Source organism: Oncorhynchus mykiss, chromosome 12, assembly GCF_057628025.1.
Source record: "Oncorhynchus mykiss isolate SJ-2025 chromosome 12, ASM5762802v1, whole genome shotgun sequence".
In the NCBI taxonomy this organism is placed as follows: Eukaryota; Metazoa; Chordata; class Actinopteri; order Salmoniformes; family Salmonidae; genus Oncorhynchus; species Oncorhynchus mykiss.
Window position 1 is genome coordinate 31,434,100 of NC_143033.1, and position 121,896 is coordinate 31,555,995.

The following is a 121,896-nucleotide window of genomic DNA, read 5'->3' on the forward strand; positions in this document are numbered from 1 at the left end:
GGAGCATTGCAAAATGGTGCCGGATGAGATGGCCGCCGTTTTACGGTTTCCTAACCAATTGTGCTATTATGTGGGGGGTTTTGCGATATTTGTAAATTATTTTGTACATAATGTTTCTGCAACCGTATCTTACGGAAGAAAAGAGCTTCTGGATATCAGGACAGCGATCACTCACCTCGGATTAGACAAAGATTTCTTCAACAGCAGCAAGCAGGACTCACACGATATTCTCCGAACACCCCACAGGGCAGACATCCCAATTATTCACAAAAGGAAGCGACGCAGAGGACGAAGATGAGGGGGGGGGGGGGGGGGGGTCTGTGCATATTTGTAAACAAGCTATAATTCTCAGCTATAATTTTTGTGTCTGTTTTATTTACCACCACAGACAGATGCTGGCACTAAGACCGCACTCGGTCAGCTGTATAAGCTAACAGGAAACCACTCACCCAGAGGTGGCGCTCCTAGTGGCCGGCGACTTTAATGCAGGGAAACTGAATTCAGTTCTACCAAATCTCTATCAACATCTTAAATGTGCAACCAGAGGGAAAACAATTCTAGATCACCTGTACTCCACACACAGAGACGCGTACAAAGCTTTCCATTTGGTAAATCCGACCACAACTCTATCCTCCTGATTCCTGCTTACAAGCAAAAATTTAAGCAGGAAGCACCAGTGACTCGGTCTATAAAAAAGTGGTCAGATGAAGCAGATGCTAAACTACAGGACTGCTTTGCTATCACAGACTGGAACATGTTCCGGGATTCTTCCGATGACATTGAGGAATACACCACATCAGTCACTTGCTGCTGCATTGGAAGTGTAGTGTAGTGTTTTTACATTGTTTCTGTGTATATGAATTACATATCAGCCTTTAATAGTAATGCCTGCCTCAGACCACTGGTAGATCAGCTAATGCCCAGTGTACACTAGCACGCGGTGAAACACAGCTTCCCATTAATTTCCAATGGAAGGAAAGCAGAGAGGGCGGAGGATCGTTGTGCGGCGCAAAAGTGGCATGGGAGGCAGTGAAAAATTTCATTTCCCAACGTCATGCAAATCACCGGTGGTGACCACTGGGCGTTGACCAATCATATCAAGTGGTTCCCATGATGAATTTGACGCTATGCAATCCAAGGTAGGATACTTTATTCAGCAAAGATGGCTGACAAAAATACTAGGATGGAAGTAAATATAACATCATAATGAATCATGCAATAAAGTTGTTGAATATGTTAATGTTGAGAATTATTGTACATATTTTTTGGTCAGAGTAAATTTACAAAAATCACTATTTAGCAAGCTAGCTGACAAGCTAACATTAGCCAGCTAGCTTTATGGGTGAGTATGAAATTATAATTCTGCTTGTTTTAATGTTTTAGGGACTCCTGAAACAACCAGCAAACCAGGCTGTGGTATTTTGAAACAGTGGATGTAAAGAGTCTAGCTAGCTAAAGCATTTACTGCAAAATGAATGTAAAATGTTGTAATCTTCACTTGCTGATATTTGCCATGCAATGCAGCCGAAATAACATAGCTAGCTTACTATTTTCTTGCTTATTGTGCAGTGGAGGATAAAACTACATGTATGGATGTGTAGCTAGCTATGTAGCTGATTTGTGTATGGACCCTAAAAGTTTGCTATACATATTAGTTCAGAAACTAGCTATGAACCTCAGCTATCATAGCCGGTTGTATCAACTTCAAAACGGTCTGAATGAAATTAAAGAAGCCTATGGATTGAGTATACTACAATATAACTTTGCCCTGCATACAAGTTATATACACATGTAGTTATTACCATGCATGAGATCCCCACATTGTAGCCTGTATATTGAATATATCCACTGATCATGTACTCTACCTTAGCAAATAAAGGTGTAGTTCAGGTATGAATGTCTGTGAGACATTCTTTTTCAGTCCTATCTAATACCAGGAGTATCAAATTCCAGTCTTTGAATGATCCTGTGTCTGCATGTCTGCACATTGTAACTATGCAATAGACTAGAAACATGATTTGACTAGTTAAAGGCAGATTTGTAATTCATACACAGTACCAGTCAAACATTTGGACACCTATTCATTCAAAGGTTTTTCTTTATTTAGACTTTTCCATATTGTAGAATAATAGTGAAGACATCAAAACTATGAAATAGCACATATGGAATCATATAGTAACTAAAAAAAGTGTTAAATCAAAATATGTTATATTTGAGATTCTTCAAGTAGCCTTGATTGCATTCTTGGCATTCTCTCAACCAGTTTCATGAGGTAGTCACCTGGAATACATTTCAATTAATAGGTGTGCCTTCTTAAAAGTTAATTTGTGGAATTTCTTTCCTCAATGCGTGTGAGCCAATCAGTTGTGTTGTGACAAGGTTATAAGGTTCTGTTATACAGAATATAGCCCTATTTGGTAAAAGACAAAGTCAATATTATGGCAAGAAGAGCTCAAATAAGCAAAGAGAAATGACAGTCCATCTTTACTTTAAGACATGAAGGTCAATTCGGAAAATGTCAAGAACTTTGAAAGTGTCTTCCAAGTGCAGTCGCAAAAACCATCAAGCGCTATGAAACTGGCTCTCATGAGGACCGCCACAGGAAAGGAAGACCCAGAGTTACCTCTGCTGCACAGTATAAGTTCCTTTAGAGTTACGAGCCTCAGAAATTGCAGCCCAAATAAATGCTTCAGAGTTCAAGTAACAGACACATCTCAAGATCAACTGTTCAGGGGAGACTGCGTGAATCAGGCCTTCATTGTTGAATTGCTGCAAAGAAACAACTACTAAAGGACGCCAATAAGAAGAAGACACTTGCTTGGGCCGGGAAACACGAGCAATGGACATTAGACCGGTGGGAAATTTGTCCTTTGGTCTGATGAGTCCGAATTTGAGAATTTGGCTACCACAGCATTCTGCATCAAAACGCCATCCCATCTGGTTTGCACTTAGTGGGATTATCATTTGTTTTTCAACAGGACAATGACCCAAAACACCTCCAGGCTGTGTTAGGACTATTTGACCAAGAAGGAGAGTGATGGTGCTGCATCAGATGACCTGGTCTCCACAATCACCCGACCTCAACTCAATTGGGATGAGTTGGACCGCAGAGTGAAGGAAAAGCAGCCAACAAGTGCTCAGCATATGTGGGAACTCCTTCAAGACTGTTGGAAAAACATTCCTCATGAAGCCGGTTGAGAGAATGCCAAGAGTGTGCAAAGCTGTCATCAAGGAAAAGGGTGGCTAATTTGAAGAATTTCAAATATTAACACTTTTTTAGTTACTACATGATTCCATATGTGTTATTTCATAGTTGGTCTTCACTACTATTTTACAATGTAGAAAATAGTAAAAATGTATAGGTGTGTTCGAACTTAGCGGGTGCTCTATACAGAAACAGAATCTAAAAAACACTAAACTACACTTCCTATGCATCATGTCAATACAAAAAAACGGGTTCATATCAATATATAATTTCCTTCATCTGCACTGATCTGAGGATGCAGGATAGGTGTAGTATTTCACCAAATGATAGACTTAATTTCAATCAGTAGAGAATGTGAAATGCTTTATTGAAAGAAGTTCATTATCCAAGTGTTATAGATACATAACACATGGATTATTAACATTATAATATTAAAAATACAAGTTCAATCTGTACTTCAATGCACATCTGGTGTGCATTATAAAACAGAGGAAGAAAGAGGTGGGGAGAGAGGTGTGAGAGTGTAACAGAAAGGGAAAGAGGTAAGAACAGAGGAGCAAGGAAGACAGCATATGATTAATGAATCACAGTGCTACTCTAATATTCTCTCAGTTCATCCCAATTACATAATAGTGTCTCCAGCGGTGTCTCCTAACCAGCCTTGGGCCCCCAGTTGGCCCAAAGTGTCAGGTGCGTGAATGAGGACCCAAAAGCGAATTAACAAACAGAGTTTCTTTAATGATGAACACACGTGGGCTCAGATGGACAGGTAGATTCCGACAGGACAGGACAAGGTTGCAGCAAACACGATGATAGTCTGGTTCAGGCATGAGACACACAAACAAGAATCCGACAAAGACAGGAGCAGAAACAGAGAGAGATATAGGGACCTAATCAGAGGGAAAAAGGGAACAGGTGGGAAAAGGGGTGAATGAGGTAGTCAGAGAAGACAAGGAACAGCTGGGGGAAAGAGGGACAGAAACGGTAACCTAGTACGACCAGCAGAGGGAGACAGGGTGAAAGGAAAGGACAGAAAGACACAACATGACAATACATGACACAAAGTTTATCTTAAGAGCGGGCGAGGTGGCGATGATGGGACTGGGGGTTGGCATCCTCTCTCACATCAAAACATACCTGCAGACGAGACACAGATGGAGAGAGAGAACAAAAAAGGCTTAAACTTGATAACACTGTCAGTCATCATAACCATCAGGAGGTGAAATGCAAAACTGACCTTGGATCATTAACTCTGGGACAACTACATCTCTATCTGTATTTCAATGTAAAGCATGTCATTGATAATACTTCCTGTTGACCCGACCAAGTGACCTCTCACCTCTGGTCCTGCTGTGCCCTCTATGTAGCCAGTTCAGATGCAGGAAGGGTTCACCGACATAGCTGATATAACCTAGAGGATGTAGGGAGACGGGGGAGGGATGAAGTGAAGGAGAGAGACTGTTATTGAGAAAATAAGGTAGTTAAAGAGACCGTGTTCAACAGGTATCTGTGTGTGTAGCCTCACCTGGCGTCCACACTAAGTGGCTTCAGAGTACTTTATACTGAAAAACATGCACAGACACACGAGGACAAGCATTATAGCGTAGGCCCTCTTGCCTATTCTTTGAAGGTGGAAGGAGCCACAGTTATACACCTGAACCTGCTTACTGCACAACACAATTCATCGATCAGATTGATACATGAGTGTGTAAGTGTGGGTTATAGGGCGTGTATTTGTTCAAATGTTTTTCAATATGAGTGACTTAAAATAGTGTTTTGTTTTTGTACAGACATCACCCCTTACCTAAACAACACCCTCTACCTGAGAAGTAGAAATCAAAAGGAAAGAAATTGGGAATTGAATAACTGCAGTTAACATAGCTAAGTAAATGGAAGAATACTGTTATTAAAATGTGAATGGCTCTTATACTCACAGACAATATTTTTACAGTTTTGGAAACTTTAGTGTTTTCTATCCTAAGCTGTCAATTATATGCATATTGTAGCATCTGGTCCTGAGTAATAGCCCGTTTACTTTGGGAACATTATTTTTCCAAAAATGAAAATAGTGCCCCCTAACCCCAAGAGGCTAAAAGAGCCTTTGGTTGTGCATAGTGTAGTCTATAGTGTTGCCAGGGAACAGAACCCTCTTCGAAGAAGTAGGAGATGAGGAGCTCCCGCTCACGGATTGTCTCTCTTGCTGCATTGTTGGACCCCATCCTTGAAACATCCTGCAGAGCAGCAGACCTCTTGCTGCATTGTTGGACCCCATCCTTGAAACATCCTGCAGAGCAGCAGACTTCTCCTCTGGCATATGGTGGCGAGCTGCAGATCCCCTCCTGGTCCCCGTGTCCATTCTCATGAAGTTATACAGGACACAGGTAGCCTTCACACACCTGAATTTCCCAGGAGACAGTCCCAGATGGCCTTGGTCACCCAAACTTGTAACTATAGGCAATCGTTTTGAAGGAATCTCCAATTGCAAGGTGTCTGTAGGAATATGGAAGATAATGTCATTATTAGACGTTTATATCACCATGTCATTGTGGATTACTAAAGTATAATATATCTTATAACAAATCATGATAACATTGGGATAGATGCATGTGCACACACATGTGCATGTGTAGCATGACAACAGCAGGATAATTTCAAGTATAGCATCACAAATGAATACATAAATACCACTTGAAGCATGACGATGAGCTGACAAGGTACAAATCTGTCGTTCTGCCCCTGAACAGGCAGTTAACCCACTGTTCCAAGGCCGTCATTGAAAATAAGAATTTGTTCTTAACTGACTTGCCTAGTTAAATAAAGGTAAAATTAAAAAAAATAATATTTTTTTTTGACCCAGCTGTGTAGTGGTAAGACAAAAACAACAATGTGCACCCCTTTGAGTCCCCAGGACCAGGACTGAGAACCACTGTTCTTTATTGGGACATCTTCATCTGCATACAGGCTTTCACAGCTCTCTGTATCTGAGGACAGAAAACATCAGAAGAATCAGACTTCATTATACTCAAATTATACAGCACTGATCATCAGGCAGTTCAACTGCTCCCCCCACCCCTACTGGCTGCCCAACTTCATGGATGTCTTCACCTGGTCTCTGCCCTTTGTAGGCGAGAAAGTGACAGAGATGCTGGTTAACGTGCTCAACATCTGCTCTGACGACGAGCTCATGTCTGAAGGAGACGACACCTGCGAGGGTAAAAAAAAAACACGCCCTGTTAAGAACTCTTTTTATTTTTTTAAATATTTTTTTATATATATTGACTTTCAATGTAGCTGTTACTGTTGTTACTGTTATCTATGAGCATGCTTACTGGGAGAGGAACTACACAAAAGCACCTGCCCTATGCAGAATAGCCTATTCTCTCACTTTGACAGTTGGGGCTGCTATTCTTTCACCCTCCGCCATGGCTTTTAGCTAGCTACCTACAAATGCATTTAGAGTTGTTTTTTTACAATGATAAATACACCAAGATAGCTAGCTAATATGAAGTTCAGTAGCTGGTGATATTTAATTCACTTATCTAGCTAGCTATATTGTATGTAAAAGAAGGCCAGCCCTGTAGCTAGTTTGCTAATAATAAAATGTTTTTTTTAAATTTGATTTACTTGTTGACAATTGGAAACAGGGCAAAAAGTTTGTCAGCAGAGCATATTACTATTTACCTGTGAATAAATCCATTAAATGGAGAATGGATTAAACTAAATCAAATCTAATTTTATTGGTCACATACACATGGTTAGCAGATGTTAATGTGAGTGTAGCAAAATGCTTGTGCTTCTAGTTCCGACCGTGCAGGAATATCTAAAAAGTAATCTAACAATTTCACAACTACCTTATACACACAAGTGTGAATTAATGAATAAGAATATGTACATATAAATATATGGCTGAGCGATGGCCGAACGGGATAGGCAAGATGCAGTAGATGGTATAGAGTACAGTATATACATATGAGTAATGTAGGGTATGTAAACATTATATAAAGTGGCATTGTTTAAAGTGACTTGTGGTACATTTATTACATCCAATTTTAAATGATTACATTGGCTAGAGATTTGAGTCAGTATGTTGGCAGCAGTCACTCAATGTTAATGATGGCTGTTTAACAGTTTGATGGCCTTGAGATAGAAGCTGTTTTTCGGTCCCAGCTTTGATGCACCTGTACTGACCTCGCCTTCTGGATGATAGCGGGGTGAACAGGCAGTAGCTCGGGTGGTTGTTGTCCTTGAATATCATTTTTGCCTTCCTGTGACATCAGGTGGTGTAGGTGTCCTGGAGGGCAGGTAGTTTGCCCCCGGTGATGTGTTGTGCAGACCTCACTACCCTCCGGAGAGCCTTACGGTTGTGGGCGGAGCAGTTGCTCTACCAGGCGGTGATACAGCCCGACAGGATGCTCTCGATTGTGCATCTGTAAATGTTTGTGAGTGTTTTTGATGACAAGCCAAATTTCTTCAGCCTCCTGAGGTTGAAGAGGCGCTGTTGCGCTTTCTTCACCACGCTGTCTGTGTGGGTGTACCACTTCAGTTTGTCTGTGATGTGTATGCCGATGTGTAGGTCGTCTCGTCGTGGTAATCAAGCCTACCAATGTAGTGTCGTCTGCAAACTTGATGATTGAGTTGGAGGCGTGCATGGCCATGCAGTCATGGGTGAACAGGGAGTACAGGAGAGGGCTGAGAACGCACCCTTGTGGGGCCCCAGTGTTGAGGATCAGCGAGATGGAGATGTTGTTTTCTACCCTCACCACCTGGGGGCGGCCCGTCAGATGCACAGGGCGGTGTCGAGACCCTCGAGCTTAATGATGAGTTTGGAGGGTACTATGGTGTTTAATGCTGAGCTGTAATCGATGAACAGCATTCTTACATAGGTATACCTTGTCCAGATTGGTTATGTCAGTGTGCAGTGTGATTGCGATTGGGGCGTCTGTGGACCTATTGGGGGTGTAAGCAAATTGGAGTGGGTCTAGGGTGTCAGGTAGGGTGGAGGTGATATGATCCTTGATGAGTCTCTCAAAGCACTTACCTTAGCTTTCTTGGGAACAGGAACAAAGGTGGCCCTCTTGAAGTTTATGGGAACAGCAGATTGGGATAAGTATTGATTGAATATGTCCGTAAACACACCAGCCAGCTGGTCTGCGCATACTCTGAGGACACGGCTAGGGATGCCGTCTGGGCCGGCAGCCTTGCGAGGGTTAACACGTTTAAATGTTTTACTCAAGTTGGCTGTGGTGAAGGAGAGCCCGAAGGTTTTGGTAGCGGGCTGTGTCAGTGGCACTGTATTGTCCTCAAAGCGAGCAAAGAAGTTGTTTAGTTTGTCTGGGAGCAAGATGTCGGTGTCCGTGATTGACTGTAGACCCAGTCACATATGTCTCTTGTCTGAGCCATTGAATTGCGACAACTTTGTCTCTATACTGACGCTTAGCTTATTTGATTGCCTTGCGGAGGGAATAGCTACACTGTTTGTATTCGATCATGTTTCCGGTCGCCTTGCCATGATTAAAAGCAGTGGTTTGCGCTTTCAGTTTTGCGCGAATGCTGCCATCAATTCACGGTTTCTGGTTGGGGAAGGTTTTAATAGTCACCGTGGGTATAACATCACCGATGCACTTTCTAATAAACTCACTCACCGAATCAGCGTATACATCAATGTTGTTGTCTGAGGCTATCTGGAACATATCCCAGTCCACGTGATCGAAGCATTCTTGAAGCGTGGAATCAGATTGGTCAGACCAGCGTTGAACAGACCTCAGCAAGGGCATTTCCTGTTTTAGTTTCTGTCTATAGGCTGGGATCAACAAAATGCAGTCGTGGTCAGATTTGTCGAAAGGAGGGCGAGGGAGGGCTTTGTATGCGTCACGGAAGTTAGAGTAGCAATGATCCAGAATGCTTCCAGCCCGGGTTGCGCATTTGATATGCTGATAAAATTTAGGGAGCCTTGTTTTCAGATTAGCCTTGTCAAACTCCCCAGCTACAATAACTGCACCCTCAGGAAATGTGGTTTCCAATTTACATAGAGTCCAATGAAGTTCTTTCAGAGCCATCTGCTTGGGGGCGGGGGATATACACTGCTGTGATTATAATCGAAGAGAATTCTCTTGGTAGATAATGCGGTCAGCATTTGATTGTAAGGAATTCTAGGTCTGGTGAACTAAAGGACTTGAGTTCCTGTATGTTGTTATGATCACACCCCGACTCGTTAATCATAAGGCATACACTCCCTCCCTTCTTCTTACCAGAGAGATGTTTGTTTCTGTCGGCGCAATGCGTGAAGAAACCGGGTGGCTGTACCGACTCAGATAAGTTATCCCGAGTGAGCCATGTTTCCGTGAAACAGAGAATGTTACAATCTCTGATGTCCCTCTGGAAGGCAACCCTTGCTTGAATTTCGTCTACCTTGTTGTCAAGAGACTGGTCATTGGCGAGTAGTATACTCGGGAGTGGTGAGCGATGTGCCCGTCTACGGAGCCTGACCAGAAGACCGCTCCATCTGCGGTGCCGTTGTTTTGGGTCGCCTACTGGGATCCGATCCACTGTCCTGGGTGGTGGTCCAAACAGAGGATGCGCTTCGGGAAAGTCGTATGCCTGGTCGTAATGTTGGTAAGTTGACGTTGCTCTTATATCCAATAGCTCTTCCCGGCTGTATGTAATAAGACTTACAATTATCTGGGGTAACAGTGCAAGAAATAATACATTAAAAAAAACGAAATACTGCATAGTTTCCTAAGAATGCGAAGCTGAGCTGTAATCAACTATTTACCCACTTAATAACCAGACCGTCATACAAACTTGCTATGCTGAATTCTTGACGCACAACATGTTGCATATGCTGCCAGCAAAGCCACAAGCGAGCCACTTGTGTGTAGATCACCATTTGTCCTCCTGCGTCACTTCAACCCAGAAAATCTCAGCTAGACATAGAATGAAGATGAATACCTGTCTCTCTGTGACCACCGAAAATGTAATAGATGAATATTAATAGCCTAAAAAGCTTGCTGTGTTATAAATAAACGAAGCAAGGATACTTAAAAAAAAGGAAAACACAAGCAAATTTCATGTGCAATCAGTAAACCTACCTATTAGCCTACTTCTTAGGGATAGGAGTCCCGTCAACGGGGCAGTTGTAAATCATGCAGCGCCGTGTGTCACAATCGCAGATTTTAGAGAAACAACAAATGTCGGTACATGCAGTATAAGTGTCTTGTATCGTTTTGGGAAACGGGTTTGACATCTTTGGCAGTTATTTTTTAGAATGCATCATTAAAACACTCATAAGCTTAAGTTCCATCGCTATCGGGAAACCGGGCACAGATCGACTAACAGGAGGGTAAAGTAACTTGCCCAAGGACAATTGGCAGAATTTTCCCCCAGTTGGCTTGGGGATCCAAACCAGTGACCTTTCAGTTACTGGCCCAATGCTCTTAAACCATTAGGCTACCTGCCGCCCCTCTTATGCATTCTCATTTCCACACCAAAACCACCACTGGTGTGTGTGGCCAAAGAGCTCTATTTTCATGTCATCTCACCAAAACACCGGTTCCAATCCAAGTGCCAACACCATTTGCAATAACATCTGTTGGATGACATGAAAATGGAGCTCTTTGGCTACCCATAACAGTGGTGGTTTAAGAGTTGAAATGAGAATGCATGAGCAGAAAACAACCCCATACCTACTGTAAGAATGGTGGTGGATCTTTGATGTTATGGGGCAAAGAAAATTCACTGGTCCTGGGGCCCTTGTTAAGGTTAAACAGCATCATGAACATCATGGCATTTTGAAATCTGGTTGGCTATTTGACCAAGAAGGAGAGTGATGGAGAGCTGCATCAGATGACTTGGCCTCCACAATCACTCAACCTCAACCCAATTGAGATGGTTTGGGATGAGTTGGACCGCAGAGTGAAGGAAAAGCATCCAACAAGTGCTCAGCATATGTGGGAACTCCTTCAAGACTGTTGGAAAAGCATTCCAGGTATAGCTGGTTGAGAGAATGCCAAGCGAGTGCAAAGCTGTCATCAAGGCAAAGAGTGGCTACTTTGAAGAACCTCATATAAAATATATTTGGATTTGTTTAACACTTTTTTGGTTACTACAGGATTCTATGTGCCTTATTTCATAGTATTGATGTCTTCACTAATATTCTAGAATGTAGAAAATAGTAAAAACCAATTAAATTGTGTGTCCAAATGTTTGACTGGTACTGCATATTGTTAATATTGTTAATTTTATTTATTTATTTTGCTCCTTTGCACCCCCATTATTTTTATTTCTACTTTGCACATTCTCCCATTGCAAATCTACCATTCCAGTGTTTTACTTGCTATATTGTATCTACTTTGCCACCATGGCCTTTTTGCCTTTACCTCCCTTATCTCACCTCATTTGCTCACATCGTATATAGACTTGTTTATACTGTATTATTGACTGTATGTTTGTTTTACTCCATGTGTAACTCTGTGTCGTTGTATGTGTCGAACTGATTTGCTTTATCTTGGCCAGGTCGCAATTGTAAATGAGAACTTGTTCTCAACTTGCCTACCTGGTTAAATAAAGGTGAAATAAAATAAAATAAAATAAAAATCTTTATCAAGGGTGTCAATAATTTCGCACCCCACTGTATATACAATATACCATTAGTGTTTAGGCCACATAGCAATGAAATTCCTCCCTTATTGTAAAAGTATAGACATTTTGGGGTATTTGTTTCATTAGTCCACTGTTGATAGTCCCAAAATGTTTTGCACGTCAGCAATCAAGTTTTCAAGATATAGAATGATATGATGCAGATATGATTCTTGTACCAATAACCCTTACCATGGTACCATGGTGATTTTAATGGTGAAACATTGTAACTTCACCTGTAGGGAGATTCGTTGTTGTAGGCTTAGGACTAAATCAAAACATTGGTAATGCATGTATTGGTCTTCAAGTGGCTCATTAAAATGTGTGTATACTTAACAAACAGCTGTGCAAATTACTTTCCAAAATGTGATTTAAAGTTCCGAATTAATTATGTGTGCGCACTGGGATGTGTAAACTCCAAATCAACAAACCTGTCCTTGCGTAATGGCACCCAGGCGCACTGGAGTGGCATGTTTGTAGTGATAACGCCCCCACAGGGATTTAGAATAAGCAACCCATTATTAACACAACATTGCATAAAGGCATCATATCACTCATTCTGGAGTGGAGTTCCAGTCCAGAGATGTTGAGTTGACAGGGTCGGGGGTCTTCTTTATATCCAAATATCTAAAGCTGTGGCACCGTCACACCTTTAAGAATTTGCGACAATCTGAGTTTCAGGATTGGCGCTATCGCAACAAGGTAATATTGGTGTAGGTATCAGACAATCACTCATTTTAAACGACTTTCTTTGCCATGAATATTTGGTTTTACGCCTGTAAATCCAACACCAACATGCCAGAGACGAGTTTTCTAGTCGTGCAGTCTGTCAAATCGGTAAGACATTGAGGTATTTTTGTTTACAATGAGGAGGATTTGAATAGAGCATGCACTGACCGACAGACAGAATCGCATGCGGAAAGGAAACGTGATGACTCGTGTTCATTCGTACAGTTTAGGATATGTTCGTTCACAGCATCTCCACTTTGAGCGAACATTTAGGTACAATTCTCTAGTGTGAAATTATGAACGACTGAATTATAAAAAATGATGATATTATAAAACCTGTCCTTGGTGCTGATTGTTTGTCAACAGCACGTTTTAATTAATAATATCAACATGCATAATGAATCATATGCAATAATTATTAATATTATTACAAAAATCTATAGGTAATTCTGAAGTAATATCAGCAACCCTTCAGCAGAATGCTGTACTGAAAACATCTTCATTTTCTAATGAGACTGAGAATCACTTGAAATACTGTATATTTTATGTCTCTTTTATCTCATATACCTGACTGGTTTTTTTTTCTGCTATTCTGCAAAAAAGTTTTGGACAGAGAATAATGACGTGGTTTTTCACCTCCAATGGATACCCATAGGTAGCCCATAATTTAGGCTGAACAAAGAGAATGGAGAAGTGAGGCAGGCAGCGAAATGTGGGTACCTAATGTAGACCATATAATGCAGGAGAGCAAGCCAAAGTCCTCATGCGGAGGGATGCTAAGCATCACTCAGTCAGTGCCGATTCGGAGCGTGATTCATGGCATCTTGCTGGTAAATGCCAGGTCCATGGGTCTGAGCTCCATACACAAGTCCCATTGCCTCTGCAAAGGAGGGAAACTTTCTCTCTGAGACTTTGGTAAGAGATGCTTATTGTCATTGATTTGTCTGTCATTGGTTAAGGAACAAGCTAGTAGTCTGAAGATTCTGCCCTATTGTTTATCATGTTGCATGTCATGTGAATTAAAGTTATTTTTAAGTAGCATATGTTATTTCAAGATCAGAACTATTTTTGTCGCTATGGTATACAAATGTGTAATACATCCCCTGAACATGAGTCAGATGATGTGAAAACCAGCAATCACTTAAAGTTATGTTACGGAAGATTCATTTTTGACCATCACACCACTTATTCCCATAGATTGTTCCCCTGTTTCAGTGGGGGAATACTGAACAGCTCATTAGGATGCTTTGAACAGGAACTGAACTGACATGTAATTACTGGGGAGATTTAGCAGAGTTGTTCCTGTTTTTCTTTTTAAGTGGTTCTTCACAACAAGATCTCATTAGTGTTCAGTGCTGTTCATCCTTTTGGAGGCAAAGTTATCATTTCCATCTCATCTTGTTCCCATCAGTTATTTAAAGCATGCAATGTATAGATTGAGAAATGTACAGTTCACAAATACATTTAGGATTTTGGGTCTCATATCCACTCTAAAAATAATTTCATCATACTGAAGAGATGCCAGAAATTAAAAACTTCTAAACATCCAAATTGACTGGACTTCTGCTCAAAAGGATAATTTCACTCTCACCACGTTTGAAGCATTCGGTTTTCTGATTAGTTTCTAAACAAGGTACTGTATAATAATTGTTTATCTAAATAAAGTAATGCAACAGCAGATTACATGACTTCAATGCAATGTGGTCACACATATAGCAGCACATTATTGCATCTTTACTTCAAACTTGTATGACTTGTACACATAACATGTTGTATGAACATTTTTCATTGTGATGCTCCATGTTTATGCTATGTTCCCCAAGGTTGTAGGTAGCCTATTCTGCAACAGTGCTATAACTGTCCTTCTCAGCTGATGGTTTTGCAGCAATACCCCCCACCAGCAGAGGGTGCTGAAGGCCCAGACACAGAGGAGCAGAATGATGATCACAGGCTGGGGGTCTATGGCTGGAGGAAGCGCTGCCTCTATCTGCTGGTGCTTCTCCTGCTCTCCACCCTGCTCGTCAACATTGCCCTGACAATCTGGATCCTCAGGGTCACCTGTCTCAACACAGTGAGTGCATTTCAACAGTATTTCTCTTCTCGCCTGCTATGAGGTTCCCTCTGACAATTTTGAGTAGGTGGCCAGGAGAAGGATGCATGAAATCAAATGAAATACTTTTGAGACTCACAAGGAGTACATGCTCAGTCTAGTTTGCTCAGTTCAGTATTTATCAGTGACAGTTGCTTATTACTAGACATCCTGGATGAGAGAGCCTATCTTGAAATGGGTTTTATCTATAATAAAACAGGGAAGTCATTTGTACACCTTTGTCTAGTTAAAGACCATCAAGGCATGTCGGCAGTCTCACAAAACACTTCAGAGGTACGATAAGATAACTTTAACTCTTCTGGAGGAGAATATCAGAATATTACAAGAGCAAGAACGACAAAACAGAGTTTGTATTAAAAGTTGATTTCCTTCTGATTGTTTCAGGAAGGAATGGGGCAGCTGAGAATAACATCAGATCGGGTGAGGCTTGATGGAGTGTCCGAGTTCCTCTTCTCTCTCTACGCCCAAGAGATACACTCCAAACAGGTAAACTAATTCAAGTTCTTTACATTGAACATTTACATATCTTCCTGTTTCCCTCAATGTTCTGGCTAACTCAGTGCTAACTCCACTTATACTGAATGAAGTGTCTGAGCCATGAGTTGAGGACCAATGAAATCATATTCCCTTGCAAAGATTGCATCATCATCCCTTTCACCATGGATTAAATATTTTATTCATCAAATGTTTTTGTGTAAAAAGATTGAAATACCTATGTTACTATCACATTTAGTAATGGGGCGGCAGGGTAGCCTAGTGGTTAGAGAGTTGGACTAGTAAGGTTGCAAGTTCAAACCCCCGAGCTGACAAGGTACAAATCTGTCATTCTGCCCCTGAACAGGCAGTTAACCCACTGTTCCTAGGCCGTCATTGAAAATAAGAATTTGTTCTTAACTGACTTGCCTAGTTAAATAAAGGTAAAATAAAATAAAAAATGACAGGATGCATTTCAAACTTCATCCACAGTAAAAGTTTTGTATGACTTTTTATTAAATTATTTAATTTATAGGAGAGGTGGGATGCACCAAAGCCAGCATTAACAATACGTTATACAATAAAGACGGCAGTTCAACAAGCCTATTTCACACCGTAGCCTGCTTGATTGGCAAGATAACTTTTATAATTTTGATTTTGCCACAAATTAAAATGTGGAACTGACTCACCCATGGATTGACGTTTCAGCATTGTCTCAATGAAGAGTTTGGCGTTTGACTAGCTAGTTAAAGCCAATTCATGCTTGATCCGAAAATGTGGTCGGAGGCGCAATTGCGGAGCCTTCAGAAGTATGCAGAGGCCAAATTGAGCTCCATACTGCATTGGCATGCGGCGCACACATTTTGTAACAATGCGGGAGACTCTGTATAGCCACGCATTGACATGATTGGTTGACGGTAGGTGGGGCTGAAGGTCGTGTATAAATACAAACTCACATTCTTGACAACATCCTTCACAACAGTTCTGCGCTGCTCTGCGAAGAGCAACACATATGAATGCCCTGCCTTCTGCAGAGAGAACAAACCGTATCACCGTAAATGAATGAAGCCTGAGTTGGAATGTGAAGCTGACTGAAGCTGGCTAGTTTTAGAAAACCCTGAGTAGATTTAGCTTTAATTGTAGTATACCTCTCTGATCAGAATGACACTGCACTCAAACACTGTTCTCTTGCTTCACAGGACACCTCCCTTCTTATCCACTCTGAGTCCCAGAATGTCACGCTCCAAGCCTGCAATGGGAAAGGAGGTGTGTTAGGTAGCCTTAACCTGGGTAAGTCCATCTTTGCTAGCTACAAGAATGTGATATATAGTGCTATTATGACTCAAAACATGCTTCTAAGGAATCAAATTCAAAACTAGTATTTTTTAAATACACTTTTGATGTTTAATAGATGACTGTATAATGAACTCATGCTGATGTATCTATTAGTTTCTCTGTGGCACTGATAAGATGCAGACCTACTGGACTAAATAGATTTATGAGAAATGGAGATGTCAAAAAAAGCTAGGTGCAACTCTGAATAATCAGAAAGGATGGCTTTAATGTATTCAAATCAAAATGCCATAGATGGGATGCCTCCACATGAGCCCTGAAATATATTATTCTCAGTTTATGGGCTCATATATATATATGATTAATACTTTAGATCCCTACATTTGATGGCTAATATAAATAGCCTGTGAGTATTTATCAAAGTAGATGGCCCCTCCCTCCGTCCGTTTAAGCTAGAGATATGTTTTTTTGCATTGGATGCATTTCAGTCCACCGCATTCACCGATGTCGCACTTCTGCACCTGCGGTGAAAGGTGACAGAGCTAGAGCGGTGTTTGTCAGACCATGAGACATCCCAGAAATCGGTCTTCTCACAAAATAGTCGGTAGCGTCCGAACAGTTTGGCCCACAAACTATTATGACCCCTCTATGGAAAGATGCTCTACGACCCCCACAAGCGTCTTGGGACTCGTCTGAAGTCGGTACAGCCGATCTGCCAACTTCTGTCTGTAGCATCCAAACAGTTCGGTGTACACGGTAATGCCTCTCACAAACACATACATGTCAGTTGTGGGGCCTGTGGGCGTCCTAGAGCAACACAAGACTCGTCTGAAGGTCCGCCGTCAACCATTTGAAAATATTTATGGAAGTACAGTATATATGGAGACTGTTTAGTGCCAAAAATAAGGGGTTAAATATAAGTCAAAAAATAAAGATTCCTGATCTTTCTTAAACACTACATGACCAAAAGTATGTGGACAGCTGCTCGTTAAACATCTCATTCCAAAATCATGGGCATTAATATGAAGTTGGTCCCCCCTTTGCTGCTAGAACTGCCTCCAATCTTCTGGGAAGGCTTTCCACTAGATGTTGGAACATTGCTGCGGGGACTTGCTTCCATTCAGCCACAAGAGCATTAGTGAGGTCGGGCACTGATGTTGGGCGATAAGGCCTGGCTCGCAGTCAGCGTTCCAATTCATCCCAAAGGTATTCGATAGGGTTGAGGTCAGGGCTCTGTGCATGCCAGTCAAGTCCTTCAACACCGATCTCTGTATCGCTTCGTGCACGGGGCAGTGTCATGCTGAAACAGGAAAGGGCCTTCTCAAAACTGTTGCCACAAAGTTGGAAGCACAGAATCATCTTGATTGTAATGTATGCTGTAGCGTTAAGATTTCCTTTTGCTGGAACTAAGGGGCCTAGCTCAAACCATGAAAAACAGCCTCAGACCATTATTCCTCCTCCACCAAACTTTACAGTTGGCACTATGCAGTCGGGCAGGTAGCCAGACAGTGAAGCGTGATTCATCACTCCAGAGAATGTGTTTTCACTGCTCCAGAGTCCAATGGTGGAGCGCTTTACACCACTCCAGCTGATGATTGGCATTGCGCATGGTGATCTTAGGCTTGTGTGCGGCTGCTCGGCCATGGAAAACCATTTAATGAAGCTCCCAACGAACGGTTCTTGTGCTGGTGTTGCTTCCAGAGGCAGTTTGAACTGGGTTGTGAGTGTTGCAACCGAGGACAGACCGTTTTTACGTGCTAACAGTGAGGGAAACAAGTATTTGATCCTCTGCTGATTTTGTACGTTTGCCCACTGACAAAGAAATGATCCGTCTATAATTTTAATGGTAGGTTTATTTGAACAGTGAGAGACAGAATAACAACAAAAAAATCCAGAAAAACACATGTCAAAAATGTTATTAATTGGTTTGCATTTTAATGAGGGAAATAAGTATTTGACCCCTCTCAGTCAGAAAGATTTCTGGTTCCCATGTGTCTTTTATACAGGTAACGAGCTGAGATTAGGAGCACACTCTTAAAGGGAGTGCTCCTAATCTCAGTTTGTTACCTGTATAAAAGACACCTGTCCACAGAAGCAATCAATCAGATTCCAAACTCTCCACCATGGCCAAGATCAAAGAGCTCTCCAAGGATGTCAGGGACAAGATTGTAGACCTACACAAGGCTGGAATGGGCTACAAGACCATCACCAAGCAGCTTGGTGAGAAGGTGACAACAGTTGGTGCGATTATTTGCAAATGGAAGACAAACAAAATAACTGTCAATCTCCCTCGGCCTGGGGCTCCATGCAAGATCTCACCTTGTGGAGTTGCAATGATCATGAGAACGGTCAGGAATCAGTCCAGAACTACACGGGAGGATCTTGTCAATGATCTCAAGGCAGCTAGGACCATAGTCACTAAGAAAACAATTGGTAACACACTACGCCATGAAGGACTGAAATTCTACAGCACCCGCAAGTTCCCCCTGCTCAAGAAAGCACATATACATGCCCGTCTGAAGTTTGCCAATGAACATCTGAATGAATCAGAGGACAACTGGGTGAAAGTGTTGTGGTCAGATGAGACCAAAATTGAGCTCTTTGGCATCAACTCAACTCGCCGTGTTTGGAGGAGGAGGAATGCTGCCTATGACCCCAAGAACACCATCTCCACCGTCAAACATGGAGGTGGAAACATTATGCTTTGGGGGTGTTTTTCTGCTAAGGGGACAGGACAACTTCACCGCATCAAAGGGACGATGGAAGGGGCCATGTACCGTCAAATCTTGGGTGAGAACCTCCTTCCCTTAGCCAGGGCATTGAAAATGGGTCGTGGATGGGTATTCCAGCATGACAATGACCCAAAACACACAGCCAAGGAAACAAAGTAGTGGCTCAAGAAGAAGCACATTAAGGTCCTGGAGTGGCCTAGCCAGTCTCCAGACCTTAATCCCATAGAAAATCTGTGGAGGGAGCTGAAGGTTCGAGTTGCCAAACGTCAGCCTTGAAACATTAATGACATGGAGAAGATCTGCAAAGAGGAGTGGGACATCCCTCCTGAGATGTGTGCAAACCTGGTGGCCAACTACAAGAAACTGACCTCTGTGATTGCCAACAAGGGTTTTGCTACCAAGTACTAAGTCATGTTTTGCAGAGGGGTCAAATACGTATTTCCCTCATTAAAATGAAAATCAATTTATAACATTTTTGACATACATTTTTCTGGATTTTGTTGTTGTTATTCTGTCTCTCACTGTTGAAATAAACCTACCATTAAAATTATAGACTGATCATTTCTTTGTCAGTGGGCAAACTTACAAAATCAGCAGGGGATCAAATACTTTTTTTCCCTCACTGTATGTGCTTCAGCACTCGGCCGTCTCGTTCTTTGAGTTGGTGTGGCACAATCTGTTGGTCCGTGTGGAAAATATTGTATTTAATATGTTTTAGGCTAATAGCATTCAGGCCAATTTTTCATGAAAGTGTTTTATTTAGATATTTTTGGAGAAACTTCAAGGGGTCTGAATTCTAAATCAAATAGCTAATTATCCTTGGTATCACCTTAAAACAATTCTATATAGTTTAGAAGAACTCCCTCTCCCGGCTTAGACTGTTCTGGGTTATATTAGTTATGAAGGTAAGACCCAGATGCAGACAATGTTGAATTAACAATGGTTTAATAATCTAACAGGGGTAGGCAAAAGACAGGTCAAGGCAGGCAGGTGTCAATAAACCAGAGGTGGGGCAACGGTACCGGATGGCAGGCAGGCTCAGGAAGAGTGGTCAGGCAGGCGGGCTCAGAGTCAGGACAGGCAAGGGTCAAAACCAAGAGAGCGAGAAAAAGGGAGACTGGGAAAAGCAGGAGCTGAGACAAATGTTAGTCGATTTGACAAACAAGACGAACTGGCAACAGACCAACAGAGAACACAGGTATAAATACACAGGGGATAATGGGGAAAATGGGTGACAGTTGAAGGGGGGTGGAGACAATCACAAAGACAGGTGAAACAGATAAGGGTGTGACGGGTTATAACATAATGAGGGTGAGAGCGGATATTAACATTAATTATCTCCCAACTTAATGTATTCATGCTCAATGCTCTTTAAAATGTCTGTGTCCTCTCCATGTACTACAGTTGAAGTCGCAGGTTTACATACGCCTTAGCCAAATACATTTAAACTCAGTTTTTCACAATTCCTGACATTTAATCCTAGTAAAAATGCCCTTTCTTAGGTCAGTTAGCATCACCACTTTATTTTAAGAATGTGAAATGTCAGAACAATTGTAGAGCGAACAATTTATTTCAGCTTTTATTTCTTTCATCACATTCCCAGTGGGTCAGAAGTTAACATACACTCAGTCAGTATTTGGGAGCATTGCCTTTAAGTTGTTTAACTTGGGTCAAACGTTTCGGGTAGCCTTCCACAAGCTTCCCACAATAAGTTGGGTGAATTTTGGCCCATTCCTCCTGATAGAGCTGGTGTAACGGAGTCAGGTTTGTAGGCCTCCTTGCTCGCACACGCCTTTTCAGTTCTGCCCACAAATTTTCTATAGGATTGACGTCAGGGCTTTGTGATGGCCACTCCAATACCTTGACTTTGTTGTCCTTAAGCCATTTTGCCACAACTTTGGAAGCTTAGGGTCATTGTCCATTTGGAAGACGCATTTGCGACCAACCTTTAACTTCCTGACTGATGTCTTGAGATGTTGCTTCAATATATCCACATAATTTCCCTTCCTCGCAATGCCATCTATTTTGTGAAGTGCACCAGCCCCTCCTGCAGCAAAGCATCCCCACAACATGATGCTGCCACCCCCGTGCTTCACGGTTGGGATGTTGTTCTTCGGCTTGCAGGCCTCCCCTTTTTCCTCCAAACATAACGATGGTCATTATGGCCAAACAGTTCTAATTTTGTTTCATCAGGCCAGAGGACATTTCTCCAAAAAGTACGATCTTTGTCCCCATGTGCAGTTGCAAACCGTAGTCTGGCTTTTTTATCACGGTTTTGGAGCAGTGGCTTCTTCCTTGCTGAGCGACCTTTCAGGTTATGTCGATATAGGACTCATTTTACTGTGGATATAGATATTTTTGTACCTGTTTCCTCCAGCAACTTCATAAGGTCATTTGCTGTTGTTCTGGGATTGATTTGCACTTTTCGCACCAAAATATGTTCTGTCACGCCCTGACCGTAGAGATCCTTCTATTCTCTATGTTTGTTTGGTCAGGGTGTGACTCTGGTGGGAAAGTCTATGCTTTCTGGTTCTTTGTTTTTGGCCGGGTATGATTCTCAATCAGGGACAGCTGTCTATCGTTGTCTCTGATTGGGAATCATACTTAGGCAGCCTTTTTTTATTTTCTCATTTGTGGGTTGTTGTCTTTGTTTGTGGCATGTATAGCGTTACAGAGCTCCACTTTCATTTTGTTGGCGACATTTAAAATAAAAGAATGTACGCCTAACACGCTGCATCTTGGTCCGGTCATTTCCTTGAAGACGATCGTGACACGATCTCCTTCCTGAGTGGTATGACGGGTGCATTGTCCCATGGTGTTTATACTTGTGTACTATTGTGTGTACAGATGAACGTGGTACCTTCAGGCGTTTGGAAATTGCTCCCAAGGATGAACCAGACTTGCGGTCTACAATTTTTTTTCTGAGGTCTTGGCTGATTTCTTTTGATTTTCCCATGATGTCAAGCAAAGAGGCACTGAGTTTGAAGGTAGGCCTTGAAATACATCCACAGGTACACCTCCAATTGACTCAAATGATGTCAATTCGCCTATCAGAAACTTCTAAAGCCATGACATCATTTTCTGGAATGTTCCAAGCTGTTTAAAGGCACAGTGAACTTAGTGTATGTAAACTTCTCACCCACTGGAATTGTGATACAGTGAAATAATCTGTCTGCAAACAATTGTTGGAAAAATTACTTGCACAAAGTAGATGTCCTAACCGACTTGCCAAAACTATAGTTTGTTAACAAGTAATTTGTGGAGTGGTTGAAAAACATGTTTTAATGACTCCAACCTAAGTGTATGTAAACTTGAGTAAAATATAAATGTGTTTCGGTAATGACCCTCATTAGGCAACTCAATGATTCCCATTTATGAAGCACCTTTCATTTCAGAATCTAAGCGTTTTTAAATATTGGTCTTAACTCGCATCTCCCACTACCTACTGTATGTGTACGTGGAGATAGAAAATAGCTGTTCTGCTGAATCAAATCAAATATTGGTCTTAACTCGCATCTCCCACTACCTACTGTATGTGTACGTGGAGATAGAAAATAGCTGTTCTGCTGAATCAAAACACTCTCCACACACAGTTATTGCTGTGTGGGTAGATGTGTTTGTAACATTTGAACTCAACCCACTGTGTGCATCCATTTACTTAAGTGTTAATTAAATGCCTACTGTGTTTTAATCACTTTGGTCATATAATTTATTTGTATTTAGGTCCACAATCCATGGAAAGCGTAGGACAACATTTTGAGGTGATGACAAGCACTGGGAAATTGTTATTTTCTGCTGGTACAGAACAGGTAGTTGTTGGAGCGGATAAGCTAACCATTACAGGTATGTGGGCATTTCACACTATTCAGAGAAACAGTCCAACTTTGTTTAATCATGAAACATCCTTTGTTACTTTTGTCTGATATACTGTAACTGTCAGGGATATGGTAATACATACAATATCTGCGTACTGATTCACATGATGTTATTATAAGAATATAGTCTAAACTGAGCAGTGCTCCTACATTTGTGTTCTACAGGGTCTGATGGTGCTCAGTGTGAACATTCCATAGAGACATCCCTGGTCAGGGCAGAGCATTCCATGGACTTGAGGTAACTTTAAAATGTTGACACCTAATGGCAGTTTTTATCTGATCATAGGGGAGCGAAGCCTTTGCTTTTCTTCTATAGTTAAATTAGAGTTTTGATAATTTTGTCTCCATTTCCTGTGACAGAAATAATCCCACCTTGGGTAAACAACATAACGATTAAACATCATTTGTTGTCTTACAGTCACCATGTGTATCACACAGCAGGGCAACATTTCCCAGACATCTTCTCTCTTCAATATAAATGTCCCATCAACAGCAGTGTCCGCAGTGGTGGAGTGCAGGCTGCAGCACAGACGTAACAGGCACAACAGTCCCCTGCTCTGGGGTTAGGAGCAGCGTGTGTTTAATGTGCCGTTGTTATCTCTCCCTCCATCTTGGTTTCCCCAGTGTGTGGCCCTCAGAATGCACAGCGCTCTGCTCACTCTCTCTCCCTCAGCATACAAAGTGTCCTACCTTAACGAATCGTAATCCTAATGCCACACACTCCATGTACTGCCAGTGGGTGGGAGTAGAGACCTCCTCTTTTGTGTACATGAGTGGGCAGACCTATAAATTGGAACTTATGTATTTAGGGGCTTTACTGTCGATGTAAAGAGATGCTTTTGTGGAAATATGTAAATCCAATTTACATGTTTAATTAAGATAAGAGGTATTAAGCTAATTTCTGATTTGGATGGCTCAAGGGGTCTCATAGCAACAGCTTGGAGATGGTGTGCATAAATATTCATGTCATTGGCTCATATTGCTCGGTGAAAACCCCCAGTGAATTTGTCCACAGTTCTTTCAGTCTCTGCCGATTTCCAACAAATTAAATTCAAATATGTTCTGTATTCAAATTGATAACATGACTAAATACATTTGAATGTAGACTGAATAAATGTGCTAAACTGGTAATGTGTGGATTTTCTGCCACCTATAGGCTTAATTAAAGTCCAATTCAGCCTTCTAAGTGTAAAGCATGTACCACTTGTGTCCATTCTCTTATTATCTAATATCCTTTACTGTATACTGTCTTTCTGTGTGTTCAGGCTAGAGGCCCCCACCCGGTCCCTCCACCTGGATGCTCCAAAGGGAGTCCACATCAAAGCAGTGTCCGGCAGCGGCCAGGCCGTGTCCAGCATGGACATCTCTCTACTCTCTATGGACGGAGTGGTAAGAAGAGGCACCACTAAATCTAGGATAGCACACATGGCAACACTTTTTACTTCAGTGTCCTGATTACAATACTTAATACACCTTTTACGAATTCATTTGCATTGGAATAAGGACACTGTCATGTTTCCAAATATATTTCTTATTGTTAGCAAAAACTAAATGAATGTCTTATAGTTCATGTGCTCAAAAAAATAATGAATATAGCATCATATTATTTTCCTCTCTTTCTGCAGTTGATTCTGGATGCTGAGAGGGTGCAGCTGCCCAGGTTACCTCTGAGTGGAGAAGGAGAGAAAGGGAGTCCTGGGGAGCAGTTTTATGAAGTGTGTGTGTGTCCTGATGGAAGACTGTACCTGTCCAAAGCTGGTCACACCTCCACCTGCCATGACAACAGTCACAATTGTTAAAAGACCACACTCTATTATCTTGAGATTTGTATTTACCTGGGTTCATCTTTATACATACATCATCATTGTGCAGTCAGTCGTGTCTTGCCTAAAATTATGCAAAGTGCATATTAGAAAAATATGAAAGTTCAGAAAACTTTTAATAAAACAACATTTGTATATTTTAATAGTTTTTTTTCACAGCTTCATATCTAAAAGATGTACATGCAAGGTGTTCTACTCTAGTGGCACCAACTATGTTACCTGTTTTGTCTGGGAATAGTTTCATTAATTATATTTGTGGATATTTTCATCCCTTTCACAGTAAACATGTTGGTTATGATGTTGTACAACCGGATAACATGTATGATACTATACGTCCTATATGATATTGTACGACCGCTATTCCATCCATAACGTAACCTATTGTAGGGTAATATATCATACTAAACGGAGGAAAACAAATGCATTTTCCAAATCCTACGCATTGCTCTGAAGACAGGTTGATATTTTGAACATGCAGTGTACATATGTGATTGAAGATTGTTCAGGGGGAGCTTGATGCGCTAGTATCTGGCAGGCGGCAACAGTATTTGTTGAAAAAGTAGCCTACCCAATAGCGGTGTCTGCGAACTACACTTCTGACTGGGTATTTAGGAGTGGGGCGCGGTATTTTCTAGGAACCTGTTATGGAATAAACGCTGTTGCCTTATCTTGCCTATGGTAGCATCATATGTCATGTCCGCCAGATATCTACTTATATTACTGTACTTAATAGCTTCTTATGTCAATTAACATTGGACGTACTGTATCAGAAGATGGACCGTTTAATCGCATTATTATGAGCGTGGGTGGTATAAAAGTATTAGCTCATTGATTCCCATCCAGGTATTGGCAGACATTTTGAGACAATAGTTAACATTGAGTGGAAGCTAAAGAAGATGCTGTCGCTTTTACTGGAGGTGATTATTTTGTGCTCTATGGTAAGGCATAAAGTTTTTCATTTACGGATGTAGTTTTTCATTTGTTCTAGTGTATCTGAAGTCTGTGAGTGATGCTCTTGGTCAGGTTAATGGAACTGCAGTGGAGAATAGAGAATGCAGGGAGCAGGAGTACAGGGATGAAGCAGGGGACTGTGTCGCCTGCAGACAGTGTGGATCTGGGCAGGAGTTATCCACGGTGAGTAGTCTATCAAACGTATTCCCTCCTGTCAAAATTATTGATACAACCAGTCATGCCGTTGTAAGAATATAATTAATGTGCGCGCCGCAAGTAGACTAGCGGTTAAGAGCTTTGGGCCGGTAAGAAAGGTTCCCCTATAAGATAATACAAATCGCTGGTTCGAAACCCTGAGCCGACTAGGTGAAAAATGTGTCAATCTGAACCTGAGCAAGGCACTTAACCCTAATTGCTCTGGATAAGAGCATCTGCCAAATGACTAAAATGTTATGTATTTCCTGTTACATACTTTGTTGACATATGAAACATTTTACACATGTTACTATGCAAGTTGTCTCTTTCTCTCTCAACCACTGTCAGCGACCTCTGCTTGCTGTTCCTTAACAAACTCCCAACCCCCACCACACCTCCTCACCATCAACTGGGTATCCTGTGTGTGTTTGTTAAACCCCTCAGGAATGTGGTTTTGGCTATGGGGCGGGTGCTCGCTGTGCACCCTGCAGACCGGGGCGCTACAAAGAGGAAGCAGGAGGGCAGAAATGCAAGCCGTGTCTATCATGTGCCCACACCAGCCGCCTCCATAGAGCCAACTGCACCACCACAGGAAACGCTGTGTGTGGAGACTGTCTGCCCGGGTGAGGACAGCTGCTGTCTCATCCTCCCCATTATCTTCGAAGTGTCTCCATTTTCCATCACATATGCTGTTGTTGTTGTATTACAGGTTCTATAGGAAAAGCAAGCTGAGTGGGTTTCAGGACATGGACTGTGTACCCTGTGGAGACCCTCCTCATGCCTATGAGCCTCTCTGTGAGTAGGCCTTTTCATCAATACAAATGATCTATGCACACTCACACACACTACATACTCTCACAGACATACATATTGACGCCACACTCACACAGACACAAATTGTATTAGTCACATACACATGGTTAGCAGATGTTATTGCAAGTGTAGCGAAATGCTTATGCTTCTGGTTCCAACAGTGCAGCAGTATCTAACAGGTAATATCTAACAATTTCACAACAAAACCTAATATCTGAAAAAATTCCACAACTAAACCTAATACACACAATCTAGTAAAGGAATGGGATAAGAATATATCAGTATACAATATATGGATGAGCAGTGACAGAGCAGCTGAGATGCAATAGATAGTAAAGAATGGATAGTGAAGGACACAGTATTCTTTATATACATATGAAATGAGTAATGCGAGATATGTAAACATTCTTGAAGTGGCATTATTAAAGTGACTAGTATTCCATTTATTAAAGTGGCCAATGATATCAAGTCTGTAGGTAGGCAGCCGCCTCTCTGTGCTTGTGGTGGCTGTTTAACAATCTGATGGCCTTGAGATAGAAGCTGTAGTTTCAATCTCTCTGTCCCAGCTTTGATACACCTGTACTGACCTCGCCTTCTGGATGGAAGCGGGGTGAACAGGCAGTGGCTCGGGTGGTTATTGTCCTTGATGATATGTTTTGCCTTCCAGTGACATCGGATGTTGTAGGTTTCCTGGAGGGCAGGTAGTTTGCCCCCTGTGATGCGTTGTGCAGACTGCACTACCCTCTGGAGAGCCTTGCGGTTGTGGGCGGTGCAGTTGCCATTCCAGGCGGTGATACAGCCCGACAGGATGCTCTCAATTGTGCACCTGTAAAAGTTAGTGAGTGTTTTTGGTGACAAGCCAAATTTCTTCAGCCTCCTGAGGTTGAAGAGGCGCTGTTGCGCCTTGTTCACCACACTGTCTGTGTGCGTGGACCATTTCAGTTTGTCGGTACACCAAGGAACTTAAAACTTTACACCTTCTCCACTGCTGTCCCGTCGATGTGGATAGGGGGGTGCTCCCTTTGCTGTTTCCTGAAGTCCACAATAATCTCTTTTGTTTTTCTGACATTGAGTGAGAGGTTATTTTCCTGACACCATACTCCGTGGGCCCTCACCTCCTCCCTGTAGGCTGTCTCGTCATTGTTGGTAAATAAGCCTACCACTGTTGTGTCATCTGCAAACTTTATTGAGTTGGAAGCGTGCATGGATGGAGGTGTGCATGGCCACGTAGTCGTAGGTGAACAGGTTGTACAGGAGGGGGCTGAGAACACACCTTTGTGGGGCCCCAGTGTTGAGGATCAGCGGAGTAGAGATGTTGTTTCCTACCTTCAAAACCTGGGGGGCGGCCCTTCAGGAAGTCCAGGACCCAGTTGCACATGGCGAGGTCGAGACCCTGGGTCTCAAGCTTAATGATGAGTTTGGAGGGTACCATGGTGTTGAATGCTGAGCTGTAGTCAATGAACAGCATTTTTACATACAGTTGAAGTCGGAAGTTTACATACACCTTAGCCAAATACATTTAAATTCAGTTTTTCACAATTCCTGACATTTAATACCAGTAAAAAGTCCCTGTCTTAGGTCAGTTAGGATCACCACTTTATTTTAAGAATGTGAAATGTCAGAATAATAGTAGAGAGTGATTTATTTCTACTTTTATTTCTTTCATCACATTCCCAGTGGGTCAGAAGTTTACATACACTCATATTTGGTAGCATTGCCTTTAAATTGTTTAACTTGGGTCAAACGTTTCGGGTAGCCTTCCACAAGCTTCCCACAATAAGTTGGGTGAATTTTGGCCCATTCCTCCTGACAGAGCTGGTGTAACTGAGTCTTCTGATAGGCTAATTGACATAATTTGAGTCAATTGGAGGTGTACCTGTGGATGTATTTCACGGCCTACCTTCAAACTCAGTGCCTCTTTGCTTGACATCACGGTCACTGTAGGTACGACGTGTCGTGGTAATTTCCTGTATTACTAAGTGAAAGGAGAGTTTATAAACCACACACAAGTCAGAGTTATACTTTAAACTTAATCTTTTAATAATATGAGCTTCCCCATAGCCATTTGACTCTCAGATCAATTCAGTCTATAAATGAATTCTGAGAGTGCTTACAAAATGGCAACTGAGATCTTTTATAGCAAAGATCCACCCCTCCCAACTCACAATGACGAACCACAGGTCTTAGGAAAACTGCATAAAGGAAGACTTTTACTTGAGAGAGGAGTATCCCATAGCCAGACAGCATTAGCTATACATTATCGTTCAGTTTGGTCTCCTAAACGAAGTTCTTATCTTGTTCTTGGTACAACATAGTGCCAAAACATTACCTCATCCAATGGCATATATCAATTGTCAATTCTAGATACTCCCATCTCAAATACAATCCCTCCTGGACAAGCTCATGTAGAGGAGAGTGAGCCTCTAAGTCAAGATAAGGGCAACATCAGAGGGGACATACAATGGTTCCAGACACTGCCATACTCTTCCCCCAAATGGGAAAAGTAGGGAGTGACTAGCACAGACATTGTGGAGCCAAGAGATAATTGGTTCCCCCCCAATCATCCCTTCACATGGTTTAAAAGAAACCTTCACATATAAAGACAAGCCTGACCTCTCCCCTCTCTGGGCCCCAAGTGACTTTACCCACATAAGCATATTTATGAAAGTAGATAAAACATCTTATTTATCAATGTTACCTAACTAATTCTGATTCTGCTACGACAGACGTCATCGATGCACTTATTGATGAAGCCAATGACTGATGTGGTGTACTCCTCAATGCCACCGGAGGAATCCCGGAACATATTTCAGTCTGTGCTAGCAAAACAGTTCTGTTGCTTAGCATCTGCTTCATCTGACCACTTTTTTTTTATTGATCTGGTGCTTCCTGCTTTAATTTTTGCTTGTAAGCAGGAATCAGGAAATTAGAATTATGGTCAAAATGTGCACTTATAAATCATAACAATTTGAATCAAAATACAGCTGTAGACAGAAGTCAAAGATCAAACATCACACATACAACTGATGTCTCTCATGAGTTCTGCCCCATAGGAAAAGTCCAAGTTACTTTTATCATGCTTGTAGTCAACCCCCTGTGATGTCACTGCATACGTCATTACCTGCTACTCCTCAGACCAAGCCCATGCATACACAGCTATAATAACTTGCAAGAGATACAATAGTTCCAGTGTTTTCTAAGGCCTCAGCAGTAAATGTCCACTCCCCCAAGTTGATTTATAGAGGTATGTCTGACTAGCCTCTTATCTCTTCTAGTCCCCTGCATGGCTCTTTGTTTATCTTTGAAATGCTTTTTCACAGACCCCGTTTCTTTATAAGAGGCAGAGACTTAGAAAAGATTGGAACAATTCTAAAACCTTACAATGAATATATATATTGTTAATCTGTAGTCTAGGACCCTATAAATGTAGAGGAGGAGGGGTCCCATAGCCCCTCCCCTTCTATTAATACAACATAAGAATATCAATTATTTTATTATAATACATTATAATACATCAAACATTTGGGGCAGCCCCTATCATGACCCCAATTTGACCCCATCAAGGGCGAGCTCTGGGTGAGCGTTTTCTTGTTTGCTTATGGCGGAATACAGCTCATTCAATGCTGTCTTAGTGCCAACCTCTGACTGTGGTGGTATGTAAACAACTACGAAACACACAGATGAAAACTCTCTAGGTAGGTTGTGTGGTCTACAGTTTATCATGATACACTATCTCACAATAGCTTGAGACTTCCTTAGATATCGTACACCAGCTGTTATTTACAAAAATACCAGACGCCGCTGTTCTATCCAGCCGGTGCAGCATATAACCAGGCAGCTGTATGTTGATAGTGTGGTCGTTCAGCCACGTTTCCGTGAAGCATAAGATATTACAGTTTTTAATGTCCTGTTGGTAGTTTAATCTTCCGCGTAGGTCATCTATTTTATTGTCCAAAGACTGCACGTTTGCTTGCAGAATGGAAGAATGTGGGGGTTTATTCGATCGGCCATGAATTCTCAGAAGGCAGCCCGCCCTCCGGCCCCCTTTTCTCTGCCTCCTCTCCATGCAAATCACAGGGATCTGGGCCTGTACCAGAGAAAACAGTATACAGTGCCTTGCGAAAGTATTCGGCCCCCTTGAACTTTGCGACCTTTTGCCACATTTCAGGCTTCAAACATAAAGATATACAACTGTATTTTTTTGTGAAGAATCAACAACAAGTGGGACACAATCATGAAGTGGAATGACATTTATTGGATATTTCAAACTTTTTTAACAAATCAAAAACTGAAAAATTGGGCGTGCAAAATTATTCAGCCCCTTTACTTTCAGTGCAGCAAACTCTCTCCAGAAGTTCAGTGAGGATCTCTGAATGATCCAATGTTGACCTAAATGACTAATGATGATAAATACAATCCACCTGTGTGTAATCAAGTCTCCGTATAAATGCACCTGCACTGTGATAGTCTCAGAGGTCCGTCAAAAGCGCAGAGAGCATCATGAAGAACAAGGAACACACCAGGCAGGTCCGAGATACTGTTGTGAAGAAGTTTAAAGCCGGATTTGGATACAAAAATATTTCCCAAGCTTTAAACATCCCAAGGAGCACTGTGCAAGCGATAATATTGAAATGGAAGGAGTATCAGACCACTGCAAATCTACCAAGACCTGGCCGTCCCTCTAAACTTTCAGCTCATACAAGGAGAAGACTGATCAGAGATGCAGCCAAGAGGCCCATGATCACTCTGGATGAACTGCAGAGATCTACAGCTGAGGTGGGAGACTCTGTCCATAGGACAACAATCAGTCGTATATTGCACAAATCTGGCCTTTATGGAAGAGTGGCAAGAAGAAAGCCATTTCTTAAAGATATCCATAAAAAGTGTTGTTTAAAGTTTGCCACAAGCCACCTGGGAGACACACCAAACATGTGGAAGAAGGTGCTCTGGTCAGATGAAACCAAAAGTGAACTTTTTGGCAACAATGCAAAACGTTATGTTTGGCGTAAAAGCAACACAGCTGAACACACCATCCCCACTGTCAAACATGGTGGTGGCAGCATCATGGTTTGGGCCTGCTTTTCTTCAGCAGGGACAGGGAAGATGGTTAAAATTGATGGGAAGATGGATGGAGCCAAATACAGGACCATTCTGGAAGAAAACCTGATGGAGTCTGCAAAAGACCTGAGACTGGGACGGAGATTTGTCTTCCAACAAGACAATGATCCAAAACATAAAGCAAAATCTACAATGGAATGGTTCAAAAATAAACATATCCAGGTGTTAGAATGGCCAAGTCAAAGTCCAGACCTGAATCCAATCGAGAATCTGTGGAAAGAACTGAAAACTGCTGTTCACAAATGCTCTCCATCCAACCTCACTGAGCTCGAGCTGTTTTGCAAGGAGGAATGGGAAAACATTTCAGTCTCTCGATGTGCAAAACTGATAGAGACATACCCCAAGCGACTTACAGTTGTAATCGCAGTAAAAGGTGGCGCTACAAAGTATTAACTTAAGGGGGCTGAATAATTTTGCACGCCCAATTTTTCAGTTTTGATTTGTTAAAAAAGTTTGAAATATCCAATAAATGTCGTTCCACTTCATGATTGTGTCCCACTTGTTGTTGATTCTTCACAAAAAAATACAGTTTTATATCTTTATGTTTGAAGCCTGAAATGTGGCAAAAGGTCGCAAAGTTCAAGGGGGCCAAATACTTTCGCAAGGCACTGTACTTTCGCAAGGCACTGTATAGTTTGCGTCGGCCTCGTCAGACTCGTTAAAGGAAAAAAAGGATTCTGCCAGTCCATGGCGAGTAATCGCAGTCCTGCACATTGACTCGGTAGCGGTATTCCTTGTATATAGCCTCGTTATTATTTTATTATGTTACTATTTCCTTTTATTTCTTCTTATTTACTAATTCTTTTTTTCTTACTTTTTAACTGCACTGTTGGGAAAGGGCTCATAAGTAAGCATTTCACGGGAAAAATCTACGGCTGTTATATTCAGTGCATTTGACAAATAACATTTTATGTGATTTTGATTTCCCCATAGGCAAGATTGGGCTTCAGTCCATGTACTATAAGCACGCTTAATGTTACTGTACCACTTTTAGAATAATTTAAGAAAATATTTCCAGGGAACATGTGAAATGTGCTTTACTGATGTCTGTCTGTTTAACCATCTTTCTGGGATTGTTTGCACACACATATCCACTATGTACCAGCCTCAAATGAAATTCTTGGAAGATCAAATCATGCCCACCACTATTTTGTAGTGGAGTGTGAGCTAGCTGGCTGTTGAACTTCCGTCTCTCTCTGTGTTTAACTTGGCAGTCAAATGGGGTTGAAATAAGAACACATTTCCCAGATGTTACAACCTACTGTTAGATGTTAGGTATGGAAAAATACTCCTGGTATTGAAGCACACTTTGATACCATAAAAGGCATATTTAGATGATTTTGAGATTACAAAAACTTATTTGAAGTCCATCTGAGAACTCTTGTAGTTGAAATGTGAAATTCTTATGAGACAAATAGGTTGTTGTATCCCAGAGTGACAGTGCTCTCCAAGTGTCTTCTCACTACATGCCTCCAGTTGTGATGGAGCAGCATTTCATTCATAGTGACTTTTATAAAACAAAAACAAAGTGTAGACCAGCACAAGTAAGTTATTGCATATCCTTCCAACTGAAGGATCTTACCGTAGTTTGTACTTCCAATCACTTTTTTGAGAAAATAAGCTTGAAAAAAATTAATAGGTGCTTGTTTTTGATTTCCTGACACCTTTTAGACATCTCTGTTCTGGTGGTTCAGTTTGGTGATGCCCCAGGGTATGTTCGGTTTGGTTGTCAAACCAAAGGGTTTTGGCACAGAACAGTGTTATGATTAGATCAGCATGTAAATTTGTTTCAGTGGATTGTCCTCTATCTGAACTGATAAGCAGGAAAGATTTGGGGAGACAAAGACAACCAGACTCAATGTGCTGTCTTTGGATTTGAGAAGCCACTACCAAAGAGGACATATGAGATAGCATTCACTGCCTTACTGAAAACCTAATATACACATGACAACACACACTGCACCCACAAATCTGAATTATCCCATACTTAAATACTTTGAGAAAGTGGGTGTCATAACAACTAGAGGTCGACCGATTATGATTTTTCAACGCCGATACCGATTGGAGGACCAAAAAAAGCAGATACCGATTAAATTGGCCAATTTTTTTTTTAAACATTTTTTATTTAGAATAATGACAATTACAACAATACTGAATTAACACTTATTTTAACATAATACATCAATAAAAATCCATTTAGACTCAAATAAATAATGTTCAATTTGGTTTAAATAATGCAAAAACAGTGTTGGAGAAGTAAAAGTGAAATATGTGCCATGTAAAAAAGCTAACGTTTAAGTTCCTTGCTCAGAACATGAGAACATATGAAAGTTGGTGGTTCCTTTTAACATGAGACTTCAATATTCCAAGGTAAGAACTGTTCTATAATTAAATGCATGTTTGTGGGTGTGCTGTATTGCACCCAAGGATAAACAGCTGTAGTGATATTTGTGCACATGCGTGTGTGTTTATGCATGTTTACTGTGTAGGCAGTAGCAGGGTGAACCTGGTGCCCCTTTCGTCTGTTGTGGCAAGCTCCAGGGACACTGTCCTGGCTGTAGTCATCTGCATCGCTCTGACTTCTGTCCTACTGGCCCTAATGCTTTTCTGTGCCATCTACTGCAAAAGACAGCTGGAGAAGAAACCTCATGGTAACCCTGCCTGAATCACAGATTCTCACTCATCCCTCGTGTCGACTAAGATTGTAATCATGTCAAACAATGTTTAATGCAGATATTATGCTGTATTTATACCATGCCAAATATTTGATATAAACACTTGTGTTAATGTAAAAAGTAAATAACTTTTGTTTTTGCACTAATCAGAGCCATGCCAGGGTGGTAGCTGCCATGATGCAAAGTTCCCCAGCTTTGAGAATATTCAGGTCTATCAGCTACATGAAATCACCTCAAACAGCTACCATGGCACGGGCATAACTTGTGGTATGTTGTTCTGTTAGCCTGGGCTTGCAAATAACCTTTTCATGTCATTCTTTACTAATATGCACATGGCGCCAAATCCACATTTGAGAAGAGTGCATAACTTGAATTTCTGCACTTGACATGTCCCATCAACATCTCTAAAACTGCATTTTCCTGTCCTAAGGTCAAGTGAAGCTTTTCCCTTATCAGTTCTCTGAGGAACCTTGCAGCACGGAGAACAGCAATGGTATGGCCACATATCCTGCCTGGGACTCACAGAGAAGACCATTAGAGAACACATTGCCCAGTGAGCTGAACCATGATCTCTACCAAACTGATGTGGAAGTGTCTGATGAGGAAGACGAGAAGACGTGGACCCATGCTGTATTAAACTAAAGATCTGGGATTCACTAAACTGAGTAGGCCTAAAAGCAGAGCCCATTTCTTCATGAGGATAACCTTTGATATGTTGACTGTCATAACAGACTTGTGGTTATGTGAAAGACATTGCAACTGCTGACAGAAACGTGACTTGCTGGTTTCAAAGCCATTCAAACTTGTATTTTCTGCTTCTGTTATTTTCCAGAGCTCATCTCATTGCTATTACCAAATATGTGTGGGCCAATGTCTGATATAGTCCAAGTTTAAATTTAACCAATTCTCTTGGATTTTTAAAAAGCTTATAATTTACAGTCTCATCCAAAATTATTGGCACGCTTGATAAAGATGAACAAACAATTCTGAGCTATTGTATTTTAGTACAATTGCTTAGAAAAAGATAGTTTAACAAATAATAAAAAATCTCAATGATGGATGGCACCCATTTTTAATACTTTGTTTTTGACATTATGAAGCCGTTACGAGCAGGGTGTCAATCATTATTTTAATGGTGTTCGTTAGTATGAAGGAAAACCAGAGAATACAGCAGAGCTCTTCCAGAGGCCAGCATGGAGCCGTATTGCTTTAGTGAGTCTGTCATTTATCTGCAGCCCTTCAGACATCCTCCGTCCCCTTATTCTCTGTCAAAACAATAGCAGGCCCACAGCTCTTTCACTTGTTTCACTAATCAGGCTGCTGATGGTCTATCTCACAAAAAAGAGTATTCAAGAGTGATTCATTCAATAGCTGAAACATGTAGCTAGAGATTTACAGAGTAATAGCCAAGTAAGAGAACACTAGTTGTTCAGATGACAAAAAAAATAGACAATATAGGGTTGGCACTGGCAACATGGATGTTAAGGGTTCATAATTCACAATGAGACAAGGATGCATCACAAGTCATATACAATATTATACACACTTCATATTTTCATTCCCTCATACTCATCAGGCCACTGCAGAGTAATATCAATTTTGAAATTCAACATCGCTAAGCGTAGGATGAAGTAAGTGGGGAGGGGCCCTGCCCCTAATTTCCCGTGATAATTCACAGTAGGTAAAAAACAACAAAAGTACAATCTGCTCATGAGGAATCATCACGGCAGGTTACTGAGTCTGTGTCCAGGTCAGCTACTAGAGCGTCCACTAATTCTTCAAGGGTAGGAGAGCTCTGAAGCATGCCTGCAAACCATGGAACAGGCCAGGAGAGAGGGGGACAGATTTAGATAAAGGACTTCAATGACAAATTTGAAACTTGTCTGGGGGAAAGAAAATCTTGATATTTTTGATTGTAGTGCTCAATCTATTGAGCTATTGTTTTAACCCGGATTCATTGTGTTTGAGTTCATTCATATGTACAGAAATTAAACTAGATCCAACCAGGTCCATGTCAAATTGGCCTGAAATACACCGCTGATTATCTGTGCTGGTTCTGTATTGTAACAACTCAGCTTTGGCTGTACTCATGTCATGTTGACAGCTACTAAGAGGTTAATTACCAGAGATGCATGTCACCTCTCAGAGCCTGATTGAGTTAACACAGCAATTGAAAATGAAAGCCATATACAACTCACTTTGGCCCTATGGGAGAGTAATGCCATTGATTAATGTATTTGATCTTCAGCCCATCTTTCAACTGAGACTATAGGAGCCCCACTGCAACTGACTATGAAAAACAAGAGCCAGTGCCAAAATTCTGAGTGACTCCAGGGAATGTTGAGAGTGGGTTTAGCTTTTTGGGTGTGAGTGGATAGAATAACATCTAGTTTCAACATTTGCTAAATGGATGTAAAAATCTATCTGGAGAGTTTCCAAAGTATCACCATAAATAGGGCTTTGAATTAAGTGTGCAAATTAAAGGAAATATCCACCCATTTTGAACGTTCTCGTTTTTGTGCATTTCTGAGCAATGTTCCATGATGGCACCGGAGGGGAAGGCTGCCATCTTATCGGCTCTTAACCAACCATACTATTTAAAAAAAATATGTTGTTCGTAACTTGTTTTGTACATAATGTGCTGCTACCATCTCTTATGACCGAAAAGAGCTTCTGGATATCAGAACTGCGATTGCTCACCTCAAACTGGACAGAGAGTTCTTCAATGAGTCAGATGGGAGTGATATAATACAGAAACCCGACCAGGCCTAGATCCCCGTAATTCAGCATGTTAAACGTGCAACCAGAGGGAAAAACACTCCAGACCACCTTTACCCCACACACAGACACGTACAAAGCTCTCCCTCGCCCTCCATTTGGCAAATCTGACCATAATTCTGTCCTCCCGATTCCTGCTTACAAGCAAAAACTAAAGCAGGAAGCACCAGTGACTCGGTCTATAAAAAAAGTGGTCAGATGCAAAACAGTCCTGTAGTTTAGCTAGCACAGACTGGAATATGTTCTGGGATTCTTCCGATGGCATTGAGGAATACACCACATCAGTCACTGGCTTTATCAATAAGTGCATCGAGGACGTCGTCCCCACAGTGACTGTACGTACATACCCCAACCAGAAGCCATGTATTACAGGCAACATTCACACTGAGCTAAAGGGTAGAGCTGCCGCTTTCAACGAGCAGGTCTCTAACCCAGAAGATTATAAGAAATCCCGCTATGCCCTCCGACGAACCATCAATCAGGCAAAGCATCAAATGCAGGACTAAGATCGAATCGTACTACACCAGCTCCAACGCTCATCGGATGTGGCAGAGCCTGCAAACCATTACAGACTACAAAGGGAAGCACAGCCGAGAGCTGCCCAGTGACACGAGAATACAAGACAAGCTAAATAACTTCTATGCTCGCTTTGAGGGAAGTAACACTGAAACATGCATGAGAGCATCAGCTGTTCCGGACGATTGCGTGATCACGCTCACCGCAGCCGATGTGAATAACACCTTGAAACAGGTCAACATTTACAAGGCTGCAGGGCCAGACGGATTACCAGAACGTGTACTCCAAGCATGCACTGACCAACTGGCAAGTGTCTTCACTGACATTTTCAACCTCTCCCTGTCGGAGTCTGCAATACCAACATGTTTCAAGCAGACCACCATAGTCCCTGTGCCCAAGAACACTAAGGTAACCTGCCTAAATGACTACCGACCAGTAGCACTCACGTCTGTAGCCATGAAATGCTTTGAAAGGCTGGTAATGGCTCACATCAAAACCATTATCCCAGAAACCCTAGGCCCACTCCAATTTGCATACGGCACCAACAGATCATGCAATATCTATTGCACTCCACACTGCCCTTTCCCACTTGGACAAAAGGAAGACCTATCTGAGAACGCTATTTATTGACTACAGCTCAGCGTTCAACACCATAGTACCCTCAAAGCTCATCAATAAGCTAAGGACTCTGGGACTAAACACCTCCCTCTGGAGACAGAAAAGATTTGGCATGGGTCTCGGATCCTCAAAAGGTATTACAGCTGCACCATCGAGAGCATCCTGACGGGTTGCATCACTGCCTGGTATGGCAACTGCTCGGCCTCCGAACGCAATGCACTACAGAGGGTAGTGCGTACGGCCCAGTACATCACCGGGACCAAGCTTCCTGCCATCCAGGACCTCTATACCAGGCGGTGTCAGAGAAAGGCCCTAAAAATCGTCAAAGACTCCAGCCACCCTAGCCATAGACTGTTCTCTCTGCTACCGCACAGAAAGCAATACCGGAGCGCCAAGTCTAGGTCCAAGAGGCTCCTAAATAGCTTCTACCCCAAGCCATAAGACTCCTGAACAGCTAATAAAATGTCTACCCAGACTAAATGCATTGCCCCCCCCCCATACACTGCTGCTACTCTTATTATCTATGCATTTGCCCCCCCCCCCCCCCCCCCAGAACACTGCTGCTACTCTTGTTATTATCTAGGCATAGTCACTTTAATAAAACTCTACCTACATGTACATATTACCTCAATACCGGTGCCCCCTGTATATAGCCCCGCTATTGTTATTTACTGCTGCTCTTCAATCATTTGTTATTCTCTTACATTTTTTGTTGTTGTATTTTCTTAACTGCATTGTTGGTTAAGTGCTTGAAAGTAAGCATTTCACTGTCTACACCTGTTGTATTCGGCGTATGTGACAAATAACATTTGATTCGATCTATTCCTGGGGAATGGGTGAATCTTTCCTTTAAACACAAATAAAGCTTCCCGTCTTGAGATTTATGGTGGTTTCAGGATAACCTGGGAGGCATCAGAGGGCCATGATGCATAGTAGGAGCCCTTACCTGTTTCCAAACCCAGGGAAAAGCAAAGCAACTGCCATCATCACACAGCTATAATTAAGAGTTTGAAGTAGCCAAAGCCTGTGCCTCAGGCATATACACTTACAAAACAAACTATGCATTGATGGCTTTGCCAAAATGATATAAGTTGATAATATACAGTGCCTTCAGAAAGTATTCTATCCCCTTGACTTATTCCACATTTGGTTGTTTTACAGCCTGAAACTAAAATGGATGTAATTTTTTTTTTCTCTCACCCATCGACACACAATACCCCACAATGACAAAGTGAAAACTTATTTTTAGAAATGTTAGCAGATTTATTGAAAATTCAATACAGAAATATTTAATTTATATTCACACCTGAGTCAATACTTTATAGAAGCACCTTTGGCAGTGATTGTGGCTGTGAGTCTTTCTGGCTAAGTCTCTAAGAGCTATCCACACCTGGATTTTGTGCAAAACTTACCAAACATTCTTTAAGCTGTCTAATTGGTTGTTGATCATAGCAAGACAAACAGTTTCAGGTCTTGCCATAGTTTTTCCAAGTAGATTTAAGTCAAAACTAACTCAGCTACTCAGGAACATTCACTGTCTTCTTGGTAATCAACTCGTGTAGATTAGGCCTTGTGTTTTAGGTTATTGTCTTGCTGAAAGGTGAATTTATCTCCCAGTGTCTGGTAGAAAGCAGACTGAATCCTCTAGGATTTTGCCTGTGCTTAGCTCTATTCCGTTTCTTTTTTATCCTGAACAACTCCCCAGTCCTTAACGATTACAAGCATACCCATAACATGATGCAGGCACCACTATGCTAAAAAAAATGGTAAGTGGTACTCAGTAATGCCTTGTATTGGATTTTCCCCAAACATAACACTTTTTATTCAGGACAAAAATGTAGTTGCTTTATCACATTTTCTTGCAGAATTACTTTATTGCCTTGTTGCAAAAAGGATGCATGTTTTGGAATATTTGTATTCTCTTCAAGCTTCCTTCTTTTCACTCTGTCAATTAGGTTAGTATTGTGGAGTAACTATAAAGTTCATCCATCCTCAGTTCTCCTGTCACAGCCATTAAACTCTGTAACTGTTAAAAGTCAACATTGTCATCATGGTGAAATCCCTGATCAGTTTCCTTCCTCTTTGGTAATTGAGTTAGGAAGTACACCTGTATCTTTGTAGTGACTGGGTGTTTTGATACACCATCAAAAGTGTAATTAATAACTTCACCATGCTCAAAGGGATATTCAATGTCTGCTTTTTTTTATTTTTACCATCAACCAATAGCTGTCCTTCTTCGCGAGGCATTAGAAAACCTCCCTGGTCTTTGTGGTCCGTGTTTGAAATTCAGTGTTCGACTGAGGAACCTTACAGATAATTGTATGTGTGGGGTACAGACATGAGGTAGTCATTCAAAAATCATGTTAAATACTATTATTGCATGCAACTTATTATGTGACTTGTTAAGCACATTTTTACTCCTGAACTTATTTATGCTTGCCATAACTAAAGGGTTGATTACTCATTGACTCAAGACATGTCAGCTTTTTAATTGATTTATTACCATTTTGAAAAGCATAATTCCACTGACATTATGGGATAGTGTGTGTTGTTGGCCAGTGACAATAAAAAAAACATTTAATCAATTTCAAATTCAGGTTATAACACAAAAAAAAAGTGGTCAAGGGTTGTGAATACTTTCTGAAGGCACTGTACTATACATACAGGAGTGGTGACCTGGGGAAGGAACTAATAGGAGAAAAATAGTGCAAGAACCCTAAAGAAAGGGAGGAAGGTAGCGGCCAAGAAAAATAGTGACAGTGTCCTTACCTTGCACCATAAGCATGGGCTCCTTACTACCTCCATGAGCTAGCATCTCCCTTCGATATCGCTCTCCCATGTCCCTGTGTGGGGACATTAAACGGAGGGGGTGAATAGGCAGAGAGAGATAGTATTGGGGTTTATGTCAGACAGATAAGGATATGTCTGAATACTGTACTGGCTTGGTTTTCCAGTGGGTTGAGCTGTGCTTTCACTGCCACTGACTGTAGTCTGCCACTCTACAAGCCCCCATGACAGAGACACAAAGAGCAGAAAGAAAAAAACAGCTCTGAGAAAAACATAACACCCCAGGCAAAACAATACTCAATTTCAAAACACAAATCCCCTGATGTCACAGTGACATCTGTGATGTGGGTGTGTGGTTATTTTCTTTGTCACTGTCATGTTCAGACTAGTGTGAGCGAATCCAGCTAGTAGAGATTTCCCTAAAGTAAAATCTTCGAAAGCCAAGTTAAACAGATCACCGACCATTTCAAATCCCACCGTACCTTCTCCGCTATGCAATCTGGTTTCCTAGCTGGTCATGTGTGCACCACAGCCACGCTCAAGGTCCTAAACGATATCATAATCACCATCAATAAAAGACAATACTGTGCAGCCGGCCAAGGCTTTCAACTCTGTCAATCACCGCATTCTTATCAGCAGACTCAACAGCCTTGGTTTCTCAAATGACTGCCTCGCCTGCTTCACCAACTACTTCTCAGATAGTGTTCATTGTGTCAAATCGTAAGACCTGTTGTCCGGACCTCTGGAAGTCTCTATGGGGGTGCCACAGGGTTCAATTCTCGGGCTGACTCTTTTCTCTGTATACATCAATGATGTCACTCTTGCTGCTGGTGATTCTCTGATCCACCTCTATGCAGACGACACCATTCTGTATACTTCTGGCCCTTCTTTGGACACTGAGTTAACTAACCTCCAGACGAGCTTCAATGCCATACAACACTCCTTCCGTGGCCTCCAACTGCTCTTAAATGCAAGTAAAACTAAATGCATGCTCTTCAACCGATCGCTGCCCGTAGCCTGCCCGTCTAGCATCACTACTATGGACGGTTCTGACTTAGAATATGTGGACAACTACAAATACCTAGGTGTCTGGTTAGACTGTAAACTCTCCTTCCAGACTCACATTAAGCAAATCCAATCCAAAATGAAATCTAGAATCGGCTTCCTATTTCGCAACAAAGCCTCCTTCACTCATGCTGCCAAACATACCCTAGTAAAACTGACCATCTTACCGATCTTCGACTTCGGCGATGTCATGTACAAAATAGCCTCCAACACTCTACTCAGCAAATTGGATGTAGTCTATCACAGTGCCATCCCTTTTGTCACCAAAGCCCGATATACAGTGGGGCAAAAAAGTATTTAGTCAGCCACCAATTGTGCAAGTTCTCCCACTTAAAAAGATGAGGCCCGTAATTGTCATCATAGGTACACTTCAACTATGACAGACAAAATGAGAAAAAAAAATCCAGAAAATCACATTGTAGGATTTTTTATGAATTTATTTGCAAATTATGGTGGAAAATAAGTATTTGGTCACCTACAAACAAGCAAGATTTCTGGCTCTCACAGACCTGTAACTTCTTCTTTAAGAGGCTCCTCTGTCCTCCACTTGTTACCTGTAATAATGGCACCTGTTTGAACTTGTTATCAGTATAAAAGACACCTGTCCACAACCTCAAACAGTCACAGTCCAAACTCCACTATGGCCAAGACCAAAGTGCTGTCAAAGTACACCAGAAACAAAATTGTAGACCTGCACCAGGCTGGGAACACTGATAATCTCCCTCGATCTGGGACTCCACGCAAGATCTCACCCCGTGGGGTCAAAATGATAACAAGAACGGTGAGCAAAAATCCCAGAACCACACGGGGGGACCTAGTGAATGACCTGCAGAGAGCTGGGACCAAAGTAACAAAGCCTACCATCAGTAACACACTACGCCGCCAGGGACTCAAATCCTGCAGTGCCAGACGTGTCCCCCTGCTTAAGCCAGTACATGTCCAGGCCCGTCTGAAGTTTGCTAGAGAGCATTTGGATGATCCAGAAGAAGATTGGGAGAATGTCATTTGGTCAGATGAAACCAAAATATAACTTTTTGGTAAGAACACCATACCTACTGTGAAGCATGGGGTGGAAACATCATGCTTTGGGGCTGTTTTTCTACAAAGGGACCAGGACGACTGATCCGTGTAAAGGAAAGAATGAATGGGGCCATGTATCGTGAGATTTTGAGTGAAAACCTCCTACCATCAGCAAGGACATTGAAGATGAAACGTGGCTGGGTCTTTCAGCATGACAATGATCCCAAACACACCCCGCCCGGGCAACGAAGGAGTGGCTTCGTAAGAAGCATTTCAAGGTCCTAGAGTGGCCTAGCCAGTCTCCAGATCTCAACCCCATAGAAAATCTTTGGAGGGAGTTGAAAGTCTGTGTTGCCCAGCAACAGCCCCAAAACATCACTGCTCTAGAGGAGATCTGCATGGAAGGAATGGGCCAAAATACCAGCAACAGTGTGTGAAAACCTTGTGAAGACTTACAGAAAATGTTTGACCTCTGTCATTGCCAACAAAGGGTATATAACAAAGTATTGAGAAACTTTTGTTATTGACCAAATACTTATTTTCCACCATAATTTGCAAATAAATCCTACAATGTGATTTTCTGGATTTTTTTTTCTCATTTTGTCGGTCATAGTTGAAGTGTACCTATGATGAAAATTACAGGCCTCTCATCTTTTTAAGTGGGAGAACTTGCACAATTGGTGGCTGACTAAATACTTTTTTTTGCCCCACTGTACTACCCACCACTGCAACCTGTATGCTCTCGTTGGCTGGCCCTTGCTTCATATTAGACGCCAAACCCACTGGCTCCAGGTCATCTATAAGTCTTTGCTAAGTAAAGCCCTGCCTTATCTCAGATCACTGGTCATCATAGCAGCACCCACCCGTAGCACACGCTCTAGCAGGTATATTTCACTGGTCATCCCCAAAGCCAACTCCCTTGTTCCAGTTCTCTGCTGCCAATTACTGGAATGAACTGTACAATTAATTGTACCCCAGTATCTCTGCACATTCATCTAATGCACATCTATCACTCCAGTGTTTAATTGCTAAAATGTCAGGTCAGGTCAGGTGAGTTTCTCTCACCTGTTGAAGGGGTCTTTTTGAAAGCACTGCCTCCACACCATGGAGGCTATGGCGCGCGACATGAGGTATGAGTAGTACTTAGCACCGTACCCAATGAGGTGGCTGAATCTCAGCTGCCAGGCCTAGGGACAAGAATACCAGTTACCCATCTTTATCTAAAGACACCAGGGTTGGGGTCAATTCCAATTTAATTTGAAATTCCAATTAAATTCTTGAATTCACACATTAAAGTAGAGAATTTACGTTGACTTCAATTCGAATTTCAACAATCTTCAAGTTTTGGAATTAATGCTATTTTTATCTTTGGGAAATGTTCAAATATTGAATTCATGTAGTTAGTATAAAAAATGGGCTGCAGGATTTGATTTAAATAATTTCAACTTTATTTATATATATTTATATATATATATATATGTATTTATATATTTCCAGTATAGCTAGGCTGTCTGAACAGTGAGTGAGTGACATGATCAGCCTGAAAGCCTGAGGGAATTTAATTCAATTTGAATTTGTTGAATTGTTGGGGATAATATTGAATTGGGAATTGTATTATTGGAATTTATATAACATTGAAATTGAGAGAAATTGAATTACCTCTTAATTCAAAAACTGGACTGGAATTTAAATTGAATTAAATGGAATTTACAGGGAGGGATTTAATTTGAATTGCATTTGTGGAATTAACCCCAGCACTGAAAGACACTTCCATATTTTCGATTGAATATTTTGTATTCAAGCAACATTGTTAATCTGAAAATATTTTTTCAAACCTCTCTCCCACTTTATAGAAGATTACTAAATTGGCTACAGAACATAAGTGAGACGTGCAGTATCTATCGGAATGATGCTGCTTCTGTGTATTCTCTCTCTCTGGCCAGTTGTTTCTAACTCCTACGCAGTCTTATTTTAATGATAAGAGCCCAGCTGTCTGTGTGGTGACTTGTTATAATCCAAATCCAGTGGGAACCCTCCCCTTTGCTTCTCACAGTCAATGACAGATAAGGACCTATCAAAAGACTTGCTGAGTGTCACAGTTCCAAACATGTTCTAAACTAAGACCGGGGTGAAAGTGTGTATATGATCACTGCAGTTAACAGATGCAGTTTGGTTTGTATGGCCAGGCACTAACTTAAATTGCACCTGAAATTAAAATACCACATTTTGCAACTGTAAATAAAAATCAGAAACTGTCAGAAGTACAGCATAATATTTCATTCCGACATAAATTGGTCTTTTCACACTTGGGAAACTACTTTTATCCTACCCCAGGGAAAAACTGAGCTCTGCTATTTGGCAACAAACTAATGTAAAATGAATAGAAAATGGACTCACGGAGTAGATATTGGTTAGCTGTGGTGGTAAGCCAATTCAGGGAGAATATCACTGTCCAAATTACAGTTGAGAAGAAATAGCCTGTTGGTTGTTCTATTCTGTTTTATGTTTCTCTGTGGATATAAATTCTCTCTCACACAGAAAGGGGGGTACAATATCCGGATGGTTTATATCCGGTAGAGAGAATAGTCTAATTACTATTTACCCCCAAGGATCTGACATTCACAGATCAGTACATCGTCCACAGTTTCAGTATTATGAGACTCACTAAGATATCTAGGCACTTACAGTATTTGGAACGTAAGGTAGTCCATAGAATTTCTCTTGCATCTTTTTTAGAATGTCTGTCGTTGACCGATTTTGTGGCTTGCCATGATACACTTGATCCAAAGCAGCATAAAAAACCTGTGAAAAAATAAACACGCCAATAATTGTATTTAATAAGTACTGAAAAGACACACAAACTGCCACTGTGGATATACCTGAAGCTGAGTGTCGGCAGCCCCACAGATTCTCTTGGATTCACAAAGGCGAGAGACCATGCTCTTGGGCAGGGGCTGAAATAGAACAAAATATTTCTGAGAAACACAAAACACACCCATCTATCGAGTCTTCAGTGTGGTGAACCTCTGGTATCTTCAGTATTTGGCTAAATAAATAGTTTGCTATTAGCTTGACTGTTTGTAGTCTGTCTAATCACTAAAGACTTCACACAAAACCAACGTGTGTTCAAGTGCAGCCGAGAGCATTTGGTTCAGAGCTGATGCAGAGCTAGTGATGCGTCTCAGAACTATTATCATACCAAAGGGGCAAAAGAAGGGCTGCCAAATTCTATATTATTATTATTATAATAACAGACAGTCTGATAGGACAGCTTCTGTATCTGTGGACCACAGCAGTAAACAAACAGCTCAAGAACTACTGCTAGTCCATATAGATTACATAATCTTAAGAATGACTGTGTTGTGTGTGTGTGAGGGAAAGTTACAGAGGATAGGTATGAACTTGTGCTGCCCACCTGTCCGGTCTGATAGTGCCGTGCAAACTGATTTACCACCCGATAGTCTGTGGCAAAGAACTCCATGAGGATGGAGGGGACTTCAGCAAAGTCAGTGGAGCATCTAGTTCCTGGAAAAGACCAGTCAGAAGATGAGTCTCTCACAAAAGAGATTGTTTACCAACTGTACTATGTCATAAAATGTTTAGCGATAGCATGCCATGCTAGCACTGTATCGTAGGTCATACAAACACAAGACTGTAGGCCTATTAATCATATGGTAGTTCACTAAATGTGTCTGCTAAGCAAATAAATGTGGCTGCTAAGCAAATGCGCAACATATGCAATGCAGTAATAAGAGACAGGGGAAATTCCTCCTAAAGCAGTAGGCTCTGGCCTGGACTCAGGTTACCTGTGACATGTTGGTAACGCGTGCGTCCCAGCATGGAATGCATGGCGTGGCCCATCTCGTGGAACAGGTTCTCCATCATGCCGGGGTTGAGCAGTGTTGGGGTGCTACGTGTGGGAGGGGGCAGACTCAGCATCAGCACCACCACAGGATGTTGGTATTCCCCATCCTTCTTAAGACGCCCCCCTTGGATGGTGAAGTGGCAATCCTGGGAGCACAGAGAAAGCCTTGATATGATCAGCATTAGAATCTTACTTTCGCAGAGGCTTTAGGCAGTATTTCTGCAGCAGCTTGTCTTACCTGGTGTGGTTTGTCAGGCCTTCGGAAGAAGTCACAGTAGATGTATCCCAGAAGACCCTCGGTCTCATGGACAACAGCCTGTTAAGAGAACCAACTGACATTTAGGACTGCTTAAAATAAAATCCATCCCCAAAAGAAACGATGGGCCTTAAAATTACAAAAAGCCAAGCAGCAACTATTACATTTTCTGCTGGTTCACTCAAAGGAGCTCCCAGAAACTGGTGTTGAGTGTCATACAGACAGAGACTGTTCTCTCACCAACTTGCGGACTTCTTCACTCCACACCTCTCCTGCCATGGGCTGTTCATTCTGGAAGGAGACTCCCAGCAGCTGGCTGAACAGCATGTTGAGGCCCTCCATGCAGGCCCCTAAGGAGAAGTAAGGACTGTACAGGCTGGGATCGATGTTATACCTGCACACACAAACATACACAGACACTTGTAAGGCTATGTTATTACAGACCGTTTCCCGAATAATGTTAAGCAATACACAAGCCCCCTCTAGAGGCCTTTTAGTAGAAAGTAAAGCTCAGGTACTCCCGTCAACCTTTCAATAGTTTCTTTAGGAGATTCCCAACGATTCCTTGTTGACAAGTCATATTATTTCCACTTAGAATATACTCATAGGTTTACAGTACTGTATACCTTTGTATAGGTATCTTACCTCTCTGCCCGCACAGCGCTGCTGAAGTAGGAGTGGTCCCATGGCATGAGTACCTTGGATTTTTTTTTTAACATTGAAACATCAAACAGCAGAAAGATTGTCATGATCTCCTACACATGGATGTCAGAACCATGAGAGCTACTTATACGCATTTATAAGATGACTCACGGTGCTTCTTGAGTTCATTTTCATCTTCATATCCCTCATCAGGTTAAAATCTTTGGCAGTTCTGGATTGAGGAATAGGGACATTGTGTGAGCATGTGCTACTCTTACAGTATGTTTGAGATGGGCAAAACATTGATGAGTTGTACAGTGTTCATGCCAGTGTCTGGCTATCTGACTCCTACCATACCTGTCCGAGAGTTTGTCTGTCAGCAATTCAAGGAATTTCATGACAGTCTCTGCAAAACAAAAACATACTAAACACACTGGTCAACACAGCATAGTACACACTTCTCTGTTCGAAGAATCATAAAATCAATTACAAATATTTCTTCCAAGCAGCAGAGCACAAAGAAATTAGGTAAACAGCCAGAGTACTTTACCTGGAGTCTTGGCCATAGTTCCATTTAAAGCCCTGTGTGCAAAAGATTCATAGCCCACTAATTTGGCTAGCTCATTCCTACAAGTCAACAGGTCATCCAGACAAAGCAGCAGACTTGAATTCGGAAAGAGAAAGATTTTATAAGCAGCCTCCCGCACCTAAGAGAAAAGGACAAGCATTTAATATCTATAGGCTACTGCACAGCAAACAAACATGCCCAATACCATTTCCTACCATGGGACAGTAGCTGGAAGACCACTAATTATGTATAGAGATAAACCTCTGGGTTGTGCGCACGTGCACACACACACACACACACACACACACACCAGTTCATCAGGAGAATCTGCATGGAGACCTCCAATCTGGATGGAGTTGCCGTCTATGGAGAAGCAGTGTCGGATGTGTTCTGGCAGGGCCGTCTTCTCTATCCTATTGGGCAGGTGGGTGCCATTTAGAAATTCATTGTTCAGATCCAGTAGGTTGACATTGAGGCTCACCGCCTTCCCTCTCTAGGAAAAAGATTCATACATTGAAACAGAGGTGCTGTTTAGGTTAAGCTCACATTGTGGTTATACTTCCCTGAGGATGTGGCTTAGTAGGCTAATAATCAATGTGTACATGACAATTATTGATTTAAAAATATATTCCATGAAGTGTAAGTGATAGGCTAATAATGTCATTTATATCACATCACTAACCTTTGATTCATCCAGATGAATGCCACTGATCTCAAAATCAAACATGAACAGTTCTGCTACTCTCCTGCAAAATGTATTGCGAAATATCAGTAAAACAAGATTGCCTGTCTACCCAACCTCCTTGCTCCAGCCAAACACTACGCCCACGGACATTAGTTTCTTCTCTGCAATGAAATATGTAGCAAACATTGAGCAGCGGAAGAATTCAGTTTGAGTCGTCAGGCAAAAGACAAAATGCACTGCTACTCATCGTACAAACAGGAAGATGATTGTACATGCCTTGTATCTGGGTCCAAAGAATCCAGAACCTCTTTGTTATCTAGTAGGTTCTTGAGACTCCTACACAGTTCAACATTAGTGTTCAGCCTATCAGGGCAAAAAAGAGAAAAAAAGAAAGAATGTATTAAAAACGTGTTTTGCTTGACATCATGTAATACTTTACTAGAGAAACTACGGAAGAGGGTTCATACCTTTCTACTACTGTGCCAATGTTTATGCATGCCTTCTCAGCAGCATCCCGAAAGGCAGGGTCTGGATGGCCAACTTTGACAAAATCTGCCTGCAAGAAAAGAAATACAACATCAAGGGTTGGCTTGACAACGACGATGCCAATGATCTCTGAGTGTGACTGTGAGCCATTACCAAATCTGCCACTTTGCAAAGGCTGTCAGAAAGTTGATCGAAGGTCTCCACGGTCAGGGCGCCTGGTGGGTTATTGCAGGCTGTTTCTACCAACTGTTCTGTTTCCCTGAGCGCTCGTTGTTGAGCCACCTCGAAACCAGCCGGAGTACTCAACCCTGGAACCCCGAATAATCCCTGTGCAAATATAGCACGTACAATGCCATGTCAAAAGTCTGTGGCCAACTCTTCGTTTTCGAGGCTGATCATTACAACAACCCCAAATTACACATTTATAAAAGAGCAAGTATTTTTCTAGTGAACACAATTATGGGTGATTTTGACAATGAGGACATTTAATATAGGTTGGGATTTTATGCAGCTAGTTAACTTCTAGTTCTAACGTTAGCTGACTTACCACGTTCTTCTGAAACAAATCAACTTTCCTCTGCTGGGCATTGAATGCTGCTCCAACCGGAGACCAAGTAGTGACATGTCGTGATAGTGTCCTTGAGTTCCTCACAACACTCACAAATCGTTGACACGCCAACATCATAACAACTTCAACTGATTGTTGTGGAAAGAAAAAGAAAGGTAGGTCAAAGTGGAAATTCCGTGGGGAGTAACTTGGCTCGCGCTAAATGATTATCTCTATAATAAGCAAGCACGTTTTAAGCTTTTGCTTTGCATCCATGCTGATACTTTCATAATACCAAAAAAAGTATTGGATTTTAAATTAGTCTTTATTTCACTGTTCACTGTATTTCTCTATAATTATTCGGTTAACTAGCTAGTAGCCCACCACTGCCATTGAGAATTGAGCTACAACGAGCACTGCCAAGCATGAATGACGAATGTTTACAATTCTCAAAATGGTTCCGATGTTTCGTGTCTGCACTTTCGCGACTAGACCCTATCCATAGGGCTGGGCGATATATCGAATTAAATCGATTATTTCAAATGTAAGTTTATGCGCGATATTCGAAATGCATGTATCACATAATCTAGTTTTTTTGTATTTTTCGTTATGAGCGTTTATGTCAGCTTGTTCTCATGTTGTCTTTTTGGTCTCGTTCGCTTCTTCTGTGATGTGCGCCTTCTTATTTCTTCTTCGATGAGGTTTAACGGCGGTTGGCATCCAATAATTGTTTCATTACCGCAACCTACTAGACTGGAGTACAACTTCCTTATACTTTGCTTAATTATTTTTTACAAATACCCTACCATCTAACACTACACTCACAAAAAAAACACCACCCGACTCCACTATTTAAATCTATTTAGTCCTACTTCAGGCCAACAACCTGAAAGGATGGGACACCACCACTTAACACACCCTGTAACTTCTGATGTCAAGTCTCGCACATCCAAATACCTCTCTGCAGCTGCCACCACAACCTCAATTTTCTGTAACTTACATTCCATCCCTGCAGTACAGTTGATAACCATTGCTAAAAATCCAATCTTACGGAAACATATCACTTGTTGGCCTATCCCCCTGTACTGGTACAGATCTACTACTCACACCACTCCTCTCAGGTTACCCCACCTTGACCCATCTTCCTCTACTTTCTTCACTGACTCAGCATATGACAACTTCTGCACTACTCTAACCCTGGAAACCCACTTTCCCATTTACACCAGAGATCTGTATATAATAACGTAACTTCCGGCACTACGGGGTGCCTGAGGACATAGTGTCTGTTCGAGGTCTCCAGTTCACGTCGAGGGTCTGGAGGGTGTTCATGAAACGTCTCGGTGTCTCGATCAGCCTTACCTCGGGTTTTCACCCTGAGAGTAACAGGCAGGTGGAGAGAGTTAACCAGGATGTGGATAGGTTTCTGAGGTCTTATTGCCAGGACTGGCCGGGTAGGATGGGTGGCGTTCGTGCCCTGGGCAGAGATGGCCCAGAACTCGCTCCGCCACTCCTCCACTAACCTTTCCCCCTTCCAGTGTGTACTGGGGTATCAGCCGGTTCTGGCTCCTTGGCATCAGCGTTAGATCGAGGCTCCTGTGGTGGACGACTGGTTCCAGCGCGCAGAGGAGACATGGGACGCCGCTCATGTTCACCTTCAGCACGCCGTGCTACGCCAGAAAACTAGTGCAGACCGTCACCGGAGTGAGGCCCCGGTGTTCGCACCGGGGGACCGGGTCTGGCTCTCGACCTGAAACCTGCCCCTCCGCCTGCCCTGCCGGAAGCTGGGTCCGCAGTTTGTGGGGCCATTTAAAGTCCTGATGAGACTGAACGAGGTGAGTTACAAGTTACAGCTTCCCCCTGATTACCGTAGTAACCCCTCGTTCCATGTGTCTCTCCTCGGGCCGGTGGTGGCTGGCCTGCTCCAGGAGTCTGAGGTGCGGGAGGTTCCTCTGCCCCCTCTGGACTTCGAGGGGGCCCCGGTGTACTCTGTTCGTGCCATACTGGATTTGAGGTGCCGGGCGAGGGGCCTTCAGTACCTCGTGGACTGGGAGGGGTACAATCCGGAGGAGAGATGCTGGGTTCCGGTGGAGGACATGTTGGAACATGTTGTGAGGCACTGTTGTGCCTTCTTCACCACACTAAATGTGTGGGTGGACCATTTCTGTTTGTCTGTGATGTGTACGCAGAGGAACTTAAAACCGTCTACATTCTTCACTGCTGTCCCTTCGATGTGGATAGGGGGTGCTCCCTCTGCTGTTTCCTGAAGTCCATCTCCTTTGTTTTGTTGACGTTGAGTGAGAGGTTGTTTTCCTGACACCACACTCCGAGTGCCTTCACCTCCTCCCTGTAGGTTGTCTCGTCGTTGTTGGTGATCAAGTCCACTACTGTTGTGACGTCTGCAAACGTGATGATTGAGTTGGAGGCGTGCATGGCCACAAGGTCGTGGGTGAACAGGGAGTATAGGAGAGGGCTGAGCACGCACACTTTCGGGCCCCAGTGTTGAGGGTCAGCCAAGTGGAGATTGTTGTTTTCTACCTTCACCATCGGGGGCGGCTCGTCAGAAAGTCCAGGACCCAATTGCACAGGGCGGGGTTGAGACCCAGAGTCTCCAGCTTGATGATGAGCTTGGAGGGTACTATGGTGTTGAATGCTGAGCTGTAGTCAATGAACAGTGTTCTTACATACAGTATGTATTATTTTTGTCCAGATGGGACAGGGCAGTGTGCAGTGTGATGGCGATTGCTTCATCTGTGGACCTGTTGAGGCAGTATGAAAACTGAAGTGGAACTAGGGTGGCCGGTAAGGTGAAGGTGGTATGATCCTTGACTAGCCTCTCAAAGCACTTCATGGTGACAGAAGTGAGTGCTACGGGGCGGTAGTCATTTAGTTCAGTTATCTTTGCCTTTTTGGGTACAGGAACAATGGAAACCATCTTGAAGCATGTGGGGACAACAGACTGGGATAGGGAGTGATTGAATATGTTCGTAAACACACCAGCCAGCTGGTCTAGGCATGCTCTGAGGACACAGATAGAGTGCTGTCTGGGCCAGCAGCCTTGCAAGGGTTAAACAGCTTGGAAAATTCCTGAAAATGATATCATGGCTTTAGAAGCTTCTGATAGACTAATTGACATCATTTGAGTTGATTGGAGGTGTACCTGTGGATGTATTTCAAGGCCTAACTCAGTGCCTCTTTGCTTGACATCATGGGAAAATCAAAAGAAATCAGCCAAGACCTCAGAAAACAAATTGTAGACTCCACAAGTCTGGTTCATCCTTGGGAGCAATTTCCAAACACCTGAAGGTACCACATTCATCTGTACAAACAATAGTACAAACACCATGGGACCACGCAGTCATCATACCACTCAGGAAGAAGACTCTTAGAGATGAACGTACTTTGGTGCGAAAAGTGCAAATCAATCCCACAACAAAAGCAAAGGACGTTGTGAAAATGCTGGAGGAAACTGATACACAGGTGTCTATATCCACAGTAAAAGGAGTCCTATATCGACATATCCTGAAAGGCAGCTCAGCAAGGAAGAAGCCACTGCTCCAAAACTGCAATTAAAAAAGCTAGAATACGGTTTGCAACTGCACATGGGGACAAAGATCGTACTTTTTGGAGAAATGTCCTCTGGTCTGATGAAACAAAAATAGAACTGTTTGGCCATAATGACCATCATTATGTTTGGAGGAAAAAGGCGGAGGCTTGCAAGCCAAAGAACACCATCCCAACCGTGAAGCACGGGAGTGGCAGCATCCTGTTGTGGTGTTGCTTTGCTGCAGGAGGGACTGGTGCACTTCACAAAAAAGATGACATCACGTGGTAGGAAAATTATGTGGATATAATGAAGCAACATCTCAAGACATCAGTCAGGAAGTTAAAGCTTGGTCGCAAATGGGTCTTCCAAATGAACAATGACCACAAGCATACTTCCAAAGTTGTGGCCAAATGGCTTAACAACAACAAAGTCAAGGTATTGGAGTGGCCATCACAATGCCCTGACCTCAATCCTATTGAAAATGTGTGGGCAGAACTGAAAAATGGTGTGCGAGCAAGGAGGCCTACAAACCTGACTCAGTTACACCAGCTCTGTCAGGAGGAATGGGCCAAAATTCACCCAACTTATTGTGGGAAGCTTGTGGAAGGCTACCCGAAACATTTGACCCAAGTTAAACAATTTAAAGGCAATGCTACCAAATACTAATTGAGTGTATGTAAACTTCTAAACTGTGATGAAAGAAATTAAAGCTGAAATAAATCATTCTCTCTGCTATTATTCTGACATTTCATATTCTTAAATAGAGTGGTGATCCTAACTGACCTAAGACAGGGAATTTTTTACTAGGATTAAATGTCAGCAATTGTGAAAAACTGAGTTTAAATGTATTTGGCTAGGTGTATGTAAACTTCTGACTTCAACTGTATACTGAGATCGTGTGACAGATCATGTGACACTTAGATTGCCCATAGGTGGACTTTATTTAACTAATTATGTGACTTCTGAAGGTAATTAGTTGCACTATATCTTATGTAGGTGCTTCATAGCAAAGGGGGTGAATGCACGCAACACTTTTCAATTTTTTTGAATTTTTTTAAACAAGTTATTTTCTAAATTTCACTTCACCAATTTCAAACTTTTTGTGTATGTCCATTACATGAAATCCAAATAAAAATCTATTTAAATTACAGGTTGTAATGTAGCTGTCACGGCCATTGTATGGAGGAGACCAAGGCGCAGCGTGGTAAGCGTACATACTTCTTTAATTAAAGAAAGAACACTGAAAAAACTATACAAAACAACAAAATAAAACGTGAAGCTAATATGAGAAGTGCAGAACAGGCAACTAAAGGCAACTAAAAATAGAATAAGATCCCACAAACTACCCAAGGAATATGGCTACCTAAATATGATTGAGTGAGTTAGCTAGTGTTACTGTACGGGTTTTCAATGGTTTCTGACAGTGGCAGCTTTAGTCAGACGTGTGAAGTTGAGGATGGATGCAAATTCTGTTTGCTGACGTTAGAGTTTACCTTATGTTTGATGTAGTCAAGTTAGTATAACTAGCTAACTATGTTTCTAACATTTTAATTAATTTCTGTAATGAAATGCAAATGTCAAGGCCAATGGACAGCTTTGAAAAGGATATGATGAATGAGTGGAACCTGGCCTCTTTGATTCCAAAGTTTGAGGGTAAGTAAAACTAAGACATTTATTTTACCATACTTGCTTTATTACAGATATTCTGTCACATTGACCAACCTGACATACAACACACATATCACAGGCTGGGAACATCTCATGGGCACTTAGGGGTAAAGTGCCTTGCTCAAGGGCACAACAGCAGAATGTAGTATACAGAGATATTGTAGTTGGTAACCGTCTGACTGCCGGATCACTTGCTGCAGATCTCCCTGCAGGAAGCTAGGGGTTCAAACCGATAACTCGCTGGAATCGACCTGCCTTTCTGGAATCGGCCTGCCTGTTTTTTTTTCTACCCAATTTCGTGGTATCCAATTGGTAGTTAGTCCTGTCTCATCGCTGCAACTCCCGTAAGGACTCGGGAGAGGCGAAGGTTGAGAGCCATGCATCCTCTGAAACACAACCCAGCCAAGCCGCACTGTTTTTTGACACAATGCCCGCTTAACCTTTTGCGTGTAGGGGGCAGTATTTTCGTTTTTGGCTAAAAAACATACCCATTTGAAACTGCCTATTTCTCAACCCCAGAAACTAGAATATGCATATAATTGTCAGATTAGGATAGAAAACACTCTAAAGTTTCCAAAACTGTCCAAATATTGTCTGTGTATAACATAACTGATATTGCAGGTGAAAACCTGAGGAAAATCCAATCAGGAAGTGCCTCTTATTTTGAAACCTCTCTGTTTCTATGCATGCCTATCCTCCATTTAAAGGGATATCAACCAGATTCCTTTTTCTATGGCTTCCCGAAGGTGTCAACAGTCTTTAGACATAGTTTCAGGCTTTTATTTTGAAAAATGAGCGAGAAAGATCTTATTGCGTAAGTGGATAGGTGGGGGCTCTCAGAGTGAATTTTGTGCAACAGAGTAAAGTGGCCATTGTTTCTCCTTGTCCTATTGAAAAACCTACACTCCCGGTTGATATATTATCGAATACATATTTTAAAAACAACCTGAGGATTGATTATAAAAAACGTTTGACATGTTTCTGTGGACATTATGGATATTATTTGGAATTTTCATCTGCGTTATCGTGTCCGCTCTTTCCTGTGGATTTCTGAACATAACGCGACAAACAAACACAGGTATTTTGGATATAAAAATAATCTTTATGGAACAAAAGGAACATTTGTTGTGTAACTTGGAGTCTCGTGAGTGAAAACATCCGAAGATCATCAAAGGTAAACAATTAATTTGATTGCTTTTCTAATTTTCGTGACCAAGCTACCTGATGCTAAGTGTACTTAATGTTTTGTCATGTGATCGATACATTTTCACAAACGCTTGGATTGCTTTCGCTGTAAAGCATAATTTCAAAATCTGAGACGACAGCCTTTTGTTAATCCACCTGTTAATCCACCTAAACTGTGTTTTGCAATATTGCACTTGTGATGAATATTAATATTTTTAGTAATATTATTTGACTGGGGCGCTATGCTATTCAGCGGTTGCTGATGACAATTATCCCGCTTAAGGGATGGGTAGCGTCAAGAAGTTAACCCAGAATTCAGCCGCACCAATGTGTTGGAGGATACACCTGGCGACCGTGTCAGCGTGCATTGCACCCGGCCCGCCACAGGAGTCGCTAGAGCGCGATGGGACAAGAACATCCCTGCTGGCAAAACACTCGCCTAACCTAGACGACGCTGGGCCAATTGTGCTCCCCCCATGGGTGTTCCGGTCGCAGCCGGCTGCGACAGAGCCTGGACTCGAACCAGGATCTCAAGTGGCACAGCTACCACTGCGATGCAGTGCCTTAGACCACTGCGCCACTCGGGAGGCCTGGCCTGCCTTTCTAACTTCGAAGCTACTGCAACCCCTATTAATTTAGCTTATTCCTCATTCCCTGGCTTATCAATCCTTCCCCCCTCAAAGTATGTAATTTAGAAATGTGGGTGAAACTATCCCATAAAGTCTCCCCCCTAGCGGTTAAGCTTAGCGGTTAAGAGTGTTGGGCCAGTAACTGAAATCTGCCGTTCTGCCCATGAGCAAGGCAGTTAAACCCAACAACTAGACACACCAAGCTTGAGTAGTAGCTAGGTCTTGTGTATATTGAAAACTGATTGTTAAAAGGAATTTAAAATTAATTGAGTACTTTGTGCTCACAACAGTCAAATGTGATAGGGCAGCCCAGATAACATCTGGCCGGCAAATCAAGTTGCAGAGTACATGAAGGAGATTGCGATCCAGAGGGCTCATTGGACAAGACAGAATGGGGCCAAGACAGTCGAGATAGTCAGAGTATCCGTGTCTGCTGGTTACTCCAGGCATGGTGGATAATTATTTTTACAAAAACATGCGACTTGAATTTGATTCTGTTTGCTAGCCTGGCTGACTCACCGCTCAGGGAGAGCTGTAAACCACACTGGGCTGCAAAGGAGGCTGTTTGTTAATGCAATATTCACTCATAAATTGTGCAAAAGGGTTTGATCGGTTCTCTGAAATTAGAAAATAAATTGAGTTGAGACCTCTAATTTTTGGGATTTGAAAATCCAACTTTTGTAATAGAAGTGGGCGGCGCTTGGGGGCTGTGTGTGGCAGTGCGTGTGCAGGGGCGATTTTAGCATGTAAATCTTGGTGGGGCAAACTCCCCCCGAAAATGTTAGATGTATGCCAGCAAAGCCACTACACAAAACAACACTAAACAATACATTAATTGCACTTCAACGGTGACAAACTGTGCCCACAAACTGTTATGTCCTACATAAAGCTGTCCCAACAACATAGCTTTCTTTTTAACACCATTGAGTGAATCCTTACAACCTCTACACCTGGCTATCAGCAGAGCCTTGTCTGGCAGCAAAACAGTTCATTCAGCCTCAGTGCCTTTTAAAAAAAACATAGCTGATATGGCTGACTTACTTAAACAAATGTGGTGAATATTGACAATTGAGATGTACAAATTATGGCATGAGGGAACGATGAGCAGATAAGAGGCAATCCGTAATTTCGATAAAGACGTTAATGAGCGAGCTAGGACGGACGCAGTCAATATAATATTTGTTCAGCAGTTTTGAAATGTACAGCGACAGAATTCAGAACATGGGCCGTTCTTACAGTATTCTCCCTGTACACCAAGTCAGAACTGTAGGATAAATAAAGGCAGCATACAGTGCATTCGGAGAGTATTCAGACCCCTTTACTTTATCCACATTTTGTTACATTACAGACTTATTTTTAAATTGATTAAATTGTTTTTATGCCTCATCAATCGACACACAGTACCCCATAATGACAATGCAAAAACAGGTTTTAAGAATTTTTGCAAATGTATTAAAAATAAAAAACAGAAATCATATTTACATAAGTATTCAGACCCTTTCCCCAATACTTTGTTGAAGCACCTTTTGGCAGCAATTACAGCCTCGAGTCTTCTTGTGTATGATTTGACAAGCTTGGCACACCTGTATTTGGGGAGTTTCTCCCATTTTTCTCTGGGGATCCTCTCAAGCCCTGTCAAGTTGGATGGGGAGCGTCGCTGCACAGCTATTTGCAGGTCTCTCCAGAGATGTTTGATTGGATTCAAGTCCAGGCTCTGGCTGGGCCACTCAAGGACATGCAGAGACTTGTCCTGAAGCCACCACTGCGTTGTGTTGGCTGTGTGCTTAGGGTCGTTGTCCTGTTGAAAGGTGAACCTTTGCCCCAGTCTGAGGTCGTGAGCACTCTGGAGCAGGTTTTCATTAAGGATCTCTCTGTAATTAGCTCCGTTCATCTTTCCCTCGATCCTGACTAGTCTCCCAGTCCCTGCCGTTGAAAAACATCCCCACATCATGATGCTGCCACCACTATTAAAGCATCAGACAAGCTCAGTAGCTTACATATACTTGATTTTATTTAAATATATGGAAAAATATACATTCTAACATTTCTACCAATCGATTGGTCGAAAAAACAGATGACTCTCGGTCGACAAGATTTTTTGGGGGTCAGGGGCAGCCCTATTATCGATGCATCGTGCCGAAACATCAAAGAGATATTCCAGACTGAGGTCAGGAGGCCATTGAGAGTCAAATGTTAGCCACACTAATGATTAACTGCAATGGAAAATTAATTGTCTGCTTTACTACAGATTGCTCAGAAGCATTTTAAACCCAGACTGCTCGGAGATACTCTGAAAACTGGATCGTGGTCTTCAAGGACAAAAAACCTTTGCTTCGCCGGCCGAGAGAAGCAGGCCCAAGATATTCTCTTCGAAGTGCAGGTATAGTTTGAAATGGCCCTGCTGGTGGTGCTTCAGAAGCTCATAAAGTTATTCACAAGTTATTCACAAAACATTCTTCTCTCCAAATACACAAGGTGACATTGTTTTAAGACTTCTGCCAGTGGTCCTCCCAACACCAGTCTACAAGATTGTCAGGAAGACATTCCGAACCAGCTTCGAAGAGACCAAAACCAAAAAGTCCTTAATTGAACAGCCTGTAAGTTTAAATAGTGGATAGGCATAGGGAGATTGAGTAGATGATAGCATTTGTAAACCTTGAATGAAAGGAACAGCATTCCAAAATCTGTTATGCATAACTGCACTCTCCAAGACATTGTTGTGTAAATGAATCTATTATCATCAGCCCCAAAAGAATGGAAGATGTAGGCATCAAACAATTATTTATTTATTTATTTATGTGTAAATGGCTATATACTATACAAAATAAATTGTGTGTGATGGCATTGGCAGTGTGCCTCCATCCTTTGCACAAGTCCTCATATTCTAAAATGTAATGATTTCTATCTAACATGGTTGAGCACATGTGCCAGTCGGAAGTGACCAGACCCTACCCATTTGTGTTGGCTCACAGGTGTTTAGTCGTTAGGCATTGGAGCAAGGTACATTGCTTGAGGCACTGGATGTGTGCTTCAAATCCTATTATGCGTTTGATATCAACTTTCCCAGACTGTGTGCCCCAGCATGGTAATTCCTACAAACCACAGTGTATCAGCTGCCAGGAACAGAATCCCCCTCATTAAGACTGTTGTGAGCTTGTCTTTTTTCCACTGAACAATAGTGGAAAAGTATCTACTCTTGTATATAGTGTGAGTAGTGACAGGAGAAAGCACATGTGTTTGTGTTCTTGTGAATTAATAGATCAATGTATATATGAGCCATGAGTGACTTTCTGATTCAGAGGGTTTGGGTTAAATGTGGAAGACACATTTCAGTTGAATGCATTCAGTTGTGCAACTAACTAGGTATGCCCTTTCCCCTTCATATTCCAATGCTAATATGCTCTTAAGGCATAGCTCTGTTAAATTGACTTTTTGTTTGTTTTAATGCATTTTTCCTTACTATACGGTATGTGCTTGTTTGCCTTTAGTTCAACTACTGTTGCACAAATCTTCATATATTTGTATGACTAATATATAATTACTTTTTTTTGTTCAAGCTGGGCTGCAGTATTTAATATACAAATGTTACATTTTGGTGATTATGAAAATTGCTTTATGAGTCATTAGTCCATGTCCTTAGTAGTGACCTTCAAACGTAACATTTTACACTTGTAACAGTGTTTTGACTCGACCCAAATGTTGACCATTATTGTATGGCAAAACAGCTTAGCTGTGTTTGAATACTTATACTAACCACGCCAACTGTACTATTTGTAAAGTAATTTGAGTATGTAGTCTGCTTATTGGTCATAGTATAGATATAGTTAGTATGCCAAAAGTTCCCGGATGTCGTATTAAATTTGCCAAAATACGAAGTATACAAGCAGTGGACACTATATCCGTGCATTAAGTGCTCATTATGTAGTTCTTCAGAAAATGGGAGTGGTTTTCAGATTTGAAGAAAATGGCAGAAAATAAGCAGTCGAAGTCCAACGAGAGCAGATACATTGCTTTACTAATTCATTGCTTTACGAATGATGACAAATGTTAAGAAAATGTTGAGCAATGTAATAAAGTAATGACTTTTCAAATAAGTTAGGTTACACGTTATGTTGGATGACAATTGATTAGCTATGCTATCCTTATGAAACGCATGACATATCATTACAGCAGTATGTTAGCTAACATTAGCTAATTCTAATTCTGTCTACTCTGATTTCAGAGCACTCTTGTCTGAGTGTCACGTTCTGACCATAGAGAGTCCTTATTTTCTATGGTGGAGTAGGTCAGGGCGTGACTGGGGGGTTAGTGTAGTTTATATTTTCAATGTGGGGTTCTAGTTTTGTTTTCTATGTTGGTGTTTGGTATGATTCCCAATTAGAAGCAGCTGGCTATCGTTGTCTCTAATTGGGGATCATATTTAAGTAGCATCTTTCTACCTGTGTTTTGTGGGATATTGTTTATGGGAAGTTATAGTTCAGCACTCCATTGTCGTCACGTTTCGTTCTTGCTTTATTGTTTTGTGCGTTTCACTAAATAAAGATGTGGTTGGTCCGAGTATGCTTTCAACGAACGTGCCACTGAGTGTGGCAGAGTACAGAACAACTGATAAATTTACGAATGCTCAACACCCGTTAAATATGGCCGGTGTCAGTAAACGTCGGCAAAAAAACCCGGAATTAAATGGTTGCCAGCAGCACAGTTAGTCACCAATTTTCTGGATAACATGAAAACAGCCTAACCAGCTCTGGTAGGGCGAGTAAAATGGTCAGAGTGAGGTTTGCACATCTATCAGTCCAGTGTTTTAATTGCTAAATTGTAATTACTTTGCCACTACTGCCTATTTATTGCCTTACCTCCCAAATCTTACCTCATTTGCACACACTATATAGACTTTTCTATTATTATTGACTGTACGTTTGTTTATTCCATGTGTAACTCTGTGTTTGTCGCTTTGCTTTATCTTGGCCAGGTCGCAGTTGTAAATGAGAACTTGTTCTCAACTAGCCTACCTGGTTAAATAAAGGTGAAATAAAAAAGTGTTCCCTCATTTTTGTCTGGGAGTAGCTGGCAAGCTAGCCAACGTTTGCCAGTTAGCTTGGGTGCTTAACTGCCGTTCTGAGGTCAGAACCCTCGGATCACACCCTAAGCCAGAGCGTCCAGTGTGTACTCTGAACGCTCCGGACACGGAACGCTCTGAATTTACAAACGGACAATGCTCTGGATTTACAAACGCCCAGAGTGCACTCTGGCACTCCAGATTGAATTTACGAACACACCCCACATCTTAAAATGTCTAGCTAGTAATTTGTTATGCTAGCAAGAGGTTGCATAGCAACAGCATCAACTTCTGGTAGACAGGTGAAGCGCTTGTACACTCAACTGAAAGGATACCGTTGGTTTACAGTATGCTATAATGAACTAATGGTGTGGTATATACTCATTAAGTGTGTAGTATTTAGTATGGGTATTCGAACACTGCTCGTGTGTGTTTGTGCTGTCGCCTAAAATAGCTGAAGTGTGTCAGTGAATGTGCTAATCTATTGATTAGCTGTGGAACTGTCTGATAGACAGATCTGTGTTAATACTACTTAAGACAGACTGTCTCACACACGCATGCTTTGTTTTTCTCAGATTGCAATCTGAGTGTGCACATCAAGTTCAACTGAGGCTTTAGTCTGATTGAATTGTTTGGTTTCTGAAACATAATTCAATTCAATTTTAACAAATAGTCCTATCTTATGAAATCTTATTTTATGAAATAACACATATTTAGACAATCGGGCTTTGATTCCATTTGCTATTTTATATATTTTGTATATATTTGTATATTCTACATTGGATGTGATGTTTGTTCTGAAATGCAAATTATTTGACATTCAACATTGTATCTTGACTGTGTCAGAAAAGGAGTGAGTGGGATGGTAGAGAAGGCACAAATATACAGTGCCTTTGGAAAGTATTCAGACCCGTTGACTTTTTCCACATTTTGTTACTTTACAGCCGTATTCTTAAAAAAAAAGGATATTTAGCAATCTACACACAATACCCCACAATGATAAACCGAGAAAAGGTTTGTAGACATTTTTGCAAATGTATTAAAAATAAAAAACAGATACCTTATTTACATAAGTATTCAGACCCTGCTATGAGACTCGAAATTGAGCTCAGTTGTGCTATTTTGTTATTTTTTTTGCATTTTGTGTAACTTATTTGTTTACTTGTGTACATAATGTTACTGCTACTGTCTCTTATGACATGAAAATAACTTCTGGACATGAGAACAGTGAAGGATATCCTGCTTTCACTGGAACAGGCCCAGATCCACACATTTTGTGAAGAAAAGAAGCAGGAAAAGGGGCCGCAGATCGGGCAGCCTTCTGAGAATCCGTAGGCAAGCGAGTAAACTCCATTTACTTCTTGCTAATGTGCAATCATTGGAAAATAATATTGATAACCTACGAATAAGATTATCCTATCAACGGGATATAAAAAAACAAACATCTTATGTTTCACCGAGATGTTGCTGAACGACGATATGGACAATATAGAGCTAGCGGGATTGTCCATGAACTGGCAGAACAGAGATGCTACCTCTGGTAAGACGAGGGGTGGGGGTGTGTGTCTATTTGTCATTAACAGCTGGTGTGCAATGTCTAATATTAAAAAATCCTTGAGGTATTGCTTGCCTGAGGTAGAGTACCTTAGGATAAGCTGTAGACCACACTATCTACCAAGAGAGTTCTCATCTATATTATTTGTAGCTGTCTATTTACCACCACAGAACGAAGCTGGCACTAACACCGCTCTCAACCAACTCTATAACTCTCTAGGTTTTTCCAATGGCAGGGACTGGGAGACTAGTCAGGATCGAGGGAAAGATTAACGGAGCAAAGTACAGAGAGATCCTTAATGAAAACCTAATCCAGAGCCCTGAGGACCTCAAGACTGGGGCAAAGGTTCACCTTCCAACAGAACAACGACCCTAAGCACACAGCCAAGGCAACGCAGGAGTGGCTTCAGGACAAGTCTCTAAATGTCCTTGAGTGGCCCAGCCAGAGCCAAGACTTGAACCCGATTGAATATCTCTGGAGAGACGTGTAAATTGAGAGGATTGCCAAGCTTGTAGCGTCATACCCAAGAAGACTCAAGGCTGTAATCGCTGCCAAAGGTGCTTCAACAAAGTACTGAGTTAAGGGTCTGAACACCTACGTAAGATGTGATATTTCAGGTGTTTTATTAATACATTTTCAAAAATTCCTACAAATCTGTTTGCTTTGTCATTAGGGGGTATTGTGTGTAGATTAAAGGACAAACATCTATTTAATCAATATTAGAATAAGGCTGTAACCTAACAATGCTGAAAAAGTGAAGGGGTCTGAATACTTTCCGAAGGCACTGTATAAGCTAAATTGAAATTAGGATTACACTGAATGTAATCTAAGGATTAGTTAAATATGAATTGCCGTATTAGGCATAACTCAATTTCTACCTTTTTAAGATGCCAAAATAAAAAAATTCAGTATCCTGTTTTTGTTTTGTTTTTCGGGTTGTTTCAGTGAATGCATTCAACAACCTTTGGATGAAGGACTTCCACAGGACCGCCATCTCCAAAGTTCATTCAAAAAGGCTATAATTCTGAACTGGGTTTGATTTAGCTTTTATTATTACCATTTTGTTAATCTTCTAAACTTTGATTGGTAGAAATATATTGCTCAGTTATAATTTGGCTCATCTAAACATCCTAAGGTCAACAGCCCCATAGTATTCACATTTCTCTCATGTAAATTTTGTAGCTACATTCACTCTGCCAAAACAGTACACAGACACTCACCCTTCTAGATAACTTGAAACAGTCTAACCAGACCAAGTCAGTTAAGAACAAATTCACATTTTCAATGACAGGCTAGGAACAGTTGGTTAACTGCCTTATTCAGGTGCTGAACAGATTTTTAATTTGATATTTTTTTACCTTATCAACTCGGGGATTTGATCTTGCAACATTTCGGTTACTAGTCCTATGCTCAAACCACTAGGCTACCTGCCGCCCCGATAGCCTCTCTGGGGCTAGTTGTGAGCTGTCAATAAATTACAAATGTAAATAGGACAATATTTTCATATTGCACATTCTTTAGTTCTCATTAAATGTATAGTCAATTTCTTGTCATTGGAATGTGAAGCTATTGAGAATTTACTGATGGTCCCTCACTAGCCCCACAGCGATAAATTATTTTTACGAGCAGATGCGCTTTAAAACGTATTTATATTGTTCGCATCGAGGACAGATACTGGTTCTTGCCATGTCAGTCTCAAAACTGGCATATGCATTTGTGGACAACCAGAACTATCATATCTAAAATACTGTGTAGTATTGACATGATTGTATGGATTCACACGTCGCTGTATTTGACACACAATGAGAAAAGATCAAACGATTACAACCACATTTTTATTGGTTTGTTTATACCAATCATGACACAGATACATCTATAAACAAAGAATACAAGAACTGTACACTTGTACTTGATACCTAAAACCCACATGAATATTGCTGGTTTGTGTATTTGACAGCTCAAGTGGATGTACAGTTTCTCAGCATCAAAAGGAACCATAGTCAACAGTATGTTTCACACTTATGTCATTAGCTTGGCTAAGAACAAAGAATTCAATTTACAATGTACCATTAAACACTGCATATAGAAAGTTTGAAAACCCTTTTAAACAGCAGCTGTACACATTTATTGCAATGCTATCACAGAACAGAGACAAAACCAATTACACGCAATGCACAGGCCTGATAGGGAGGAACTCCAGTGCTAGGGAATAGGTTTATTAAGCAGAATGGTTAAGGAAAAAAAATGGCATGAGTACAATAGTTAACATACGGAACACAGCTTACAACATTCTAAAACATTTCTCATTATAAACAATAAAACTGTGTTGCCCCTTGAGGAATTCATCCCCACCACACAATACAGGTTACAAATACCGTCCCTCATATAGCCTATGGAATGTTAGTCTCTCAGGCAAGCTCTCTGTTTTGACCGGATCCTGTAAACAACATGCTTGCATGTTCTTGATGCAGCAACCTGGCCCATTCCCACCCCTTCCCCACAGCAAAAATAAAAACATTTGACATTTTACAATAACCGTAATTGTTCTGGAGATGTAAAAATGTGGGATGTGATGAAATCCGTCTCCAAATGTATTTGTTCCATAAAAAAATGTGTTTCTACAATCAAACTACTAAAAAACTTGCATTTAGAAAATAGTCAATAAAAATATTCCCCTGAATTGTACAAGAAAGAGGAATAGGGAGCAGTGATAAAAGATGTGGTTTGAGAGATGTTATTCTGCCGCATCTTCTTTCTGTTCAGGTTCTTCTGTGGCTGGTTCCTGAAAAATCAAAACAACAAATGTTTTTTTTTATTTTTTATTTAAAGAGAAAAAAAAGAGCACCATATCATGGGGAGGCAGGGTAGCCTAATGGTTAGAGCGTTGGACTAGTAACCGAAAGGTTGCAAGTTTAAATCCCCGAGCTGACAAGGTACAAATCTGTCGTTCTGCCCCTGAACAGGCAGTTAAACCCACTGTTCCTAGGCTGTCATTGAAAATAAGAATTTGTTCTTAACCGACTTGCCTAGTTAAATAAAGATTTTTTAAAAAAACAAACAATCGGATTGTTTTTTCATTTATATGTCAGAAGAAATACCTACATATCCCATCAGCCCCTTACCTCTTCCTCAGCTTTGGCTTCGCCATTCTCTGCAGGCGCCTCCTTCTCCTCAGGTGCAGCCTTCTTCACCTCCTTAGCCTTCTTGGGCTTGGGTACTGCCTTCTCCTTCTGTGTGTGTATGTATGTATGTGTATATATGTACACGCACACAATACCTTAAGTCCTTAACTGCACTTAATTTACTATTAAATGTACATTCAACGTGGTTAATGTCAGCACTTCCTCACCTTTGGCTTGGGCTCTGCCTTTGGAGGGGCTGGTTTCTGCAATTAAAGGCATTTTAGCATGTGATTCTTAGCTGCAATTGTCTGTTTTTGGGTGCAAATGAAATGTGTCTACAAAGGTGTGTAATATACTTACATTTACCAATCTCTCAGATCTCCTCTTGGGCTGCAAAATATTTCAAAAGAAAATACCAATTGTTTAATAAAAACGGGAACAGATTGACAACATGGTTGATGCTGGCCCCTGGTGGCAAAGCAACGGAATTGTACTCAACATTTACATACTTGGTAAGAACTTAAGAACCAGTGCCTTGATAAAATACAAATAAAATTATATTTGAGTAATATGTTACTCACCTCTGCTGCCTCAGCATCAGCGTTTGCCTGTGATAAAAGGAGAGAGGAATGTTAGTGACAACTCAGCAGGGCAACCTTGTTAGGTGGGTTTTACTGGGGGAGGGGCAGTTTAAATGCCTTTAGTATTAGATAAATTGTATAATATCTACCTCACTTGCATTGGCAATGTTAACATATACTTCTATGCCAATAAAGCCCTGTGAATTGAAATTGTGTAATCAAAAGTGGGCCTAAGGAGGCAACAGTGTTATGGTCACTGCCATATCTGCTTGTTTGTTCCACTTACATCATCCATAAACTATTTAATACAAATACAGTACATGTCAACTTGCTTCAGTCATTTAAGTAATGAACCAATTAACTTGCCAATAATTAGTACCCTGGGAAAAACTCAATTGCGTGCCCATGGTCACCTTCTCAAACAACATTGGATGGAAAAAGCCCTTCTGACCTTTTCCTCCAATGGGTTTTGAGAAAGGAGACCGGACGCAAGGAGTTTGCAGTTGACATTTTCTCCATGCTGCTTGTGCTCGCTACAGAGGGGAATCAGACTCCTCCCCCCAACGCATTCATTCGTGATAAATGGACATTTGCCAAGCAACATTACTGTCCTCTTCGCAGACCAGCCCGTCTACTCTGCGTTCCCGCCATTCATTCGAATTTCGAACTCTCCGAGATCCTCAGCGACTCAATGGTTACAGAATCTACTAAAATCCCCAGCAACAAGAGCGGCGCTGTGATGTCGACGAATCGCCATTGCATAACTCAGAATTGTCTCGAGCAAACAACAAAATGAAGGGCACACGAAAATAAAAAAATCACACAAGCAAACATTCTACACGATGTAGCGTGGCATGCGTCAACTAAAGCAGATTACGTTGTAACTATACATTTTGATATTGCAAAGCAAGAAAAACGTAAATGTTTGTCTTCCTCACAAGGGCAGCCATGACATACGACTTTGTGCCCTTTTTGAAGAACCCTAGAAGCAGTCTTCTGCATGTGCATACCATACCGCCCACCGAGCGTTGAACATATCCCAACAAATTAAGTTATTTTAATGATATTGCACTAAAGGATACATGTCAAAAGGATACACGGAATTAAATTAAAATGCAATGTTATACAATAAGTGCAGTCATATTTGCTTAAAAAAACATTGATGTCACCAACTTTATTTCTGCAGAATGGCCATCTCACGACATGGCTAACTCCCTACTTCTCTTTGTCTGGCTTTAAGTAAATGTCATTTTTAAACAACCACCATGGGGGAAAAAAAGTGACAAACCCCCCAAGTTACAAGACTGGATAAGGTAAATATAAAGCACCAAGTATTTAACCAGTCTTAATTTCCGAAGAGTAAAATCACAGCGTGACAAGATAAGACGAAGAAAACCCGCCACTTCGTAAATCAAAACAGAGTGATACATTTTAAAACTCCTGACTGCACACAACAGCAGTGTAACAATGTTGCAGCGAAGAGGACCAAAACAACTTGCATTTGTGGCTACATTTCAACAATTGTACGTGCAAAAATAAATGCATTTAATGCAATTGTGTTTTATCTCTCAAATGACACAAAATCAATACAAAAATATTATACTTACTTTGCTCCTTTTAGGCATGGCTGTTTTGCGTATTTGTTAAAAGAAAAAAAGAGGGCAATGTTCCAAAACGGAGCAAGAAAAATACTGTTCGGTATAAGATTCAAACAGTACGTTCTATTACAGCGTAGCGAGACGTTAATGTTCCATTGGAACAAAACTAGCTCAAACCGGATTGGATTCCACCCCCCCTATTCAATTCATTACAGCGCTAACCTGACGGACAAACCACTCTCCGCCCCTGGCCATTGATTGGCTTTAGGAGTCGTCAACACATTTTCAAATCATAGCGAGTTACCTGTGTGGACATCTTTACATGCCAATCAGATCTATATTTATTTGCCTTTCGACGAGGGGTGGGAAACCACGACACCCACTCCTTATACTGTTTTGCTCATACCCTTTATGGCAACATATTGGTTAAAACATTAAGCTCCACATATGGAGAGATTCCCTACACACAATACCCCATATTATCAGAATACAAAGTAACAATGCAGTATTTTCATACACGTAGGATTTTTTGGGGAAATAAATAAAACAGGCCAACGTTACTAGGCAAAATTACAAAATTATCAGTTTTTTTTTATCTACACGGGGTAGAAAGACAAGGGGGTGTGCTTCCCTAGCGACGGATATTGTAAATAATCAAAGGAAAATGGCGACTGTGTACGTCTGGTTGCTGGTCTTAGGGTCTGTGGTCTTGTGCAACCTCGTCAAAATGTTGTTACCTTCAATTTCCTCCTATGTGAGTATGCCATTCATGTGGTAACATTGTGTAGAAATTGTAGCCCAGTTGTACCGGTAAATGTGTGTTCAAACTTTTAAATTGCGCCGGCATGTTTATCTGTAACATTTTAGCACAGAGACATGACATGACGTTCGTTCTACTGGGCGGGATTGACAAAGACCCGCCGGCAGTTAATGGCTGGTTGTGACTGTTCATCTCTCACCAAAACGATGTAATCTTCCCTATGAATTTATTTGACTTGATCCTCCCTTGCTCTTTTTAGCACCATAGGTGTTTTTAGTCGAAGACATTTCCGTGATTCAAGGGTAAATGCTAGATTTGGGTATGTAGTACATTTGAGTTTGAAATCTGGAAAATAACATCACGTGTATAATGGAGTCTAGCTGTGCATATCTCATGTGTTTAGTGCTATGGCAAAGTGATATTGATTCAAATTAGTGTTTTTTTCTTCCATAAGCAACATTTAAACTAATGTAAAATGTTGTCAGATCCTTAAACACCAAATCCCGTGTTGGCCACATAGTAGGCCACAGTAGCAGATAATGTTGTCATGATACCAGCATTTTGACTTCCAAGTTTAATATATACTTGACACTCGATATCTTAACAACAAAACACGAATGCATATGAGCTAAATTAATCGAATGGCGCTTGATCCAGACAGATAAATTCAACTACTACTCTGTTCAATTATTGGAGATATATTAAGCTCAATATCAAATCAACTTCTATTGGTCACGTACACATATTTAGCAGATGTTATTGCGGGTGTAGTGAAATGCTTGAAATCATTATGTTAGAATTGTTTTACTTCAAAGTTTTTCTGAGACAGCCGTGTATGCATGCATTCATTAATACATTATACAATACGTTTGACTTTGTTTTTACCAATATAAATACATAACAACATAATGGTATTTGAATTGTACATCTCTTGATAAACTGGGTGAATTAAGATGTCGTTTAGGGCCTATCCACAATACAAGTTAATGCATATTCAGTAGGAGTGTGTGCATACATTAAGTTACTGAGCTTGTTTTGGCTGATTTCATGGGGCATACATATTGTATGTTACATACAATATGTTTCCCTTACATTTGGGACTTATTTGTTGTACTGATCAACAACATTTACTTAGAAGTAGCTTCTTTGATAAAAATGTGCTCTGTTGCTTTAATCATTAATGACGTCATTCAAAGGAAAGAGGGGAGCAGCCCATCAGAGCAACAGAGGCTATAGATAATCTTTGGGAGAGATTTGAGACCGAGACCAAGACCAAATAAGTGAATGAATACATTTTTTGGAGGCAATCAGCTTTGAAATCAGCATATTTTGTGTTATGGTTTGCATAATATCACAAAGTACTAGGGAAGTGAATTGATGTTAGCTTTAGCTGTCAGCTAGCAAGGAAAGTTAGCCTTCAAAGCTGGAAGCTACTGGTATCTTCTTGCATTGTAAAGTGTTCTAGCCTGTATGGACATTGTTTTGCGAACAGTAATGAACAGTTTAAACATTTCTACATGCTGTGTCACAATATTCAAGTGTGTTAACTTCGGTGCAACATGATTGGGGAGCTAACAGAATGCAGCCCAGACTCCCAGTGCAGGCTTTTTACAGAAGTACCGAAAGTAACAACAATTCTAGTATGAACCGTTTGTCATGGTCTAGAAAAAAAAAACTACATATGTTTCGATATATCATGCAAACACTAATAGCAAATAGAATACTGTCAATACACAAGTATGTTGCCATCAAATCAATAACTGGAGAAAACACATGAATCCCTCTTAATCGGCCATTGATTAGTGCTAATTCCTGCGTTTATTTTGTGCTAACACCCTGCAGTTTGATAACATAATTATCTGTGATGATACCTTACTGCATAGTTCACTTTTAAGCAGGCTACCCCAGCCAGTCACTGCCCAGTAGTTAAGTGAATCAAAATTCAACTCGTGAATAACATGCTTAGAAACCATTAGATTTATATTTTTGGCTGTATTTTCTTCTATTGAAGCTGTCCAAAGTTTTCCAGAACAATGTGGAAGATGAGATAGAGATGAGGGCAGCGATTCAGGCCATGAAGAAGGAGCTTTCTTCCATCAACATGATGGACGAGTTCGCCAGGTACGCACGGCTCGAGCGCAAGATCAACAAGATGACGGACAAGTTGAAGACTTATGGTAATAAGCGGACGGCATTATATCTCTGTCTCTACCCATCAACGCTATGATCGTTTATGTACATGTTCTAGAAATGTCACACCAAAAGGCCTCACACAACACCTTATTCAACACAACCAATATAGTTTATTATCTAAAGTCAACACAGACAAGTATGCATTGTTCCCCAAACTTTTAGATTTTCACAAAATTCAACACTATTAAAATAATGAGACATGGCGGAGGTATCACCAATTGTTTCTCTTCCCTCTCAGCTGATTTAGTAGATGGGGAAAACTCTTTAATAACCAATTTGGTCCATGTCTCTATTGGGGACTAGGCACATGTACACTGAGTGAACAAAACATGAACAACACCTTACTAATATTGAGTTGCCCTCAGAACAGCCTCAATTTGTCGTGACATGGACTCTACAAGCTGTCAAGCATTCCATAGGGATGATGACTCCAATGCTTCCCACAGTTGTGTCAAGTTGCGGTTCCTGACACAAACCGGTGCGCCTGGCACCTACTACAATACCCCGTTCATTTAGTCTAGCCCCCTCTGAATGGCGCCAACAGATATGGAAGCTCTGCTAGCATCTCAGCAACTTTCCAGTATTTAATTTGTTTTGTGTGATATTTCTTACATTATAAGCCCAGAATGTTTTTTTTGTGTTATTACTTACAGCCAGAAATAACTTTTGGATATCAAAGCGGCGGTAACTCACCAGCATTGCGACCAGAAATATGACTTTCTCGAATTGCATCCTTTGATCATACCCCCCAGGGTAATTTAACTTATTCCAGAGGCTGCTCCAAGACACCGCTGGCGGAGAAGAGGTATTCGGAGTGGACTTCTAGTCCAACTCAGGAGGCGTGTACACCATCCACCGCTTCCGAGTATATTACTCGGTAATGTTCACTCCCTGGACAATAAAGTAGACGAGCTCAGGACGAGGATCTCCTTCCAGAGAGGCAACAGGGACTGTAACATACTCTCTCTGAATATCCTGTCCCCGTCCATAAAGCCAGCTGGGTTCTCAGTACATCGCACATACAGGAATAAAGAACTCTCCAGGAAGAAGAAAGGCGGTGGTGTGTTTCATGATTAACTACTCATGGTGTGATTGTGATAAAGTTCAGGAACTCAAGTCCTTGTATTCACCCGGCCTAGAATACCTCAAAATCAAATGCTGTCTGTATTACCTCCCAAGATAATTATCTTCGGTAATAGTCACAGCCGTGTATATTCCCCCTCAAGCCGATTCCACGACGGCCCTCAAGGAACTACACTGGACTTCGTGAAAACTGGAAACCACATACCCTGAGGCCGTATTTATTGTAGCTGGGGATTTAAACAAAGCAAATTTGAGAAAAACACTACTGAAGTTCTATCAACACATTGCCTGTAGTAATCGCGCTTCAAAAACTCTCAACCATTGTTGCTCTCCCTTCCAGAATGGCTACAAGGCACTCCCCTTGCCCTCCCTTCGGCAAATCAGATCACGACTCCATTCTGCTCCTCCCTTCCTATAGGCAGAAACTCAAACAGGAAGTACCCGTGCTGTAAATCAAATCAAATTTTATTTGTCACATACACATGGTTAGCAGATGTTAATGCGAGTGTAGCAAAATGCTTGTGCTTCTAGTTCTGACAATGCAGTAATAACCAACGAGTAATCTATCTAACAATTCCAAAACTACTACCTTATACACACAAGTGTAAAGGGATAAAGAATATATACATAAAGATATATGAATGAGTGATGGTACAGAACGGCATAGGCAAGATGCAGTAGATGGTATCGAGTACAGTATATACATATGAGATGAGTATGTAAACAAAGTGGCATAGTTTAAAGTGGCTAGTGATACATGTATTACATAAAGATGCAGTAGATGATATAGAGTACAGTATATACATAGACATATGAGATGAATAATGTAGGGTATGTAAACATTTAATTAAGTAGCATTGTTTAAAGTGGCTAGTGATATTTTACATCAATTCCCATTATTAAAGTGGCTGGAGTTGAGTCAGTGTGTTGGCAGCAGCCACTCAATGTTAGTGGTGGCTGGTTAACAGTCTGATGGCCTTGAGATAGAAGCTGTTTTTCAGTCTCTCGGTCCCAGCTTTGATGCACCTGTACTGACCTCGCCTTCTGGATGATAGCAGGGTGAACAGGCAGTGGCACGGGTGGTTGTTGTCCTTGATGATCTTTATGGCCTTCCTGTGACATCGGGTGGTGTAGGTGTCCTGGAGGGCAGGTAGTTTGCCCCCGGTGATGCGTTGTGCAGACCTCACTACCCTCTGGAGAGCCTTATGGTTGTGGGCGGAGCAGTTGCTGTACCAGGCGGTGATACAGCCCGACAGGATACTCTCGATTGTGCATCTGTAGAAGTTTGTGAGTGCTTTTGGTGACAAGCCGAATTTCTTCAGCCTCCTGAGGTGGAAGAGGCGCTGCTGCGCCTTCTTCACGATGCTGTCTGTGTGGGTGGACCATTTCAGTTTGTCTGTGATGTGTACGCCGAGGAACTTAAAACTTACTACCCTCTCCACTACTGTTCCATCGATGTGGATAGGGGGGTGTTCCCTCTGCTGTTTCCTGAAGTCCACAATCATCTCCTTAGTTTTGTTGACGTTGAGTGTGAGGTTATTTTCCTGACACCACACTCAGAGGGCCCTCACCTCCTCCCTGTAGTCCGTCTCATCATTGTTGGTAATCAGGCCTACTACTGTTGTGTCGTCCGCAAACTTGATGATTGAGTTGGAGGCGTGCGTGGCCATGCAGTCGTGGGTGAACAGGGAGTACAGGAGAGGGCTCAGAACGCACCCTTGTGGGGCCCCAGTCTTGAGGATCAGCGGGGTGGAGATGTTGTTACCTACCCTCACCACCTGGGAAGTCAGGAAGTCCATTACCCAGTTGCACAGGGCGGGGTCGAGACCCAGGGTCTCGAGCTTGATGACGAGTTTGGAGGGTACTATGGTGTTAAATGCTGAGCTGTAGTCGATCAACAGCATTCTCACATAGGTATTCCTCTTGTCCAGATGGGTTAGGGCAGTGTGCAGTGTGGTTGAGATTGCATCGTCTGTGGACCTATTTGGGCGGTAAGCAAATTGGAGTGGGTCTAGGGTGTCAGGTAGGGTGGAGGTGATATGGTCCTTGACTAGTCTCTCAAAGCACTTCATGATGACGGAAGTGAGTGCTACGGGGTCGTCGTTTAGCTCCGTTACCTTAGCTTTCTTGGGAACAGGAACAATGGTGGCCCTCTTGAAGCATGTGGGAACAGCAGACTGGGATAGGGATTGATTGAACATGTCCGTAAACACACCAGCCAACTGGTCTGCGCATGCTCTGAGGGCGTGGCTGGGGATGCCGCCTGGGCCTACAGCCCTGCGAGGGTTAACACGTTTAAATGTTTTACTCACCTCGGCTGCAGTGAAGGAGAGTCCGCATGTTTTGGTTGCGGGCCGTGTCAGTGGCACTGTATTGTCCTCAAAGCGGGCAAAAAAGTTATTTAGTCTGCCTGGGAGCAAGGCATCCTGGTCCGTGACAATCTGTAACAATGCTAAGGTCTATTCAATGGTGGTCTGACCAATCGGAATCCATGCTTCAAGATTGTTTTGATCACGCGGACTGTGATATGTTCCGGGTTGCCTCTGAGAATAACATTGCCGTATACACGGACTGAGTTCATCAGGAAGTTTATAGGGGATGTTGTTCCCACTGTGACTATTAAAACCCACTGCATTTACACAGAAAGGTGACTGGGAATATGGTTGAATACAAACAGTGCAGTTATTCCCTCCGTAAGGCAATCAAACAGGCAAAACGTCAGGACAGAGACAAAGTGGAGTCACAAGTCAACGGCTCAGACACGAGGGGTATGTGGCAGGGTCTACAGACAATCACAGATTACATAGGGAACACCGTCTTGCTCCCGGACAAGCTGAACACCGTCTTGCTCCCGGACAAGCTAAACACCTTTTCTCGCTTTGATGATAACACAGTGTCACTGATGCGACCCGCTCCCAAGGACTGTGGGCTCTCATTCTCCGTGGCCGACGTGAGTAAGACATTTAAGCATGTCATCCTTCGCAAGGCTCCCGGCTCGACGGCATCCCTAGCCACATCCTCAGAGAATGCGCTGACCAGCTGGCTGGAGTGTTTACGGACATATTCAATCTCTCCCTATCCCAGTCTGTTTTCCCCACTTCCTTCAAGATGTCCACCATTGTTCCAAGAAAGCAAATTAACTGAACTAAATGACTCGCCCTGTAGCACTCACTTCTGCCATCATGAAGTGTTTTGATAGGATCCTTAACTAGCCTATCACCTCCACCTTACCTGACACCCTAGACCCACTTCAATTTGCATACCGCCCCAATAGATCCACAGACGATGCAATCGCCATTGCATTGCACACTGCTCAATCCCATCTGGACAAGAGTAATACCCATGTAAGAATGCTGTTCATTGACTACAAGCATTCAACACCATAGTACCCTCCAAGCTAATCATTAAGCTCGGGGCCCTGGGTCTGAACCCCGCCCTGTGCAACTGGGTCCTGGACTTCCTGACTGGCCACCCCCAGGTGGTGAAGGTAGGAAACAACACCTCCACTAAGCTGATCCTCAACACAGGAGCCCCATAAGGGTGCGTGCTCAGCCCCCTCATGGACTCCCTGTTCACCCATGACTGCGTGGCCACGCATGCCTCCAACTCAATCATCCAGTTTGTAGACGACAGAACAGTAGTAGGCCTGGTTACTAACAATGACTAGACAGCTTACAGGGAGGAGGTGAGGGCCCTCAACATCAACAAAATGAAGGAGCTGATCGTAGACTTCAGGAGACAGCAGAGGGAGCACGCTCCTATCCACATCGACGGGACCGCAGTAGAGATGGCAAAAAGCTTCTGAAATGGTCCACCCACACAGACAGTGTGGTGAAGAGGACACAAAAGCGCCTCTTCAACCCCCAGGAGGCTGAAGTAATTTGGCTTGGCCCCTAAGACCCTCACAAACTTTACAGATGCACAATTGAGAGCATCCTGTCGGGCTGTATCACCGCCTGGTACGGCAACTACACCGCCCACAACCGCAGGGCTCTCTAGAGGGTGGTGCGGTCTGCCCAACGCATCACCGGGGTCACACTGCCTGCCCTCCAGGAGACCTACAGCAACTAATGTCACAGGAATGCCAAAAAGATAATCAAGGACATAAACCACCCGAGCCACTGCCTGTTCAACCAGCTTTCATCTAGAAGGCGAGGCCAGAACAAGTATATATCAAAGCTGGGACCGAGAGACTAAAAACAGCATCTATCTCAAGGCCATCTGAATGTTAAATAGCCATCACTAGCTGGCTACTATCACGGTCACTCAACCCTACACCTTAGAGGCTGCTTCCCTATAAATGGAATCACTGGTCACTTTAATAATGGAACACTAATCACTTTTTAATCATTTTTAAATACTCTTTTACTCATTTCATATGTATATACTGTATTCCAATAAAACAGTAAGGCACGAGGGGGTGTGGTATATGGCCAGTACACCACTGCTAAGGGCTGTTCTTATGCACGATGCATCGAGGAGTGCCTGGACACAGCCTTTAGCCGTGGTATATTGGCCATGCACCACAAACCCTGGAGGTGCCGTATTCCAATTATAAATGGGTTACCAATGTAATTGGAGCAGTAAAAATATTATTTTTTGTCATACCCATGGTATACCGTCTGATATACCACAGTTGTCAGCCAATCAGCATTCAGGGCTCGAAGCACCCAGTTTGTAATGTATTTTAGTCAATGCCACTCTAACATTGCTCGTCCTAATATTTATATATTTCCTAACTGCATTCTTTTACTTTTAGATTTGTGTGTATTGTTGTGAGTTGTTAGATATTACTGCACTGTTGGAGCTAGGATAACAAGAAATTCGCTACACCCGCAATATCTGCTAAATATGTGTATGTGATCAATAAAATTTGATTTGACATACATAATCCGTGTCTCAAGGCTTAAAAATCCTTCTTTACCCTGCCTCCTCCCCTTCATCTATACTGATGTGAAGTGGATTTAACAAGTGACATCAATAAGGGATCATAGACTGACCATGTGAATCCAGGTTAAAGCTATGTCATGGAAAGACCAGGTGTTCTTAATGTATTGTACACTCCCGTGTATGTTAGGAGGAAGGGTAAAAGCTGAGTGCTCATTTGGGGGGGGCATCTGCACAGCTGCAGCCTGTTGCCATCAGCCTTCTCTCGCCTCACTCACTTTTTTCATTTTCCCGCTATAATCTCTGGAGCCCCTGACAGTAACAGAGACAGAAAGGAAAGGGGCTCCATTTCAAGAACGTGTTATTCAGCAGCACACAACTTCCACAAACCACAGTGGCAACCAACCATTATTCAGTCCAAAAGGAACTGATAAAGTGCCTTCAGAAAGTATTCACACCCTTTGACTTTTTCAACATTTTGTTGTTACAAAGTAGGATTAAAATGGATTTAATTGTTATTTATTGTAAACGATCTACACAAAATACCATTCAGCAGCACACCACTTCCACAAGTCACAAAAATAAATAATGGAAAAATAAAATACTAATATATTTTCATTAGATAAGTATTCAACTCTGAGTCAATACATGTTAGAATCACCTTTTGGCATCAATTACAGCTAAGCCGTTTTTGGTAAGTCTAAGAGCTTTGCAAACCTGGATTGTACAGTATTTGCTCATTGTTCTTTGTAAAATTCAAGCTCTGTCAAGTTGGTTGTTGATCATTGCTAGACAGTCATTTTCATGTTTTGCCATAGATTTTCATGACGCTTTTAAAGTCAAAACTGTAACTAAGCCAGGAACATTCGATGTTGTCTTACTAAGTAACTCCAGTGTATATTTGGCTTATCGTTTAAGGTTATTGTCCTGCTGAAAGGTGGATTTGTCTCTCAGTGCCTGTTGAAAAGCCAACTGCACCAGGTTTTGTTTCAGGACTTTGTCTGTGCTTAGCTCTGTTCCTTTTCTTTTTATCCTAAAAAACTCCCTGGTCTTTGCCAATGACAAGCACATAAAATGATGCAGCCACCACCATGCTTGAAAATATGAAGAGTGGTATTCAGTGATGCGTTTTGTTGGATTTGCCCCTAAAAGCGCCATGAAAAGTTATGCTTTGTATTCAGGACAAAAAGTACATTTATTTCACACATTTTTTAGCAGTATGTGTAACCTTTTTATTTAAATAGGCAAGTCAGTTAAGAACAAATTCTTATTTACAATGACAGTCTACCCTGGCCAAACCTGGACAATGCTGGGCCAATTGCGCGCCGCACTATGGGACTCCCAATCACGGCAGGATGTAATGCAGCCTGGATTCGAAGCAGGACTGCAGTGACGCTTCTTGCAACGAGTATGGTGTGCCTTAGACCGCTGCGCCACTCGGGAGCCCTGTCGTGCCTTATTGCAAACAGGATGCATGTTTTGGAATATTGGAATTATTTTCACACTGTCATTTAGGTTATTATTGTGTACTAACTACTATGTTGTTGATCCATCCTCAGTTTTCTCCTGTCACAGCCATTCAACTCTAACTGGTTTAAAATCACCATTGGCCTCATGGTGAAATCCCTGTGCAGTTTCCTTCCTCTTTGTCAACTGAGTTAGGAAGGATGCCTGCATCTTTGTAATGACTGGGTGTATTGATACACCATTCAAAGTGTAATTAATAGAGATGCGGTAGTCATTCATGTTAAACACCTTTATTGCACACAGTTAGTACATGCAACTTATTATGTGACTTGTTCCTCCCGAAGTTATTTAGGCATGCCATAACAAAGGGGTTGAATACTTATTATTATTATTAACTCAAGACATTTCAGCGTTTCATTTTTTAATTAATTTGTAAACATTTCTAAAAACATCATTCCTCTTTGACATAATGGAGTATTGTTATGTCACTGATCTACAAACATCTAAATGTAATCCATTCTAAATTTAGGCTGTAACACATCAATGTGGGAAAAAAGCCTAGGGGTTTAAATACTTTTTGAAGGCACTGTATATACTCGTAGAGGCCATTTTAAGTAGTTCGTACTACACTCCGTTGACATTTAGTTTAAGGGTAGAATGTGCTGTATTGGCTGCATATTCCTGTTCTCACTGGAGTCACAGTAACTCTACCACACCACCTATCATTTCAAATTCATAGTCCAAGGACAATGGCACAGGGAAATAATGCTTAGTAGAAATGTTCATATCTTTAGGGTAGTTGGCTAAAGTGATTAAGTGAATGCAGCTATCGGTATGAATCCATGGAGGGTTTTGAATTATAAATCTCCCATAATCCTCAGGGTAGAGCTGGTGGAGGATGAATGAAGATAAAGGTGACCTTGACGTCAGACACTTCCAGTGGCTTGACCAAAGCTTCTTTGGGGAGGGGCAACACTTCTGCTGACCTCTCTGTCACTGTCTCGCTCAACTCCTAACCAGCTGTTGTACAGTCTCACCTGCTAGCCTTAAAGACAGTTTGGAACAGTTTGTGTATATACAGTGCCTTGCGAAAGTATTCGGCCCCCTTGAACTTTGCGACCTTTTGCCACATTTCAGGCTTCAAACATAAAGATATAAAACTGTATTTTTTTGTGAAGAATCAACAACAAGTGGGACACAATCATGAAGTGGAACGACATTTATTGAATATTACAAACTTTTTTAACAAATCAAAAACTGAAAAATTGGGCGTGCAAAATTATTCAGCCCCCTTAAGTTAATACTTTGTAGCGCCAACTTTTGCTGCGATTACAGCTGTAAGTCGCTTGGGGTATGTCTCTATCAGTTTTGCACATCGAGAGACTGAAATTTTTTCCCATTCCTCCTTGCAAAACAGCTCGAGCTCAGTGAGGTTGGATGGAGAGCATTTGTGAACAGCAGTTTTCAGTTCTTTCCACAGATTCTCAATTGGATTCAAGTCTGGACTTTGACTTGGCCATTCTAACACCTGGATATGTTTATTTTTGAACCATTCCATTGTAGATTTTGCTTTATGTTTTGGATCATTGTCTTGTTGGAAGACAAATCTCCGTCCCAGTCTCAGGTCTTTTGCAGACTCCTTCAGGTTTTCTTCCAGAATGGTCCTGTATTTGGCTCCATCCATCTTCCCATCAATTTTAACCATCTTCCCTGTCCCTGCTGAAGAAAAGCAGGCCCAAACCATGATGCTGCCACCACGTTTGACAGTGGGGATGGTGTGTTCAGCTGTGTTGCTTTTACGCCAAACATAACGTTTTGCATTGTTGCCAAAAAGTTCAATTTTGGTTTCATCTGACCAGAGCAACTTCTTCCACATGTTTGGTGTGTCTCCTAGGTGGCTTGTGGCAAACTTTAAACAACACTTTTTATGGATATCTTTAAGAAATGGCTTTCTTCTTGCCACTCTTCCATAAAGGCCAGATTTGTGCAATATACGACTGATTGTTGTCCTATGGACAGAGTCTCCCACCTCAGCTGTAGATCTCTGCAGTTCATCCAGCGTGATCATGGGCCTCTTGGCTGCATCTCTGATCAGTCTTCTCCTTGTATGAGCTGAAAGTTTAGAGGGACGGCCAGGTCTTGGTAGATTTGCAGTGGTCTGATACTCCTTCCATTTCAATATTATCGCTTGTACAGTGCTCCTTGGGATGTTTAAAGCTTGGAAAATCTTTTTGTATCCAAATCCGTCTTTAAACTTCTTCACAACAGTATCTCGGACCTGCCTGGTGTGTTCCTTGTTCTTCATGATGCTCTCTGCACTTTTAACGGACCTCTGAGACTATCACAGTGCAGGTGCATTTATACGGAGACTTGATTACACACAGGTGGATTGTATTTATCATCATTAGTCATTTAGGTCAACATTGGATCATTCAGAGATCCTCACTGAACTTCTGGAGAGAGTTTGCTGCACTGAAGGTAAAGGGGCTGAATAATTTTGCACGCCCAATTTTTCAGTTTTTGATTTGTTAAAAAAGTTTGAAATATCCAATAAATGTCGTTCCACTTCATGATTGTGTCCCACTTGTTGTTGATTCTTCACAAAAAAATACAGTTTTATTCTTTATGTTTGAAGCCTGAAATGTGGCAAAAGGTCGCAAAGTTCAAGGGGGCCGAATACTTTCGCAAGGCACTGTATATTATGACTATAGTTTTTTGTTTGTTTTGGTCTTCGTCAAGGGTTTTCTCAGCTGTTCGTGCACACAAATGTTTCTAGTGGCAAGCCAAAGTTTGTAGCCGAAGTCTATGCCCCTTCGTCGGTGATTGGTCAACAGTAGGGATTCTTCAATGAAGTGTTTGTGGTCATTCATCGAGAGACAAATCGGTTTCACCGACTTCGCTTTACCTCAAGAAATGCTTTTGTGTGCACGAACAGCCGAAGAAACCCTTGCCGAAGACCAAAACGTCACATAATGCCATCATAATATATGCACAAACTGTTCCAAACTGTTTCGGATGGGAAGCCTGCGTACACCTTTACAGTCCCGTTGTGACAAATTGTCTCTGTGGGGAAACCACACCCAGTCGTCAGTTTGTTGTCTGAAGTTTGCATTTTCCTTTCTTCCCTCAGTTAAATCCAGAACTGGTCAGCAGACCAAAATCAAATGGGTCGTCAACATAGTGTATTATATTCTGCAGGTAAGTGAAGTAGAGCAGATTTATTGTTATTATTATTTTTTACATTTATTGGTATATTTTTATAGTAGCTCGGATTATTTCACAATCCTGCAATAGGAAACTATGCAAATATTTAATCGAGATTTGGGACTGGGGATGATGACTGACCCCCCCCCCCCCCCCCCCCGCCTTCCGTCTCTCCAAGGCTGTGCTGATGATCTCTCTGATCTGGAAATACTATGCTGACCCAGTGACGGTCTTGCCCAGTAAGTGGATTTCTCCTCTAGAGCGAATGGTGGCCTTCCCATCTGGAGTAGCAGGTAAAACAGATTACAGCGCCTGCCCTGAGAGGGGCTCTAACACCAGTAGGGGTTGCGGCTCAAATGCCACCCTATTCCCTATATTGTGCACTACTTTTAACCAAAGGACACTCTTCAAAGTAGTGCATTAGAAAGGGAATAGAGTGCTATTTCAGACACACAGGGATATTTCAGGATAACATAACTTACTGTACAGTGTATAGCCTACTCTACTTTGTACCTGTAGCTTCCTTTAGGTATGCAGATAGCTCTACTGTTTATATAAATGAACTGTAATGGAGGTAAATGAGGATTGTATTAGTGTACTATTCAATCCATTCAACTCAATCCATTCAACTCAATGTCTGTTTTGTTTTAAAGCTCAAAGAGAGCAGAATGAATACCAGTTCCGTCATCTTTAAAGAGTAATTTTTGAGCAGATGTTTCCTCAGCTCTATTTAAACCCAAAAGTATGTTTCTCTAAGAACAGTAATACCTATGGATCACTTCTAAATCCCTGCCTGTGGATTTGTCACATTTTTATGATTTAAATTGTTTGGCTTGATCTGTGATTGAGAATCTTGATCGTTTACAATTTTAAATGAGGTTCGATGACATTGATCTGGTCTCTGGGTCTGGATCTAAACGGTAATATAATGATTATTCATTCACCTGCTCTTGTGCCTGTGTTTCAGGTGGTGTTGGAATCACATGCTGGCTCGTTGTTTGTAACAAGGTAGTGGCTATAATTCTCCAAGCGGTGGCTTGACAGCCTAAACTTGACTGTCTACTTTGAGACCAAATTATGCAATTGTTGTTGCTATTTAGTTCAATTAATGAGAAGATTTGTAAATATTTTTCATACACTGGCCTTGATATTTAAATGTTTTGTGTTTCTTTTTTTTTGTTTCACTGCATTTTGATAAACCAGCAGGGTTGTTTTGTTGCATTTTCTTTCTTTCCAAATCCATTCCTCTTCATGAAACTAGTGTGAAAAATTGTGGCTTAATACTTTGGTTACAATTTGTTCGTATTCTGAAGGATTCAAGCCATATCATTATTTTACCTACATGACAGTGTTCTGCTTTCCATTTGTGTTTGTCGGTTGCCTACTTTTCTAAACCTCTTCCAGAATTATTCTTGTGGTTGCCATATCAATAAAAACATGCCAAACATTATTTGTGCCTGGATTTATAAGTTAAGACATACAGTACCTTTCAAGGATAAATGTCACGGAAGATTAAGGCTGTTATAGAAAGTGCAAGGTCAACCTCTAGCTAGTCTATTCTAAATTAGATGCCGATTGGAAAGTGAATCAAAACTCACGCAGTAGGCCTACACGAAATATACTTTTTTTTAAAGTGTTTCGACACTGAACAAAAATATAAATGCAACCATTTCAAAGATTTGCCTGAGTTACAGTTCATAAACTCAAAATAAATAAATAAACGTCCCTTTTTCAGGACCCTGTCTTTCAAAGATAATTTGTAAACATCCTAATAACTTCACAGATCTTCATTGTAAAGGGTTTAAACACTGTTTCCCATGCTTGTTCAATGAACCATAAACAATTAATGAACGTGCACCTGTGGAACGGGCGTTAAGACACTAACAGCTTACAGACGGTAGGCAATTAAGGTCACAGTTATGAAAACTTAGGACACTAAAGAGGCCTTTCTACATTTGAAAATCACACCCGTGGGACAGGTACAGGATGGCAACAACAACTGCCCATGTTTACACCAGGAATGCACAATCCCTCCATCAGTGCTTAGACTGTCCCCAATAGGCTGAGAGAGGCTGGACTGAGGGCTTGTAGGCCTGTTGTAAGGCAGGTCCTCACCAGACAACACCGGCAACAACATTGACTATGGGCACAAACCCACCATCGCTGGACCAGACAGGACTGGCAAAAAGTGCTCTTCACTGACGAGTCGCGGTTTTGTCTCACCAGAGGTGATGGTTGGATTCACGTTTATCGTCGAAGGAATGAGCGTTACACCGAGGCCTGCACTCTTTAGCGGGATCAATTTGGAGGTGGAGGGTCTGTCATGGTCTTGGGCGGTGTGTCACAGCATCATTGGACTGAGCTTGTTGTCATTGCAGGCAATCTCAACGCTGTGTGTTACAGGGAAGACATCCTACTCCCTCATGTGGTACCTTTTCTGCAGGCTCATCCTGACATGACCCTCCAGCATGACAATGCCACCAGCCATGCTGCTCGTTCTGTGCATGATTTCTTGCAAGATAGGAATGTCAGTGTTTTGTCATGGCCAACGAAGAGCCCGGATCTCATTCCCGTTGAACACGTCTGAGACCTTTTGGATCGGAGGGCTAGGGCCATTCCCCCCAGAAGTTTCCGGGAACTTGCAGGTGCCTTGGTGGAAGAGTGGGGTAACATCTCACAGCAAGAACTGGCAAATCTGGTACAGTCCATGAGGAGGAGATGCACTGTAGTACTTAATGCAGCTGGTGGGCACACCAGATACTGACTGTTACTTTTGAATTTGACCCCCCCCCCCCCCCCCCCCCCCCCATTTGTTCAGGGTCACATTATTCTATTTCTGTTAGTCACATGTCTGTGGAACTTGTTCAGTTTATATCTCAGTTGTTGAATCTTGTTATGTTCATACAAATATTTATACATATTAAGTTTGCTAAAAATAAATGCAGTTGACAGTGAGGGGACGTTTCTTTTTTTGCTGAGTTTATATAGTTTGGACGTGTGACTGGACAGGGGCGCAGCCATAGGTGGGCCTGGGGGGGCATAGGCCCACCCACCTAGGAGCCAGGCCCAGCCAATCTAAATGAGTTTTTCCCCACAAATGGGCTTTATTACAGACAAATACTCATCAGCTGTCCACTCTCTGACAATCCCGCAGGTGAAGAAGCCAGATGTGGAGGTCCTGGGCAGGCTTGGTTACACGGTGTCTGTGGGTTGTGATGCCGGTTTGACATCTGAAATGATGTTGGAGGCGGCTTATCGTAGAGAAATGAACATTCAATTCTCTGCCAACAGCTCTGGTGAACATTTCTGCAGTCAGCATGGCAATTGCACACTCACTCAATTTGAGACATCTGTGGCATTGTGTTGTGTGACAAAACGGCACATTTTAGAGTTGCCTTTTATTGTCCCCAGCACAAGGAGCACCTGCATAATGATCATGCTGATTAATCAGCTTCTTGATATGCCACGTGTCGGCTGGATGGATTATCTTGGCAAAGGAGAAATGCTCACTAACAGGGTTGTAAAACAAATTGGGGCACCTTTTTTTTATAGAGAAATAGCTCATGAAATATGGGCCCAACACTTTACATATTGCATTTATATTTTTGTTCAGTATAGAATCTACCTGTAAAAACTGCTGAGATGACTGACTGCTGAAACCAGCAGAACCTGTGGTTTTCCATGAGTTCTGCTCCACTAAGAACCACTACTTAAATTCTATTACCGACTGGTGCCAGAATAACAACCTATCCCTCAACATAATCAAGACAAGGGAGATGATTGTGGACTACAGGAAAAGGAGGACCAAGCATGCACCCATTCTCATCGACGGGGCTGTAGTGGAGCAGGTTGAGAGCTTCAAGTTCCTTGGTGTCCACATCACCAACAAACTAGAATGGTCCAAACACACAAAGACAGTCATGAAGAGGGCACTACAAAACGTATTCCTCCTCAGGAGACTGAAAAGATTTGGCATTTGTCCTGAGATCCTCAAAAGGTTCTACAGCTGCAGCATCGAGAGCATCCTGACTGGTTGCATCACTGCCTTGTACGGCAACTGCTCGGCCTCTGACCGCAAGGAACTACAGAGGGTAGTGCGTACGGCCCAGTACATCAATGGGCCTATAAATTGTCAAAGACCCCAGCCATCTCAGTCATAGACTGTTCTCTCTGCTACCGCATGGCAAGCGGTACCGGAGCGCCAAGTCTAGGACCAAAATGCTTCTCAACAGCTTTTATCCCCAAGCCATAAGACTCCTGAACAGGTAATCAAATGGCTACCCAGACTATTTGCATTGCTCTGTGTGGATCAACATGGTGGTGACCGAGACGAACAAGAAGGTAATAAATTTGATTCAATGGGGAGAGATGCCAAAAGAACAGACACAACTACTTTTCTTCTTTATTTCACCTTTATTTAACCAGGTTGGCCAGTTGAGAACAAGTACTCATCTACAACTGCGACCTGGCCAAGATAAAGCAAAGCAGTGCGACACAAACAACACAGAGTTACACATGGAGTAAACAAACGTGCAGTCAGTAACACAATAAAAATAAATGATATACAGTGTATGCAAATGTAGTAAGATTAGGGAGGTAAGGCAATAAATAGGCCAAAGTGGTGAAATAATTACAATTTAGCACTAACACTGAAGTGATAGATGTGCAGAAGATGAATATGCAAGTAGAGATACTGGGGTGCAAAGGAGCAAACAAAATAAATAACAGTATGGGGATTAGGGAGTTGGGTGGGCTTTTTACAGATGGGCTGTGTACAGGTGCAATGATCGGTAAGCTTGGGTTGTGCCGTGGCAGAGATCTTTGTGGGCTATACTCGGCCTTGTCTCAGGATGGTAAGTTGGTGGTTGAAGATATCCCTCTAGTGGTGTGGGGGCTGTTATTAGGCAAAGTGGGTGGGGTTATATCCTTCCTGTTTGGCTTCCTGGGGTGTCATTGGATGGGGCCACTGTCTTCTGACCCCTCCTGTCTCAGCCTCCAGTATTTATGCTGCAGTAGTTTATGTGTCGGGGGGCTAGGGTCAGTTTGGTATATCTGGAGTACTTCTCCTGTCCTATCCGGTGTCCTGTGTGAATTTTATTTTTTATTTTATTTATTTCAGCTTTATTTAACCAGGTAGGCAAGTTGAGAACAAGTTCTCATTTACAATTGCGACGTGGCCAAGATAAAGCAAAGCAGTTCGACACATACAACGACACAGAGTTACACATGGAGTAAAACAAACATACAGTCAATAATACAGTATAAACAAGTCTATATACGATGTGAGCAAATGAGGTGAGATAAGGGAGGTAAAGGCAAAAAAAGGCCATGGTGGCAAAGTAAATACATTATAGCAAGTAAAATAAATACAGTAGGGAAAGAGGTAGTTGTTTGGGCTAAATTATAGGTGGGCTATGTACAGGTGCAGTAATCTGTGAGCTCCTCTGACAGTTGGTGCTTAAAGCTAGTGAGGGAGATAAGTGTTTCCAGTTTGAGAGATTTTTGTAGTTCGTTCCAGTCATTGGCAGCAGAGAACTGGAAGGAGAGGCGGCCAAATAAATAATTGGTTTTGGGGGTGACCAGTGAGATGTACCTGCTGGAGCGCGTGCTACAGAGGGGTGACGCTATGGTTTAATTTAAGTATGCTCTCTCTAATTATCTCTTTCTCTCTTTCTTTCTCTCTCTCGGAGGACCTGAACCCTAGGAACATGCCTCAGGACTACCTGACATGATGACTCCTTGCTGTCCCCAGTCCACCTGGCTGTGCTGCTGTTTCAACTGTTCTGCCTGTGATTATTATTATTTGACCATGCTGGTAATTTATGAACATTTGAACATCTTGGCCATGTTCTGTTATAATCTCCACCCGGCACAGCCAGAAGAGGACTGGCCAACCCTCATAGCCTGGTTCCTCTCTAGGTTTCTTCCTATGTTTTGGCCTTTCTAGGGAGTTTTTCCTAGCCACCGTGCTTCTACACCTGCATTGCTTGCTGTTTGGGGTTTTAGGCTGGGTTTCTGATACGGCACTTTGAGATATCAGCTGATGTACGAAGGGCTATATAAATAAATTGGATTTGAAGGAAGGAAGGAAAGGCTGGAAGGAAAGGCGGGCCAAAGTAGGAGTTGGCTTAGGGGATGACCAGTGAAATATACAGTGCCTTGCGAAAGTATTTGGCCCCCTTGAACTTTGTGACCTTTTGCCACATTTCAGGCTTCAAACATAAAGATATAAAACTGTATTTTTTGTGAAGAATCAACAACAAGTGGGACACAATCATGAAGTGGAACGACATTTATTGGATATTTCAAACTTTTTTAACAAATCAAAAACTGAAAAATTGGGCGTGCAAAATTATTCAGCCCCCTTAAGTTAATACTTTGTAGCGCCACCTTTTGCTGCGATTACAGCTGTAAGTCGCTTGGGGTATGTCTCTATCAGTTTTGCACATCGAGAGACTGAAACTTTTTCCCATTCCTCCTTGCAAAACAGCTCGAGCTCAGTGAGGTTGGATGGAGAGCATCTGTGAACAGCAGTTTTCAGTTCTTTCCACAGATTCTCGATTGGATACAGGTCTGGACTTTGACTTGGCCATTCTAACACCTGGATATGTTTATTTTTGAACCATTCCATTGTAGATTTTGCTTTATGTTTTGGATCATTGTCTTGTTGGAAGACAAATCTCCGTCCCAGTCTCAGGTCTTTTGCAGACTCCATCAGGTTTTCTTCCAGAATGGTCCTGTATTTGGCTCCATCCATCTTCCCATCAATTTTAACCATCTTCAGCTGTGTTGCTTTTACGCCAAACATAACGTTTTGCATTGTTGCCAAAAAGTTAAATTTTGGTTTCATCTGACCAGAGCACCTTCTTCCACATGTTTGGTGTGTCTCCCAGGTGGCTTGTGGCAAACTTTAAACGACACTTTTTATGGATATCTTTAAGAAATGGCTTTCTTCTTGCCACTCTTCCATAAAGGCCAGATTTGTGCAATATACTTTGTTGTCCTATGGACAGAATCTCCCACCTCAGCTGTAGATCTCTGCAGTTCATCCAGAGTGATCATGGGCCTCTTGGCTGCATCTCTGATCAGTCTTCTCCTTGTATGAGCTGAAAGTTTAGAGGGACGGCCAGGTCTTGGTAGATTTGCAGTGGTCTGATACTCCTTCCATTTCAATATTATCGCTTGCACAGTGCTCCTTGGGATGTTTAAAGCTTGGGAAATCTTTTTGTATCCAAATCCGGCTTTAAACTTCTTCACAATAGTATCTCGGACCTGCCTGGTGTGTTCCTTGTTCTTCATGATGCTCCCTGCGCTTTTGACGGACCTCTGAGACTATCACAGTGCAGGTGCATTTATACGGAGACTTGATTACACACAGGTGGATTGTATTTATCATCATTAGTCATTTAGGTCAACATTGGATCATTCAGAGATCCTCACTGAACTTCTGGAGAGAGTTTGCTGCACTGAAAGTAAAGGGGCTGAATAATTTTGCACGCCCAATTTTTCAGTTTTTGATTTGTTAAAAAAGTTTGAAATATCCAATAAATATCGTTCCACTTCATGATTGTGTCCCACTTGTTGTTGATTCTTCACAAAACAAAAAAAGCAAAAAAAGTTTTATATCTTTATGTTTGAAGCCTGAAATGTGGCAAAAGGTCGCAAAGTTCAAGGGGGCCAAATACTTTCGCAAGGCACTGTACCTGCTGGAGCGTGTGCTACGGTTTGGTGCTGCTATGGTGACCTGTGAGCTGAGATAAGGCGGGGCTTTACCTAGCAAAGACTTATAGATGACCTGGAACCAGTGGGTTTGGCGACGAATATGAAGCGAGGGCCAGCCAACGAGAGCATACAGGTTGCAGTGGTGGGTGGTATATGGGGCTTTGGTGACAAAACGGATGGCACTGGGATAGATTACATCCAATTTGTTGAGTAGTGTTGGAGGCTATTTTGTAAATTACATCACTGAAGTCAAGGATCCGTAACACAGTCAGTTTTATGAGGATATGTTTGGCAGCATGAGTGAAGGATGCTTTGTTGCGAAATAGGAAGCCGATTCTAGATGTATTTTTGATTGGAGATGCTTAATGTGAGTCTGGAAGGAGAGTTTACAGTCTTACCAGACACCTAGGTATTAACCTAGGCATACACTATACTGTAATGTTTATCAGCTGTTTTGTCTCTGGCTGATCTTTTTTTGCCACAAATGAGCCATTTCATTCAAATGAAATATTTTACAAACTTGCTCTAGCCTTTGTCTGGAGTTTAAAGTGTACATTTTTAGTAGATACACTACAAGACACTACAAGACAATTAGTATGGGACAATAGGCTTCTATAGGCCACCGCCTATAGGTAAGGAAAATGTTAGGGTTAGCTAAAAGGCTATCCTGACCTGCTACGATAAATAACTCCTAGTCACAACCCAGTCTCGATGCTTGTTATCGGTGAAATACAATGGGGGATAATTGAGCTTAACCAATCTGCAGTGACAAACTTGCAAAAGAGGCAAGAAGCAGAATGGTAGGAAGATATTTAAGGAGATGTCAAGCCATCGGAGACAATGGATAAATGTTGAAGGGTTACAACTTATGATCTAGATAACAGCAGGAGGACCTTTAATGGAGAAGAGGGCTGTAATGATCCCTCAGAACCAACATACAGCCAGATTCAGCAGACTTCCAGGGCATGCCCCTCCCTCACGCCACTACCTATTTTCTGTTTTCATGCTTGTCTGCTTTCCTTTCTCCCTATACAATATCAGCTGTGTCTGGAGACTTTCCAAGGTCTCTATATGTCACCCTGCCCTTTACGTCACAGATATAAAAGCCTGTCTGGACTCCATTTTGGCTGCCACCTTCATGCAATTCCTGTTTTATTTATATTAATGGTATTGGGCCATTGACATCATCACAGTGCGATGCACTGTCAGTTTCAATATGCTGTAGAGGCCTATTCAGCAAAAACACATACTTGATAACAATGTATGGGTATTTCATTACCAAAGAAACTAAGCTTTATGTGGAACAATTATCTAATTTTAAACAGATTAATCACATTTATGTTGTATTAGATTCTGCAAACTCAGCTAAAATATGTGACTAGACAAAAATATGTGACTAGTTTTAGCACCATCATGTGGTTATTAATACTCAATTTATGAAATTGAAGTATTATACATCTGCAGAGAATCTATAATTTTGTCCCATTTTGATGGGAGCTATGTTTCTATATGTAAACTCTGTTGTAGTACACTTTCCTGCCAAAGCTTGGAGCCACAGATGAACAATGACAGACGGGGTTCTTGTTTCTCCTACCCACAGGGGAGGTAGGATCCACCAGATGTCGCCTTAGTATGTTCAGATATGGTCTCTATACTTCATTGTACAAAAAGGCAAGGATATGTTGTCCATTTACCCTTTGCAGGGTTGTAGTTTGCTATAATTTTAAATGGTGAAACTATTCTGTCTCTTTTCATAATTAAATGAAGATACTACATAAACACATTTATTACCAAAAATACATAAGGATACTCATTAAAAAAAATTGAGAGACGTGAGCAAAAGGAGCAAATAGTGTTTTCCAATTTAGGATATTACAGATATTCTAGTGGTAGAGGGAGAGAAATGCATCTCAGAGATTTCTGACTGAAACTTGACTCTTCAACATTGGTGTTTCCTTTCATTTAGATGGAAATACTGTGTGATCTATCATAATTATTAGGATAGGGTTAGCTTCCCCAGACATAATATAGTTGTGAACAGCAATTAGGGATTCAAAAAACTAATTCTCTATGTGTGTGAACCTTTCCATTTGTAACAGCCAGGACATGGACAGACATCATTGGGTAATTTATCAATGAATAAATAGTGTGCTACTTTGCTGTGTAATGACCCCATAGTAATGGACACAGCTCCTGAGCCATAAAACAGTCTCCACTTGACCTTGTCTTTGAACATGACCAGATCCGACCCATCACACTCATCAAATGTGCGTCAGTGCACCACATGCCACCCTAGTAAGAGTGTGAACTCTTCAGTTGGACTCTGGTGATGATGACACCTGCACTGCGGAACCACCTGTCCAGTGTGATATTGACCTACGTGTCGAGGGCCGGCAAACTGTGTCAATATCTTCTCCAAACACCGGCTTCGAGGGCATTATCACTTTTACACAATGGATTACCAACATATTCAAATAATGACTGACATATTTAAATTTTTAAATTTTTAAAAATTACTTTATTTGTACTAGTTCAACCTTCCACAATTATTGCTACCCAAGCCGGCTGGTCATTCGTTCTATCGGGTCGGTTGCCACAGGCGCGACCCAGTCGTTCAGTCTTCTTGTTCTGTGTCTATGGAGATGACCCAGTCATTCGTTCGAAACGTTCCATTGCCATACTGGCTGGCAATGTTCTTATCCCTTGCTTGCTAGCTAGCCAACTACGGCTAACTTACAGTCACAGTAAAACAGTGCAGAAGAATAACAACAGTAGCTGCATTTGCATTTGTTTAAGCTGTTTTCTAGTGACATTTATTTGGAAACATCCATAACAATGAGCTAATGAGGCGCAATTTCTCCTGGCATAGAAAATGTGCTCTCTCATCAGGACACTGTTGTTCAGAAGATCTAGTCAACAACACAGCTAACACAATCACTTCAAACTGAAGTTGGAAAGACTACAAATTTGTTTGACCCTATCAATTTACATTTCTTTGTATATATCCATAAAAATGATGCCAGCTGATTCATGATTTCACTGGCTGAGAAACTGTGCCTGACTGTGTCTCGTTCCGACTCCCGACATGTTCATTACTATGGGACAGCTGGTGATCGAATTTGAAAATGTAAACAATGTTGCAAATGTCGGAGAGACAGACAGCATGGTATATCCAAATCTCCGCAGTTGAAAACGAAATGTTAATCTAAAAGAAATGTGAGATAATGTCCAGATGTTTTTTTTTATAGTGGAGATCAAGTTTATACATTGCCTGGCTGGGCTGATGAGACAGTGGATTGCGCAGTCAGGTGGAACAGAGTAAATAGGCATTTTAAGGTCATAGATTTAGCCAGTGGTAACTTGAGGAATAGACACCGGCTAGAATGCAGTTTTAACCAATCAGCATTCAGGATTAGAACCACCCGTTGTATAATATGTAATTATCAGATATGTTGTTTTTGTATTCTAACCATTGTTCAGTAGTTTCCCAGTCCCTGTCACTGAAAAAACATCCCCACAGTATGATGCTGCCACCACCATGCTTCACCGTAGGGATGGTGCCAGGTTTCCTCCAGATGTGACGCTTGGCATTCAGTTCAATCTTGATTTCATCAGACCAGAGAATCTTGTTCCTCATGGTCTGAGAGTCTTTAGGTGCCTTTTGACAAACACCAAGCAGGCTGTCATGTGCCTTTTACTGAAGAGGGGCTTCCGTCTGGCAACTCTACCATAAGGGCCTGATTGTTTGAGTTCTAAAGAGATGGTTGTCCTTCTCGAAGGTTCCCTAGAGCTCTCTCAGTGTGACCATCGGCTTCTTGGTCACCTCCCTGACCAAGGCCCTTCTCCCCCGATTGCTCAATTTGGCCAGGCGGCCAGGTCTAGGAAGAGTCTTGGTGGTTCAAAACTTCTTCCATTTAAGAATGATGGAGACCACTGTGTTCTTGGGCACCTTCAATGCTGCAGAAATGTTTTGGTACCCTTCCCCAGATCTGTGCCTTGACACAATCCTGTCTCGGAGCTCTACAGAGAATTCCTCCGACCTCATGGCTTGGTTTTTGCTCTGACATACACTGTCAACTGTGGGACCTTATATAGACAGGCATGTGCCTTTCCAACTCATGTACAATCAATTGTATTTACCACAGGTGGACTCCAATCAAGTTGAAGAAACATCTCAAGGATGATCAATGGAAACAGGATATACCTGAGCTCAATTTTTTGTTTTAAATGTGTTTTGCAGAAATAGCTAACAACCTTTTTTTTGCTTTGTCATTATGCGGTATTTTGTGTAGATTGCTGAGGATTTTTATTTATTTAATCAATTTTAGAATAAGGATGTAAGGTAACTAAATGTGGAAAAAGTCAAGGAGTCTGAATACTTTCCAAAGGCACTGTATCTGGGTCAGAAGTATGTGGCCCCATGTTGAAAAACCTCAGATTGAAATTGCTGTACTTACACTAAAACATGGCAGCGAATGCAACACATGGGTGTGTCTGCTTAAAGGCTGTTGTGTGTTTGTGTCACAACACCACCGCTCTGTGGTATTATTCACCCCAGACGATATCCCAGATGTGTCATGTAGGGATCAAAGCCCCCTAAGGTAATCTGTTGGGTAGACAACCTACCTCAGTTGACTCTCTGGTAACCTTCTGCTCTACCAGCAAGCTTAACTATGCCAATAATCACTATGCAAGAAGGTGAAACTGTGACACACACTCAAACAAACGCTTAAGCACTCCCTCATGCAAGTGTGACTGATAAGGGAACTGTTACATGGGTGGACCTTGCTCTCTGTAGAGGTAGATGTATATGGGGGAGTGAAGCTACATTTGGTTTCACCTGAAGGTGGAGTCCCTCTATTTACTAGGTCTGATTCAACAGGAAATTAACCTTGGATCCATTTTAGTCATCGCTCTAAGAGTCTTCAACAAGTAAGTTATTAGAATGATGTATGTCGATGTACATTGGATCTCAGTAGGAATATTTCCTAAAGAAAAATGCAATTTCAGAATGATCTTGTTTGTTGTTGTTGAGGGAAAGACTTAGGGAGGAAGTATGATTCTGTCGGTACTCTGAATGGACAGATCTATGAGACTGCAATTATTGAAATTATTATTGTTTCAATAATATATTTTGTTTGATTAATGTTTGTTCGAGAAGATAAGTTATTAAGATATAATGTTTCTGTTCTGTGGTTGGGCTGTAGTGAGTCTTTGATCAGAGATCAATCAGAGAATGTATGTGTTTTTGTGAACAGGGGAGTTCATCGCACAACATTCCTTGGTGAAAAATGTAGTTCAGAGCTCAGGTCTGTTTGAATGTGTACAGTATTTTGCTGCCCGCTGTGTTGTTTCCATGCCATTGTCTTTTTTGTTTTTATATTACAGGCAGGGAATATTAGCATGACTGTTACCTGGGCAACATGGCCAGTGTTTTCTTCAGGTTGCTTTTACTCTATGCAACAGGTGAGCAGACCTCAATATTTTATGCACACATATACACATTTGACACACTACATTGCGCTATCCCATATACTCACAATTGAAACAAATCTACTGAATATGATAGGATGGGGACAAAATCCATAGTTGACGTCGCAATTGGGATTACCCAAACATTTCCCTGTTCATGAGAATAGATAATAGTGAATAAACATCCAACTCTATTTCACTGAACGAGCATTAGAACCCAGCTCAGCATATCATTTATCCCTGGCTTCATCTTGCCCTAGTTAGACTGGTCTCGTTTGGGAGTGATTAAAGCTGTTCATTTCGCATGGAGGCCTTCTCGTGTTTATCACAGCCATGCAGAGAAATACAGGTCTCTAATTTAACATGCCTAATGGATACGGCTTTACGTTGACTACACCAGGCTATAATATTGCTTCCTTCTTAAGGAAACTTTATGAGTCAGGCCTCATCAGGATAGTGCTGGTACATTTTCACAACTCTAAGCACAGAAATCTAAACAGATCATCAAAATGGCTCATGTTTCAAAACTCGAAGCACATGTTTGATTGACTGAGTACATTTATATATTTGTACCTCATAAATGTATCAATTTGACATCAATTTATGTTAGAAGGTAAAACCAAATCATATATGGATGTGGTTGTAAATACTGTACATCATTCTCCATCAGCCAGTGTGCTTCACTCTTGTGTGCTACCATTTGGAGTGCAGTGTACAATTCACTGCTGAAATACTTTGGTTATATATGCAAATATATTCCACTCATTATCTGAATTTCATTGATACACTCGCTGTAAGCTGATGAATTTTGTCAAGCATGGAGACAGGCGATACTGTATCAGTTCAAAATGTTGCATGGGGCACCTTAAGGTCTCCGACCACGAGAAACAAGATTCTCTGGTCTGATGAAACCAAGACTATTTGACCTGAATGCCAAGTTTCATTTCTGGAGGAAACCTAGCACCATTCCTACGGTGAAGCATGGTGGTGGCAGCATCATGCTGTAGGGATATTTTTTAGCGGCAGGGACTGGGAGACTAGTCAGGATCGAGGGAAAGATGAACAGATCAAAGTACAGAGAGAGATCCTTGATGAAAACCTGCTCCAGAGCGCTCTGGACCTCAGCCTGGTGCGAAAGTTCACAACCCTAAGTACACAGCCAAGACAACGCATGAGTGGCTTCAGGACAAGTCTCTGAATGTCCTTGAGTGCCCAGCCAGAGCCCGGACTTGAACCCGATTGAACATGTCTGGAGAGACCTGAAAATAGCTTTGCAGCTACGCTCCCCTTCCAACCTGACAGAGCTTGAAGAGGATCTACAGTGAAGAATGGGAGAAACTCCCCAAGTACATGTGTGACGAGCTTGTAGCGTCATACTCAAGAAGACTCGAGGCTGTATTTGCTGCCAAAGGTGCTTCAACAAAGTATTGAGTAAAGGGTCTGAATACTTACAGTATGTAAATGTGATATTTACATTTTTTTGTCATTATGGGGTATTGTGTGTAGATTGATGAGGGAAAAAAACAATTTCATAAATTTTGGAAAAGGCTGTAATGTAACAAAATGTGGAAAAAGTAAAGGGGTCTGAATACTTTCCGAAGGCACTGTACCTTAATAGAAAAATAAAAAATATATAGTAAAAGTGTGTCACCCAGTAAAAACTACTTGAGTAAAAGTCTAAAATGATTTGGTTTTAAATATACTTAAGTAACAAAAGTAAATGTAATTAATAAAATATATTTAAGTATCAAAATGACTTATTTTATGCAAATCAGACGGCACCAGTTTTTATTTTTACGGATAGCCAGGGGCACACCAACATTTAGACATAATTTACAAACGAAGCATATGTGTTTAATGAGTCCGTCAGATCAGAGGCAGTATGGATGATCAATGATTTTCTGTTGGTAAGTACGTCAATTGGACCATTTTCCTGTTCTGCTAAGCATTCAAAATGTGACGAATACTTTTGGGTGTCAGGGAAAATGTATGGAGTAAAAGGTGCATTATTTTCTTAAGTAATGTAGTGAAGTAAAAGTAGTCAAAAAAATAAATAGTAAAGTGAAGTAAAGATACATCAAAAAACACTTAAGTAGTACTTTAAAGTATTTCTACTTAAGTACTTTACTATAATAACAAAGAGACTCGCACACTCCATATGTATAACCTCCCAGTATTTAAAAAAACCCACCAACGTTTCGGCATCGCTGTGCCTTCTTCAGGGTAATGTCATAAATGCTTGAACCAGGTTATGTACAGTCGTGGCTAAAAGTTCTGAGAATGACACAAACATTAATTTTCACAGTCTGCTGCCTCAGTTTGTATGATGGCAATTTGCAAATACTCCAGAATGTTATGAAGAGTTATCAGATGAATTGCAAAGTCCCTCTTTGCCATGCAAATGAACTGAATCCCCCCAAAACATTTCCACTGCATTTCAGCCCTGCCACAAAAGGACCAGCTGACATCATGTGCCGCCATCATTGCTTTGCACAAAAAGGGCTTCACAGGCAAGGATATTTCTGCCAGTAAGATTGCACCTAAATCAACCATTTATCGGATCATCAAGAACTTCAAGGAGAGCGGTTCAATTGTTGTGAAGAAGGCTTCAGGGTGCCCAAGAAAGTCCAGGGCTGTCTCCTAAGGTTGATTCAGCTGTGGGGTCGGGGCACCACCAGTACAGAGCTTGCTCAGGAATGGCAGCAGGCAGGTGTGAATGCATCTGCACGCACAGTGGTAAGATTTTTGAAGGATGGCCTGGTGTCAAGAAGGGCAGCAAAGAAGCCACTTCTCTCCAGGAAAACATAAGGGACAGACTGATATTCTGCAAAAGGTACCCTGCTACAGTATGTGCGGATAGTATGCATCCCCTTCCCCTCAAGAATGGTCTACCATATAGCCAGTTATGCAGAGTTAAACGAATCTGTGGCCACCAGTCAGATTTTGACAACAATGCTAAGACAATGACAGATACATTCAAAATGAGAGGCTACAAGGACAAAACTCTTAATGCTGCAATGATGAAAATATCTCAAAAACCAAGAGAGGAATTGCTAACAACTAAATCAAAGACAAAAAACAATGGTGTTTTGCACTAAGTACAACAAGTGTTCTGAGAAAATGAAAGCAATCCTGAAAAAGCACTGGCATATTTTGCAATCAGACAAAACAATTGCACACCTCTTCAAGGAGCCTCCACTGGTGGTCTATAAGCATGGTCACAATAATGTAGATAACTTGGTGAGATCTGACCTGCCCCTTGAGCTCACTCAGACACTCTTGACACCCATTCCAAATGGGAACTACAAATGTGGCTCATGTGCACAGCGCAATAGCACTAGAACAACATCCTTCTTCAGACTCCCACATAGAGGTTGAAAAATTCCTGTTAGGGGTATCATCTCATGCAAGACAACGGGAGTAATCTATCTCATCACCTGTACATGTGGGAAAGCCAGGTAGGACAAACAAAAAGACAATTAAAATAATGCATAGCTGAACACCGCAGCTCTATCAGGTGTAAGAACACTAACAATCCAATAGCAGCTTACTTTGTTGAAGCTAACCATCCCAATTCCTCCCTCAAATACACAGGCATTGAGCATGTTGCTCTACCAAGGAGAGGAGGTAACATGGAGATCCAACTACTAGGGGGAGGCCTACTGGATGTCCTATTTTAAACACATTTACCCCTAGTGGTCTGAATATTGACTTTGATCTCAGGCCCATCTTATGACAAATTATATTTTCTGTGAACAGGTCTTGTAAATGAATGTATTCTTTCTCCACCTTATCAGAGTACACCCAATATGTTCCCTCTGTTGATCATGTTTATTATGCATTACGGTTGAACCAAAAGACTACATGTAACAACATTTTATGAAATTGGAAATATTTAAATATAAACTCAGCAAAAAAAGAAACGTCCCTTTTTCAGGACCCTGTCTTTCAAAGATAATTAGTAAAAATCCAAATAACTTCACAGATCTTCATTGTAAAGGGTTTAACCATTGTTTCTTATGCTTGTTCAATGAACCATGAATAATTAATGAACATGCACCTGTGGAATGGTCGTTAAGACACTAACAGTTTACAGACGGCAGGCAATTAAGGTCACAGTTATGAAAATGTAGGATACTAAAGAGGCCTTTCTACTGACTCTGAAAAACACCAAAGAACGATGCCCAGGGTCCCTGCTCATCTGCGTGAATGTGCCTTAGGCATGCTGCAAGGAGGCATGAGGACTGCATATGTGGCCAGGGCAATAAATTGCAATGTCCGTACTGTGAGATGCCTAAGACAGCGCTACAGGGAGACAGGACGGACAGCTGATCGTCCTCGCAGTTGCAGATCACATGTAACAACACCTGCACAGGATTGGTACATCCGAACATCACACCTGAGGGACATGTACAGGATGGCAACAACACCTGCCCAAGTTACACCAGGAATGCACAATCCCTCCATCAGTGCTCAGACTGTCCGCAATTGGCTGAGAGAGGCTGGACTGAGGGCTTGTAGGCCTGTTGTAAGGCAGGTCCTCACCAGACATCACCGGCAACCACATCGCCTATAGGCACAAACCCACTGTCACTGGACCAGACAGGACTGGCAAAACAAAAAGTGCTCTTCACTGACGAGTTGCGGTTTTGTTTCACCAGGGGTGATGGTCAGATTCGCGTTTATAGTCGAAAGAATTAGCTTTACACCGAGGCCTGTACTCTGGAGCGGGATCAATTTGGAGGTTTCGGGTTGGTCATGGTCTGGGTCGGTGTGTCACAGCATCATCGGACTGAGCTTGTTGTCATTGCAGGCAATCTCAACGCTGTGCGTTACAAAGAAGACATTCTCCTCCCTCATGTGGTACCCTTTCTGCAGGCTCAGCCTGACATGACCCCCTAGCATGACAATGCCACCAGCCATACTGCTCGTTCTGTGCATGATTTCCCGCAATCAGCAGGAAGTGTTATGCCATGGCCAGCGAAGAGCCCGGATCTCAATCCCATTGAGCACGTCTGGGACCTGTTGGATCGGAGGGTGAGGAGTAGAGCCATTCCCCCCAGAAATGTCCGGGAACTTGCAGGTGCCTTAGAAGAGTGGGGTAACATCTCACAGCAAGAACTGGCAAATCTGGTGCAGTCCATGAGGAGGAGATGCTCTGTAGTACTTTATGCAGCTGGTGGCCACACCAGATACTGACTGTTACTTTTGATTTTGACCCCCCCCCCCCCCTATGTTCAGGGACACATTATTCCATTTCTGTTAGTCACATGTCTGTGGAACTTGTTCAGTTTACAGTGCCTTGCGAAAGTATTCGGCCCCCTTGAACTTTGCGACCTTTTGCCACCCTTCAGGCTTCAAACATAAAGATATAAAACTGTATTTTTTTGTGACGAATCAACAACAAGTGGGACACAATCATGAAGTGGAACGACATTTATTGGATATTTCAAACTTTTTTAACAAATCAAAAACTGAAAAATTGGGCGTGCAAAATTATTCAGCCCCTTTACTTTCAGTGCAGCAAACTCTCTCCAGAAGTTCAGTGAGGATCTCTGAATGATCCAATGTTGACCTAAATGACTAATGATGATAAATACAATCCACCTGTGTGTAATCAAGTCTCCGTATAAATGCACCTGCACTGTGATAGTCTCAGAGTTCCGTCAAAAGCGCAGAGAGCATCATGAAGAACAAGGAACACACCAGGCAGGTCCGAGATACTGTTGTGAAGAAGTTTAAAGCCGGATTTGGATACAAAAAGATTTCCCAAGCTTTAAACATCCCAAGGAGCACTGTGCAAGCGATAATATTGAAATGGAAGGAGTATCAGACCACTGCAAATCTACCAAGACCTGGCCGTCCCTCTAAACTTTCAGCTCATACAAGGAGAAGACTGATCAGAGATGCAGCCAAGAGGTCCATGATCACTCTGGATGAACTGCAGAGATCTACAGCTGAGGTGGGAGACTCTGTCCATAGGACAACAATCAGTCGTATATTGCACAAATCTGGCCTTTATGGAAGAGTGGCAAGAAGAAAGCCATTTGTTAAAGATATCCATAAAAAGTGTTGTTTAAAGTTTGCCACAAGCCACCTGGGAGACACACCAAACATGTGGAAGAAGGTGCTCTGGTCAGAAAAAAACAAAATTGAACTTTTTGGCAACAATGCAAAACGTTATGTCTGGCGTAAAAGCAACACAGCTCATCACCCTGAACACACCATCCCCACTGTCAAACATGGTGGTGGCAGCATCATGGTTTGGGCCTGCTTTTCTTCAGCAGGGACAGGGAAGATGGTTAAAATTGATGGGAAGATGGATGGAGCCAAATACAGGACCATTCTGGAAGAAAACCTGAAGGAGTCTGCAAAAGACCTGAGACTGGGACGGAGATTTGTCTTCCAACAAGACAATGATCCAAAACATAAAGCAAAATCTACAATGGAATGGTTCAAAAATAAACATATCCAGGTGTTAGAATGGCCAAGTCAAAGTCCAGACCTGAATCCAATCGAGAATCTGTGGAAATAACTGAAAACTGCTGTTCACAAATGCTCTCCATCCAACCTCACTGAGCTTGAGCTGTTTTGCAAGGAGGAATGGGAAAAAAATTCAGTCTCTCGATGTGCAAAACTGATAGAGACATACCCCAAGCGACTTACAGCTGTAATCGCAGCAAAAGGTGGCGCTACAAAGTATTAACTTAAGGGGGCTGAATAATTTTGCACGCCCAATTTTTCAGTTTTTGATTTGTTAAAAAAGTTTGAAATATCCAATAAATGTCGTTCCACTTCATGATTGTGTCCCACTTGTTGTTGATTCTTCACAAAAAAATACAGTTTTATATCTTTATGTTTGAAGCCTGAAATGTGGCAAAAGGTCGCAAAGTTCAAGGGGGCCGAATACTTTCGCAAGGCACTGTATGTCTCAGTTGTTGAATCTTGTTATGTTCATACAAATGTTTACACATGTTAATTGTGCTGAACATAAACACAGCTGACAGTGAGAGGACGTTTCATTCAATGGTATTTCTTTATTTTACTATTTTGTACATTGTAGAATAATAGTGAATACATCAAAACTATGAAATAACACATATGGAACCATGTAGTAACCACAAAAGTGTGCAATAAATCAAAATATATTTTACATTTTAGATTCTTCAAAGTAGCCACAAGTAGCCTCATCATTTTTTTGTCATTTAGCAGATGCTCTTATCGAGAGTGACTTACAGTAGTGACTGCATACATTTTCATTCACACTGGTCCCTCGTTAGAATCGAACCCACAACTCTGTCATTACAAGCAGTTGTGGAAAAAGTACCCAATAGTCATACTTGAGTAAAAGTAAAGATACCTTAATAGAAAATGACTCAAGTAAAAGTGAAAGTCACTTTGCTGAAAGCCTATCCATGTCTCATTGGAGCTTCATGGGGCTCCTTAGATGCATTTTTTTTAAAGTGATGTAGTCTGTATGAAAAGAGCTTTGTAAAATGCATCTATTATTATGTAATGAATGAGCACCTCAGAGTGTAAACAGGCCCAACATTCCAAACACCTGAGACTGTGTTAGGAACTTGTTCTATCGACAGAATAATGAGTCAAGAGGGTTCTCGAGGTTTACTGTTCTAAAGGTGTGGCACTTGCAGCAAAGACAAGAATACAGGTACTAAGGCCCCAAGCCAAATCACTCACTCAAGTCACTCAAATCACTCACAAGGGTTAGGAAAGTCAATCATCCCATTTCTGGGAAATAGCATGTGTTGCATCAGTCATCTGGCATTGGAGCACCATCGGTTCGGTTCGGTTCGGCACCACTCCACTCCACTCCACTCCACTCCACTCCACTCCACCCTCTTGGACCAGGAAGTAGCAGCGGCAGAAGTCATAGTGGCAGCAGTCCGACCCCAGTAGTAGCAGTAGTGGAAGTGGCTCTGAGCTCTCCTTTTGAGCGGTGCAGTGGCTCAGAATCATTACAAATGTATAAGTTCAGGGGAACGTCCATCTCCAAGGAGACCAGCCAAGTTGACTACACTCAACAACAAGGATTTGTGAACAGAATTAGTTTATTGTTTCTAAGTCCATTCCCCCCACATAGGGCCATAAACAACAATCGTCACGCTGGCCCTTTCATAACTATTTCAACTTTACTCTGTAGTGAATGTTCTTCAACAAAAGCTTATCATATCTGTGCTTATCTTGCAAACTGTACCTAACAACTCCCAAATATATCAAATTAAATCTAAATAAATACAATTTATTTGTCACATGCGCGGAATACAACAAGTTTAGACTTTATCGTGAAATGCTTACTTACAAGACATTAACCATTAACAAAATGTTTACCAAGTAGACTAAAATAAAAAGTAATAATAAAAGTAACACAATAAGAATAACAATAACGAGGCTATATACAGGGGGCACCGGTACCGAGTCAGTGTGTGCAGGGGGGGGGGGGGGGGGGGGTACTATGCATAGGTAACAAACAAACAGCGAGTGTACAAAAGGGAGGAGAGGTCAATGTAAATTGTCCGGTGGTGTTTTCATGAATTGTTCAGCAGTCTTATGGCTTGTGGGTGGAAGCTGTTGAGGAGCCTTTTGGTGCTAGACTTGGCGGGGGGGGGGGGGGTACTATGCATAGGTAACAAACAAACAGCGAGTGTACAAAAGGGAGGAGAGGTCAATGTAAATTGTCCGGTGGTGTTTTCATGAATTGTTCAGCAGTCTTATGGCTTGTGGGTGGAAGCTGTTGAGGAGCCTTTTGGTGCTAGACTTGGCGGGGGGGGGGGGGGTACTATGCATAGGTAACAAACAAACAGCGAGTGTACAAAAGGGAGGAGAGGTCAATGTAAATTGTCCGGTGGTGTTTTCATGAATTGTTCAGCAGTCTTATGGCTTGTGGGTGGAAGCTGTTGAGGAGCCTTTTGGTGCTAGACTTGGCGCTCCGGTACCGCTAGCCGTGCAGTAGCAGAGAAAACAGTCTATAACTTGGGCGACTGGAGTCTCTGACAATTTTATAAGCTTTCCTCTGACACCGCCTATTATATAGGTCCTGGATGGCAGGATGCTTGGCCCCAGTGATGTATTGGGCTGTTCTCACTACCCTCTGTAGTGCCTTACGGTCCAATACCGAGCAGTTGCCATACCAGGTGGTGATGCAACCTGTCAGGATGGTGCAGCTGTAGAACCTTTTGAGGATCTGGGGACCAATGCCAAATCTTTTCAATCTCCTGGGGGTGAAAAGGTTTTGTCGTGCACTCCCCACGACCGTCTTGGTATGTTTGGACCGTGATAGTTAGTTGGTGATGTGGGAACCAAGAAACTTGAAACTTTCGACCCGCTCCACTACAGCACTGTTGATGTTAATGGGGGCCTGTTCGGCCGGCCTTTTCCTGTAGTCCACGATCAGCTCCTTTGTCTTGCTCACATTGAGGGAGAGGTTGTTGTCCTGGCACCACACAAAGGACAGTTCTCTGACTTCCTCCTTATAGGCCGTCTCATTGTTGTCGGTGATCAGGCCTACAACTGTTGTGTCGTCAGCAAACTTAATGATCTCAAATATAACAAATGACAAATAGATAATCATTATCTCCTCTCACCCCCAACTCTAACCACACCATGATGCTCTAACCACACCATGATCCTCTCCTCTCCTCTCCTCTCCACTCCTCTCCTCTCCTCTCCTCTCCTCTCCTCTCCTCTCCTCTCCTCTCCTCTCCTCTCCTCTCCTCTCCTCTCCTCTCCTCTCCTCTCCAGGAGTCTCAGGAGTCCCTCAGCTGGAGCCCCTGAATGTGACTGTGCTGCGGGGCTCAGAGGCTCGGTTTAACATCAGCCTGTCTGAGGCCTGGTACTCCATGTCATGGATGCTTAAAACTGTTTTGGTCCTCACCATCAACAGCGGAACCGGTGCGTCTGAGCACAACCATCGTTTCTCCGTTAAAAACTACTCCAGCGCCGACATATACTGCTGGGAGTTCATCATCCGGGACGTCTGGAGGAACGACTCTGGTGACGTCAGCTGTGGCGTCCAGGAAAAGCCGACCCAGACCGCTAAGCTCTTTGTCCAAGGTTGGGAACAATTCCTCAATATTTCATCCTTAGAAGTGAAGACTGGCCCTTTACTGGAATCAAAATGTGCAGAGTAGTTAAATAATGTATTTTTCCCATCTCATCCTGCACTGTATAGGCTGTGCACATACAGTATCACTATAGATGACAGTGGTGTAATGACCGACCTATGCTCTGGAGAGCAGTAGTATACACTGTAAGATCAGAGAGTAGAGAAGTGGTAGCACACTGTAAACTCTGAGCATAGAAAGGGATAATAATCTGTTCTCTCAGCAGGTCCTGGCTAATCATCAACACAGGAATAAGGATCCATGTATTGGCAGATGGAACAGTCTGATTCAGACAGAAATAACTCTTTAAAATACATTTGATGAGCTTCCATATAATCCAAGGTTAGAATATGGAGTTCATTTAAATAATCACCTTTACTGAAATGATAGAGTACCATTGTTGAGGAGATTAAATAAAATAAATTAATAAACTGCAGAGTAACTGGGGCAGGGTGACATTTTTGGTGGATTTCACATTGAGTTCACGTTAATTGTCAGCACAACCAAATGTAAATCAAAACCAGACGTTGAACTGACGTTCAAAGTTTTCTCTGTCTAGCTAATTTGCCACAGTTGCCAAAAGTGATTAGTGTAATAAACAACCAATGAACCAAGTCCATGTAACGTAAGTCTTTTTGCTGTAGCCAAAAATCTTACTGGTCTGATCTACACATTAGCAATTGTGCAGAGAAAATACAGTGCTGGTCAATGGATCCCAGAGAAACATTGTACACCACAATACTTTGTACACCACCCTTGCATCCGTTGTTTCCAATCAGCAAGTATGCTTTGGCTCCTAGACAAGGGTAAGGTAAAACACACTAGTGGATGGGAGCTGTAGGATTTGCATTATGGTTAATTGTACTCTACTGCTTACTTTGATGGTAAGCATTTCTTTGAAGCGCAATCTCCTCAAGTCACGCACACCACACACACTTTATATACTTTATTTGAATTCACCTATCAAGTTTACATAAAAAAAGTATCCAAACAATTCAAAGGTCCCTGTATGAATGGCACTCAAGGGTACAGAAAGCACCTCCTTCTGCCCAGTGTCATTTAAAAATCTTCCCAGCTTGAAATAGTTCCCAATAGTTCTGATCATTCTGATTGTGTTCTGATTGTGACGTCATTCTGTAATATCTCTCCCAGCATAAAAACTTGCTTCACATGTCTGCAAATCAATGGTGGCCAGGGACCAATCAGAAGCTTGTTGAGGCGTGAGGTCTGCATATAAATACCCGGACTCTCGCGTCAAAGTGCTGAGGATTGACATGAGGAGAGATTTTTTGCGTTTGCAAAGACTTGGGCGCTACTTTTTCGATTGACACTGCATATATTTGTTACTTTAGTTAGCTAGCTAGCTAAATCAAGGGCGAGGGGGTGTGAGAGAAACATCTAAAGGAGCTCAGCCGCTTGTGCAATTATTGACTGGGAAAGTTACAACATGATGTCACAATCAGAACGATTGGGAACTATTTCACGCTGAGAAGATTTTTACATGACAGCGAAAACAGAGCAGTACCTAGCCAACTGCTTTGCTCTTGTTTTTGTCAGGCCAGCAATCTGGAGGCCATGCACTGCAATCCTGTGTACGTGGCCGAGACTGACAAATATCAGCACCACCATCTTGCACCTACACCCGAAGGCTGTCCAAGCATCTCCCCGATGGGCTGATACTTAAGCAGCTTCTGGGCAAAGGCATCAACATCAAACCAGCTTCCCCTTACACAAGAATGTTTATGCTTGTGTGCATTAACAACATGGACAATAGACTCCATTCTATTTGACTCATGTAGAATACTGATTTGGTCATGATTTGCAGGGTACCAGAGTGGCAGATAATATTTTGTTGGTAGAAATTTCAGCCTCGCCTTAACAGTGAAGGTGAGAATGTCCTCACCAACGGCAGCATTTTGGTACATGGAATGGGAGACAGAGTGGTCAGCTTAGTTCAGAGCAGCGAGTTTTTCCTGCATCCCACACACACACACACACACACACACACACACACACACACACACACACACACGCACACGTTATGTTCTTCTATCCTCGTGTGGAACTACAATTAATATGTTCCCTAATCACTTACCCTAACCGGTAACCCTAACCTAAACCTAATTCCTGACCTTAACCCTAAATCTAAACCTAACCACTAACCCCTTGCCCTAACCCAAATTCTGACCCTAATCCTAATTGCAACCCTAACCCTAAACCAAACCCCTGAGTTTAGAATAGCCTTTGTCCTCATGGGCATGCTGGAAATGTCCCCATGAGGGAGAATTGTCCTGTTTTTTTACTATCCTTATGGTGACTTTTCTATCCCCAAAATGATAGAAGAACCAACCAAGCATAGGGGAAACACACTGTGGATATGCAAATGCCTTGTAGGGCTCAGCATTTATGGACTATTTTGAAGAGTTGCACCATGCATAGGGGGAGGCTCATTATTTGCAAAATTTGCCTATTTCCACATGGTAGAGTTCACACAAAAAAGAGAGGAATAAAGTTTGGCATCAGATGTTCTGAGACAAAGATTCCAGCCTGGAGACAAGATGTTGAAAAACATTTTGGTATTTGATCATAAATCGCAACGGGAATGAATATTCTCAATTCAGTTGATCTTTACTGAACACTCTTTTGACATTTTTTGTTTTATAGAGCTGACATCTGTTTTTATTAGCACTTCAGCAAAATGTGTGATTGACCTAGAATATGAACCCTGGTCTCTTGTGTGCCATAAGAATACTATCCTGCTAGCCTGCTGAGCTAAAACCTATGCAGTAGCTTAGGGAGCTAATGCAAGTCTTCAAATCTCAGGCAAGGGCACTCATCATGCGAGTGTGGTCGTCCTTGGTTGACTCTGTTTTGTACTCCTTGCTCTAGTGCCTTGGGTGATGGTAAGCCATTTACACATTCACAGTTACAATTTACTGTTCATCTTATTGCGGCTCCTGCTGGCTCTATTGGATTACCTTTGTTGGATATTGATTTGGTCTTGTTCCTATGGTGTCACACACTGATCTGTTTCACCTGTCTTTGTGATTGTCTCCACCCCCGTCCAGGTGTCGCCCATCTTCCCCATTATCCCCTGTGTATTTATACCTCTGGTTTACTGACCCCTGCCTGCCTTGACCTGTCTATTGCCTGCCCCTGTTGGAATATTAAACTATTGTTTATTCTACGCGCCTCAGCAATTCGGCGGTTAGCAATGCCTCCCCACCGGCCACTCCACCTCCCCCATTTACCTCCTGCGCAAAGCTTTAATGGAGAGCCGAGCACCTGTCAGGTGTTTCTAGCTTAGTGTGCCCTCATTTTCGAGCTTCAGCCCTCCTCCTTCCCCTCGGATTGCTCCAAAATAACCTACCTCATCACGCTGATGTCTGGAAGGTATCTCACCTGGGCTACCGCTGTATGGGAACAGCAGCAGGCCATATGCGAGAGCCTGGAGGGGTTCGTGAGAGAGGTGAAGGAGGTCCTTTATGCCCCTTTCTCCTGGAGAGAAGCTGCCCGGAAGCTAATCCAGCTCCGACAGGATGCCCGCACTGTGGCCGCGGAACCACTGTTTGACATGTTCCTGCACAGCAACTCGGAGGAGGTTAAGGAGGAGCTTGCGCTCGGGAGTTACCCACAGAGTTTGACCCCCTCATCGCTTTGACCATCCACATCGATGGGCGATTGCGGGAACGACAGATCGAGAGGAAATTCGATTTCACTCGCACGTCCAGGGACTCCACCTTGCCTCCGAGTCCTGCCAGAAGTCCCCGACGGTCCCGTGGCCGAGAGCACCCGAGATTTCCCTACATTTCTCAAGAGTCACCGAGGAGGGCCAAGGCACTGTTTCCCAAGCCCATGCAGCTAGTCAGGGCTGGGAATGGCAACACAGTGTCAGCACAAGGAGCTGTCTGTGTTGCGGGTCATTTGGTGTCCTCGTGCTCGGTAAAACCGCAGGCTCACCGGTAGGAGCGAGTACTCTGGTGGGCTATTAGGGGGACTTTTCTCCTTTCCTTACTCACAACCCTTTATATGTCATTCTGCTGTGGGGAAACCAGTCCAAATCTCTTTGGGTCCTCCTTGACTCTGGGGCCGATGAGAGCTTTTTGGATGACACACTGGCTTCTGAGCTGAATATCCCCACTCAGCCTCTCTCCATTCCCATGGATGTTAGAGCATTGGATGGGCGCTCTATTGGTCGGGTCAGCTATAATACCACTTCTATCAACATACGTGTGTTAGGGAATCACAGCAAGACCGTTCAGTTCCTGCTCATCAAGTCCCCCCAGATCCTCGTGTTTTTGGGATTCTCCTGGCTCCAGCGACACAATCCACTCATCAACTGGTCTACGGGTGCCATCATGGGCTTGAATTCGTTCTGTCACACCCATTGTCTGAAGTCGGCATAACCTGCCCCGGGATGTCTTCCTGGGTCCTTGGTGGTGGTTCCGGATCTCTCCACCATTCCCGCTGAATACCAGGATCTCCGGGAGGTGTCACAACAAGTCCTGGGCAACTTCCCTTACACCACACCACCCCTATGACTGCGAGATTGACCTTTTCCCTAGCACCACGCTTCGCCGGGGGAGTCTGTACTCGCCGTCGGGACCGGAAACCAATGCTATGGAGGACTACATTGGGGACTCCCTAGATACTGGATTTATCTGTCCCTCTTCCTCTTCCACTGGCGCAGGGTTCTTCTTCGTGGAGAAGATCCTGCGCCCGTGCATTGACTACCAGGGACTCAATGACATCACTGTAAAGAACAGTCATCCACTCCACTCATTTCCGCAGCCTTCGAGCCGCTCCAGGGGGCCACTGTGTTCTCCAAGCTGGATCTAAGTAATGCCTACCACCTGTTGCGGATACGAGAGGGGGACGAGTGGAAGACCGCCTTCAACACAGCCAGCGGCCACTATGAATATCTGGTCATGCTCTTTGGCCTCACCTACGCCCCTGCCGTGTTCCAAGCTCCGGTGAATGACGTTCTCCGCGATATGCTGAACCGGTTCGTCTTCGTCTACATTGATGACATCCTCGTCTTCTCCCGCTTCCCCCAAGAACACGTGCTCCATGTCCGGCAGGTTCTCCAGCTCCTTCTGGAGGACCAGTTGTTCGTTAAGGTGGAAAAGTGTGAGTTCCATCGCTCCACCATGCCCTTTCTGAGCTACATCATCTCTGCTGGGAGCGTCAAGATGGATCCCGAGAAGGTGAAAGCGGTGGTGGATTGACCTCAGCCTACATCCAGTGTGCAGCTGCAACGCTTCCTGGGGTTCACCTCCAGTTTGTGGTGGCCAATGCCCTGGACCTTAACACTTCTTTGGGATAGGGGGCGGTATTTTGACTTCCGGTGAAAAGCGTGCCCAAAGTAAACTGCCTGCTACTCAGGCCCAGAAGTTAGGATATGCATATAATTGGATAGAAAATACTCCAAAGTTTCTACAACTGTTAAAAGAATGTCTCTGAGTATAACAGAACTGAAATGGCAGATGAAACCACGAGGACAAACCATCCCAAAAACTGTTTTTTTCATCCTACCACTGATTTCAATGGCTGGCACTTTTATAATAGGGCGAAATCATGCCCGATTGCAGTTCCTAGGGCTTCCACTAGATGTCAACAGTCTTTAGAAAGAGTTTCAGGCTGGTTTTTGGAAAAATGTGGGAGAAGAAGTAGTTTTTCTAAGGGCTCCCATTTTGGCTGTAGTGTTTCCATGTGCATGGCCGAGAGCGCGTTATTTTTGTTTATCTCCGGTAAAGACAATAACAATTCTCCGTCTTAAATTGTATTGTTTGTTTGCATATTAGGGTACCTAAGGCTTGATTATAAACGTTGATTGACTTGTTTGGATAAGTTTATTGGTAATGTTTGGGATTAATTTTGTATGCATTTTGACTGATAGAAACCGAGTGAATTATTGACTGAAGCGCACCAGCTAAACTGAGATTTTATCGATATAAAGAAGAAATATATCGAACAAAAGGACCATTTGTAATGTAACTGAAACCTTTTGGAGTGCCAACAGAAGAAGATCTTCAAAGGTAAGGCATATATTATATCACTATTTCTGACTTTCGTGTCGCAACTCCCTGGTTGAAAAATATTTTTTATGCATTTGTGTGCTGGATGCTGTCCTCAGATAATCGCATGGTTTGTTTCGCCTTAATGCCTTTTTGAAATCTGACACGTTGGCTGGATTAACAACAAGTTAAGATTTATTTTGATGTATTGCCCTTGTGATTTCATGAAAGTTTAATATTTATTGTTATTTAATTTGAATTTGGCGCTCTGCCATTTCACCGGATGTTGGCCAGGTGGGACGCTACCTTCCCAACTATCCCAAACACGTTTTAAGCTACATCCCTGCGCCTTCTTCTCCCACCACCTCACCTCCATGGAGAGGAATTACGATGTGAGGAATCGGGAGCTTCTCGCAGTGAAGATGGCATTGGAGGAATGGAGGCACTGGCTCGAAGGGGCGGAACATCCGTTCATTGTGTGGACCGACGACAAAAACCTGGAGTATCTCCGCAGCACCAAGAGCCTCAACTCCAGGCAGGCGAGATGGGCCCTGCTGTTTACCCGGTTCAACTTTTCCCTCTCCTACCGGCCGGGTTCCAAGAATGTCAAGCCGTATGCCCTGTCTCACCGCTATAACCACTCAGCTACCACCCCGGAGCCCGAGACCATCCTTCCCATCTCGTGACTGGCGACGGCACTCAGCTGGGGTATTGGGAAACAGGTTCGGGAGGCACAGCAGTACCAGCCGAACCCTAGGGGGTCCCAGATAACTGGATGTTCGTGCCTGACGCTGTCCACTCCGTGGTCCTGGAGTGGGCCCAATCTCCCTGGACTTCATCACGGGTCTCCCCCCGTCTGATGGCAACACCGCCATCCTGACCGTGGTAGATCGCTTTTCCAAGGCCGCCCACTTCATTCCTCTCCCCAAGTTACCCTTTGCCAAGGAGACGGCCCAGCTCATGGTGCAGTACGTCTTCTGGATCCATGGACTGCCCGTGGACATGGTCTCTGACCACAGCCCTCAGTTCTCATCCCGGTTCTGGAAGGTGTTCTGCACCCTCATTGGGTCGTCGGCCAGCCTGTCCTCTGGGTTCCACCCCCAGTCTAATGGCCAGTCGGAGCGAGCCAACCATGACCTCGAGACCACCCTGCGCTGCCAGGTCTCCGCCAACCCCACCACCTGGAGCCAGCAGCTGGTATGGGTAGATTACGCCCGCAACATCCTTCCCTGATCTGCCACAGGCCTATCACCATTTGAATGTTCCCTCGGGTATCATCCCCCACTCTTCCCTGAGCAGGAAGAGGAGGTCGGCATACCTTCTGCCCAGATGTTTGTCTACCGCTGTCGTCGTACCTGGAAGAGAGCACTCCTCAAGACCACCTCCAGGTATCGACAACAAGCGGATCGCCATCGGACCCTGGCTTCCCGGTGTCGTCTCGGGCAGAAGGTATGGCTATCTACCCGGGATCTGCCCTTCCCGCAATCTCTCCCCCCGGTTTATCGACCCGTTACCCATCTCCAAGATCATTAGCCCCTCTGCTGTTCATCTTCTGTTGCCCCTTACCCTTCGTATTCATCTCACCTTTCATGTCTCCATAGTCAAACCCATGTCTCACAGCCCTTTGTCTCCCTGAGCCTGTCTGCTGCCCGGTACCGTTGCCCCACCTCTGGTTTACTGAGCCCTGCCTGCCTTGACCTGTCCATTGTCTGCCCCCGTTGGAATATTAAACTATTGTTTATTCGACGTGGTCTGCATCTGGGTTGGACCTTCACACCTGATATAGAGTATGGTGCATGGATGGACTTCTCATTCCCCTGATTTGGACCTACCTGATTACAAACATATTCCCCTCCATGTATCAATACTCCTAGGCAGGCAGTAGTAATATCCAACTGAATGGATGTCGCTATTACATTGATTGTTTACATTGTGGCCAACCCTCAGCTGGGACCAGTGTTAAGTCAGGACATTCAGGAAGCATTTACCATACTAGAACATAGTTGCAGGATTATTTTCCTGCTGAAGCAAACTGGCTCAAATTAAGTTCCAACATCTGTAGAATTATCCACTTCTGTAGGTGGTCCAACATTAACACTACAGTATATTCATTGTGTTTCATGTAAGATGTCATCCCTCACGGTTGATGACTGTTCTCTTCTGTCTGTCTCCACAGAGAGCGGCACAGTGAGGATTGTGGGAGGTAACATGACAGTGGCCCAGGGCAACCAGGCCATCGTCCAGTGTGAGGCCTCTGGTTGGTTCCCTAAGCCCACAGTGAGCTGGGTGGTGGATGGGGTCGTGGTGGACCAGAACAGCTACAACAGTAGCAGTGAGGCCCTGGACAGTCTGTATAACTCCATCAGCCTCCTCACTGTCCGTGGGGTCAACAGTGTCCAAGTGAAGTGCCTGGCCAGCGTATCTGCCCTGACCACCCCACTGTCCAGCTCCATCTACCTGGTGGTTGGTAAGAACTCTTCTGACTCTTCAGTTAGACAGGCATTTGATTTCCATAGGGGGGCACGTTTTGTTCACGGGACAAGGGCATGCACACATTTTTAAATGCGTTTTTATAGGAGATACATGTAATATAACTGTAGAAATGTATCAAATCAAATTTTATTGGTCACATACACATGGTTAGCAGACGTTAATGCAAGTGTAGAGAAATGCTTGTGCTTCTAGTTCCGACAGTGCAGTAATATCCAACAAATAATCGAACAATTCCACAACAACTACCTAATACATACAAATCTAAAGGGCTGGAATAAAAATATGTACATATAAATATATGGATGAGTGATGACCGAGCAGCATAGGCAAGATGCAATACGTGGTATAAAATATAGTACAGTTGAAGTCGGAAGTTTTCATACACCTTAGCCAAATACATTTAAACTCAGTTTTTCACAATTCCTGACATTTAAACCTAGTAAAGAATAAGAATAATAGCAGAGAGAGTGATTTATTTCAGCTTTTATTTATTTCATCACATTCCCAATGGGTCAGGAGTTTGCATACACTCAATTAGTATTTGGGAGCATTGCCTTTAAATTGTTTAACTTGGGTCAAACGTTTCGGGGTAGCCTTCCACAAGCTTCCCACAATAAGTTGGGTTAATTTTGTCCCATTCCTCCTGACAAAGCTGGTGTAACTGAGTCAGGTTGGTAAGCCTCCTTGCTCGCACACGCTTTTTCAGTTATGCCAACACATTTCCTATAGGATTGAGGTCTTTGGGCTTTGTGATGGCCACTCCAATACCTTGACTTTGTTTTCCTTAAGCCATTTTGCCACAACTTTGGAAGTATGCTTTTGGTCATTGTCCATTTGGAAGACCCATTTGCAACCAAGCTTTAACTTCCTGACGGATGTCTTGAGATGTTGCTTCAATATGTCCACATAATTTTACTTCCTCATGGTTCCATCATCTAAGTGCACCAGTCCCTCCTGCAGCAAAGCAACCCCACAACATGATGCTGCCACCCCCGTACTTTACGGTTGGGATGGTGTTCTTCGGCTTGCAAGCCTCCCCCTTTTTCCTCCGAACATAACAATGGTCGTTATGGCCAAATAGTTCTATAGTTAGAACTTTTTGGCCATAAAAAAAATAGTTTTGTTTCATCAGACCAAAGGACATTTCTCCAAAAAGTACGATATTTGTCCCCATGTGCAGTTGAAAACCGTAGTCTGGCTTTTTTATGGCGGTTTTGGAGCAGTGGCTTCTTCCTTGCTTGAGCGGCCATTATGTCGATATAGAACTCATTTTTCTGTGGATATAGATACTTTTGTACCTGTTTCCTCCAGCATCTTCACAGGGTCCTTTGCTGTTGTTCTGGGATTGATTTGCACATTTCGCACCAAAGTACGTTCATCTCTAGGAGACAGAACGCATCTCCTTCCTGAGCGGTATGATGGCTGCGTGGTCGCATGGTGTTTATGCTTGCGTACTATTGTTTGAACAGATGAACGTGGTACCTTCAGGTGTTTGGAAATTGCTCCCAAGGAGGAACCAGATGTGTGGTGGTCTACAATTTGTTTTCTGAGGTCTTGGCTGATTTCTTTTGATTTTCCCATGATGTTAAGCAAAGAGGCACTGAGTTTGAAGGTAGGCTTTGAAATACATCCACAGGTACATCTCCAATTGACTCAAATGATGTCAATTAGCCTATCAGAAGCTTCTAAAGCCATGACATCATTTTCAGGAATTTTCCAAGCTGTTAAGGCACAGTCAACTTAGTGTATGTAAACTTCTGACCCACTGGAATTGTGATACATTGAATTAGAAGTGAATCTTAATAATCTGTCTGTAAACAATTGTTGGAAAAATGACTTGTGTCATACACAAAGTAGATGTCCTAACCGACATGCCAAAACTATAGTTTGTTAACAAGATATTTGTGGAGTGGCTGAAAAACGATTTTTAATGACTCCAACCTAAATGTTTGAAAACTTCTGACTTCAACTGTATATACATATGAGATGAGTAATGTAAACATTATTAATGTGGCATTATTTAAAGTGAATAGTAATCCATTTATTAAAGTGGCCATGGATTTGAGTCTGTATGTAGGCAGCAGCCTCTCTGTGTTGGTGATGGCTGTTTAACAGTCTGATGGCCTTGAGATATAAGTAGTTTTTCAGTCTCTCGGTCCCAGCTTTGATGCACCTGTATTGACCTCGCCTTCTGGATGGTAGTGGGGTGAACAGGCAGTGGCTCGGGTGGTTGTTGTCCTTGATGATCTTACATTTTAATGTGCATGAACACAACCAGTCTGATGTTTTAATCTGATTGTCAAACAAATCACTTCAAAAGTAGGTTACCTTCGCACGTTTGTCCAAAATAATTCCAGGATCCAAACAGTACCCTGTGCACCCGCCAACTTTCCTTCAATTCGCAAGTGACTGAAACTATCTCACCAGAGAAACCATCCGAGCGTGCGAAATAGTGTTTTTCTGTCTTACTGTGTGTAGCCCATGTATCTGATGCTGTCTGGCCAAAAAGAGTATGATATGCAATACTCTTTTTGGCCAGGCAGCATCAGATACGTTTTGATCGCTCGGATTCTTTCTCAGGTTACCTTTGCACGTATCTCACCAATCTTAGATTAATCAGTCTTTCTGTTTGCTTCTCGATCAAATAAATGATCAATGTTGAAATGTTTGGACAGGGAACGAGGTAAGGTAGGGCGGGCCATTCCCCCTACGGCCAGCCTATAGTGCCGGCCCTGTCTGGTCACTTCCAGTAGCCTGGACAGTACCTTCAACATGGATAGGATTTAGTGAGGTCTGCTTACACTGTTAGAAATGGGAACCCTTGCTGAGTCAGGAAAGGGATTTTATGGGTTCCTGGCCAAGTTGAGGTGCTGCCAAAAATCACAATTAAAAGCTGATGATCCTGGCTGGCCTTACAATTTTTAGAGCAATAAAAAATGTGAGAAAATCCTCTGAGAAAGGATAAGAGCTACCTCCCTTAACATATGCCTTTGTACTGTTCTGTGGGACTGTGATTATTTTTCCATAATTACTTATTACATTAATAAATAAGTGAATGAATGAATTGTTTATGCAGGTAGATACTTACATGATACAAGTTGTGTATTTCTTCCAAGAGCACATTGCCATGTATAATTTTCTGTAGCTCCGTCACACATTTGATTGGTTCAGTACATTAACAACTAGTGGCAGGTTGGACTTACAATAGAACCTACTGTCTCAATAGCCAACTGAGTTTAAGGCTAAGATGTCAGTCTACATTGTGATATTTACTAACCATACATACTAACTCACTAACTCTTACTTATCTCGAGACCACTGTTTCACCAGAGCCCCAAGACTGGACTGTGCTCATCGCTGTCGTTTGTTCCATCGGTGGCTTCGCTCTGCTGGTGCTGCTCATCCTTGGAATCGTCTTCTGCTGCAAACGCAGAAAAGAAGCAAGTAAGAAGCCTTTCTTTAGCTTGTATCAAGGTCAAACCTCCTGTAGTCCAAGGAGCAGGAGTCATGCCCAAATCGAGCCTCTTGCTCTGTTTCACTGAAGAAAGTAGAAAACAAGTAGACTGAGGTCCTCTATTAGGACAATGCCAGGGTGAGATATATGCAGAGGCCTTCATCTAAATACAGGACACACCAGTCAGAAAATATAGTAACGTTAGGACTGTTTGGCTCCCGCTGCTTGCCTCTCATATGTCCGATGCATACAGGAAAGCTCAACAAGCAACAGACTTCAAGGAGATGCTAACAAAGAGGTTGACTTGCAGTAAACCTTCTAATGAGTATAAAGGTTAATGTATGATAATTTGTGGATATAGATTACTCACTGCCTGAAAGGGTACACATGAGGTCTAATATCAAAACTCTGACTATAGGTCTATAACACCTATAGGCCTATATGTCTAGAGATAAATGTTGGAGAATTAATTCGGTCACACTTGATTTAGAAAGTCCGGATTTTCCATCTGTAGATGCTCTACTGATGGTCATACTATCAACAAACTATCTGTTGATAAGCAAGTGCTTGCTAAGGTTAGGGTTAGGTTTAGAATAAGGGTTAGGGTAAGGTTAAGGTTAGGGTTAGAGCTAGTGTTAGGGTTAGTAGATAGTTAGTTGAAATGTTACTGATAGTCTGTAGATAGCATCTACAGATGGACTATCCAAATAAAGTTTGACCTACTACATTCATCATGGCATAATTACCATCACCAAAAGCAACACGTCTATACCTGATTCATTATTATTTTCCCTCGGGGGTTCATTTCAGAATCCAGCTACCAGAAGGAAATGGGGTAAGAGAGTTCTGCTACCATTTTGTCCCCAATTACCAGATCAGTTACCTTGATCATTATGTGAGGTTTATAGTGTGATTGTTGCAGTGAAGTGTTTGATGTATCCCAGGAGAACGAGGTCCCAGATTGAGATGAGTGGTGGTGCAGTGGGACAGAGACAGGGCAAGGAAAACCCTGCATACGTGATAGACGGCCAAACAAGTAGGAGCTATCATTTCTGTCTTTACACACACACACACAAACACACACTTGCGCCCGCATAGGCACTTATGCCTACACACAGATTATAATGACATTTTCGATTAACAGAACACATTTTTAATGTTAACAAAATTCTTTAAGTTATGTCGTGGTATGTTTATATCAGCCTCTTGCTGTCACATGTTCACAGCCATGCTGTCACATGTGTACACATTCATCTATCCCTGAAAACGCTCCACTGGTAAAATACTGAGATGTATCTTTCTTACAGCAGGTGTCACCCACAGTGGATTCAACGACAGTGGTTACATCCAGACTAACTATACAAAACATTTTGAGGTACGTAATAATACATTGACACATAAGGTGGCCTCTAGATTTAGATGTGGATTTATTCATTTGTTCAGATGCCAATTTATTCTGTATGATTTATTTACAGTGTAATTGATTCGTTTTCATTACAGTAATGAGTCTGGTAAGAAGTACCTCATAAAACTTAACAAATGTAATATTAAAGTCAACTGTAATAAGTCATAACCTAAGAATTTCAGGGTGATTGCATTTTCAGCTGAAGATTATTAGTTATTTTACATTTTAGTAATTTAGAAAACACTCTTATCCAGAGCGATTTACAATAGTGAATGCATATGTACTTTTTCGTACTGGTCCCGAGTGGGAATCAAACCCTAAAAGAGAGAGTGCGAGAGAGCTGTAAAGTGTTACTGTGCTCTTTCATGACCTAAATGGGAGAAGTTAAACATAAACTGTAAACCACATGCATCATTTGGGACACATGTAGGGAAGAGTGTACACTGTAAACTATGTTTTGCTTTTGTTTACCAGATTCCTGATCTTGTCAACGGTAACCAGGCAGAAAATGGCCATGCCAGTGCATACAACATCCTGGGTGTAACTGGTGTCAGGAAACACAGACATGTTACTATTGTGTGAAGGAATTGTACAATCTTACTCACATACAGCAGAATCAAGCTGTAAAATATGTCAAATGTTCTCTAAATGTTTTAATGTTGCCCTTCTCTGCTCTTCATGTTATCATTTTGGAAACTTCCCCAACTTTTGAAACAAAGTGGTGCCTCTATTTTGGAACTAAGCCTCGAAGGGTTTGCTTGTAGGGCAACCTACCAGGCCAAATAATGTAAAAACACATCCATATCAACTAAGGGCAGGAGCATATGATGCCAACCAAACAAATTCTCCTTGAGTTTTAGGAGAACATCAGAGGGGTAAAGGACATCATCTGTTTTTTAAATTTCTGTATTGGGAGCAGTGTAAACTTGAAAAACCAGGTTGACCAATTGAGGTTGAAAGATCTCTTTCACAAGGGAGACCTGGAGGGGGCCAATGTTTATTAAAGTACATGGAAGATAAATAATTGTCACACTGAGCAAGCTATTCATTTCAATAGGGTTTTATAAAATGGCAAACTGGGTGTAAATTAGTCCATAAGCACGCACCCAAATTCTCTTTGACAGTAAGGTAAATGTGATGGAAACTCTGACAAACTGATTGATGCACCAAGGCCTGCCTCTCAATACTCCGTCATGAGCACAGGGCTCCATAACTCTGTTAGGTTAAGAGCTTGTCCCCCCACAGCCCCAGCACCGCCACATTTCTATCTACTGTACCAGATAGCATTGTGGTGGGCCTCATAAATTCAGCATGATTGAACTAGAGATTTATGACAGCGAGCTGAAGTGCTCAGAGAGAATCCTCCACATTCCCTTCAGCCCATAAGAAGGTGTCAGAGTCTGTTGGAACTCTCTCTGCTCCAGCCATTCAGGTTTAGGCCTATATATCAATGTTCAAACCTATTATCTCCTGGAATGTTACCCCGTAGGTCTATTTTGTTAATGGCATGAATGCAATGTGATTCGGGAGACATATTGAGAAGTGCAATTACCCGAGACTAGGGCTGCAAAATTCTTGTAACTTTCTAGAAATGTCCAGGTTTTCTAGAAATCCAGGAAGGCGGATTCCATTTCCTGCTTATTCCCTCTTAATTTCAGGAATCATCCGGAAAACCAGGGAATGTATTTTAACACTACCCATAACAAAGTTTCCTTTAAGAGTCTTCCATCATTATCATAGTGTAATAACTACATTATCATGGGCTTTTTTGTTCAAACAGAACTTAATCATAATAAATCAATTATATATTTATAATAAAAATGACAACAATTCCATATGAGTGACCTCAATTCCATTTAACAATTGTTTACTGTAATATGCAACATCTTGTAATTGTGAGGTAGGGATTTACCAGATGAAGTATGTCAAATTGTTTTGACCGGGTCAAGTGTAGTGATGTATGATGTAATCAAATAAACACTTTCTAATTTTCCTACCAAGGACATTACCGTGACTAATATGAAGTTTCAGAGTGCAACATAAGCATGGTAAATAATAATGACCAAAAGCCATGGGGTGTAAAAGCCACGGAGAGTCAATCGGTCAGCCTGCATCAGTGGATCTCAGTGCTTTCTAATCTGAAATGACATCATCTGCATCATGGTGTCGCATAACAATGCTGCTTGGACTTATGAAGCAATTAAAGAGGATGGTTGA

General features: G+C 42.1%; 6 protein-coding genes and 1 long non-coding RNA gene across 20 annotated transcripts; 5 read left to right on the plus strand and 2 right to left on the minus strand.

The window, feature by feature from the left end:
- The first annotated feature begins 14,441 nt into the window (after positions 1 to 14,441).
- LOC110537430 (gamma-sarcoglycan) lies at positions 14,442 to 25,018 on the plus strand. 2 transcript variants are annotated; one of them, XM_021623467.3, is made up of 7 exons: positions 14,442 to 14,639; positions 15,063 to 15,164; positions 16,352 to 16,442; positions 22,901 to 23,020; positions 23,218 to 23,290; positions 24,318 to 24,441; positions 24,678 to 25,018. In XM_021623467.3, the coding sequence occupies exons 1-7, from the start codon at positions 14,442 to 14,444 to the stop codon at positions 24,849 to 24,851; spliced, it is 882 nt and encodes a 293-aa protein (XP_021479142.2). In that variant the 3' UTR covers positions 24,852 to 25,018. The 2 variants fall into 2 exon arrangements, with proteins under 2 accessions (XP_021479142.2, XP_090048378.1); XM_090192252.1 differs by lacking the exons at positions 14,442 to 14,639; positions 15,063 to 15,164; positions 16,352 to 16,442 and adding an exon at positions 22,025 to 22,164.
- A 400-nt stretch (positions 25,019 to 25,418) lies between these two features.
- LOC110536847 (tumor necrosis factor receptor superfamily member 19) lies at positions 25,419 to 37,125 on the plus strand. 2 transcript variants are annotated; one of them, XM_021622519.3, is made up of 7 exons: positions 25,419 to 25,813; positions 25,899 to 26,009; positions 26,466 to 26,644; positions 26,731 to 26,816; positions 34,442 to 34,603; positions 34,778 to 34,894; positions 35,058 to 37,125. In XM_021622519.3, exons 1-7 carry the CDS (start codon positions 25,772 to 25,774, stop codon positions 35,267 to 35,269), a joined length of 909 nt encoding a protein of 302 aa, XP_021478194.3. In that variant the 5' UTR covers positions 25,419 to 25,771; the 3' UTR covers positions 35,270 to 37,125. The 2 variants fall into 2 exon arrangements, with proteins under 2 accessions (XP_021478194.3, XP_090048377.1); XM_090192251.1 differs by having other exon boundaries at positions 25,449 to 25,792.
- mipepb (mitochondrial intermediate peptidase b) lies at positions 34,055 to 51,171 on the minus strand. The gene is made up of 19 exons (XM_021623465.3): positions 50,461 to 51,171; positions 50,067 to 50,240; positions 49,895 to 49,983; positions 49,704 to 49,790; positions 49,425 to 49,488; positions 49,053 to 49,235; positions 48,725 to 48,881; positions 48,532 to 48,580; positions 48,346 to 48,406; positions 48,178 to 48,230; positions 47,773 to 47,926; positions 47,515 to 47,592; positions 47,218 to 47,422; positions 46,827 to 46,936; positions 46,291 to 46,365; positions 46,097 to 46,213; positions 44,477 to 44,598; positions 41,309 to 41,382; positions 34,055 to 36,433 (listed from the first exon to the last, which is right to left on the minus strand). Exons 1-19 carry the CDS (start codon positions 50,596 to 50,598, stop codon positions 36,336 to 36,338), a joined length of 2,088 nt encoding a protein of 695 aa, XP_021479140.3. The 5' UTR covers positions 50,599 to 51,171; the 3' UTR covers positions 34,055 to 36,335.
- On the plus strand, positions 50,520 to 59,869 carry LOC149979146 (uncharacterized). The gene is made up of 4 exons (XR_016485027.1): positions 50,520 to 50,636; positions 55,156 to 55,208; positions 55,587 to 55,657; positions 59,735 to 59,869. It is a non-coding gene; the product is annotated as an uncharacterized LOC149979146 (long non-coding RNA).
- Positions 59,870 to 65,916: 6,047 nt separating this feature from the next.
- Positions 65,917 to 69,550, minus strand: LOC110537432 (uncharacterized). Its single transcript, XM_021623471.3, has 6 exons — positions 69,411 to 69,550; positions 67,804 to 67,830; positions 67,583 to 67,612; positions 67,450 to 67,485; positions 67,223 to 67,330; positions 65,917 to 66,882 (listed from the first exon to the last, which is right to left on the minus strand). Exons 1-6 carry the CDS (start codon positions 69,426 to 69,428, stop codon positions 66,835 to 66,837), a joined length of 267 nt encoding a protein of 88 aa, XP_021479146.1. The 5' UTR covers positions 69,429 to 69,550; the 3' UTR covers positions 65,917 to 66,834.
- A 143-nt stretch (positions 69,551 to 69,693) lies between these two features.
- LOC110537431 (guided entry of tail-anchored proteins factor 1) lies at positions 69,694 to 84,445 on the plus strand. 8 transcript variants are annotated; one of them, XM_021623468.3, is made up of 5 exons: positions 69,694 to 70,155; positions 72,173 to 72,338; positions 82,922 to 82,989; positions 83,174 to 83,288; positions 83,963 to 84,445. In XM_021623468.3, exons 1-5 carry the CDS (start codon positions 70,066 to 70,068, stop codon positions 84,034 to 84,036), a joined length of 513 nt encoding a protein of 170 aa, XP_021479143.2. In that variant the 5' UTR covers positions 69,694 to 70,065; the 3' UTR covers positions 84,037 to 84,445. The 8 variants fall into 8 exon arrangements, with proteins under 8 accessions (XP_021479143.2, XP_021479145.2, XP_090048381.1 ...); XM_021623470.3 differs by having other exon boundaries at positions 69,704 to 70,155; positions 83,174 to 83,234; XM_090192255.1 differs by having other exon boundaries at positions 70,151 to 70,369.
- An 11,041-nt stretch (positions 84,446 to 95,486) lies between these two features.
- Positions 95,487 to 121,675, plus strand: igsf5a (immunoglobulin superfamily, member 5a). 5 transcript variants are annotated; one of them, XM_021623472.3, is made up of 9 exons: positions 95,487 to 95,649; positions 96,106 to 96,183; positions 105,949 to 106,260; positions 114,504 to 114,794; positions 118,151 to 118,264; positions 119,085 to 119,109; positions 119,219 to 119,310; positions 119,582 to 119,649; positions 120,154 to 121,675. In XM_021623472.3, exons 2-9 carry the CDS (start codon positions 96,141 to 96,143, stop codon positions 120,259 to 120,261), a joined length of 1,053 nt encoding a protein of 350 aa, XP_021479147.3. In that variant the 5' UTR covers positions 95,487 to 95,649; positions 96,106 to 96,140; the 3' UTR covers positions 120,262 to 121,675. The 5 variants fall into 5 exon arrangements, with proteins under 5 accessions (XP_021479147.3, XP_021479148.3, XP_090048385.1 ...); XM_021623473.3 differs by having other exon boundaries at positions 95,492 to 95,649; positions 119,585 to 119,649; XM_090192259.1 differs by lacking the exon at positions 105,949 to 106,260 and having other exon boundaries at positions 95,536 to 95,649.
- Positions 121,676 to 121,896: the final 221 nt, after the last annotated feature.

Excerpts from the sequence above, each read along its gene's own strand:
- LOC110537430 (XM_021623467.3), top strand. The coding sequence starts at position 14,442 with ATGGTTTTGCAGCAATACCCCCCACCAGCAGAGGGTGCTGAAGGCCCA. Across the intron at positions 14,640-15,062 it reads GGGTCACCTGTCTCAACACA|GAAGGAATGGGGCAGCTGAG; the intron begins GTGAGTGCATTT and ends TGATTGTTTCAG. Across the intron at positions 23,291-24,317 it reads GAGCATTCCATGGACTTGAG|GCTAGAGGCCCCCACCCGGT; the intron begins GTAACTTTAAAA and ends CTGTGTGTTCAG.
- LOC110536847 (XM_021622519.3), top strand. The coding sequence starts at position 25,772 with ATGCTGTCGCTTTTACTGGAGGTGATTATTTTGTGCTCTATG. Across the intron at positions 25,814-25,898 it reads TGATTATTTTGTGCTCTATG|GTTAATGGAACTGCAGTGGA; the intron begins GTAAGGCATAAA and ends GCTCTTGGTCAG. Across the intron at positions 34,895-35,057 it reads TGGCACGGGCATAACTTGTG|GTCAAGTGAAGCTTTTCCCT; the intron begins GTATGTTGTTCT and ends TCCTGTCCTAAG.
- mipepb (XM_021623465.3), bottom strand. The coding sequence starts at position 50,598 with ATGATGTTGGCGTGTCAACGATTTGTGAGTGTTGTGAGGAACTCAAGG. Across the intron at positions 50,241-50,460 it reads ATTTGTTTCAGAAGAACGTG|GGATTATTCGGGGTTCCAGG; the intron begins GTAAGTCAGCTA and ends ATATTTGCACAG. Across the intron at positions 41,383-44,476 it reads CAAAAAGACCCCTTCAACAG|GGACATGGGAGAGCGATATC; the intron begins GTGAGAGAAACT and ends GTCCCCACACAG.
- LOC110537432 (XM_021623471.3), bottom strand. Across the intron at positions 67,486-67,582 it reads GATCTGAGAGATTGGTAAAT|AAACCAGCCCCTCCAAAGGC; the intron begins GTAAGTATATTA and ends CTTTAATTGCAG. Across the intron at positions 66,883-67,222 it reads AAGCCAAAGCTGAGGAAGAG|GAACCAGCCACAGAAGAACC; the intron begins GTAAGGGGCTGA and ends TTGATTTTTCAG.
- LOC110537431 (XM_021623468.3), top strand. The coding sequence starts at position 70,066 with ATGGCGACTGTGTACGTCTGGTTGCTGGTCTTAGGGTCTGTGGTCTTG. Across the intron at positions 70,156-72,172 it reads TACCTTCAATTTCCTCCTAT|CTGTCCAAAGTTTTCCAGAA; the intron begins GTGAGTATGCCA and ends CTTCTATTGAAG. Across the intron at positions 83,289-83,962 it reads CTTCCCATCTGGAGTAGCAG|GTGGTGTTGGAATCACATGC; the intron begins GTAAAACAGATT and ends CCTGTGTTTCAG.
- igsf5a (XM_021623472.3), top strand. The coding sequence starts at position 96,141 with ATGGCCAGTGTTTTCTTCAGGTTGCTTTTACTCTATGCAACAG. Across the intron at positions 119,110-119,218 it reads AGCTACCAGAAGGAAATGGG|GAGAACGAGGTCCCAGATTG; the intron begins GTAAGAGAGTTC and ends GATGTATCCCAG. Across the intron at positions 119,650-120,153 it reads ACTATACAAAACATTTTGAG|ATTCCTGATCTTGTCAACGG; the intron begins GTACGTAATAAT and ends TTTGTTTACCAG.